The sequence below is a fragment of the Hemitrygon akajei genome, chromosome 11, assembly GCF_048418815.1.
Source record: "Hemitrygon akajei chromosome 11, sHemAka1.3, whole genome shotgun sequence".
In the NCBI taxonomy this organism is placed as follows: Eukaryota; Metazoa; Chordata; class Chondrichthyes; order Myliobatiformes; family Dasyatidae; genus Hemitrygon; species Hemitrygon akajei.
In genome coordinates, this window is record NC_133134.1 from 16476863 (window position 1) to 16621041 (window position 144179).

Genomic DNA, 144179 nt, shown 5'->3' on the forward strand with positions numbered 1-144179 from the left:
GTAGGTGATGGGGAAGGATGAGGATTTGTATGGTGGGTGATGGGTTAGGGTAAGGATGGGTTTGGTAGGTGATGGGTTAGGAAGAGGATGGGATTGTTAGGTGATGGGTTATGAAGAGGTATGTTTTGTTACGTGATGATTTACAAATACGATGAGTTTGGTAGGTGATGGTTTAGGAGAGCATGGATTTGGTAGGTGATGGGTTAGGAAGATAAATGATTTGTTGGGTGATGTGTTAGGAAGAGGATAGGTTTGGTAGTTGATGGATTAGGAAGAGGAAGTGTTTCTTAGGTGATGGGTTAGGAAGAGGATTCATCTCTTAAGTGATGGGTTAGGAAGAGGATGGGTTTGGTAGGTGATGGGTTAGGAAGAGGAAGTGTTTGGTAGGTGATGGATTAGGAAGAGGGTGTGTTTGCTATGTGATCAGTTAGGAAGTGGATGGGTTAGGTAGGTGAAGAGTGAGGAAGTGGATGGATTTGCTAGGTGATGGGTTAGAAAGAGGTTGGGTTTGGTAGGTGATGGTTTATGAAGAGGATGGGTTTGGTAGGTGATGGGTTATGAAGAGAATAGGTATCGTAGGTGATGGGTTAGGAAGAGGATGGGTTTGTTTGGTGATGGTTTAGGAAGAGAATGGGCTTGATTGGTGATGGGTTCGGATGAGGATGTGTTTCTTAGGTGATGGGTTAGTAAGAGGATTCATTTCTTAAGTGATGGGTTAGGAAGTGGATGGGTTTGGTAGGTGATGGGTTAGGAAGAGGATGGGTTTGGTAGGTGATGGGTTAAGAAGAGGATGGGTTTTTTAGGTGATGGGTTAGGTGGACGATGGGTTTGCTAGGTGATGGGTTAGGAAGTGGATGGGCTTGATAGGTGATGAGTTCGGAAGAGAATGTTTTTCTTAGGAGATGGGTTAGGAAGAGGATGCATTTCTTAAGTGATGGGGTAGGAAGAGGATTGGTTTGGTATGTGATGGGTTAGGAAGAGGAAGGGTTTGATAGGTGATGGTTTAGGAAGAGGATGGCATAGGGAGGTGAAGAGTGAAGAAGTGGATTGTGTTGATAGGTGATGGGTTAGAAAGAGGATGGGATTGGTAGGTGATGGTTTATGAAGACGATTGGTTTGGTAGGTGATGGGTTAGGAAGAGGATGGGTTAGGTAGGTGATGGTTTAGGAAGAGGAGAGGTTTGGTAGGTGATGAGTTAGGAAGAGAATTGTTTTGGCAAGTGATGGGTTTGGATGAGGATGGGTTTGTTAGGTGATGGATCAGGAAGAGGATGGGTTTGCAAGGTGATGGCACAGGAAGAGGATGGGATGGTTAGGTGATGGGTTAGGAAGAGGATGGGTTTAGTAGGTGATGGGTTTGGAAGAGAATGGGTTTGATAGGTGTTGGTTTTGGTAGGTGATGGGTCAGGAAGAGGATGGGTTTGTCAGGTGATGCTATAGGAAGAGGATGTGTTTGGTAGGTGATGGGTTAGGAAGAGGATGGTTTAGGTAGGTGAAGAGTGAGGAAGTGGATGGGTTTGCTAGGTGATGGGTTAGAAATAGGATGGGTTTGGTTTGTGATGGCTTATGAAGAGGATGGGTTTGGTAGGTGATGGGTCAGGAAGGGAATGGGTTTCGTAGCTGATGGGTTAGGAAGAGGATGGGTTTGGTAGGTGACGAGTGAGGAAGTGGTTAGGTTTGGAAGCTGAGGGGTTAGAAAGAGGATGGGATTGGTAGGTGATGGTTTATGAAGAGTATGGGTTTGGTAGGTGATGGGTGAGGAAGAGAATGGGTTTGGTAGATAATGGATTAGGAAGAGGTTTGGTTTGGTAGGTGTGTTATGAAGAGGATGGATTTGGTATCTGATGAGTTAGGAAGAGGATGGGTTTGGCAGGTGATGGGTTTGGAAGAGGATGGGTTTGGTAGGTGATGGGACAGGAAGAGGATGGGTTTGTTAGGTGATGGGTTAGGAAGAGGACGGGTATGGTAGGTGATCGGATAGGAAGAATTTGGGTTTGTTAGGTGATGGGATAGGAAGAGGAATGGTTTGGTATGTGATGGGTTAGGAAGAGGAATGGTATGTTAGGTGATGGGTTAGGAAGAGGATGGGTTTGGTAGGTGATGGATTAGGAAGAGGATGGGATTGTTAGCTGACGGGTTATGAGGAGGAATGGTTTGTTACGTGATGCATTAGAAATAGGATGAGTTTGGTAGGTGATGGTTTAGGAAGAGAATGGGTTTGGAAGCTGATGGTTTAGGAAGAGGATGGATTTGGTGATGGGTTAGGAAGAGGAATGATTTGTTGGGTGATGTGTTAGGAAGAGGATGGGTTTGGTAGTTGATGGGTTAGGAAGAGGAATGATTTGTTGGGTGATGTGTTAGGAAGAGGATGGGTTTGGTAGTTGATGGGTTAGGAAGAGGAAGTGTTTAGTAGGTGATGGGTTAGGAAGAGGATGTGTTTGCTAGTTGATCGGTTAGGAAGTGGATGGATTAGGTAGGTGAAGAGTGAGGAAGTGGATGGATTTGCTAGGTGATGGGTTAGAAAGAGGTTGGGTTTGGTAGGTGATGGTTTATGAAGAGGATGTGTTTGGTAGGTGATGGGTTATGAAGAGAATAGGTATCATAGGTGATGGGTTAGGAAGAGGATGGGTTTGTTTGGTGATGGTTTAGGAAGAGAATGGGCTTGATTGGTGATGGGTTCAGATGAGGATGTGTTTCTTAGGTGATGGGTTAGTAAGAGGATTCATTTCTTAAGTGATGGGTTAGGAAGTGGATGGGTTTGGTAGGTGATGGGTTAGGAAGAGGATGGGTTTGTTAGGTGATGGGTTAAGAAGAGGATGGGTTTTTTAGGTGATGGGTTAGGCGGACGATGGGTTTGCTAGGTGATGGGTTAGGAAGTGGATGGGCTTGATAGGTGATGAGTTTGGAAGAGAATGTTTTTCTTAGGAGATGGGTTAGGAAGAGGATGCATTTCTTAAGTGATGGGGTAGGAAGAGGATTGGTTTGGTATGTGATGGGTTAGGAAGAGGAAGGGTTTGATAGGTGATGGTTTAGGAAGAGGATGGCATAGGGAGGTGAAGAGTGAAGAAGTGGATTGTGTTGATAGGTGATGGGTTAGAAAGAGGATGGGATTGGTAGGTGATGGTTTATGAAGATGATTGGTTTGGTAGGTGATGGGTTAGGAAGAGGATGGGTTAGGTAGGTGATGGTTTAGGAAGAGGAGAGGATTGGTAGGTGATGAGTTAGGAAGAGAATTGGTTTGGCAAGTCATGGGTTTGGATGAGGATGAGTTTGTTAGGTGATGGCACAGGAAGAGGATGGGATGGTTAGGTGATGGGTTAGGAAGAGAATGGGTTTGGTAGGTGTTGGTTTTGGTAGGTGATGGGTCAGGAAGAGGATGGGTTTGTCAGGTGATGCTATAGGAAGAGGATGTGTTTGGTAGGTGATGGGATAGGAAGAGGATGGGTTTGATTGGTGATAGGTTAGTAAGAGGATGGGTTTCGTAGGTGATGGGTTAGGAAGGGAATGGGTTTCGTAGGTGATGGGTTAGGATGAGGATGGATTTGGTAGGTGATGGGTTAGGAAGAGGATGGGATTGTTAGGTGATGGGTTATGAAGAGGAATGGTTTGGTAGGTGATGGGTTTGGAAGAGAATGGGTTTGGTAGGTGATGGGTTTGGAACAGGATGGGATTGGTAGGTGATGGGTCAGGAAGAGGATGGGTTGGTTAGGTGATGCTATAGGAAGAGGATGGGTTTGGTACGTGATGGGATAGGAAGAAGATGTGCTTGTTAGGTGATGGGATAGGAAGAGGATGGCTTTGTTTGGTGATGGTTTAGTAAGAGTATGGGTTTGGTAGGTGATGGGTTAGGAAGAGGGAGCATTTCTTAAGTGATGGTTTAGGAAGAGGATGGGCTTGTTAGGTGATGGGTTCGGATGAGGATGTGTTTCTTATTTGTTGGGTTAGTAAGAGGATTCATTTCTTAAGTGATGGGTTAGGAAGTGGATGGGTTTGGTAGGTGATCGGTTAGGAAGAGGATGGGTTTGGTAGGTGATGGGTTAAGAAGAGGATGGGTTTGTTAGGTGATGGGTTAGGGGGACGATGGGTTTGCTAGGTGATGGGCTTGATAGATGATGAGTTCGGAAGAGAATGTGTTTCTTAGGAGATGGGTTAGGAAGAGGATGCATTTCTTAAGTGATGGGGTAGGAAGAGGATGGGTTTGGTATGTGATGGGTTAGGAAGAGGATGGGTTTGATAGGTGATGGGTTAGGAAGAGGATGAAATAGGGAGGTGAAGAGTGAAGAAGTGGATTGTGTTGATAGGTGATGGGTTAGAAAGAGGATGGGATTGGTAGGTGATGGTTTATGAAGACGATTGGTTTGGTAGGTGATGGGTTAGGAAGAGAATGGGTTAGGTAGGTGATGGTTTAGGCAGAGGAGAGGATTGGTAGGTGATGAGTTAGGAAGAGAATTGTTTTGGCAAGTGATGGGTTTGGATGAGGATAGGTTTGCAAGATGATGGCACAGGAAGAGGATGGGATGGTTAGGTGATGGGTTAGGAAGAGGATGGGTTTAGTAGGTGATGGGTTTGGAAGAGAATGGGTTTGGTAGGTGTTGGGTTTGGAAGAGGATGGGTTTGGTAGGTGATGGGTCAGGAAGAGGATGGGTTTGGAAGCTGATGGTTTAGGAAGAGGAAGTGTTTAGTAGGTGATGGGTTAGGAAGAGGATGTGTTTGCTAGATGATCGGTTAGGAAGTGGATGGGTTTGGTAGTTGATGGTTTAGGAAGAGGAAGTGTTTAGTAGGTGATGGGTTAGGAAGAGGATGTGTTTGCTAGATGATCGGTTAGGAAGTGGATGGATTAGGTAGGTGAAGAGTGAGGAAGTGGATGGATTTGCTAGGTGATGGGTTAGAAAGAGGTTGGGTTTGGTAGGTGATGGTTTATGAAGAGGATGGGTTTGGTAGGTGATGGGTTATGAAGAGAATAGGTATCGTAGGTGATGGGTTAGGAAGAGGATGGGTTTGTTTGGTGATGGTTTAGGAAGAGAATGGGCTTGATTGGTGATGGGTTCGGATGAGGATGTGTTTCTTAGGTGATGGGTTAGTAAGAGGATTCATTTCTTAAGTGATGGGTTAGGAAGTGGATGGGTTTGTTAGGTGATGGGTTAGGAAGAGGATGGGTTTGGTAGGTGATGGGTTAAGAAGAGGATGGGTTTTTTAGGTGATGGGTTAGGTGGACGATGGGTTTGCTAGGTGATGGGTTAGGAAGTGGATGGGCTTGATAGGTGATGAGTTCGGAAGAGAATGTTTTTCTTAGGAGATGGGTTAGGAAGAGGATGCATTTCTTAAGTGATGGGGTAGGAAGAGGATTGGTTTGGTATGTGATGGGTTAGGAAGAGGAAGGGTTTGATAGGTGATGGTTTAGGAAGAGGATGGCATAGGGAGGTGAAGAGTGAAGAAGTGGATTGTGTTGATAGGTGATGGGTTAGAAAGAGGATGGGATTGGTAGGTGATGGTTTATGAAGACGATTGGTTTGCTAGGTGATGGGTTAGGAAGAGGTTGGGTTAGGTAGGTGATGGTTTAGGAAGAGGAGAGGTTTGGTAGGTGATGAGTTAGGAAGAGAATTGGTTTGGCAAGTCATGGGTTTGGATGAGGATGGGTTTGTTAGGTGATGGATCAGGAAGAGGATGGGTTTGCAAGGTGATGGCACAGGAAGAGGATGGGATGGTTAGGTGATGGGTTAGGAAGAGGATGGGTTTAGTAGGTGATGGGTTTGGAAGAGAATGGGTTTGGTAGGTGTTGGTTTTGGTAGGTGATGAGTCAGGAAGAGGATGGGTTTGTCAGGTGATGCTATAGGAAGAGGATGTGTTTGGTAGGTGATGGGATAGGAAGAGGATGCGTTTGATTGGTGATTGGTTAGTAAGAGGATGGGTTTCATAGGTGATGGGATAGGAAGGGAATGGGTTTCGTAGGTGATGGGTTAGGATGAGGATGGATTTGGTAGGTGATGGGTTAGGAAGAGGATGGGATTGTTAGGTGATGGGTTATGAAGAGGAATGGTTTGGTAGGTGATGGGTTTGGAAGAGAATGGGTTTGGTAGGTGATGGGTTTGGAACAGGATGGGATTGGTAGGTGATGGGTCAGGAAGAGGATGGGTTGGTTAGGTGATGCTATAGGAAGAGGATGGGTTTGGTACGTGATGGGATAGGAAGAAGATGTGCTTGTTAGGTGATGGGATAGGAAGAGGATGGCTTTGTTTGGTGATGGTTTAGTAAGAGTATGGGTTTGGTAGGTGATGGGTTAGGAGAGGATGGATTTGGTAGGTGATGGGTTAGGAAGATGAATGATTTGTTGGGTGATGTGTTAGGAAGAGGATGGATTGGTAGGTGATCGGTTAGGAAGAGGATTGGTTTGGTAGGTTATTGGTTAGGTAGACAGTGGGTTTGATAGGTTTTGGGATAGGAAGAGGATGGGTTTCGTAGGTGATGGGTCAGGAAGACTGGGTTTGTTAGTGATGGGTTAGGAAGAGGATGGGTTTGGTAGGTGATGGGTTAGGAAGAGGATGCGTTTTGTAGGTGATGGGTTAGGAAGAGAATGGGTTTGGTAGGTGATGGTTTAGGAAGGGGATGGGTTTGTTAGGTGATGGGTTATGAAGAGGAGTGTTTTGATATGTGATGGATTAGGAAGAGGATGGGTTTGGTAGGTGATGGATTAGGAAGAGGATGTGTTTGGTAGGTGATGGGTTTAGAACAGGATGGGTTTGGTTGGTAATGGGTTAGGAACAGGATGGGTTTGGTAGGTGATGGGTTATGAAGAGGAATGGTTTGTTAGGTGACGGATTAGGAAGAGGATGGGTTTGTTAGGTGATAGGTTAGGAAGTGGATGTGTTTGATAGGTCATGGCTTAGCAAGTGGATGGGTTTGGTAGGTGATGGGTTATGAAGTGGTTGGGTTTGGTAGGTGATGGGTTAGGAAGAGGATGGGTTTGGTATGTGATGGGTTAGGAAGAGGATGGTTTTGGTAGGTGATGGTTTCTGAAGACAGTGGGTTTGTTATGTGATGGGTTAGGAAGAAGAGTGGTTTGTTATGTGTTGGATTAGGAAGAGAATGTTTTTTTAGGTGATGGGTTAGGATGAGGATGGATTTGGCACGTCATGTTTTAGTTAGACGATGGGTTTCGTAAGTGATGGTTTAGGAAGAGGGTAGGTCTGGTAGTGTTTGGTTTAGGAAGAGGATGGTTTCATAGCTGATAGGTTTGGAAGAGGATGGGTTTGGTAGGTGATGTTTTAGGAAGAGGTTGGGTTTGTTAGGTGATGTTATGAAGGGGTGTGGATTGTTAGGTGATGGATTAGGAAGCGGATGGGTTTGGTAGGTGATGTATTATTAAGAGGATGGGTTTGGTAGGTGATGGGTTAGCAAGACGATGGGTTTGTTACGTGATGCGTTAGGAAGAGGATGGTTTTGGTAAGTGATCGGATAGGAAGAGGATGGGTTTGGAAGGTGATGGTTTAGGAAGACGACGGGTTTTTTAGGTGATGGGTTAGGAAGAGAATGGGCTTGGTAGGTGATGAGTTAGGAAGAGGATTGGTTGGTAGTAGATGGATTTGGAAGAGGATGGGTTTGGTAGGTGACGAGTTAAGAACAGGATGGGTCTGGTAGGTGCTGGGTTATAAAGAGGATGGGTTTGGTATGTGATGCGTTAGGAAGAGGTTGGGATTGTTATGTGATGGGGTCGGAAGAGGATGGCTTTGGTTGGTGAAGGATTAGGAAAAGGATGGGATTGGTGGATGCTGGATTAGGAAAAGTATGGTTTTGGTAGGTGATCGGATAGGAAGAGGATGGGTTTGGTAGGTGATGAGTTTGGAAGAGGATGGGTTTGGTAGGTGATGGTTTAGGTTGAGGATGGGTTTGGTAGGTGATGGGTTAGGAAGAGGTTGGGTTTGGTAGCTGATGGATTAGGAAGAGGTTGGGTTTGGTAGATGATGGTTTAGGAAGAGGCTGGGTTTGGTAGGTGATGTATTATGAAGCGGATGGGTTTGGTAGGTGCTGGATTAGGAAGAGGATGGGTTTTGTCGGTGTTGGAATAGGATGAGGATGTGTTTGGTAGGTTACGGGTTAGGAAGAGGATGGGTTTGTTAGGTGATGGGTTATGAAGAGGATTGGTTTGTTACGTGATGCTTTAGGAATAGGATGAGTTTGGTAGGTGATGGATTAGGAAGAGGATGGGTTTGGAAGTTGATGGGTTAGGAAGAGGGTCTCTTGGTAAGTGATGGGTTAGGAAGAGAATGGGTTTGGTAGGTGATGAGACAGGAATAGGATGGGTTTGGTAGGAGATGAGTTAGCAATAGGATGGATTGGTAGGTGATCGGTTAGGAAGAGGATTGGTTTGGTAGGTTATTGGTTAGGTAGACAGTGGGTTTGATAGGGTTTGGGATAGGAAGAGGATGGGTTTCGTAGGTGATGGGTCAGGAACACAATGGGTTTGTTAGGTGATGGGTTAGGAAGAGGATGGTTTTGGTAGGTGATGGGTTAGGAAGAGGATGGGTTTTGTAGGTGATGGGATAGGAAGAGAATGGGTTGGGTAGGTGATGGGTTATGAAGGGGATGGGTTTGTTAGGTGATGGGTTTGCATGAGGATGTGTTTGTTAGGTGATAGGTTATGAAGAGGAGTGTTTTGATATGTGATGGATAAGGAAGAGGATGGGTTTGGTAGGTGATGGATTAGGAAGAGGATGGGTTTTGTCGGTGTTGGGTTAGGATGAGGATGTGTTTGGTAGGTTATGGGTTAGGAAGCGGATGGGTCTGGTTGGTGATGGGTCAGGAAGACAGTGGGTTTGTTAGGTGATGCGTTAGGAAGAGGATGGTTTTGGTAGGTGATGGGTTAGGAATAGGATGAGTTTGGTAGGTGATGGATTAGGAAGAGGATGGGTTTGGAAGTTGATGAGTTAGGAATAGAATGGGTTTGGTAGGTGATGGATTAGGAAGAGGATGGGTTTGGTAGGTGATGGATTAGGAAGAGGATGCGTTTTGTAGGTGATGGGTTAGGGAGAAACTGGGTTTGGTAGGTGATGGGTTAGGAAGGGGATGGGTTTGTTAGGTGATGGGTTAGGATGAGGATGGGTTTGTTCGGTGATGGGTTATGAAGAGGAGTGTTTTGATATGAGATGGATTAGGAAGAGGATGGGTTTGGTAGGTGCTGGATTAGGAAGGGGATGGGTTTGTTAGGTGATGGGTTAGCATGAGGAAGGGTTTGTTAGGTGATGGGTTATGAAGAGGAGTGTTTTGATATGTGATGGATTAGGAAGAGGATGGGTTTGATAGGTGATGGGTTAGGAAGAGGATTGGTTGGTAGTAGATGGATTTGAAAGAGGATGGGTTGCTAGGTGACGAGTTAAGAACAGGATGGGTTTGGTAGGTGCTGGGTTATGAAGAGGATGGGTTTGGTAGGTGATGCGTTAGGAAGAGGATGGGTTTGGTAGGTGATGGGTTATGAAGAGGAGTGTTTTGATATGTGATGGATTAGGAAGAGGATGGGTTTGGTAGGTGATGGATTAGGAAGAGGATGGGTTTGGTAGGTGATGGATTAGGAAGAGGATGGGTTTTGTAGGTGATGGATTAGGAAGAGAATGGGTTTGGTAGGTGATGGGTTAGGAAGGGGATGGGTTTGTTAGGTGATGCGTTAGGAAGAGGATGGTTTTGGTAGGTGATGGGTTAGGAAGACGATGGGTTTTGTAGGTGATGGGTTAGGAAGAGGATGGGTTTGGTAGGTGATGGGTTAGGATGGGGATGGGTTTGTTAGGTGATGGGTTAGGATGAGGATGGGTTTGTTCGGTGATGGGTTAAGAAGCGGAGTGTTTTGATATGAGATGGATTAGGAAGAGGATGGGTTTGGTAGGTGCTGCATTAGGAAGGGGATGGGTTTGTTAGGTGATGGGTTAGCATGAGGTTGGGTTTGTTAGGTGATGGGTTATGAAGATTAGTGTTTTGATATGTGATGGATTAGGAAGAGGATGGGTTTGATAGGTGATGGGTTAGGAAGAGGATTGGTTGGTAGTCGATGGATTTGGAAGAGGATGGGTTTGCTAGGTGACGAGTTAAGAACAGGATGGGTTTGGTAGGTGCTGGGTTATGAAGAGGATGGGTTTGGTAGGTGATGCGTTAGGAAGAGGATGTGTTTGGTAGGTGATGGGTTATGAAGAGGATGGGTTTGGTATGTGATGGATTAGGAAGAGGATGGGTTTGGTAGGTGATGTATTAGGAAGAGGATGGGTTTGGTAGGTGATGGGTTAGGATGGGGATGGGTTTGTTAGGTGATGGGTTAGGATGAGGATGGGTTTGGTAGGTGCTGGATTAGGAAGAGGATGGGTTTTGTCGGTGTTGGAATAGGATGAGGATGTGTTTGGTAGGTTATGGGTTAGGAAGAGGATGGGTTTGTTAGGTGATGGGTTATGAAGAGGATTGGTTTGTTACGTGATGCTTTAGGAATAGGATGAGTTTGGTAGGTGATGGATTAGGAAGAGGATGGGTTTGGAAGTTGATGGGTTAGAAAGAGGATTGGTTTGGTTGCTGATGTATTATGAAGAGGATGGGTTTGGTAGGTGATGGTTTAGGAAGACGACGGGTTTTTTAGGTGATGGGTTAGGAAGAGAATGGGTTTGGTAGGTGATGAGTTAGGAATAGGATGGGTTTGGTAGGTGATGGATTAGGAAGAGGATGGGTTTGGTAGGTGATCGATTACGAAGAGGATGGCTTTTGTAGGTGATGGGTTAGGAAGAAAATGCATTTGGTAGGTGATGGGTTAGGAAGGGGATGGGTTTGTTAGGTGATGGGTTAGGATGAGGATGGGTTTGTTCGGTGATGGGTTATGAAGAGGAGTGTTTTGATATGAGATGGATTAGGAAGAGGATGTGTTTGGTAGGTGCAGGATTAGGAAGGGGATGGGTTTGTTAGGTGATGGGTTAGCATGAGGATGGGTTTGTTAGGTGATGGGTTATGAAGAGGAGTGTTTTGATATGTGATGGATTAGGAAGAGGATGGGTTTGGTAGGTGCTGCATTAGGAAGGGGATGGGTTTGTTAGGTGATGGGTTAGCATGAGGTTGGGTTTGTTAGGTGATGGGTTATGAAGATGAGTGTTTTGATATGTGATGGATTAGGAAGAGGATGGGTTTGATAGGTGATGCGTTAGGAAGAGGATGGGTTTGGTAGGTGATGGGTTATGAAGAGGAGTGTTTTGATATGTGATGGATTAGGAAGAGGATGGATTTGGTAGGTGATGGATTAGGAAGAGGATGGGTTTGGTAGGTGATGGATTAGGAAGAGGATGGGTTTTGTAGGTGATGGGTTAGGAAGAGAATGGGTTTGGTAGGTGATGGGTTAGGAAGGGGATGGGTTTGTTAGGTGATGGGTTAGGATGGGGATGGGTTTGTTAGGTGATGGGTTAGGATGAGGATGGGTTTGTTCGGTGATGGGTTATGAAGAGGAGTGTTTTGATATGAGATGGATTAGGAAGAGGATGGGTTTGGTAGGTGCTGAATTACGAAGGGGATGGTTTTGTTAGGTGATGGGTTAGCATGAGGTTGGGTTTGTTAGGTGATGGGTTATGAAGATGAGTGTTTTGATATGTGATGGATTAGGAAGAGGATGGGTTTGGTAGGTGATGGGTTAGGAAGAGGATTGGTTGGTAGTAGATGGATTTGGAAGAGGATGGGTTTGCTAGGTGACGAGTTAAGAACAGGATGGGTTTGGTAGGTGCTGGGTTATGAAGAGCATGTGTTTGGTAGGTGATGGGTTATGAAGAGGTGTGTTTTGATTTGTGATGGATTAGGAAGAGGATGGGTTTGGTAGGTGATGTATTAGGAAGAGGATGGGTTTGGTAGGTGATGGATTAGGAAGAGGATGGGTTTTGTAGGTGATGGGTTAGGAAGAGAATGGGTTTGGTAGGTGATGGGTTAGGAAGGGGATGGGTTTGTTAGGTGATGGGTTAGCATGAGGATGGGTTTGTTAGGTGATGGGTTATGAAGAGGAGTGTTTTGATATATGATGGATTAGGAAGAGGATGGGTTTGATAGGTGATGGGTTAGGAAGAGGATTGGTTGGTAGTAGATGGATTAGGAAGAGGATGGGTTTGGTAGGTGATGGGTTATGAAGAGGAGTGTTTTGATATGTGATGGATTAGGAAGAGGATGGGTTTGGTAGGTGATGGATTAGGTAGAGGATGGGTTTGGTTGGTGATGGGTTAGGAAGGGGATTTGTTTGGTAGGTGATGGGTTATGAAGAGGAATTGTTTGTTAGGTGATGGATTATGAAGAGGATGAGTTTGTTTGGTGATGGGTTAGGAAGACAACGGGTTTGGTTGGTGATGGGTTAGGAAGACAATGGCTTTGGTAGGTGATGGGTTGCGAAGAGGATGGGTTTGGTAGATGATGGTTTAGGAAGAGGAATGATCTGTTACGTGAAGCTTTAGGAATAGGATGAGTTTGGTAGGTGATAGATTAGGAAGAGGATGAGTTTGGAAGGTGATCGTTTAGGAAGAGGATGGCTTTGGTAGGTGATGGTTCAGGAAGAGGATTGGTTTGGTAGGTGGTGGGAAATGAAGAGGAATGGTTTGTTAGTCGATGGTTTAGGAAGAGGATGGGTTTTGTCGGTGTTGGGTTAGGAAGAGGATGCGATTAGTAGGTGATGGGTTAGAATGAGGATGTCTTTGTTAGGTGATGGTTTAGGAATCGGATGGGTTTGTTAGGTGATGGGTTCTGAAGAGGTGTGGTTTGTTAGGTGATGGATTAGGAAGAGAATGGGTTTGGTAGGTGATGGGTTAGGAAGAGGTTGGGTTTGGTAGGTGATGGGTTAGGAAGACGATGGGTTTTTTACGTGATGGGTTAAGAAGAGGATGGTTTTGGTATGTGATGGGTTAGGAAGAGGATGGGTTTGTTAGGTGATGGGTTAGGAAGAGGATGGTTTTGGTAGGTGATCGGATAGGAAGAGGATGGGTTTGGTAGGTGATGGTTTAGGAAGACTACGGGTTTTTTAGGTGATGGGTTAGGAAGAGAATGGGTTTGGTAGGTGATGAGTTAGGAATAGGATGGGTTTGGTAGGAGATGAGTTAGGAAGAGGATGGATTGGTAGGTGATCGGTTAGGAAGAGGATTGGTTTGGTAGGTTATTGGTTAGGTAGACAGTGGGTTTTATAGGGTTTGGGATAGGAAGAGGATGGGTTTCGTAGGTGATGGGTCAGGAAGACAGTGGGTTTGTTAGTGATGGGTTAGGAAGAGGATGGGTTTGGTAGGTGATGGGTTAGGAAGAGAATGGGTTTGGTAGGTGATGGTTTAGGAAGGGGATGGGTTTGTTAGGTGATGGGTTATGAAGAGGAGTGTTTTGATATGTGATGGATTAGGAAGAGGATGGGTTTGGTAGGTGATGGATTAGGAAGAGGATGTGTTTGGTAGGTGATGGGTTATGAAGAGGAATGGTTTGTTAGGTGACGGATTAGGAAGAGGATGGGTTTGGTTGGTTATGGGTTAGGAAGAGGATGGGTTTGGTTGATGATGCGTTAGGATGACAGTGGGTTTGTTAGGTGATAGGTTAGGAAGAGGATGCGTTTGATAGGTCATGGCTTAGGAAGTGGATGGGTTTGGTAGGTGATGGGTTATGAAGTGGTTGGGTTTGGTAGGTGATGGGTTAGGAGAGGATGGGTTTGGTAAGTGATGGGTTAGGAAGAGGATGGTTTTGGTAGGTGATGGTTTCTGAAGACAGTGGGTTTGTTATGTGATGGGTTAGGAAGAAGAGTGGTTTGTTATGTGATGGATTAGGAAGAGAATGTTTTTTTAGGTGATGGGTTAGGATGAGGATGGATTTGGCACGTCATGTTTTAGTTAGATGATGGGTTTTGTAAGTGATGGTTTAGGAAGAGGGTAGGTCTGGTAGTGTTTGGTTTAGGAAGAGGATGGTTTCATAGATGATAGGTTTGGAAGAGGATGGGTTTGGTAGGTGATGGTTTAGGAAGAGGATGGGTTTGTTAGGTGATGGGTTATGAAGAGGTGTGGATTGTTAGGTGATGGATTAGGAAGCGGATGGGTTTGGTAGGTGATGTATTATTAAGAGGATGGGTTTGGTGGGTGATGGGTTAGCAAGACGATGGGTTTTTTACGTGATGGGTTAGGAAGAGGATGGTTTTGGTAGGTGATCGGATAGGAAGAGGATGGGTTTGGTAGGTGATGGTTTAGGAAGACGACGGGTTTTTTAGGTGATGGGTTAGGAATAGGATGGGTTTGGTAGGAGATGAGTTAGGAAGAGGATGGTTTGGTAGGTGATCGGTTAGAAAGAGGATTGGTTTGGTAGGTGATATATTATGAAGAGGATGGGTTTGGTAGGTGATGGGTTAGGAAGACGATGTGTTTTTTACGTGATGGGTTAGGAAGAGTATGGTTTTGGTACATGATGGTTTAGGAAGACGATGGGTTTTTAGGTGATGGGTTAGGAAGAGAATGGGTTTGGTAGGTGATGAGTTAGGAATATGATGGGTTTGGTAGGAGATGAGTTAGGAAGAGGATGGATTTGTAGGTTATCGGTTAGGAAGAGGATTGATTTGGTAGGTTATTGGTTAGGTAGACAGTGGGTTTGATAGGGTTTGGGATAGGAAGAGGATGGGTTTCGTAGGTGATGGGTCAGGAAGACAGTGGGGTTGTTAGGTGATGGGTTAGGAAGAGGATGGTTTTGGTAGGTGATGGGATAGGAAGAGGATGGGTTTGGTAGGTGATGGGTTAGGAAGGGGATGGGTTTGTTAGGTGATGGGTTATGAAGAGGAGTGTTTTGATATGTGATGGATTAGGAAGAGGATGGGTTTGGTAGCTGATGGATTAGGAAGAGGATGGGTTTGATAGGTGATGGGTTAGGAAGAGGATTGGTTGGTAGTAGATGGATTTAGAAGAGGATGTGTTTCTTAGGTGATGGATTAGGAAGAGGATGGGGTTCGTAGGTAATGAGTTAGTAAGGGGAGGGTTTGGTAGGTGATGGATTAGGAAGAAGATGGGTTTGGTAGGTGATGGGTTGTGAAGAGGATGGGTTTGGTAGGTGATGGGTTATGAAGAGGATGGGTTTGGTAGGTGATGTGTTAGGAAGAGGATGGGTTTGGTAGTTGATGGGTTATGAAGAGGAATGGTTTGTTAGGTGATGGATTAGGAAGAGGATGGGTTTGGTTGGTGATGGCTTAGGAAGAGAATGGGTATGTTAGGTGATGAGTTATGAAGAGGATGGGTTCCTTAGCTGATGGGTTAGGAAGAGGATGGGTTGGTAGGTGATGGTTTACGAAGAAGATGGGTTTGGTAGGTGATGGTTTAGGAAGAGGATGGGTTTGGTAGGTGATGGGTTATGAAGAGGATGGGTTTGGTAGCTGATGGGTTAGGAAGAGGATTGGTTAGGTAGATGACGGGTTAGGAAGAGAATGGTTTTGGTAGGTGATGGGTTCAGAAGAGGATGGGTTTGGTAGGTGATGGGTTATGAAGCGGTTGGGTTTGGTAGGTGATGGGTTAGGAAGAGGATGGTTTTGGTAGGTGATGGGTTAGGAAGAGGATGGTTTTGGTAGGTGATGGGTTAGGAAGAGGATGGTTTTGGTAGGTGATGGGTTAGGAAGAGGATGGTTTTGGTAGGTGATAGTTTCTGAAGACAGTGGGTTTGTTATGTGATGGGATAGGAAGATGAGTGGTTTGTTATGTGATGGATTTGGAAGAGAATGGGTTTTTTAGGTGATGGTTTAGGATGAGGATGGGTTTCGTAGGTGATGGTGTAGGAAGAGGGTAGGTTTGGTAGTGTTTGGTTTATGAAGAGGTTGGGTTTGCGATGTGATGGGTTGGGAAGTGGATTGGTTTGGTAGGTGATAGTTTAGGAAGAGAATGGGCTTGGTAGGTGATGGGTTAGAAAGAGAATGTGTTTGTTAGGTGAAGGTTTAGAAAGAGGATGGGTTTGTTAGGAGTTGGGTTATGAAGAGGAGTGGTGTGTTAGGTGATGGATTAGGAAAAGGATGGGTTTGGTAGGTGATGGGTTAGGATGAGCATGGTTTTGGTAGGTGATTGGCTAGGAGGAGGATGGGTTATGAAGAAGATGCGTTTGGTAGGTGATGAGGTAGGAAGACGATGGGTTTGATAGGTGATGGGTTAGGAAGAGAATGGTTTGGTAGTGGATGGATTTGGAAGAGGATGGGTTTGGTAGGTGACGAGTAAAGAACAGGATGGGTTTGGTAGGTGCTGGTTTATGAAGAGGATGGGTTTGGTAGGTGATGCGTTAGGAAGAGGTTGGGATTGTTAGGTGATGGGGTCGGAAGAGGATGGGTTTGGTTGGTGAAGGATTAGGAAAAGGATGGGTTTTTTAGGTGATGGTTTAGGAGGAGTTTGGGTTTGTTAGGTGATGTTTTAGAAAGAGGATGGGTTTGGTCGGTGATGGGTTAAGAAAAGGATGGGTTTGTTAGGTGATGAGTTATGAAGAGGATGGGTTTCTTAGGTGATGGGTTAGGAAGAGGATGGGTTGGTAGGTGATGGATTAGGAAGAGGATGGGGTTCGTAGGTAATGAGTTAGTAAGGGGAGGGTTTGGTAGGTGATGGATTAGGAAGAAGATGGGTTTGGTAGGTGATGGGTTGTGAAGAGGATGGGTTTGGTAGGTGATTGGTTATGAAGAGAATGGTTTTGGTAGGTGATGGGTTAGGACGAAGATGGGTTTGGTAGGTGATGGGTTATGAAGAGTATGGGTTTGGTAGGTGATGGGTTAGGAAGAGGATGGGTTTGGTAGGTGATGGGTCAGGAAGACAGTGGGGTTGTTAGGTGATGGGTTAGGAAGAGGATGGTTTTGGTAGGTGATGGGATAGGAAGAGGATGGGTTTGGTAGGTGATGGGTTAGGAAGGGGATGGGTTTGTTAGGTGATGGGTTATGAAGAGGAGTGTTTTGATATGTGATGGATTAGGAAGAGGATGGGTTTGGTAGCTGATGGATTAGGAAGAGGATGGGTTTGATAGGTGATGGGTTAGGAAGAGGATTGGTTGGTAGTAGATGGATTTAGAAGAGGATGTGTTTCTTAGGTGATGGATTAGGAAGAGGATGGGGTTCGTAGGTAATGAGTTAGTAAGGGGAGGGTTTGGTAGGTGATGGATTAGGAAGAAGATGGGTTTGGTAGGTGATGGGTTGTGAAGAGGATGGGTTTGGTAGGTGATGGGTTATGAAGAGGATGGGTTTGGTAGGTGATGTGTTAGGAAGAGGATGGGTTTGGTAGTTGATGGGTTATGAAGAGGAATGGTTTGTTAGGTGATGGATTAGGAAGAGGATGGGTTTGGTTGGTGATGGCTTAGGAAGAGAATGGGTATGTTAGGTGATGAGTTATGAAGAGGATGGGTTCCTTAGCTGATGGGTTAGGAAGAGGATGGGTTGGTAGGTGATGGTTTACGAAGAAGATGGGTTTGGTAGGTGATGGTTTAGGAAGAGGATGGGTTTGGTAGGTGATGGGTTATGAAGAGGATGGGTTTGGTAGCTGATGGGTTAGGAAGAGGATTGGTTAGGTAGATGACGGGTTAGGAAGAGAATGGTTTTGGTAGGTGATGGGTTCAGAAGAGGATGGGTTTGGTAGGTGATGGGTTATGAAGCGGTTGGGTTTGGTAGGTGATGGGTTAGGAAGAGGATGGTTTTGGTAGGTGATGGGTTAGGAAGAGGATGGTTTTGGTAGGTGATGGGTTAGGAAGAGGATGGTTTTGGTAGGTGATGGGTTAGGAAGAGGATGGTTTTGGTAGGTGATAGTTTCTGAAGACAGTGGGTTTGTTATGTGATGGGATAGGAAGATGAGTGGTTTGTTATGTGATGGATTTGGAAGAGAATGGGTTTTTTAGGTGATGGTTTAGGATGAGGATGGGTTTCGTAGGTGATGGTGTAGGAAGAGGGTAGGTTTGGTAGTGTTTGGTTTATGAAGAGGTTGGGTTTGCGATGTGATGGGTTGGGAAGTGGATTGGTTTGGTAGGTGATAGTTTAGGAAGAGAATGGGCTTGGTAGGTGATGGGTTAGAAAGAGAATGTGTTTGTTAGGTGAAGGTTTAGAAAGAGGATGGGTTTGTTAGGAGTTGGGTTATGAAGAGGAGTGGTGTGTTAGGTGATGGATTAGGAAAAGGATGGGTTTGGTAGGTGATGGGTTAGGATGAGCATGGTTTTGGTAGGTGATTGGCTAGGAGGAGGATGGGTTATGAAGAAGATGCGTTTGGTAGGTGATGAGGTAGGAAGACGATGGGTTTGATAGGTGATGGGTTAGGAAGAGAATGGTTTGGTAGTGGATGGATTTGGAAGAGGATGGGTTTGGTAGGTGACGAGTAAAGAACAGGATGGGTTTGGTAGGTGCTGGTTTATGAAGAGGATGGGTTTGGTAGGTGATGCGTTAGGAAGAGGTTGGGATTGTTAGGTGATGGGGTCGGAAGAGGATGGGTTTGGTTGGTGAAGGATTAGGAAAAGGATGGGTTTTTTAGGTGATGGTTTAGGAGGAGTTTGGGTTTGTTAGGTGATGTTTTAGAAAGAGGATGGGTTTGGTCGGTGATGGGTTAAGAAAAGGATGGGTTTGTTAGGTGATGAGTTATGAAGAGGATGGGTTTCTTAGGTGATGGGTTAGGAAGAGGATGGGTTGGTAGGTGATGGATTAGGAAGAGGATGGGGTTCGTAGGTAATGAGTTAGTAAGGGGAGGGTTTGGTAGGTGATGGATTAGGAAGAAGATGGGTTTGGTAGGTGATGGGTTGTGAAGAGGATGGGTTTGGTAGGTGATTGGTTATGAAGAGAATGGTTTTGGTAGGTGATGGGTTAGGACGAAGATGGGTTTGGTAGGTGATGGGTTATGAAGAGTATGGGTTTGGTAGGTGATGGGTTAGGAAGAGGATGGGTTTGGTAGGTGATGTGTTAGAAAGAGGATGGTTTTGGTAGGTGATGGGTTGTGAAGAGGATGGGTTTGGTAGGTGATTGGTTATGAAGAGAATGGTTTTGGTAGGTGATGGGTTAGGAAGAGAATGGGTTAGGTAGGTGAAGAGTTTGGAAGTGGATGGTTTTGGTAGGTGATGGGTTAGGACGAGGATGGGTTTGGTAGGTGATGGGTTATGAAGAGGATGGGTTTGGTAGGTGATGGGTTAGGAAGAGGATGGGTTTGGTAGGTGATGTGTTCGAAAGAGGATGGGTTTGGTAGGTGATGGGTTATGAAGAGGAATGGTTTGTTAGGTGATGGATTAGGAAGAGGATGGGTTTGGTTGGTGATGGCTTAGGAAGAGGATGGGTTTGGTAGATGATGGTTTAGGAATAGGATGGGTTTGGTCGGTGATGATTTAGGAAGAGGATGGGTTTGGTAGGTGATTGGTTAGGAAGAGGATGGGTTTGGTAGGTGGTGGGTTAGGAAGACAGTGCGTTTGTTAGGTGATAGGTTAGGAAGTGGATGGGTTTGTTAGGTGATGGGTTAGGGAGAGGATGTGTTTGGTAGGTGATGGGTTAGCAAAGGGTTGGGTTTGGTAGGTTATGAGTTAGGAAGAGGATGGTTTTGGTAGGTGATGGGTTGGGAAGAGGATGGGTTTGGTAGGTGATGGGTTAGGAAGACGATGGGTTTTTTAGGTGATGTGTTAGGAAGACAAGCAGCACACACAAAATGCTGGTGGAACACAGCAGGCCAGGCAGCATCTATAGGGAGAAACACTGTCGACGTTTCAGGCTGAGACCCTTCGTCAGGCTTACGTTAGGAAAATGATGGGTTTGGATTTGGGTTTTGGACATCAAATCTCCCCTCAATCTTGCCCTATAACTTAAATTCCTATAAACATCCTGTTGAAATATATTCCAGAGGTAGAGCTTTGACACATCACTTCCACCTCCCCAGTTTATGCAGAAGTGTCTCAGTCAAAGGGTCATCTCAAACACCCATCCCTGACCAAATACAGGGGCTACTGGTTCAGGCAACAGACCACATCTGGCTCATTTTGTCTCCTCATCATTCACTGTGTTCATTGTCGATAAGTGCAGCGTCTTAGAGTGGCCATTAGTGCAATGCTTTACAATGCCAGTTGTAGTATCAGCATTTGATGCCCGCTGCTCTCTCTGAGAAGTTTCTACTTTCTCCCCGTTACCATGTGAGTTTCTTCCAACTGCTCTGGTTTCAGAGTCGTATGGGTTAGGGATAGTTAGTTGTGGGCATGTTATTTTGGCACTCTATCGGGCAATCCTCACAGATTTGATTTGATGAAAATGATACATTTCACTGTATGTTTCAATGCACATTAATATAACTAATATCTTTATCTCTCCCTCTCTTAACATTGCAGCTACTCAAAGAAGTAATGTGGAGATCCCACATGGACTGTACGAGGTTACTGTTGAGATCTCATTGGAGACCTCCAGATGGAATGCAAAAGCCAGCCAGCCTTGGCTCCAAGGTAAGTGTTAAATACAACTTCTCAGATTGTCTGCAGTCTGCTCTGTAATGGTTTAAAATGGATTGATGCTTTAAAGTGATTAATGTCCTTTGAAATGTGGACATTGTACGTTAATTGGAAAGAATGTGGTGCTGATGTGTACTGAAGATTGATGTTGTTCCATTTTGTTGTATACTACTTGAGTTCAACCATGAAGAGAAATAATGCAAAGTAGGGTTGTATAGCTTCGAGTTCAGAAGGTTAATCTAATTGAACTTTTCACAGTATTATTAGGACCGAATAGAGAAACTTTTGTTGTTTGATGGGTCTCAGATCGGGAGGCAGGGGTTGGAAAATGGAGCCAGATTTACAGGCATGACTTAGCAAATACTATACTTAATTCTGGAGAATTTTGAATCTCTTCTTCTAAACAATAATTGGTGTTGCAGCAATTGTTAACTTAAATTTGAGGTTGATATAATTGTCTGAACCAAAGATATTAAATGATGTAAGTTTATGGAAGGTTACATGGTATTAGCTATGGATTGGAAACAACCTCATTAAATGGAGGAAGTAAATATTTATTTATTTGGCAATGTAGCACGGAGTAGGCCCTTGCAGCGATTCAAAGCAATGCCCCGACAAACCTGATTAACCCTAACCTAATCAGAGGACAATTTACAATGGCCAGTTAACTTACCTGGTACATCTTTGGATTGTGGGACGAAACCCATGCATTCGACAGGGAGGACATACAGAAACTCCTTACAAAACCGCACAGGAATTGAATTCCGAACTTAACAAATTTCACGTCGCATGCCAGTGATAACACACCTGATTCTGATTCTGGAACGCCCCGAGCTGTAATAGTGGTGTGTTAACCACTACGCTAACATGGTGCCCAATATCCTACTCCTGTCACTTTGTACTTTGTTCTGTATCTCACAATACCGACATTTCTTTCTGTTTCTCTTGCTCCTCAGTTGTCCCATTATTCAGAACTCCTCCAGAGAGATTGCTACCATGAAGAAACTCTCACCACTCTTGCACAGCCAACACCAACCGATGCCCTATCACTGGTTTTCCCTTCATTCTCCCCACTCCTTCCCCTTTCTCTGCTACTTAAAGTATATCAGATTTTGCCTGGCCATTTCTGTCACCACGGATGATGAGTATTTCCTGTATTGCCTATTTTTATTTCAAAGTTAGAGCTTCAAAGACAGTGTGTGATTATTTGGAACGTAATTTCCTGATGATTTACAGGTTGACTACATGATGATTAGATAATGATGATGATGAAGCAATGGTGTCATTATGGAACAGATCATGTCATTATTTACACATCTAATTACAAATAAAAGGCAAGACCTATGTCATAGAGTCATCGAAAAGTATTGTCTCTGTGAGGAGCATATGGGATGAGGCTGTTATGTTTTGTAACTACAAAACATTAAACTGATTAAAAGGAATAGACGGGAGTCCGAAATGTGAATCTAACTTAGTTTTACTTTAAGCAGAGAGCGCACGTGTCGCGGGATAATGTCATAGAGTCATAGAAAAGTACAACACAAAAACAGGCCCTTTGGCTCATTCAGTCTGTGCTAAAGCACTTAAACTGCTTAGTCCCATCAATCTGCACCTCTCCATACCCCTCCCATCCATGTACCTGTCTTCAACATTGAAACTGAGCTCGCACGCACCACTTGCTCTGGCAGCCCGTTCCATGCTCCACCAGCCTCTGAGTGAAGAAGTCTCCCTCATGTTCCCCTTAAACTTTACACCTTTCACCCTTAACCCATGACCTCTGGTTGTGGTCACACCCAACCTCAGAGGAAAAAGCCTGCTTGCACTTACCCCATCAATACCGCTCATAATTTTGGGCACCTCTATCAAATCTCCCCTCAGTCTTCTACATTCCAAGAAATAAAGTCCTAGCCTGTATAATCTTTCCTTATAACTTCGGGCCTCCAGTCCGAGCAACATCCATATGAATTTTCTCTGTACTCTTTCAACCTTATTTACGTCCTTCCTGTAGTTAGGTGAACAAAACTCCAAATTTGGCTTCACCAAAGTCTTATACAATGTCACTTCCCACAAAGCAACAAATGTTGAGTTAAGGAAGGAGGGTCTCGAAATATAGACCAGCATGAAAACTTGCCAAATTATGAAAATGCCTGGGATATTAGGTCATGGTTGTCAGAAATTTGACCCTATGCTTTGTTTATGGATTACATATTTTCCAAATAAACAATTTAAACATTAACAGCAATAAAGGCTACTTGAAGCTTACCAGCACCCTTTAACATTGTAAAACTCTGCAAGGCAATTAACTGGAGCCTTATCAAGGAAAATCAAACATCGTGCTACATTAGGAGATGTTAGCCTTTGTGGCTCCAATAACAACAAACCTTACAAGGTCCAGTGGGACAAACAGTTAAATAGTTGTGCCACAGCTAAAAGGCTCAGCTTCAATGCTGACTTCAGATGCAGCTTGTACGGACTTTACACGTTCTCCTTGTGACCGTGCGGACTTCCCACAGATGCTCCAGTTTCCTCTCACATCCTAAACGCATGCACACTGATAGATTCATTGTCACTATTAGTTATAGTAGTTAAACCTATCACCCCTACTGGGGAATGGGTCACCAACAGCAATTCCACGGGGTCCTCTAACCTGGGTCAGTCTTTCAAGCTGTGCTGAGGTGTATGTAGCCCATCTTCTTGGTGTCAGCTTCAAGGTTGCAGCCTTCAAGCACTGTCAACGTTTCTCCCTATCGATGCTGCCAGGCCTGCTGTGTTCCGCCAGCATTTTGTGTGTGTTGTTGTTTTTTTCCTGCACCTGCTTGTGGGTATGGGACTGGAGAGCGATATCAACAGCAAAGTCCATGCCATCCAGTTGTTTCCTTAGGGTCCACTGGATCCCAGTCCCTCTCTGCGCTGCAGATATCTTCATGATCCAGTCTATGATGTTACGAATGTGGCGCAACTCTGAGGGGCCAAAGGGTACAAAGTCGCCCCCTCCTTTTTGAGAATCGCAAGATCGCTATTAATTCGGGTCTGGGACCCAGGAAATGAGAGAGAGACACGTAGAATCCACAAGGTTTGGAATGTGTCCTGGCCTCAGCGAAACAAAGCCACTGATAACGGCCATTGTCTCTTGGAGACAGAATTGTGTATTGAGTACTGTACTATTCATTGAAGCCCTCAGGGAATGACCAAAGTGGGCTGGTTGAGGGATTGCATCATCCCAACCTGATTGACATCTGAGACCCCGTGAGTAAGGATAAAAGAGGGTTTGGGAACAACCCCTTTAGACGCACCAGGAGAAACGCTAGAAATCCCGTGACAGCGTTTAATAGCGACAGCCGGTGGGGGCTCGTGTGCGTCCTTCCCTTGCCTGGGATTGGCGGGCTCACCACGGAAGACCGGCTTAGCTAAAGGAGAGGCCACAAGTGAACGGCCACACTAACGAGACTCCGATGGATCAAAATCATAAAAGGAATCAGCAAGTTTTTCTACAAATCTCTCTCTCTCTCCAACCATTGCAAACCCAGCGGTCCCCAAAGGCTGCAGCCTGCATGAACTGAGTGAACTTTATATTTCCATCGGACAATACATTATCCCCTAGACAACGATAGAGCTATTTCTTATTGATTATTATTATACCTGCACTTTTAGGTTTAGTATTGACGATGTATATTATCTGTATGTTTGCATTGATATTATTTTCGTGTATTTTTACTAATAAATACTGTTTAAAATCGTATCATCAGACTTCAACGGATCTCTCCATTTTTGCTGGTAAGGGACCCAGTTACGGGGTTCGTAACAATGACCAGAAGGAACAGGAAAGCGGACATCAGGCACTCTTGTCTGACTCCTGTTTTCACCTGAAAGCTGCTGGTGATCTGTCCACCATGGTTGACTCTGCAGGATATGCCCTCATACAAATTCATGAACAGTTTGACCAGCTTGCCTCAGATATTCCGCAGGGGCTGCAGGATTCTCCACAGGGTATCTCTGTCTACGCTATCAAAGGCTTTTTCATAATCATTGAAGCTGATGAACAGAGATGAAATCCACTCAAGTGACTGCTTGGCTACGATGTGAGGTGTGGCTATTTGGTCAGGACATGATCTGTTCTTAAAGAAGCCCGCTTGGTCATCTCTTAACCTAGCATCTACAGCATCCTTCACCCTCTCTAGTATTATCCTGCAGAAGACTTTTCTTGGGACTGACAAGAAAGAGTGTGATGTCTCTATAGTTGTTGAGATCTCCTTTCTTTGGAAGCTTGAAAAGGTAGCCCTCTTTCCAGGCTGTTGGTACTTGCTCCTCTCATATCTTCTGAAAGAGAGGGTACAGCATCTCTACTGTAGTGTCCAGATCTGCCTTGAGAGCTTCTCCAGGAACGTCATCTGGACCAAGTGCTTTTCCATTCCTCGCTAGTATTACTGCTTTGCTGGTCGCCTCTCTGGTAGGCTTGTTGTAGTTTATGGGTAGGTCAGTAGTGGCTGGAGGGATGTCAGGTGGGTTTAGAGGTGTGGGTATGTACAGCAGATCTTCATAGTGTCCTGCCCGCCTGTTCAGCTGCTGCTCTGCTCCCATCGCAATCCTTGACTGGCCTCTCGGGCTTTCTGTACTTGCCAGATGGTTTCATGGAGGTGTCATACAACTTCCTCATGTTGCCGCACCCTGCCACTTGTTCTGTTTCTTCTGCTGGGCTGCCTACATAACTGCGCGCCTCTGCTTAAACAGTCTTCTTCACTGCCCCGTGAGCCTCTGCATGATCTTCCTGTGATTTTGCCTTTCTCACTCTAGAACTGCTGTTATTCAAGACAGCTTTCTGCCATCACCGTGTGAATCCTTTCTCGTGCAGTTCTTGTATCACATGGAGCATGTTGCTGTGGATTCATTTGAACGTTTCTTGGGTCTGCATGTCTCTCCAAAGGTGAATCTCTGCATCGTTGATGCTGCTTCCAACCAATTCTTCTTCCATTTGAGTTTTAGCTTCGCAATCCAGAGGTGATGGGAAGATACAACATCTGCTCCACTCCTCACTCGGACATCTTGAAGTAATCTGAATTTCTTAGATGTACAGATGTGGTCTATGAGTTCTCTGTTATGTGATTATATTATTCATATCGGTAAAAAAAACTCTCCAGTGATCCGAGTGTTATCTGGGGCTGTTTTTGCATTGATGTCTCCCATGAGAATGTTAATATCTCTCTCAGGATGTGCTTCTAGAATGTTTAGAAGTCTGATGTAGAAAGCATTCTTGGTTTCTTCATCACTGTTGTTAGTTGGTGCATAACACTGTATAATGTTTATCTTTTTCTTCTTTGTTCCAAAAGATGCCAAGGTGATGCGGGGACCGTGGGATTTCCATCCTATCAATGCCTTCTGTTCTATTTTTGACAGCATGAAAGCCACTCCTTCCTCACACCCCAAATAAAGCAATAGTTCCCCTATCATCAGCTGGCTTTGTCCAGACTGTCCATCTTGTCTCGCTGATGCCAAGCAGGCTCAGATTGTTCTTCTTCATTTGAGCGGCCGCTTATGCTGCTGACCTTCCACTTTCATGCATGGTCTTTACATTCCATGTTCCAATGGAGGTGGTCCTGGATGGTAGAAGGATGATGAGCACTAAGAAATCCACGTACTGGTGGCTTTCACCACTCGACTTCATGTGTCTTCAGGGCAAAGATCCATCCTCTCCCAGGGAACAGGTCTTTGGAGCTTCTGTTGCCGTTTCAGTAGCTCTAAGATTTTTCATGGGTTGGGTTTGCTAGACCCATGGCCAACCTTACTCCTTTCACAGCCAGGGTTGGGATCATCCATGGCAGAGGGAGTCAATTCAAAAGGAATGTGGAGAAAATAAAATGGCAAACACAAGAGATTCTGCAGATGCTGGAAATCCAGAGTAACACAGACAAAGTGCTGAAGGAACTCACTTCATCAATTCTTTATTCCTTTCCATATACGAGGGGTGATTGATAAGCTCGTGGCCTAAGGTAGAAGGAGTTAATTTTAGAAAACCTAGCACATTTATGTTTCAACATAGTCCCCTCCTACATTTACACACTTAGTCCAGCGGTCGTGGAGCATACGGATCTTGGACCTCCAGAAAGTGTCCACAGCAGGGGTGATTGATAAGGTAGGAGATGAGTTATTAACTTCAAACTTCCTGCATAATCACTCAAATAGTTGACCTGCATGTGCATGTAACGAGAGCTGTATAACTCATCTCCTTCTAACTTAGGCCACGAACTTATCAATCATCCATACTGTGGATGCTTTCTGGAGGTCCAAGATCCGTATGCTCCACCACCGCTGGACTAAGTGTGTAAATGTAGGAGGGGACTATGTTGAAAATTAAATGTGCTAGGTTTTCTAAAATTGACTCCTTCTAACTTGGGCCACGAACTTATCAATCACCCCTCGTATGTTGCCCAACCTGTTGTCTTCCTCCGGCATTTTGCATGTGTTACTCAGAATAAAAGAGAATTTGTGAAGATGGGTACTTGATGGTTGGTGTAGTTTTCATGGGCCAAGGGGTTAACTGACGTGCTATAGGATTGTAGAAGTTGAAGAAAACTCTAGAGTCTAGACTCTTGACATTTAGTCTAATTACAATATGAAACTTCAGAACTTTTCTGCATGCTGATTGAGGCCTTCTACAATGCAGTCAAGGAAATCACTTACGTAAATGCTGTGCATTTAATACATCTAAGAACTGGCTTCAGTTTAAAGTACCTATACAGAAACATGAGAAAATCTGCAGATGCTGGAAATCCAAGCAACACTCACAAAATGCTGGAGGACTCAGTAGGCCAGGCAGCATGTATGAAAAAAGAGTAAAGAGTCGACATTTCAGGCCAAGACCCTTCATCAGGACCTGTAAATCTTACACTTACTTTTTGCATGAAGATTAAATGAGGTTTTACTGCATGCTAACTCATTAGTACAGCACAACACTCATGTCAGCACTAATAAAAAGGTGTTTCAATTGCTATTTTCCTCCATTAGTTCTGGAAACATAGATTTTAACATACAACAAATATTTCAAAAAGCTATTGTAATTTGCTTTTGCCTTGATTAGGGCTACATTGTTGGTATGCTTGACACCAGGCTCCAGGAGCAGATAATCTATTACAGACTCTGTCATCGAAAGATGTTATTATTGTAATTTATTTAGATTATTAGAAGATCAGAGAAAAAAAGATTCAGGAGTGTGCTCAAAGCCTCCTTGTAGAAGTACAACATCTTTGCTGACTCCTGGAAATCCCTATCACATGACTGCTTAAAATAAAGAAAGTGGATTCAGGATGGTGCTGAGAATCTTGAGGTCTTGTATTATGGGTATCTCCGCAGAGAGGAACATCTCCAAATTCTTCAGGTCCTATCCATCACTCCTGCATCTGCTCTGAAACTTGAAAATAATTTGTTTTCTCTCTTTGAAGTTCTAATGAGGGGTCTTCAACATGAAACATTAACTCTGTTTCCCTCTCCACAGATGCTGCCTGACCTACGAAGTGTACCCAGCTTTTTCTGGGTTTTTTTCAGCTTCCAAACATCTATGGTTTTAGTATGATTTTCACTTGATGGTGCAATGCAACTGTGCAGTAATACCTCAGACTGTATCTATAAAAATAGGTAGACCTCGCAGAGTCTTGTGGTCTGTCTTTGGCTTGAGAACAGATCACATTAAGACAGGATCTTGCCAAAATGGTTTGCCCACTGCTTGAAGACAGGCTACATCATCCAGGCTCTTGCCAAATGTACCTTAAACTTGTAAAGGGAATGATCTATGATATCGGACAGTGGACACAAGAAGAAGCCTGTAACACAGGGGTTCCCAACCTAAGGTCCACGGACCCTTTGCTTAATGGCATTGGCCCATGGCACAAAAAAAGGCTGGTCTATGGTGAGAAAAGGAACAAATGGATTCCAAGTTCTATGCTTTCAGAATAAAAAGCTGTATTCGTTCCAAACGTCCAATCTTAATTACCACTCACACAGAAAGTTGAGAGGAAACGAGACTGAGTCACCATGAGAGAACTGATCTCTGTCTAGAGAATGAGTCAGTGTAACAATGGAAGCAATGGGCAAAATGGATGTTTATATTTTCATAAATGACTCCTTTCCTTAATTTCTATCCTTTTATCATAAAAGTTAAAGGCTTTTCAGGATTAAAGAGCACAGCACTGCAGATCTTTTATCAGGATTAGCCTTCACCCTGTCTTGCATGTCCTTTGCATTAGCACATCTTTCACCATGGCGATAATTGAATTGAATTGACTTTATTACTTACATCCTTCACATTCATGAGGAGTAAAAATCTTTACGTTAGGTCTGCATCTAAATGTGCAATGTCCAATTTATAGTAATTTATAATAAATAGTATGTACAACAGGACGGTCAATATAACATAGAAATACAATTGTATCAGCATGAATTAATCAATCTGCTGACCTAGTGGAAGAAGCTGGCCCGGAGCCAGTTGGTCCTGGCTTTTATGCTGCGGTACCGTTTCCCAGATGGTAGCAGCTGGAACAGTTTATAGTTGAGGTGACTTGAGTCCCCAATGACCCTTTGGGCCCTTTTTACATACCTGTCTTTGTAAATGTCCTGAATAGTAGGAAGTTCACATCTACAGATGTGCTGGGCTGGCCGCCCCCTAAAGTTTGGTGTCAAATTTCACACATTTTGTAACTGCTCAAAATTCACACAAATTTGTTAGTAATTTGTTGGGAAAAGAAGCATAATCAAAATCAAGTTTATTAGCACTATCTTATATGATATGAAATTTATTGTTTAGCAACAATATATAATAGTACATTAAAAAATCAATGAGGTAATGTTCATGGGTTCATGGAACATTCAGAAATCTGATGTTGGAGAAGCTACTCCTGAATCATTGAGAGTGGACCTTCAGGCTCCTGTAACTCCTCCCAAACGGTAGTAATGAAAAGACAGCAGGTGAGAGTCCTTAATGATGGTTGTTCCTTTCTTGAGGCATCACCTCTTGAAGACTACCTTGATTGTAGGGAAGATCATGCCTTTGATGAGTCTACAACCCTTTGCTGCCTCTTGTGATTTTGTGCCTTGGAGTCGCCACACCAGACAAAAACCAGATGACGATGCAACCAGACGGAATGCTCTCCACCATACACCTATAGAAATTTGCAAGAGTCTTTGGTGACATAATTAGACTGGGGGTTAGTTCTGACTTTGTGCAACATAGCACAACAGGGGAAAGATATAAAAAGTCCAATTTTACTTCCCTCGTTGATTTTGAATGAACTTAATCAAAATGGCTGGGAGAAATAGGGGTTCACGGTAGTATCAGTTGAAAGTAATCATTCTCCAACACTGAATGTTGTGTTAACAGTATAGATAATGTTCTGTGTTAAGGGCCCTTCATTAGCACTTAGAAAGAACGAACTCAAGTTGAAGAGAAGTTACGAGAGGGATGGATATGAAAAACCTGGAGATATGCCCTTTCTGCTATCCGCCAGGCCAAGATTCAACATTCTCAGTGCTATCCTGAATGCTCTGAGTGCAAACACCCAAGCCAGCTCTCCGGTGCAATACTGAGAGAGACCATTGTTTTACAGGGAATTAAGCTGAGATACTCTCTGCTCTCTCAGGTGGACAGAAAAGATCCCATGCCTTAATTTGAAGATGATCATGCAGCTATTGTTAGCATCCTGGCCTATTTTCAGTCGCATAGCAGTTAGTGTAATGCTATTGTAATGTCAGTGACGTGGGGTCAATTCCACCGCCATCTGTAAGGAGTTTTACGTTCTCTCTGTGACTGAGTGGGTTTGCTCCAGGTCCTCTGGTTTCCTCCCAATTTCCAAAGATATATGGGTCAGTAGATTCATTGGTCACATGGGTGTAATTGGGTGGCAAGGACTCGTTGGGCTGGAAGGACATGTTGTATCTCCATAAAAATTAACAGACAGGTAGACTCCTGCCTCAGCAAGGACCTGGACCCATTGCAATTTGCCTAGCACCACAATAGCAGACGCAATCTCAATGGCTCTCCACAGGGCTTTAGACCCCTGGACAACACAAGCACCTACATCAGGATGCTGTTCATTGACTATAGCTCAGCATTTAATACCATCATTCCCTCAATCCTGATTGAGAAGTTGCAGAACCTGGGCCTTTGTACTTCCCTCTGCAATTGGATCCTCGACTTCCTAACCGGAAGACCACAATCTGTGCGGATTGGTGATAACATATCCTCCTCGCTGATGATCAACACTGGCACACCTCAGGGGTGTGTGCTTAGCCCACTGCTCTACTCTCTGTATACACATGACTGTGTGGCTAGGCTTTGCTCAAATACCATCTGTAAATTTGCTGATGATACAAACATTGTTGGTAGAATCTCAGGTGGTGACAAGAGGGCGTACAGGAGTGAGATATGCCAACTAGTGGAGTGGTGCCGCAATAACAACCTGGCACTCAACGTCAGTAAGACGAAAGAGCTGACTGTGGACTTCAGGAAGGGTAAGACAAAGGAACACATACCAATCCTCATAGAGGGATCAGAAGTGGAGAGAGTGAGCAGCTTCAAGTTCCTGGGTGTCAAGATCTCTGAGGATCTAACCTGGTCCCGACATATGGATGAAGTTATAAAGAAGGCAAGACAGTGGCTATACTTCATTAGGAGTTTAAAGAGATTTGGCATGTCAACAAATACACTCAAAAACTTCTATAGTTGTACCGTGGAGAGCATTCTGACAGGCTGCATCACTGGTATGGGGTGGGGGGGAGCTACTGCACAGGATCGAAAGAAGATACAGAGGGTTGTAAACCTAGTCAGCTTCATCTTGGGCACCAGCCGACAAAGTACCCAGGACATCTTTAGGGAGCGGTGTCTCAGAAAGGCAGCCTGCATTATTAAGGACCTTCAGCACCCAGGACATGCCCTTTTCTCACTGTTACCATCAGGTTGGAGGTACAGAAGCCTGAAGGCACACACTCAGCGATTCAGGAACAGCTTCTTCCCCTCTGCCATCCGATTCCTAAATGGACATTCAATCTTTGGACACTACCTCAATTTTATTTTCAATATACAGTATTTCTGTTTTTGCACGTTCTTTTAGTCTGTTCAATATACGTAATCGATTTACTTGTTTATTTTTTAAAATTTTATTTATTTTTTTTTCTCCACTAGATTATCTATTGCATTGAACTACTGCTGCTGAGTTGGCAAATTTCATGTCACATGCCAGTGACAGTAAACCTGAATCTGACAGACACACAGCAGGTCGATGGATTGATGTTCCTCATCAGTCGGGGCATTGAGTATAGGAATTAGGATGTTATGTTGAATTTATATAAGGCATTAATGAGGCCACAGTTGGAACATTACATGCAGTTTCAGTCACCCTACTATAGGAAAGATATTATTAAGCTAGAAAGAGTGCGGAGAAGATTTTCCAGGATTTTGCTTGGACTTGGGGGTCTGACTTGCTGGAGAGATTGCATCGCCTAGGACTTTAATTTCTTGGAGCACGAGAGAATGAGGGGTGACCTGATAGAGGTGTATAAGATCGTAAGGGAAGTAGACAGTGTGAACTGATAGAGGAGTATAAGATCGTGAGAGGGGTAGGCAGCGTGACCTGATAGAGGTGTATAAGATTGTGAGGGGTGTAGACAGTGTGAACTGATAGAGGTGTATAAGATCATGAGGGGCATAGACAGTGTGACCTGATAGAGGAGTATAAGATCATGAGGGGGGTAGACAGCGTGACCTGATAGAGGTGTATAAGATTGTGAGGGGTGTAGACAGTGTGACCTGATAGAGGTGTATAAGATCATGAGGGGCATAGACAGTGTGAACTGATAGAGGTGTATAAAATCGTGAGGGGCATGGACAGTGTGACCTGATAGAGGTGTATCAGATCATGAGGGGAATAGACAATGTGACCTGATAGAGGTGTATAAAATCGTGAGGGGCATGGACAGTGTGACCTGATAGAGGTGTATGAGATCATGAGGGGCATAGACAGTGTGACCTGATAGAGGTGTATAAGATCATGAGGGGCATAGACAGTGTGACCTGATAGAGGAGTATAAGATTATGAGGGGGGTAGACAGTGTGACCTGATAGAGGTGTATAAGATCATGAGGGGTGTAGACAGTGTGACCTGATAGAGGTGTATAAGATCGTGAGGGGTGTAGACAGTGTGAACTGATAGAGGTGTATAAGATCATGAGGGGCATAGAAAGTGTGAACTGATAGAGGTGTATAAGATCATGAGGGGCATAGACAGTGTGAACTGATAGAGGTGTATAAAATCGTGAGGGGCATGGACAGTGTGACCTGATAGAGGTGTATCAGATCGTGAGGGGCATAAACAATGTGACCTGATAGAGGTGTATAAAATCGTGAGGGGCATGGACAGTGTGACCTGATAGGGGTGTATAAGATCATGAGGGGCATAGACAGTGTGAACTGATAGAGGTGTATAAAATCGTGAGGGGCATGGACAGTGTGACCTGATAGAGGTGTATAAGATCATGAGGGGCATAGACAGTGTGAACTGATAGAGGTGTATGAGATCATGAGGGGCATAGACAGTGTGAACTGATAGAGGTGTATAAGATCATGAGGGGCATAGACAGTGTGACCTGATAGAGGTGTATAAGATCATGAGGGGCGTAGACAGTGTGACCTGATAGAGGTGTATAAGATCGTGAGGGGCGTAGACAGTGTGACCTGATAGAGGTGTATAAGATCGTGAGGGGCGTAGACAGTGTGACCTGATAGAGGTGTATAAGATCGTGAGGGGCGTAGACAGTGTGAACTGATAGAGGTGTATAAGATCGTGAGGGGTGTAGACAGTGTGACCTGATAGAGGTGTATAAGATCATGAGGGGCATAGACAGTGTGACCTGATAGAGGTGTATAAGATCGTGAGGGGCGTAGACAGTGTGACCTGATAGAGGTGTATAAGATCATGAGGGGCATAGACAGTGTGACCTGATAGAGGTGTATAAGATCGTGAGGGGCGTAGACAGTGTGACCTGATAGAGGTGTATAAGATCATGAGGGGCGTAGACAGTGTGAACTGATAGAGGTGTATAAGATCGTGAGGGGTGTAGACAGTGCGAACTGATAGAGGTGTATAAGATCGTGAGGGGCGTAGACAGTGTGAACTGATAGAGGTGTATAAGATCGTGAGGGGCATAGACAGTGTGACCTGATAGAGGTGTATAAGATCGTGAGGGGCATAGGCAGTGTGAACTGATAGAGGTGTATAAGATCATGAGGGGCATAGACAGTGTGACCTGATAGAGGTGTATAAGATCATGAGGGGCATAGACAGTGTGAACTGATAGAGGTGTATAAGATCATGAGGGGCATAGACAGTGTGACCTGATAGAGGTGTATAAGATCATGAGGGGCATAGACAGTGTTACCTGATAGAGGTGTATAAGATTGTGAGGGGCATAGACAGTGTGAACTGATAGAGGTGTATAAGATCGTGAGGGGCATAGACAGTGTGACCTGATGGAAGTGTATCGCGTCCTGAGGGGCATAGACGGGGGGAAAGCACATAGTCTTTATCCCAGGGAGAAGGTGCTAAAAACTCAAAGGCATAGGTGTAAGAACAGAGACAAGGGATTGAAAAGGGTTATCATGCAAAGGATAGTGCGTATTCGGAATAAGCACCAGAATAAACTCTGCCCCACCCACCTAAAGTGGAACCTCCCAGTGGCCATTTAAATTCCCATTCTGACTTGTCGGTCCATGGCTTCCTCTTGTGCCAAGATGAGACCACCCTCAGGGTGGAAGAGCAACACCTTGTATTCTTTCTATGAAGCCTACAACCTGATGGCATGAATATCGATTTCTCCTTCCAGAAAAAAAATTTCCCTCCCTCTCCCCTCTTCTTCTATTCCCCACTCTGGCCTTTTACCTCTCTCACTTGCCTATCACTTCCCCCCGGGTCCCCTCCTCCTTCCCTTTCTCCAATCTCCTCTCCCATCAGACTCCTTTCTTCTCCAGCCTTTTACCTTTCCCACTCACTTGGCTTCACCCTTCATCTTCTAGTCAGCCTCCTTCCCCTCCTCCCACCTTTTTACTCTGCATTTCCTTCATTTCCAGTGCTGTAGAAGGGTCTCGGCCCAAAACACCGACTGTTTATTCCTCTCCATAGATGCTGCCTGTCCTGCTGAGTTCCTCCAGCATTTTGTGTGTGCTGCTTTGGATTTCCAGCATCTGCAGACTTTCTCATATTTGCCAGTAATAATGGTCAAGGAGGGCACATCACCAAAAGCTAAAAGCCATCTAGATAATTACATGAATGGAAGAGGCTTAGTTGGGTCTAGGCCAAATACAGGGAGATGTACTCTGTTCAGTGAGAAACACAGCCAGCATGAGTGAGTTGGCCCAAAAGGCCTGTTTCCATCCTGTTTGACTCCATGACTCTATGATTCTAATCAATCTTCCTGTAACAAATTATTAGAGTGCTCTTTGTTGCAAATTGGCAAGATTCCTACGTTAAAACAGTGACCGCGCACTAAAATTGCATCAAAGGTAACGCGAACACAAAATGCTGGAGGAACTCAGCAGGTCAGGTCGCATCAATGGAAAGGAGTAAGCAGTTGACATCTCAGGTAAAACCCTTCATCAAAGGTTTTCAGAAGTTCTCAAGTTCAAGTTCAAAGGGTATTGTTACCACACATGAGCGTCAAAGTTCGAAGTGCAAATCCAATGCCATCTGTAAGGAGTTTGCACGACCTCCCCATGAACAAATGGGTTTCTTCCAGGTGCTCTGCTTTCCTCCTGCTTTCGAAAGATTAATTGGTCATTGTAAATTGTCCTGCGATTGGGCTAGTGTTAAGTAGGTGGGCTGCTGGCCAGCACGGTTTGTTGGGCCTTAAGGGCCTGTTTCGCGCTGTCTCTCTAAATAAATAAATTAAATCAATACAAGACTTCATGAGCAGCAAATGGCAGTGAAATTTGTTTGAAATCTTCTTATTGAGGAATTCTTACTATAAGAGCTAAAGGTGAAGTGCACTGTGATCAATGTTCTGCTCAAAGACTTCACCAACGGCAACAGAATTTCAAAGGTTTCAGATAAGCATCTTTGAAAGCCCAACGAGGCTCTCCACCCTGCCGCCATTACACTCCCTAATAAAATGCAGCTGCTCCTCCTTCTAATACAAAGGAGCTTGGCAAAAATTGAAAAGAACATTATGCCTTTCGTAGCCTTAAACTATTGGCAACCTGATTTCCTGTTATTTAAGCATTAGTGATCGTTGCAGCATACTTTATTTCAAAAGAGTCATTTTTGAGCAATATTATTCGATTTGAATCTTGCTTAACAAGGTCCAAGGGAGTCTTTTTAACAGGAGGTACCAGGAGGGGAAAGAGAGAACAGAAAATGTAACTTTTCAGGTCTTATCTACAAGAGCTCTGCATTGACATGTCCCCTTTGACTCACACATTTTTTATTAATACACCACAGATACACAAGGGTATCAAATCACTGACCAGCTCTTAAAACTATGGTATTGATGTGACTAGTCCAAATGAGTTTCAAATCAGGATTGACATTCAGGTTATTGATGGTAGGGGACACGTCAAGGTAATGGCACTGAATTTTAATGGTTGATGGTTAGATTCCCTTATGTTGGAGGCAGACATTGCCTTGTATTTAATTTTACCTACCATGCTTGATTTTTTTTCTCCTGTAGGTCTTGCTTCATCTGGGTATGGGCTGCTTCATTTGTTGAGGAGTTCCAAATCAAATCAGTATCATCATTATGCATACCCATTCCTGATCTAATGGTGTAGGGGAGATTACTTCTGAAGCAGGTGAAGAGGTCTAGGCCAAGGAACCTGCCTTGAGAAACTCCTCTGTTGATGTCCTGGGGCTGGGGTAATCAACTTCTGACAATGTTGACCATCTTCTTTCAAGGATGTGGAGCGTCTGAAGGGAGATATAGATAGGTTAAGTGAGTGGGCAAGTGTCTAGCAGATGGAGTACAGCCTGGTAAATGTGTTGTCATCCACTTTACAGGGAAAAATAGAAGATCAGATGATTATTTACGTGGTGAAAGATTTCAGCATGCTGCTTTGCAGAGGGAGTCCTTGCACATGAATTGCAAAAGGTTGGTTTGCAGGTGCAACAGGTTATCAAGAAGGCAATTGCAATGTTGGCCTTCATTGCTAGAAGGATTGAATTTAAGATCAGCAATGCTATGCTGTGACTGTATTGGATACTGATGAGGCTGCACCTGGACTACTGAGTGTAATTCTGATCTCCTTACTTGAGGAAAGATATAATGGCTTTGGAGGATGGTGCAGAGGAAGTTCAACAGGTTGATTCTGGAGATAAGGGGATTAGATTTAAAGATTATCTTTATATGTCACATGTACATTGAAATATCAAAACACACAGTGAAATGTATGATTTGCCTCACCGACCAACACAGTCCAAGAATGTGCTGGGGTACAGCCGGTAACTGTCACAGTTCTTCCAGCGCTAACGTATTATGCCGAAAACTTACTAACCCTAACCTGTATGTCTTTGGAATGTGGGAGGAAACCAGAGCACCAGGAGAAAGCTCACGCAATCATGGTGAGAACATACAAACTTCTTACAGATAATGGTAGAATTGAACCTGGGTCGCCGGCGCTGTAACCGTGTAACCATTATGCTACTGTGCTGCCAGGCAACATCTAAGCTGAGTCCCTGGTTAATTACACTCTCAATGACACCTTCTGTAAGTTAGTTTGTTGATGACTGAGAGTGAGCCACGTCTGATGGTAAGTGATATGATATCGAAGTCTGCATCGTTTTGAAGCAGCCTGAGTCAATCTGCTCAACGTCTATGAAAATGAGTGTTCTGACGTCTTTAAGCAGAAAATAGTACAGAAAAGATTGATAGGAATGATACCGGGACTGGAGGAATAAGTCATAAAGAGAAACTGGATAAGCTTTTGTTTTACTTTGGTGTATAGGAGGCTGAGGGTTAACTTGAAGAGAAACACTGTATAAAATTTAGGAAAATAGATAGGGTGTATTGACACTGTGATTTTCCCAGGGTAGGGGAGTCTAAAATCACCGGGCACGTTTAATGTGAGAGGGGAATATTTGAAAGGGAAGTGGGCGTTTACTTTGCCACACAGTGGGTGGTGGGTGGTATGAAATGAACTGCCAAAGGACGTGGTAGTAGAGGCAGCTACGATTACTCCATTTGTATATAGTAATTAATTTCCCCATGATCCACTGAAGGTGCAGAATTATATCTCTTTGTTTTCCTGTGGGTGTCAGCAAGGAGAAGAAAATCTCAAGGTTGTTTATAGTACACATACTTTGATAATACACGAACTTTGAACTTTGGAAAACCTTCCTGCTCCTGAAAAGGCACCAGTTGTTAATCAAACCCTCCTGAGCCATTGAGTGCAAATTACTTCATTTACAAATTACGTTATGGTGACCAATAATACCACTAAAAGTCGACACCACTCTTCCTCAATATGCACAAGGATGGTAGCTGATACCTCTGGAGCTGGTTTTGACTTACGGTGCTTCCAATGGCCCGTGTTCCTAACATTGACAGTAACTCAGAACCTCAGCTGTAACTTTTTTGTTTTTTCTGCTGCTCAGATAATCTACGAAGGGTGATTGCTAAGTTCGTGGCCTAGAGTCAATTTTAGAAAACCTAGCACATTTACTTTTCAACATAGTCCCCTCCTACATTTACACATTTGGTCCAGCGGTCGTGGAGCGTACGGATCTTGGACCTCCAGAATGTGTCCACAGAAGGGGTGATTGATAATTTCGAGGCCTAAGGTAGAAGGAGATGAGTTATACAGCGCTCATTACATGCACATGCAGGTCAACTCTTTGAGTGATTATGCAGAAAGTTTGAAGTTAATAACACATCTCCTTCTACCTTAGGCCACAAACATATCAATCACCCCTCGTATCTTAAAAAAAACTACTCTGTGCATGGCATAGTGAAACTGAAAAGAACTGATCAGCATAATTTAATGCTGAATGCCTAATGTTCATCTGTACTTGTGAACTGTTACTGCTTAAGGAATCAAAAGATCAGGATTAAATTCTTACTAATATGAAATGAATTCCTGTAACAGGACTGTCCTCCTGGTTGGTTTCACTGTCAGGTAGATGAATCCTGCGGAAGATCTACCTGTTCTTGAAGATGATGCTTAGCCAAGCGTACCTTCTAATCTACACTCAGTGGCCACTTAATTATAGGCTTCCTGTACCTCATGAAGTGGCTACCAAATATATGTTCATAGTCTTCTGCTGCTGTAGCCCATCTCTTCAAGGTTTGACGTGTTCTGTATTCAGAGATGCTTTTGTAACACATGGTTATTTGAGTTACTGTTCCTTCCTGTCAGTTTGAATCAGTCTGGCCATTCTCCTCTGACCTCTCTCATTATCAAGGCATTCTTGCTCACTGAACTGCCACTCACTGGATGTTTTTTTTTTTGTTTTTCGCACCATTCTCTGTAAATTTGAGAGACTGTTGTATGTGAAGATCCCAGGAGATCAGCAGTTTCTCAGATACTCAAACCACCCCATCTGGCACCAACAATCATTTCACAGTTAAGGTCACTTAAATCACATTTCATCCCAATTCTGATGTTTGATCTGCATAACAACTGAACCTTTTGACCATGTCTGCATGTTTTTATACTTTGGGTTGCTGCCACAAGATTGGCTGATTAAATATTTGCATTAAAGACGCAATGTACAGATGTACCTAATAAAGTGTCCACTGAGTACAACATTAAATAGAGAAGATGATATTATGTTTTTCAGCTCCTTGTGTTGCCACGTTTCTGGTGCCAACCATAGCATGCCCATAACTCAGTAATCATGCATCTTTAGAATGTTAGAAAGTGGGAGGAAACCTATGCGATCACAGGAAGAACATACAAGCTCCTTACAGACAGCAGCGGGAATCGAACCCCCATGTTATGTTGCCAGTGTGGAGTCATACAACAGCATAGAAACAGGCCCATTGGCCCATCTGGACCATGTAGATCTAGTAATCTGCCTGGTCTCATCAACCTGCACCCAAACCGTAGCCCTTCCTACCTCTCCCATCCATGTACCTATCCAAATTTCTCTTAAGTGTTGAAATCAAACATGCATCCACTGGCAATCACTTCCAATGGCAGTATGTTCCACACTCCTACCTCCTTCTAAGTGAAAAGGAACCCCTCCTATTCCCTTTAAACATTTCATCTTTCATATTTAACCCATGCCCTCTAGTTCTCACCCAACCTCGGTGGAAAAAGCCTGCTTACATTTACCCTATCTATACTCCCCACAATTCTGTATACCTCTATCAAGCACGGTAAGTGTAGCGGTAAGTGTAATTCTTTACAATACCAGTGTCTGTAGAGTTCGTACGTTCTCCCTGTGACCGTGTGGGTTTCCACCGGCTGCTCCCATTTCCTCCCACCGTCCAAAGATGTAGGTAGGATAATTGGTCATTGTAAATTGCCCCGTGATTAGGCTATGATTAAATTGGGGGATTGATGAGGGGTGTGGCTCAAGGACCAGAGGGTCTGTTCCACGCTGTTTCTCCGCTCACTCTCCTATGCTCTAGGGAATAAGGTCCTAGTACCGCAGTTGACTCACACAGCTTGAAGGAACCTAAGGGACAAGGTATTGTATTAAAGAATGAACACTTTGCAACTGTCTCAGAGTTTGATGGGATCTAATCTAATGACTTGTGTTTGATACAGTCTGATTGACATCCATGGACTCCATAGACATATCTGAGGGACACAAATCCATTCGCTCATATGTGGTTTCAGCTTGAATTGACTGACATGTTTGACAGACATGAGTCCATTGGTCGCCAATAAATTGACTTGAGGTTGTTTACAGTTTGTCCACCATTCAATAGATCCAATCCCTCATTTCGCACTTGATTGGAGTTTGACGTTCACTGACCATCAGCTTTCATTTAATTAGAATAGGTTCAGATTCTTTTGCTTTGTCACATGCATATCGAAATATACAGTGAAGTGTCTTGTTTGCAAGTGTCACTACACATTCCGGTTTGATTATCAGCATTAAAGTTTAGCTTAATGACTACTCTCTGTTGGCCTGTGTTTGCTTACAGTTTGTAGGGCACTAATGATTCGATGGCTAAGCATTTGATAAGTCTGAATGATACTCGTGTATTGATTCATAACTGATTACAGTTCAATGGGTTCCCGTCCATCAGCTTGTGTTCAGTTATATTTTCAGTTTGTTTAGCGATACAGCACGGAGTTGGCCCCTCTGGCCCTTCGAACCATGCCACCCCAGCAACCCCACACACCGATTAACCCGACCTCATCACAGGACGATTTACAATACCTACCCAGTACATCTTTGGACCGTGGGAGAAAACTAGAGAACCCAGGGAAAACCCAGGCATTCTATGGGGAGAACGTACAGAGATACTGACATGACGGTGCCAGAATTGAACTCCGACCTCCAGAATACCCTGAGCTATAATAGTGTCAGACTAATTGTTACACATTAAGAACCTACAGTATTGTGCAAAAGTGTTTTATATATATATATATTTGTAGAGTGAAAGAGAGCGAACTAGGTGTCCAGGACTTTTGCACGGTACTGTAGTAATTTTATGTATTGCACTGTACTGCTGCCACAAAAAAAAGCAGGTTTCATGACGTATGTGAGTGCTGATTAACCTGATTCTGATATAGATCTCTATTGTGGACTGGGAGTGGGAGGAAGGCTCTGAGACAGGAATCATGGCTGGGAAAAGGGGAAGGAGCGGAGAGCACCAGAGGGATATTCTGGAATGATTAATAAAACATTTGTTTAGAATCAAGTTACCTTGCCTGGTGTCTCAGGGCTGGGTGTGTCTGCCTCCACCCCTGACCCTCCTTCTTTGCCACCTGTCCCACAGCCATCCCGTGGAGCTCCACCCTCACCATTCCCAATACCCTTTGTTCCCTCCAGATTTACAAACTTGCTCACCACTGCACATTGACAAATGCAGTGTTGTGCAAAATTCATAGGCACCCTAGCTATCTATACATGTATATATATGGCGCGTGGCCAAGTGGTTAAGGCGTTTGTCTAGTTATCTGAAGGTCGCTAGTTCGAGCCTTGGCTTGCGTGTGTGTCCTTGAGCAAGGCACTTAACCACACATTGCTCTGCGACGACACCAGTGCCAAGCTGTATGGGTCCTAATGCCATTCCCTTGGACAACATTGGTAGCGTGGAGAGGGGTGACTTGCAGATTGGGCAACTGCCGGTCTTCTACAAAAAAAAACCTTGCCCAGGCTTACGCCCTGGAAACTTTCCAAGTTGCAAATCCATGGTCTTGAGGACGGAGGCCTATCTACCTATATATATAATTGCACAGTACTGTACCTGTAAACTCAGATTGGAATAGAGTTTGAGGATCACAGTCTCTTGGCTTACATTCTTTATATTAATTCAAGGCTTGTGTATATCTAATTGTCCATCCTGTGAGAAGATGGTGGTGAGTGGGTGTCAATTAGGTCACATTAGGTACATCCGCACATTGCTCACGTTGTCTGTCTCTATTTGTGTGTAGTGTTTCCTTGATTCTATTGAATATCCATCAGCACAGGAGCACCACTGGAACGTGTATTTAGCCCCCTGCTCGACTCGTTTTACATCTCTGACTGTGTGGCTAAGTACAACTCTAACACCATATATAAGTTTGCTGATGACTCCACTGTTGTGGGCTGTATCAAGGGTTATGATGTATCATCAGACAGGAGGGAGATGGAAAACGTGGCTGAGTGGTGTAATAACAACAACCTCTCACTCAATGTCCATAAAACCAGGGAACTGATTGTAGACTTCAGAAGAGGGAAACCAGAGGGCCATGAGCCAGCAATCATTGGTGGGTCAGAGGTGGAGAGGGTCAGTAACTTTATATTCCTGGGTGTCACTATATCAGAGGACCTGGCCTGGACCCCGATATAAATATAATTGCCAAGAAAGCACAACAGCGCCTCTACTTCCTCTGGAGTCTGCAGAGATTCGAGATGACATCAAAAGCCTTGGCAAACTTCTATAGATGTGTGGTGAAAAATTTGCTGACTGGTTGTATTACAGCCTGGTATGGGAACACCAATGCCTTTGAGTGGAAAATTCTACAAAAGGTAGTGGATTCAGCCCAGCACATCACAGGTAAAACCCACCCAACCATTGAGCACATCTACATGAAACGTTGCCATAGAAAAGCAGCAAAGATCCTCACCACCCAGGCCGTGCTCTTTTCTCACTGCTGCCATCAGGTAGAAGGTACAGGTGCCTCAGGACTCACACCACCAGGTTCAAGACCAGTTACTACCCCTCAATTATCAGGCTCTTGAACAAAAGAGGAACTACACTCATTTAAGGACTCTTTTATCTTGTTACTTCATTCTCGTTATTTATTACTATTTATTTATATCTGCATTTGTACAGTTTGTTTATAGTAACAGTTCCTGATGTTTACAGCTTACAGATTCAGTTTACAATAACTGTTCCATAGATTTGCTAAGTATGCCACAGAAAAAGACTCTCAGGGTTGTATGTGGTGATGTGTATTTACTCTGATAATAAATTTTACTTTGAACTTTGAGCTTCTTTGTATCTACTGTAAATGCCTCCAAGAAAATGAACCTCGATGAAGTATATGGTGTCATTTACGTACTTTGATAATTTTTACTTTAAACTTTGAACATTGGCTGGCATTTGATTACATTTTGATGAATATTAAACTATTGGTTAAAGATAAAGATTAAAGGTTAAATTTATTTTCCACATACACATCAAAACATACAGCAAATGAGTCGTTCTGCATCAGTGAGCAACACAGCTAAAGAATTGTGCTGGGAGCAGCCAGGAACAGTGTCACTTAGATAGTGTTTGAATTAATATTTGATTACAGCTTGAGCATTAGTCCATTGACTCACATCGGACTGTAGTTTGATGGCCACCAGTCCATTGAGTTTATTGGACTTTAATAAAGCATTAGAGTTTAGTAGACAGAATTATGTTGGCTTGTGGTTGATTGAAGTTTCATAGATAGCAGTGCATTGCCTCACGTTTAATTGCAGCTTAATGAACATCTGTATATTGGCTGATAGTAAACCTCGCTCCATGAAAAGATAGTCAAGTGTGTTGATTCCCTTGAGGTGGATATTATGTGGAGATTGTTGGTCTTGATTATAAGTAGTTCACGGTGCCTATTTCACGAGAATTATCTGTGATATGCCGCATGGTATGGCGTGGATGATCATGGTCTTTCCATAACCATGATCGTTCTTGGCAAATTTTTTCTACCTAAGTGGTTTTCCATTTCCTTCTCCTGGGCAGTGTCTTTACAAGACAAGTGACCCCACACATTATCAATACTCTTCAGAGACTGCCTGGGGTCAGTGGTCGCATAACCAGGACTTGTGATATGCACCAGCTGCTCGTATGACCATTCTCCACCTTCTCCCATGGCTTCACATTACCCTGATCGGGGGGCTAAGCAGGTGCTACACCTTGCCCAAGGGTGACTTGCAGGATTATGGAGGGAATGAGCACCTTACACCTCCTTTGGTAGAGACGTATCTCCACCCCATTACCCATTCATGAGAATAAGTGTGAGAAAACTAGCTTCTACAGAGGCTCATTGTAGCTTCACTTTCTTTGGTGGACAATCTTCTCTGTGAGAAATGAGCCTAGTGGTATGCTTTTTTTAAATTATTTTACTGGATTTTACGGGAGAGCTGGATTTCCACGTCTCGATCCTACGTCATCATGTGACGTCCCCCTAGTGGTATGCTTCAGTCACCTTTATCTTGTTGGTGGCACCATGAAGATGTACAAAATATGGCCTGCTTTTCTACCCTTTAGAAAGGGCTCTGAAGAGTTCGACCTACAGATATCATTCACACAGTGAATAATGAAGGGTCTCCCTGACCGAAATGGTGATTGTTCATTCCTCTCCATAGATGCTGCCTGACCTGTTGAGTTCTTCCAGCATTTAGTGTGTGTTATTCTGGATTTCCAGCATCTGCAGAATCTCTTGTGTTTATGATTTGGTGCTCCAGAATCTGAATCAGAATTGGGTTTAATATCACAGGCATGCGTTGTGAAAATTGTTGACTTTGTGGCAGCAGTACAATGGAATACATGAAAATAGAGAGAAAAAACTGTGATCTACAAAAAGTACAGTGTATATATATATATATATCGCTTAATTAAATAAGTAGTGCAAAATAAAGAAATAAAAAAGAAGTGAGGCAGTGTTCATGGGTTCGATGTCCATTCAGAAATCAGATGGCAGAGGGGAAGAAGCTGTTCCTGAATCGCTGAATGTGTGCCTTCAGGCTTCTGTACCTCCTTCCTGATGGTATCAATGAGAACAAGGCATGACCTGGGTGATGGGGTCCTTAATGATGGATGCCACCTTTTTAAGCTATTGATTAGAAAATGGAAAACGCAGTCAGTACCAATGGGTTAAATTGACAACATCAGAGACACGCTGAAGCTAAGATATCTAATTTTTTTTAATTCTTGATTCAAACTGACCCCTTGCAATGGCAGAACTGTATACTATATCCAATCTCATTACCATTAGCACAATCTCCCAGCAAGTAGAGTTAGAATTTGAATCGGTTTATTATTGTCACATGAAGCGAGGTACAGTGAAAAGTCACAAATAATTCATGTTCTACCTGAGAAGGCATTGCTCACATTGAGCTGCAAAAGCTCTAGGTATAAATAGAAGTGACAGCCTGAAAGTTATTATCAATTATTTCCATTCTGTTTGAATTTATTCCCAATGGCCATTAAACAATCTAACATAAATAAAACTCAATTGATGAAGTATTAGCCAATGAGAGGACCTCTTTCACTTGTACATCAGTTGGTGCACTATTAGCCAATAAGAGAAACTCCATCATTCTGCAGAGCTATGTTAAAACTATACAGAAAGAATTCAAATTATCATTAACTTTTAATCAAGAAGGTGCACATTTTAAACTGAATCAGGAATGAAGATGCTATTCTTTTAATGAGATCTCCGTTCAGACTCAATAAATGCACATTGCACAAATAAGTGTATTAACAACAAGAGATTTAATAAGGAGAAATTTAAAAATGCTACAAACAGAAGGGAATATGAGAAGATGAGATTTTATCTCATGACTCACGTTGCTCATAGTTTGAATCATTGCTTGTTTTATTGACATTTCTAAAGGACTTGGCAACAATCTAGCCCCATTTATACCTGCTACTGATATAATTGAAGTTAATCAGATATATTTGCACTGTTCCCTGTTATACAGGCGTCACTTGGTTCTTGTGACTATTTGAAAATCCCTGCATTTTTTTGCCATCTCTTGTCTAGTACTCGATGCAACAGAGGAGAATTTGTGGAGATATGTATAATCTTAAGCATAATTATATCTAAATTTGATATTCTCAATAAAAATTAACTCATCCAAAGCACTATTATTGAAACAGGTAAAAACCTTTATCCATTTTACATTGGTTCAATGTGCGATCTGAGCATCATGGATAAAGGATGAAAGTAGTTGACTTGTCTTTTACCTTGATGAACTGTACTAAATATTCTTCAGCTGCTTTCAATTGTTTCAGTCACAGGTGAAGGTTTTGTTTTGTTTTTGATTCTATTAATGAAGGACAGAATGCTGATAATTACCCCAAAGATCAATAAATTGAATGATAAGACAATTGTCACGTATTCTTCAATGGACATCTGTTCAGAAAACAACCTCTTGATATTTAAAAATAATAAAAAGAAAATCAAAATACTATCAGTTGTTGAAAAGTTGAAATAAAGACAGAAATTGCTCAAAATGCCCAGCAGATCAGACAGCATCTGTGGAGAAATAAAACCAGAGTTAATGTTTCAGGTGCACTAATTATCGCTAAATTGGTTCTAACTAAGGATCTTGGACTTGATGTCTTAAATACAGAGGATCCCAGTTGGCCATTGGTTTATCGGGACAGCTGCTTATTTGGGACAACTCTAAAAGAACAAAAACTAATTGACCAGATAGCCAGGATTCCCATTGTTTATTTGGGACACTGTGCCTCTTAATGGGGACAGGAGGCTGTTGCCAAACAGCTTCTAACAAGCATCAGTTGCGTGAAATTGTGTGGCCGTTGAACAAACACTACACTGTGCTTAGAGTGAACAGTTTTTAAATAGCATCGATTGCATGTGTTTTATGTTCCGAAAGCAGTGAATTTTGTCACAGCTAGTTGTTGATAAATAATCAGTAAGACGATTCAGAACTGTCTGGCTCACAGTGGTTTCAAGTATTCAGGCTTGGAGATGCCAGAATAGGCCGGGAGAGAAAATAAAGTGATATCACTACTTCAACAAGTTAGTAACTATGAAGAAATTGAGGATTTTGGCAATCATCTTGAATGTGAAAATGAAGAATCGGAGGATAAAATCACTAATAGTAATGTATGAAGGCAGTCCATTATTCTGCACTAGGTATCTGCACTGATTTTGTTCATTTGCAGTCAATCAAAAGAACATGGCAGCATACTGAATGAACTCCATCAAAAACCATTAGGAACTATACACAGTTTCATAGCACTACAGTGTTTCGTTTGTTCTGAATTTCATTTGCTACATAATGTGTTACTCAGTTAAACAGTAGTTTTTTTTAATACCTTCTTATCTATTCCCATGAAACCTCAGCTAATTGAGGCAGTTGCCTAATTGGGCCTAAATATATGTCCTCAATTCAATGGAATCCACTGCATTTCTCTTTCTGTGCTGCATCTTCAGATACCACCTGACCGACTGATGTTTCCTCCACATTCTGACACAATCGTGCAAAGAAATACAAAACTATAACATTTACTCAGCAAAACTCTGATTCCTGTATAGCAGATGTTTAGCTGCACCGGGGCTTTGAATAAACTATCGCTATGATGAAGCAGCTCAGCCCAAAACATCAACTCTTCATTCCTCTCCATTGGCCTGTTGAGTTCCTCCAGCATCTCGTGTGCGTTACTCTGGATCTCCAGCATCGGGAGAATCTCTTGTGATTACCACAATTAAACTGACTAAGCCTTAAACCCTGGGATTTTCTTGACTAATCTCTACACCTCCACAACTTAGATTAAAGTTTAGGTTATCTGTCCCACCATCCTATGTATCTTGGTGTCAATATAATAATGGAGTCTAAAGGAGGTTTACATGCAAGTAAATACTTTTTTCAAAAGCCAGTGGTGTACAGGAACATAGAACATAGAACAGTTAGAGTACAGGAAACCACGATGTTTTGCCAAACCAAGTAAATTAGTAACTAAATGGCCAACTAATCTAATCCCTTCTACCTACACAATGTCCATATCCCTCCATTTTCCTCACATTCATGTACCCATCTAAATGTCTTTTAAAAGTGTCTGATGTATCTGACTCCATCACCACCTCAGACAACATCTACAGAGCTATGTTCATCAATCACCCTTGTCATCTTGTCAAATAGCTCAATCAAGTTAGTAAAACACAACTTGCCCTGCACAAAGCCATGCTGGCTCCCCCTAATTTGACCATGGTTTTCCAAATGCTCAAAAATCTTATCCCTTAGGGATCCCTAAGATCTTTCCTACCGCTGATGAGTGACTCCCCAGTCTATAGTTTCCAGGATTATCCCTGTCGCATCTTGAATAATGGAACAACATTAGCTACTCGCCAGTGCTCCAGGCCTTTCCTGTGGCTAGAGAAGATATTGGTCAAGGCCCCAGCAATCTCTTCTCTTGCCTTTCTCAATAACCTAGGGTGTATCCCAAGAGGCCCTGAGGACCTATCCACCTTCATGCTCTTTACGAGACTAACTCTACCTTTTTTATCTCAAAAAGCCCTAGCATATCAAATACCCTCAGCACTGATCTCCCTATGTTCCACATCCTCCTCTTTGGTAAATACTGATGTAAAGTACTCATTAAGGACCTCACCTACATTCTTCACGTACAAACAAATGTTTACCCCTTTATCCTTAAGTGGTCCTACTCTCTCCCTAGGTATCCTCTTTCTTGATTTTCTTTGACCCTACTTTCCAAGGACTTTTCATGTCCTAATTCCCTTCTTGATTTCTTTTCTGGCTTCTTTATAATCCTCGAGGGCTCTGTTTGATTCTAGCTTCCTCAGCTTTACTTTTTCTTCGTAACTAAATTCATCACCTCTTGCAGCATCCGATGTTCTCTTACCTTACCATCATGGTCCTTCTGCACAAAAACACACGCCCTGTAGTCTGTGCATTTGGTCTTTAAACACCTTCTACGTGGTGGATGTGGACGTGTCCAAAAACAGCTGTTCCCAATTAGCTCTCCCATTCCAAGTTCATGCCTAACACTCTCGTAATTTACCCTGCTCCAATTTAATACTCTCCTGCGAGGACCATTCTTATCTCTTCCCATCTAAAACTTGGGAAGTTGTGCTCACTGTTCCCTAACTGCTCACCACTGAAAGGTCGGTCACCTGGCCAGGCTCATTACCCATCACCAGGTCCAGTACAGCCCCGCCTCTTGATGGACTATCGACATATTGATATAAGAATTGCTCCTGGGTGTACCTAACAAATTCTGCCCCATCTAAACATCTTAGGAAGATCCTATTCATAGCATTCCACCATAACGACTGGAAATAAAACAAAGATTGGCTCTGGATTCATGTCTCTTTATAGCTCCCAGCAACGGAGTTAGACAATGACCCATGTCTGCAAAAGGCCCCACTTCAAAGCAATCTTCCTGATTCAGACTTGGCTGCAATTCGTCAAATCTATGGCACAGAGAGAGGTCATGTTCTTTGAAAATGCAGAAGCATTTTCCATCCACCAGAGAGGAAAAGTCGTCCTCAATTTAACATCATAAAGTGTCACTGGAGGACCAACCTATATTTCTGGAGCTCAAAGTTCAAAGTGAATTTATTAAGAAATGACATATACTCACAATATCCTACCCTGAGATTCATTTTCTTGCAGGCATTCACTGTAGATCAAAGAAATACAACAGAATCGATGAAAAACCATACACAAAGACAGACAATCAATGCACAAAATAAGATGAACCATGTTAATAAATAAATAAATAGACAGGCAAATAAGTAGATAAATAAATAAACAAATAAACAAATAAATAATACTGAGAACATGAGTTGCAGAGTCCTTGAAAGTGCATCCGTAGGTTGTGGAATCAGTTCATCGTTGAGGTGAGTGAAGCTATCTGTGCTTGTTCAGGAGCCTGATGATTGGAGGGTTATAACTGTTTTTGAACTTGATAGTGCAGGACCTGAGGTTCTTGTACCTCCTTCCTGATGGCAGGAGTGAGAAGAGAGCATGGCCTGGATGGTGGAGGTCCATGATGATGAATGCTGCTTTCCTGTGACAGCGCTCCTTGTCAATGTGCTCAGTAGTGGGGAGGGCATTACCCGTGATGTACTAGGCTTGAACACACATTTTGTAGGCTTTTCCATTCTTGGGCATGATGCAACCAGGCAGGGTACTCTTTACTGTGCATCTATAGAAGTTTGTCAAAGTTTTAGATGCCGTGCAGAATCTGCGCTAACTTCTAAGAAAGTAAAGGTGCTTTTTTGAAATGGCACTGGACCTGGAACGGATCACCAATGTGATAATGCCAAGGAATTTAAAGTTACTGACCTCTCCACCTCCAAACCGCTAATCTGGAATGGCTCATGGATTCTTGGCTTCTTCTTCCTGTAGACAATATTTAGCTCTTTGGATTTGCTTTGCAACAGCCTAGCCGATTCCATGTGCTTCTACTTTTGATAAGTTGTATCTATGTATCTACCTGCTACCTAGACATCACTTTGTGACTGTTCTAGTGCCATTTCAGATCTACTTCACTCCCCAAAGAGCATAACTTAGAAGACGGAATGCAGAGCAGTACAGTGCTGGAACAAGCCCTTCAATCCATGCTGTTTGTGTCAAGCACAATAACAATTCAAACTGCACATCTGCCTGCAAGTGACCCATATCCCTTCATTCCCTGCTTGTCCATGTGCCTCTCTAAATGGCTCTAAAACATTGCAGTTGTATCTGCTTCCAACACCTTCACTGGCAGTGCATTCTGGGCAACTAGTGCAAAAAAACTTGCTGCATAACTCCCCTTTAGACATACCCCCTCTCAACTTGATGGTTGTCCCTCTAGTATTTGAGCTTGTGATTAGAGAGAGACTTTCATTGTTTGCCATGGGTACATCAAAACATACGGTAAAATTCATTGTTTGCATCAAATCAAATCAGAGAAGATGATGCTGGCAGCCCGCAAATGTCACTGTGCGTTGGCTTCAGTATAGCACGGCCACAGTTTACTAAACCTAACCTGTACATCTTCGGAATGTGGGAGGAAATGGGGATCTGGAGGAAACCTACAAATTCCTTACAGGCAGATGCAGGAATTGAACCTTGACCTTATAGCTGGTGCTGTAAAGTGATGCGTTAACCGCTACGCTATTGTGCCACCCCTGTGGAGATTGATATGATTTTAATTATAATTACATCTAAAGAGGGAAACTCTTCCATTCACCTGAGAGTCTTAGTGGGCCTCAGTTTAACGTCAGTCTATGTGTTACTCCAGGTCAGGGGTTCCCAACCCTTCTTATGCTATGGACCAATGCCTTTAAGCAAAGGGTCTTTGGAGCCCCTGTTGGGAACCCCTACTCTAGAGAGTCTGCCAATTTCTCTGGAGTGGATTTTAATTCCTTCACAACCTGCTAATCTGAGAGTGAATGAAATACTCAGCCCAAGGGAACACATGGATAGTCAACATTTCACGTCTCAACCTGAACCTTTGACTGTCCATTTCCCTTCGCAGACGCTGCCTGACCAGCTGGGTTCCTCCAGCACTTTGTTGCCTTTTTAACATTTGATCTTAGCCAAAAGGTGGAGTAGCAATCTTTTATTTCCCGTTATGCCAGACCATCGTTTTAGTAATGGTGATGAAATAATGGTGGCCTGCACAGAAGGGGAGGCTGGATTGTTTTTCACTATGGTTGGCATTGTCACTAAATTCAAACTTTGAGGGAAAAAAATATCAAAGCAGTTTGGTACACTCTTCAGGTGAATTTAGAGTACATTTACAGTCAGGTTCAACTGGCGCACTGCATAAGTACAAATGAACCAAGAAAAATGTTCCTATAGTTGCTGTTTCCAAGTTCTCAGCTACAGTTTAAACCCTTCCCAATTTTTACTCAGTCCTTTTACATCTCACTTTGCTGAAGCAGTATTTTCATTCCCAGCTGCAAGTGAATGAGTAATATTTTATCATCTTCCCAGCTTTTATTCCCCTGCAAGTCATTTCTCACTGAGGTGGGATAATTACCTTCTCTGCTAATCTTTTCCTAAAGCTATCGACTGCCCTGGCTGAATCTTTAATGAAGATTCCCTCCTCTCGCAGAAATGTTACAGGCAGCAACTCAATTAACCCTAACTCTGCATCGCTCTGGGTTTTGCCGATGTCGGGTGAATGGATTTCCTTCTGACTGTTTGGCCTAGTTCACCACTGTTTTAGCCACGCATTGGCATTTTGATCTGTAGATGTTTATTCACCCTATCTACCTTCGACAGTAAATACCTTTGTTGTCTCTCAGAGGCTCCAGTTAAACTGTAAAAAGACTTTTGGAATATTCTGTGTTTCTGGCAACAGGGATTTCAAGGTAAAGAGGAATTGAAGTTCCAAGCAGATCCTCCAGAGTTTTACTAAGTGATGATGGATACAGTAGCCACTTTATTAGGTACCTCATGTGCTTAATAAAGTGGCCACTAACTATACATCCGTGGCCTTCTGCAGCTGTAGCCCATCCACTTCACGGTTTGATGTGCTGTGCATTCAGAGACGTTCTTCTGAACACCACTGTCATACTGTTTGGTTATTTGAGTTACTGTCAGCTTGGACCAGTCTGCTTTTTCTCCTCTGACCTTCCTCATTAACAAGGCATTTTCACCCGCAGAACTGCTGCACGCTGGACGTCTTTTTTTGTTTCTCGCACCATCCTCTGTAAACTCCAAGGACAACAGTGCATGAAAATCCCAAGAGGTCATCCCAGAGGGGATAACTTCACTCACCCTAACACTGAACTGATTCCATAATCTATGGACTCACTTTCAAGGACTCTATGAGCTCATGATCTTGGTACTTATTGCTTATTTATTTTTTATTATTTTGCTTTTTTTATATGCTGTATATTTGTAGTTTGTTGTACTTTTACACTTAGGTTGTTTGTCCATCTTTGTTGTGTATGGTTTTTCATTGATTCTATTTGGTTTCTTTGTACTTCCTTTGAATACCCACAAGAAAATAAATCTAAGGGCAGTATATGATGACATATATGTACTTTGGTGTTGGCGCGTGGCCTACTGGATAAGGCATCGGTCTAGTGATCTGAAGGTCACTGGTTCAAGCCTCAGCTGAGGCGACGTGTTGTATCCTTGAGCAAGGCACCTAACAACACATTGCTCTGTGACGACACCGGTGCCAAGCTGCTTGGGTCCTAGTGCCCTCCCCTTGGACAACATCGGTGGCGTGGAGAGGGGAAAGCTTGCAGCTTGGGCAACTGCCAGTCTCCCATACAACCCTGCCCAGGCCTGCGCCCTGGAAACCTTCCAAGGCGCAAATCCATGGTCTCACGAGATTAACTGATGCCTATATGTACTTTGATAATAAATTTACTTTGAAATTTGAACTCCTTGGCCAGAGGATATTGGGACTTGGGATGGATTATCAGCCTGGCACCCAATCCTGAATCAGAATCGGATTTAATATCAAGTTAAGTTAAGTCAAGCCAAGTCAACTTTTATTGTCATTTCGACCATAACTGCTGGTACAGTGCATAGTAAAAATGAGACAACGTTTTTCAGGACCATGGTGTTACATGACACAGTACAAAAACTAGACTGAACTATGTAAAAAAAACAACACAGAGAAAAAAAACACTAGACTACAGACCTACACTGGACTGCATGAAGTGCAGAGAACAGTGCAGGCATTACAATAAATAATAAGCAAGACAATAGGGCAGTAAGGTGTCAGTCCAGACTCTGGGTATTGAGGAGTCTGATAGCTTGGGGGAAGAAACTGTTACATAGTCTGGTCGTGAGAGCCCGAATGCTTTGGTGCCTTTTTCCAGACAGCAGGAAGGAGAAGAGATTGTATGAGGGGTGCATGGGGTCCTTCATAATGCTGTTTCCTTTGCGGATGCAGCGTGTAGTGTAAATGTCCGTGATGGCGGGAAGAGAGACCCCAATGATCTTCTCAGCTGACCTCACTATCCGCTGCAGGGTCTTGCGATCCAAGATGGTGCAATTTCCGAACCAGGCAGTGATGCATGGAACTATGACATGAAATTAGTGTTTATTTTGCCATGGCAGTGGACTTGCGCATCATGGATACCACCCTGGCAATTAACACCGAGAACAACGAGGTACAATTCGTGAAATCAATTCACGTAAATCTGTGATTAATAAATATCAGAGGCCTGTGGAGTGACTGAGAGAGGATGAAAGTTTAGGAAAGTAATTTCGTAACTTGAGTGCTAGCCGGTTACGTTTTGTGTAACATTCTTATCCACCTAAATCATTGGTGCACACAGTCTTCAGGGGCAAAAGATCGTGGGTATAAGCACATCTCCTGAAACCTGAACTTTGTATCTTGGCTCACTTTCAAGGACTCCACAGCTAATGTTCTCAGTGTTATTTATTTGTTTGTGTTTGTATTTGCACAGCTTGTCTTTTTTTTTTGCACATTGGCTGCTTGTCAGTCTTTTGTTTGTGTGTAGTTTTTCATTGATTCTATTGTATTTCTTTGTTCCACTGTGAATGGCTACAAGAAAATCAATCTCAAAGTAGAATTGGGTGATATATTTGTACCTTAATGAGAAATTTATTTTGAACTTCGAACTTGAAATTTGGCTAGTGTATTAGTTCAGTGCTGAGTGCGTTTTGTAAGTGGGAGAATATTAAATCAAGGGCCCATTTGTCCCACTCACATGGATGTAAGTGTTGACCTGTTTTGGGGGCATATGCTACTTGATAGTTACCCCCTTAATTTACACCACCAGAAGTAATCAAAGTTCAAAGTATATTTATTATCAAAGTAAGAATGCAATAAACAACCCTACGTTGGTGCACTGCGGGCTGCCCCTGGCATATTCTGGTATGCGTTAGTCGTTAACGCAAATGATGAACTTCACTGTATGTTCCAGTGTACACGTGACAACTAAAACTTATCTTTATAATCTTTTAAACTCCCTGATGTCAGTGGATGCGAAGAACTGAAGCTCGAGCCCTGGGTCTGCTTCTGAGAATTATTTTTGGCGCAGAATGGAGCTGTGGGCCAGATCAGCTCATTTGTTTTTGTTTTTAGGAGGACTTTGGGTCAGAAGACATCCACTGCTCACATAAAAGCAGCTGCAGCTATTTGTCACTGAGATTTGCTGCTGATCTGCATTGGAAAATGTGGCCAGGGTTCGGATTACAGGAACATCAACTTCCTTTTATTAGGCTGCAATAAGCAACAAGATAATCCCGCGGAGGAGGAGAAAATCATACCGGCCGGGGGGGTGCCAGTGTCTATGCCGGGTTTCTCATGACTTCAGGGCAATTCCAAGTGTTTTCAGAATCAGGTTTAATATCACTGACATATGTCACAAAATCTGTCGCTTTGCAGCAGCAGTACAGTGCGATACACAAAAAAATCATAATTAAATCAAATAAATCACAATTAGAAATAAGTATAAAAATGAACTAAATAGTGCAATTCTGGGTTGGTTCACTGCCTGTTCAGAAGTCTGGTTTCAGAGAGGAAGAAGCTGTTCCGAAAGCATTGAGTGTGTGTCTTCAGGCTCCTGTAGCTCTTCCCTGATGGTCATACTTTCCGGGCAGATGACCCAGGCTCCGCACAGGGAATGAGGTGCATAGTTGTAAAGCACGATCATCAGGAAGGAGAGACGACAGGTGTGCAGGCAACGAGGATCTGCGGTAACGTGTTAACAACTAGATAACCTGCTTTTGTCGAGTTCATTCGTGTGCAGGTACTATCCACGGTGGACTACTTTGCCCTTCTGGGAATTAGTGCGAAGGGATAATACCCCACAGAGGCTTGAGAGTTTAATTTTCAACTACTTGTCAAGGTTTAAAAGTAGATTTATATCAAAGTACATATATGTCACCATATACTACCCTGAGATTCATTTTCTTGCAGGCATTCACAGTAGAACAAAGAAATGTAATAGAATCAATGGAAAACAGAAAGACTGACAAGCAACCTATGTGCAAAAGAAGGCAAACTATGAAAATAAAAAAAAATTAATTAACATATGTGAGGTCAGGTCCTCTGTCGGTCAGAGTCGACCATGGATGTTTGTCCCAGCTGTCTTGATATGTAGGCCTGGGCAGTATGATATGGAGAGCAAGCTGTTACCCATGTAGCAAGCTTCCCCCCACCCCCACGTATCTGATGAGCCCAAAGGAATGGCAGAGACAGAGATAGTTTGATACCAGCAGCATCTCAGGAGTTGCCAGTCAGCATTGAACTCGATGTAGGACTGCCTTAGGGACTCCAGCTCTGGATTTTTCCCCCTGGTCTACTCATGAAGCCTTACCCATGAGTGGGTACAGCTGCAAGGCAGTAGAGGTTTGGGATCAGAGTTTTCCTTCTCCTAGATGAGCTGCCAACCACGGCTGATGAGTCCCATCTGCCCAAAGCAACTGGTTTTATGGCACCTGTAACCTGCCCTTGCCCCTTCTGCCTGCCATTAGAAACAGTTCCACCGGGCTTAGTAGCTAAGCCACACGTGAAGGCCAGGAGCTGGACTTGGTTGTCAGAGACTATTTGAAACGTACGCTATTGGGAGAATTTAATAGGTAGTGGGAGCTTGTCCCCTTTACCACTCCTGGATATAACAACCTTAAGGAACCAATTAACATATAGATAAGTGCATGCATACATAATAAACAAAGAAATAAACAGATAGATAGATAGGTAAATAATATTGAGAACATGAGTTGTAGGGTCCTTGAAAGTGGGTCCGTAGGCTATGGAATCAGTTCAGAGTTGAGGAGTAAAGTTATCCACACTGATTCAGGTGCCTGATGGATGAAGGATAATAACTGTTCCAGAACCTGGTGGTGTGGGACCTAAGGCTTCTGGATCTGCTTCGCAATGGTGATAGTGAGAAGAAGGCATGGCCTGGATGGTGAGGTTCTTTGATGCTGGTACTTGTGGCAGCACTCCTAGTGAATGTGCTCTGTTTCAGGATCAGTTATTACCCCTATTTGATTAAGTCATGTCGTCTTCGAGAAAGCTAACAAGCTAATAGACTCAGTTTGAATTGGACTGTTTCTAAATAAATAAACTAAACCCTGAATTTAAAAATTCATTTCAATTTTTGTAGATAAATATGATATGAGTTGTTATCTGGGACCATTGAGGGCCTTACAGTTCTGGGGCAAGTGTGTGTGGAAGCATGATGTGGGCATAGACTGGGAGGGGATTCAGGACAGAGAGTCAGGTCACTGTGTAAAGAAATTTGTAAGGACTTGCGTTTGGATTGGCTGTGGTCAAGTTTTAACTTAATACCCCAAGAAGTTTATTTTATCCACACATCTCAGGAGATAGAAAGCAAATCTGAAATCTGTAAACTGAGATAACTTCAGACACTTTGCAAGTCACTTCTTGGTGGGTAACTAAGGTGAAAATCTTTAAGTGTATTCTTCTGTTACATATTGCAGTCCACTAATAAAAGACACGTGACCCTAATCTGTTAGATAATTGGACAAATCTATTCAAATACTTAAAATGTTAACATAAGTGTCTTCCTCTAATATTCTGGGCAGATAGGTGGCAGATACAGTTTAATAAATACATGTCACTTTCATTTTTTGGAGGCAAAGGTAGGGAATTATGCCTTTGCCAAGTCATTGGGTATATTTAAGATAGAGGTTGATAGATTTTTGATTCGTCTGGGGATGAAGGGAAGAGTCAGGAGTTTGGGGCTGACAGGGAAATGAATTGGCCGTGATGAAATGTCAGAGCATACTCAATGGGCTGAATGGCCTAATTCTGCTTCTATATCTTATGGTCTTAACTAGTATAATTTAAACAGCAGATCAGGCAGTATCTATGGAGGGGCAGATGACATTTTGGGTCAAGACTCTTCAACTAGACGATTTTAGGTAACTTTACTTTCCTGTGTGACTTTAAACAGAGAAGAACATGGACATCTTTGTGGGAAAATGCATTGCTCCTTAAATCAATCAAGGGCCTAAACTGTACTGTACTGTTCTATGTTCTCCGTACTATTGTCTAGGGTGACATACGGACTGGACAGGTTAGAGAGTGCATGAATTTTTATTCTTTCAAACAATGTGAATGAGGAACCAATGTTTCAGAGATGGTAACATTGTAGTCATACTCACAGGTCTTGGGGGGGGGGGGATCCTTTTTACATTATGTATCAGTGATTTAGATGATGGAATTGATGGCTTTGTTGCAAAGTTTGCAGACAGTATGAAGATAGGTGGAAGGGGCAGGTAGTTTTGAGGAAGAAGAGAGGCTACAGAAGGACTTGGACAGATTAGGAGAATGAGCAAAGAAGTGGCAGATGGAATACAGTGTCAGGAATTGTATGGTCATACACTTTAGTAGAGGAAATGAAAAGGTTGACTATTTTCTAAGCGGAGAGAAAATGCAAAAATCTGACGTGCAAAGGGATTTGGGAGTCCTTGTGCAGGATTCCCTGAAGGTTAATTTGCAGATTGAGTCTCTGCTGAGGAAGGAAGTGCAATGTTAGCATTCATTTCAAGAGGACTAGAATATAAAATCAAGGATGTAATGTTGAGACTTTATAAAGCACTGGTGAGGCCTCACCTGGAGTATTGTGAGCAGCGTTGGGCCTCTTATCTTAGAAAGGATGTGCTGAAACTGGAGAGGGTTCAAAGATGATTCCAGGATTGAATGGCTTATCATATGAAGAGCACTTGATGTCTCTGGGCCTGTATTCACTGGAATTCAGAAGAATGAGGGGTGACCTCATTGAAACCTATCAAATGGTGATAGGCCTTAATAGAGTGGATGTGGAGAGGATGTTTCCTATGGTGGGAGAGTCTACGACCAGTGGACACAGTCTTATAACAGAGGGGAGTCCTTTTCGAATGGAGATGAGGAGGAATTTCTTTAGCCAGAGAGTGGTGAATATGTGGAACTTGTTGCCATAGGCAGCTATGGAGTCCAAGTCTTTATGTATATTCAAGGGAGAGGTTGATAAAGTCTTGGCTGATCAGGACATGAGGAGAAGGCAGGAGATTGAAGCTGAGAGGAAAAGTAGATCAGCCATGTTGAAATGGCGGAGCAGTATCAATATGCCATATTCTGCTCCTGTATCCTGTGATCTTTCAGAAGTATCCTCGGATGGGTCCAGTCCAGTGGTGGAGGTGTAGTAATGGACTGTTGAGAGGAGAATCTTCAAAACTGAATCAACACATATAAGGGGAATATCACTTCCCAACCTCTGACAATGAATCGGTACATCTCTATATCAAAGGATATTACAGATTACCTAGTGCACAGACTTGGTGGGTGAATTTAGTTTCCGTTAACAAGAATGTATCTGTATTATCTTGTCCTTTCATTCCCCACCTCCCCACTCACCTACCTTCCACCACATCTGTTCCCAGGATGAGGCTTTCCTTTCCAGGATATAAGAGATGTCCTCCTCCTTCAAAGAACAAGGTTTCCCTTCCTCCACCATCGATGCTACCCTCACCCGCATCTCCACCATTTCCTGCACGCGGTGCTCACCCCATCTTCCCGCTGCCTTAACAGTGACAGAGTTCCTCTTGTCCTCACCTACCACCCCATCTAGAAATCGTGGACGCATTGGTAAACATTTTCCAATGTTCTATAGATTCAGGAACAGTTCCTGCTGATTGGAGGGTGACTAATGTTGTCCCACTTTTCAAGAAAGGAGGGAGAGAGAAAACAAGGAATTATAGACCGGTTAGCCTGACGTCAGTGGTGGGAAAGATACTGGAGTCAATTATAAAAGAGGAAATTACGACACATTTGGATAGCAGTAGAAGGATCAGTCTGAATCAGCATGGATTTATGAAGGGAAAATCATGCTTGACTAATCTTCTGGAGTTTTTTGAGGATGTAACTATGAAAATGGACAAGGGGAGAGCCAGTGGATGTAGTGTACCTGGACTTCCAGAAAGCTTTTGATAAAGTCCCACATAAGGAGATTAGTGGGCAAAATTAGGGCACATGGTATTGGGGGCAGAGTACTGACATGGTTTGAAAATTGGCTGGCTGACAGGAAACAAAGAGTAGTGATTAACGGGCCCTTTTCAGAATGGCAGGCTGTGACCAGTGGGGTACCGCAAGGTTCAGTGCTGGGACCGCAGCTGTTTACAATATACATTAATGATTTAGATGAAGGGATTAAAAGTAACATTAGCAAATTTGCTGATGACACAAAGCTGGGTGGCAGTGTGAAATGTCAGGAGGATGTTATGAGAATGCAGGGTGACTTGGACAGGTTGGGTGAGTGGGCAAATGTGTGGCAGATGCAGTTTAATGTGGATAAACGTGAGGTTATCCACTTTGGTGTCAAGAACAGGAAGGCAGATTACTATCTAAATGGAGTCAAGTTAGGAAAAGGGGAAGTACAACGAGATCTAGGTGTTCTTGTACATCAGTCAATGACAGCAAGCATGCAGGTACAGCAGCAGTGAAGAAAGCTAATGGCATGCTGGCTTTTATAACAAGAGGAATTGAGTATAGGAGTAAAGAGGTCCTTCTGCAGCTGTACAGGGCCCTGTTGAGACCCCACCTGGAGAATTGTGTGCAGTTTTGGTCTCCAAATTTGAGGAAGGACATTCTTGCTATTGAGGGAGTGCAGCGTAGGTTCACAAGGTTAATTCCCGGAATGGCGGGACTGTCATATGTTGAAAGATTGGAGTGACTTGTATACACTGGAATTTAGAAGGATGAGAGGGGATCTGATTGAAACATATAAGATTATTAAGGGATTGGACACACTGGAGGCAGGAAGCATGTTCCCGCTGATGGGTGAGTCCAGAACTAGAGGCCACAGTTTAAGAATAAGGGGTAGGCCATTTAGAACAGAGATGTGGAAAAACTTTTTCACCCAGAGAGTGGTGGATATGTGGAATGGTCTGCCCCAGAAGGCAGTGGAGGCCAAGTCTCTGGATGCATTCAAGAGAGAGTTAGATAGAGCTCTTATAGATAGCGGGGTCAAGGGATATGGGGAGAGGGCAGGAACGGGGTACTGATTGTGTATGATCAGCCATGATCACAGTGAATGGCGGTGCTGGCTAGAAGGGCTGAATGGCCTACTCCTGCACCTACTGTCTATTGTCTATTATCAGCTTCCAATTCCAGCACGTCATTCTCTGCAACTTCTGCCGACCCAAAGGGACCCTACCACCGAGTATATCTTTATCTTCCCGCCCCCGCTTCCAGCAGGGATCGTTCCCTCCGTGACTCCCCTGTCCATTCGTCTCTCCACATTAACTTCCTCCCAGCACCTTCCCTGCAAGTGGCCAAAGTGTTACACCTGCCCATTCACCTCCTCCCTGACCTCCATTCAGGGCCCCAAACAGTCCTGCCAGATAAGGCAACTTTTCACCTGCAAACCGGCTGGGGTCGTTTACTGTGTCCTGTGCTCACGATGCACCCTCCTCTACACGGATGAGACCTGTTGCAAGCTGGGGGAACCGCTACATCTCCATCCACCAAGAGCAGAACTTCCTGCTGGCCAAACATTTTAATTCCCATTCACATTCCAACATGCCAGTCCATGGCCTCTTCTTGTGCCAAGATGAAGCCACCCTCAAGGTGGAGAAGCAACACCTTATATTCTATCTGGGCAGCCTCCAACCTGATGGCAGGAATATCAATTTCTCCTTCTGGTGAAGATAATTCCCTCCCCCTTCCCTCTTCTTATATTCCCCAATTTGTCATCCTACCTCTTCTCACCTACCTATCAGCTCCCCCTGGTGCCCCTCCTCTGTCCCTTTCTCCTATGATCCACTCTCCTCTCCTATCAGATTCCTTCCTCTCCTATCAGCATTTATCTTTCTCAGTTCTGATGAAGGATCTCAGCCCGAAACAGCAACTGCTTACTCTTTTCCATAGATGCTGCTTGGCCTGCTGAGCTCCAGCATTTTGTGTGTGCTGCTTTACCTCTCTTACATCTGGCTTCACTTGTCAACTTTTAGCTAAGGGGTCCTTCCACACCCCTCCACCTTTTCACTCTGTAGTCTTCCCCTGTCCTTTCCAGTACTGTAGAGGGGTCCTGGCCCAAAACATTGGCTGTTTGTTCATTTCAGTAAACGCTGCCTGAACTGCTAAGTTCCACTACCATTTTGTCCGTGTTGCTCTATGTAAGACAAGCTTTTCACTGTTACCTTGGTACCTGTGACAATAATAAACCAATACCAAAACTTGTAGACGTCGTTATGGCAGTATTGATAGGAATCAGTCACACACAGTCCTTGCAGATGGAAACTCCATCTTCACACTAAGGACACACTGCAGTACGTCGTGTGGCAGGAACAATGGGGAATCCAACTAGCAAGTCAAAACTGTACATCCATGTGACCCTGTGGGTCAGTACTCCTGCACATTCTACAAATTGATCCCACACTTTTTCATTACTGTTCATTAATTAATTTTATTTATTTATTTATTCATTGATCTACAGTGCAGAATAGGCCCTTCCAGCCCTTTGAGCCTCACCACCCAGTAATCCCCTGATTTAATCCTAGCCTAATCACGGGACAATTTACAATGATCAATTAACCTACCAGCCAGTACATCTTTGGACTGTGGGAGGAAACTGGAGCACCGGAGGAAATCCACACGGTCAAGGGGAGAACGTACAAACTCCTTGCAGGGAGAGGCGGGAATTGAACCCGGGTTGTCTGCGCTGTAAAGCGTTGTGATAACCTCTACGCTATGTGCCACCCCAATTCAGGGAACAAATCCTGATTTGATATAGGATGAAATAGAACACAGAAAATACAGTGGAACCCTACGCCACAGTACAGACCCATCGGCTCACAATGTTGTGCCGACTTTTTAACCTGCTCTAAGTTCAATCTAACCCTTCCCTTCCACAGAGCGCTCCATCTCTCTAAGATCAATGTGCTGCTCTAAGAGTCTCTTAAATGCTCCTAATGTATCTGCCTCTACCTCCACCCCCTGGCAGAGCGTTCCATGCCCTCGTCACTCTCTGTGGAAAAAACATACCTCTAATATCCACCCTATGCTTTCCTCCAATTGCTTTATGCCTCCTTGTATTAGTCGTTTCTGCCCTGGGGAAATGTCTCTGGCTATCCACTTGATCCATGCCGGTTATCATCTTGTAGCCACCTCTCATCCTCCTTCACTCCAAAGAGAAAAGCCCCAGCTCAGTTAATCCATTCATAGAGTTATAGAGCACTACAGAGCAGAAACAGGCCATTTGGCCCACCTAGTCGTTGCTGACCTGTTTTTCATTACAGATATCATATATCCTGTAAGTCCACTATAATAAATCTGATTTTGATTCCGATTCTGTCTTCAGCCCCTCTTGAGCATTGGATATGGAACTAGATGACTGGTGAGTTGTGGTCCTGAAGAATTAGTCATGCCTTTGATCAAAATGCTTTAAAGCTTCAGCAGAAGTGTGAGTTTGGGCACTTCTTCAAGAACCATTATAATCATGATTGCCTGGGCGGCTTCCTTCTTCCCTTATTAGTCATGCATTTGACCAGGATGCTCTCCAGCTCAGCCACAAAGTAAGAGTAGTGGTGTGAGTCTGGGCATTTCTTCAAAAGACCCATTACAGTCATGATCGCTTGGGCTTCTCTCTCAGATCTTCAATATTCCTTAACCCTCCAAGTTTCACTCATGACACTGCCAACCTGCTATTAATCAAACAAATGTGTGAAAGTAAAGTGACAAATGGAATGTTATTAACATGACATCCTGGATTATAAAGAGAAGGCTTTCATTATGATTTATATATCTCATAAAAGGTTTTACATGAAGAATTTCCAGAGCACTTGCATTTAATATATGGCTCTACATTGAAACAATAAATCACTATGGAGACTGTTCATTAGTGTGAGCCATATGTATTCCAAACTAGATTAAAGTAAACATTACACAGAACGCACAACATTTCAATGTTATCTGGGCATAAATTGGAGAGACTGGTGCTTATGATAGTGGTTGAATTTCATTCTGTTTCCTGAGCATTTTGTGATAAGCACACAAAACACTTCATCCCCTTAATGGATTCTGGAAAGAGCCTATTGATTAGGGACCTAGGTCTGTTGGTACAGATGCTGTATCAGGCGACACAGTAGTGTAGCGGTCATTTTACAGTGGCAGCTGTCTGCAAGGAGTTGGTATGACCAGCTGGGCCTCCACCGGGCGCCCTGGTTTCCTCCCACATTCCAAAGGCATACGATTAAGGTTAGGCAATACAGTAGTGTAGTGGTTAGCACAGCACTTTACAGTACAAATGACCTGGGTTCTACTTCCACCGCTGCCTGGAAGGAGTTAGTACGTTCTCCCCCCCGCAGTCCGAAGTCATACCAATTGGTCCCATTGGTAAATAGTCCCATGATTAGGCTTGGATTAAATTAGGGGACTGCTGGGCAGCGTGGCTCAAAGGGGAAGAAGGGCTTAGTCCGTGATGTATCTCAATAAATAAATAAAATCAAGTTGAAGGCAGGCTATGTTGGCGCCGGATCATGGTGACACTGGCCGGCCGCTCCCAGCATACCCCTCACTGATTTGATATGAAATAAATGATGCATGTTTCAATGCACACATGACAAACAAAGCTAATATTAAAGACCTTTTGTCCTTGTCTCTCATGCTTCTAATAACACCAGACCCATTACCCAATTATTTCCCCAAAATCCATTCAGTCTGACACGTCCATAAGCAACAACAGCCCTCACCTCTCCACCACTCCTTCAGCCACTAGGGGATATCTGTAGTGACCAGTCAAACTACCAAACAGCAAACCCTCCTCATGACATGAGGAAACTAGAGCACCAAGGTGAAACACACACAAGCACAGACAGAACATGCAAACTCCACACAGACAGCACCAGAGATCAAGAGCAAATCAGGGTCATCAGAACTGTGAAGCAGTAGCATTATCTGTGACACCTCTGTGTATGCACCGCTGTGTATACCTAAACAATTCCAAATGTGACTCTGTCATTTAAGGCATAGAAACAGAATGAGGCCGTTTGGCCCATCGAGTTTGCTCCACCATTTAATCATGGCTGATCCTTTTTCCCCTCCTCAACCCTACTCCCCGGCCTTCTCCACATAACCTTTGATGCCGTGTCCAGTCGAGAACCTATCAATCTCTGCCTCCACAGCTGCCTGTGATAACAAATTCCACAAATTCACCACCCTCTGGCTAAAGAAATTTCTCCCCATCTCAGTTTTAAATGGACGTCCCTCTAGCCTATATAACTTGTTTCTAATACCTAATGTTCTAAATAAACTTATAACATATTCTCTGAGTTTATTACAAGTTTTTACCAAGTCCTGTAGCTCCTTCTTTATATTCATAACACAGGACCTATGAAAAGTTTGTGAACAGGACAGGTTGTAAACATTACTAGTCCAAGGTGGTGTATATTTACAGTCAACAGCCACTTTATTAAGTACATTTGAACAGCTGCTCATTAACACAAATATCTAATCAGCCAATCATGTGGCAGCAACTCAGTGCATAAAAGCATGCAGACATGGTCAAAAGGTTCAGTTCTGTTGTTCAGACCAAACATCAGAATGGGGAAGAAATGTGATCTAAGTGGCATTGACCGTTGAATGATTGTTGGTGCCAGATGGGGTGGTTTGAGTATCTCAGAAACTGCTGATCTCCTGGGCTTTTCACACACAATATCTAGAGTTTACAAAGAATGGTGCAAAAAAGAATAAAAAATCTGGTGAGCAGCCGTTCTGTGGGCAAAAATGGCATGTTACTGAGAGAGGTCTGAGGAGAATGGCCAGACTGGATCAAGCTGACAAGATGGTGACCGTAACTTAAATAACCACACATTACAACAGTGATGTGCAGAAGAGCATCTCTGAATACACAACACGTTGAACCTTGAAGTGGATGGGCTACAGCAGCAGAATACCATGAACATACACTCAGCAACCAATTTATTATGTACAGGAGGTAACTAATAAAGTGGCCAAGAGCATATTGTCAGGTGTTGTGATGAGGGAGTGTATTATTGATTTTTCCCTCAAGGATTATAATATCAGTGCACATCACTGATTACCGATTTCAAAACAAGTAAAAATGAGAGTTGCAAAATCCAATAATTATTTTCACACAAAACAAACATTTCAAATGTTTGAAGACCAAACATTACAAAACCAAAGACGGTATAACCATGCATAATTATCAGTTAGTTTCCTAACAGTTGCTTCATTCTTAACAACTGCCTGTCAAGTAGACCACGACAGCACAGAAACAGGTCCTTCAGTCCATCTAGACCATGTCAAACTATTATTCTGCCTTGTCCCATCAACCTACACCTGGAATATAGGCCTCCATAACCCTCCTATCCTGGTACTTACGCAAACTTCGCTTAACTGTTGAAATCGAACCCACATCCACCATTTCCGCTGCTAGATCATTCCAGCATCACCTCCTTCTGAATGAAGAAGTTCTCCCTCATTTTCTTCTGAAATATTTTACCTATTACTCACTTTCACAGACTGTTAAAAATAGTTCTATTTCCATACAGTGTTGAAGGAGACCTTTAGGTCCTGCAAGTGTGTGCCAGCTCACAGAGCAATCCCATTCGCACTAATTTTCCCAGTAACCTGTTCTCTGCATTCCCACAAATTCTACTACTCATGTATCGAGACATATTACAAGTGACAAATTAACCTAGCAAACCATTACCTTCGGAGCAGAGCAGACATAACCTGGTGAGCTAACCACTGAACCATCAGGATCTCCAAATGATCAGGTAACAGATTATCAGAGTTTTACTGTATTTGGTTTCTAGTTTTTGGAAGTTTTCTTTTCCTGGCACAGATTGCCCTGATTTTCATCCACACTTCAGGCTATGGCGCAAAAGCTTAAATCCTAATTCACCTTATAAAACAGAAGACATAAGATATAGGGGCAGAATTAGGCCATTCAGCCCATTGAGTCTGCACTGTCATTTCCATCATGGCTGATTTATTATCTCTCTCAACCCCATTCTCTTGCCTTTCCCCTGTAACCTTTGATGCCCTTACTAATCAAGAACCTATCAACTTCTGCCTTAAATATACCCAATGACTTGGCCTTCACAGCTGTCTGTAGCAATGAATTCCACAGATTCACTATCCCATAGATAAAGAAATTCCTCCTCATCTCTCTTCTAATGAGTCACGTTTGTATTCTGGAGTTGTGCCCTCTGGTCCTAGACTCTCCCACTATTGGAAACATCCTCTCCACACCCACTCTATCTAGGCCTTTCAATATTTGATAGGTTTCAATTGAAATCCTCTCTCATACTTTGAAACTCCAGTGAGTACAGGCCAGAGCCATCGAACACTCCTCATATGTTAACCCTTTCATTCCCAGGATCATTCCTGTGATTAGAAACTAAAGGCATTGCTAATATATTCCGTGGGATCTACTCTGTCTACCCGATCTATTCCACATGTACCGTGCATCTTGTTACACCTACTGCAATAATACTAAGATATAAGACGTTGGGTAGGCACAAAAACTGATCAAGTTATCCCTCTGTGTTGACATCAGAATATAGATACGCAAATAACATTGGGAATTAAAGAGACTGTTTGTGTGATCAAACAAGTCAGGATGGTGGCATGCAGGTTCATACTTTATTTTATTTATTGAGATACAGCACGGAATAGCCCTCTGGCCCTTCAAGCCGTGCCATCCGATTTAATCCTAGCCTAATCACGGGACAATTTACAATGACCAATTAACCGACAAACTGGTTGTGGTTGTTTTGGACTGTGGGAAGAAACCAGAGCACCTGGAGGAAATGGGGAGAAAGTGCAAACTCCTCACAGGCAGTGGTGGGAATTGAACCCTGGTCGACTGTACTGTAAAGCGTTGTGCTAACCATTACGCTACCATACCACCCTGCACTATGCCTAATATAACATTAAGGGAATCTGGATTCCGTGAGGGATAATAAATCAGTTATGATGGAATGGTGGATTAGATTCGATGGGCTGAATGGCCTAATTCTGTTCCTGTGACTTATGGTCTTATGGATGGTTCATAGTGGTGGTGCACTAGTGCAGTGGTTATTGTAATGCTATTAGTGCGCCAGCAACCCTGATTTAGTTTTGCCACTGTCTGTACCTTTCTCCGTGACCATGTGGATTTCCCCTGGGTGCTCCAGGTTCCTCCCACGGACCAAAGACAAACAGGTGAGTCGGTTAATTGGCCACAAAGGTGTAATTGAGGTGGAAAGGCCTGTTACTGTGTTATATCTCTAAATAAAATATTGGGGTGGTTCTGGGATAAATGTAGGGATTCGGGGGGTATAGGAATAGGGTGGTTTTAAAAACCAGCGAGGGAAAATGGAACTTATGCTTTAGTGAGATGAGCTGTATATTTTCTGGTGCCTCTGGACCTTCCTCAGCCGGAGGTACAAGAAGGGAGGAGTACGTGTCACGTTCACACTCCATGTCACACAGGGATGTGGCTTCACTGGCCCAGCAAGAGTGTCTAGGACACCTTCAGAGCATTTTCGCCACATGGCCGATGTGGTTCAAGAAGGCACCCCATCCCTCCCTTCCTCAGGACAATCAGGATGCTCCTGTTCTGAACTTTATTTTTTCCTTTGACGCATAGCACTTGAGCAGTTTTGGACCCCTTATCTGAAAAAGGTTGTGTTGGCATTGGAGAGGGTCCAGAGGAGATTCATGGTAAAGGCTCCAGGAATGAAAGGGTTTCTGTGCGAGGAATGTTTGATGGCTCTGGGTCTGTGCTCACTGGAGTTTAGAAGAATGGAGGAGGGGTATCTCAATGAACCCTATCGGCCTTTTCTCCTTGGAGTGACAGAGGATGGGAAGTGACCTGAAATAGGTATATAAGATGATGAGAGGCATTGATCGTGTGGATAGTCAGAGGCTTTTTCCCAGGGCTGAAGTGGCTACCATAAGAGGATACAGGTTTAAGGTGCTGGGAGTAGGTACAGAGGATATGTCAGGTTAAGTTTTTTACTCAGTGTTGAGTGCGTGGAATGGGCTGCCGGCAACGGTGGTGGAGGCGGATATGATAGAGTCTTTTAAGGAATTTTTAGATAAGTACATGGAGCTTAGAAAAATAGAGGGCTATAGGTAAGCCTAGTAATTTCTAAGGTAGGGACATGTTCGGCACAACTTTGTGGGCCAAAGTGCCTGTATTGTGCTGTAGATTTCTATGTTCCTATGAAAATTGAAAAGCCTAGATAGAGTGGACATGGAGAGGATGTTTCCTACAGTGGGTGAGCCTAGGACTAGTGGGCACAGCCGCAGAATACAAAGATGACTCTTCAGAAAAGAGATGAGGTTCCTGATTGGTAATCGCATCAAAGGATACAGGAATAAGGCAGGAGAATGGGGTTGAGAGGAACAATAAATCAGCCATGATGGAATGTCAGAGCAGAATTGATGGGCTGAGTGGCCTAATTCTGCTCTTATGGTTCCCAGTGAGTGTACGCTGTATAGGGTTTAGAAATTAATACAACTAATAGGCATATAATAGACACAGGAGATTCTACAAATGCTGGAAATCCAGAGCAACACACACAAAATGCCGAAGGAACACTGCAGGTCAGGCAGTATCTATGGAAGTGAATAAACAGTCGATATATCTGGCCAAGGCTCTTCATCAAGTATTAGGCTTATTTCCATTTTTTCAAGAGGTAGCCCACCAGTCTGAACCATGGACAATTCAGCAGCATTGAGATTTCCGACTTACTCGATATTTTCTATTGGTTTACTTTGCCAATACTTCTTAGCACTTTCTAAGGACCCCAGAATATGTGTCTTAAACAGAGCTGGAAGTTTTCTGTAGGAGAATTGGGACAGAGGGGAAGGGAGCCCTGCTGCCTCAAAGGACTGGCTGGGTAGATGAAATTCAGCAAATGATTAAGGCTCAAACTTCTGGGCCACTTGAGTGAATTCGGTGTCAAACATAATTCAGTCAAACATCTTGTTTTAATATCTGTAGTGCGAATCTACTCGAGGCCATTTGCTGCGCATGAAAGAACAGATTTTAATTTAAGAATTTAAGTCATTGTTCTCGTTTGCAATTAATATGCCATGAACATTCCTTTAGAACCATGGTCTCTTTTCTTTCATTTACCCCCACAGCTTGCCTCAAGGTCCTTCCCTTCACAAGGCTTCCTTGAAACTGAGATGGAAAACGAGAAAGCTAGAAATGTCTCTGTGACTATATTTCAGCCTTGGTGAACTTGAGGTATATTTGCTCTGGGGTAGTGCACTGTATGGTGCTTTTTCTCAAAGTCAAGCAGTTGATGGTTGAAGCAGCACTTGCTGTGTCTACCAAATCAGTGGCCAATTTATTAGGTACAGGAGTGGAACCCGGTGTGGTCTTCTGCTGCTGGAGCTATCTATTTCAATCGACGTGTTGTGCATTCAGAGATGCTCTTAAAGGTTCAAGGTACATTTACTATCAAAGTATGTATGCAGTATATAACTCTGAGATTCTGCACATCACTGTTGTAACACATGGTTATTTGAGTTACCTTTCGTCAGCTTCAACCAGTCTAGCCATTCTGTGACCTCTCTCATTAACAATGCATTTTCACCCACTGAACTACCACTCACTGGATGTTTATTGTTCTCGCACCATTCTCTGTAAACTCTAGAGACTAATGTGCGTGAAAATCCCAGGAGATCAGCAGTTTCTGAGATACTCAAACCACCCCATCTGGCACCAACAATCATTGCATAGTCAAGGTCACAGAGATCACATTCCTTCTCCATTCTGATGTTTGATCTGAACCTCTTGCTTTTATGCATTGAGTTGCTGCCACGTGATTGGCTGATTAGATATTTGCAGGAACGAGCAGGTGTACCTAATAAAATGGCCACTGAGTGCATTTCAGCCCCGGTGAACCTGAAGTATGTTTTCTCTGGGGAATTGCACTCGATGGTTGTATTTTCTCAAAGTCAAACAGTTAATGGCTGATGCAGTACATACTGCGTCTAACAAAATATATCTTTCTTTTTCAGACTTGAAGCACAGTAATTGTTTCCCAAGTTGCCATTCCCCTCTTTTAAGTGTCACCATGTTGAATTATACAGCTGCAAATCTGTTAAGTAATTTAAGAAAAAGTAAGAATTCGGCTGATGAAATCTACCACCACATAAAACAAATCACTGTGTCTACGATCTGTATTCTAAGCACATTAGGGAAATCTGAACAATCCTTTGTAAAAACAAATTTATATCTCTAATTCTTTGATCTTCCCACGTTTATTTGACATTCCTTATCACCAAACTAACTCTGTCCAACAAAAGCTCAAAGACAGTCTAGTCAGCTGGGCAAGGAATTTGCAAGTGGAATTTAATCCAGGGCAGTGTGGGGCAATGCAGGGAAGGGGCTGCAATGAAAACTTCAAAGTTCAAAGTAAATTTATTATCAAAGTACGTAAATGTCTCTATTTACTAGCCTGAGATTTATATTCCAGGCTTTACAGTAGATACAAAAATATACAACAGAACCAATGAAAAACAAATAATCATAATAACAGGAAATAAATAAGTAATAAATAATATTGAGACATGAGTTGTAGAGTCCTTGAAATGAGTCCATAAGTTGTGGAACTAGATCAGTGCTGAGGTGAATGAAGTTATCCACATTAGTTAAGGGGTAATAACTGTTTCTGAACCCGGTGATGACAGACCTAAGGCTCCTGTACCTCCTTCTCTCGGCAACAACTACAAGAGAGCATGGCCTGGATGGTGGGGGGTTCTTCAAAGTTCAAAGTAAAATCAGAATCAGGTTTATTATCACCGGCATGTGACATGAAATTTGTTAACTTAGCAGCAGCTGTTCAATGTAATACATAATCTAGCAAAGAGAGAGAAAAAATAATAATAAATAAAATAAAACATAATAATAAATAAACAAGTAAATCAATTACATATATTGAATAGATTATTTTAAAATGTACAAAACAGAAATACTGTATTTTTTAAAAAGTGAGGTAGTGTCCAAAGCTTCAAAGTCCATTTAGGAATCGGATGGCAGAGGGGAAGAAGCTGTTCCTGAATCACTGAGTGTGTGCCTTCAGGCTTCTGTATCTCCTACCTGATGGTAACAGTGAGAAAAGGGCATTCCCTGGGTGCTGGAAGTCTTTAATAATAGACACTGCCTTTCTGAGACACTGCTCCCTAAAGATGTCCTGGGTACTTTGTAGGCTAGTGCCCAAGATGGAGCTGACTAGATTTACAACCCTCTGCAGCTTCTTTCGGTCCTGTGCAGTAGCCCCTCCATACCAGACAGTGATGCAGCCTGTCAGACTGCTCTCCACGATACAACTATAAATTAATATTAAAATTAATATCAAAGTACATATATGTCACCATCTATAACACTGAGATCAATTTTCATGCAGTCATAATTAATAAATCCATAATAGAATAATAACCATAATAGAATCAGTGAAAAACCACACCAACTTGGGTGTTCAACCCTGTGCAAAAGACAAGAAACTGTGTAAATACAAAAAAAAGAATTAATAATAATAATAATAATAATAAATAAGCAATTAATATCGAGAATGTGAGATGAAGAGTCCTTGAAAGTTGTGGGAATATTTCAATGATGGGACAAGTGAAGTTGAATGAAGTTGTCCCTTTCATTCAAGAGCCTGATGGTTGAAGGGTAATAACTATCCCTGAACCTGGAGTGTGAATCATAAAGCTCCTGTACGTTCTTCCTGATGGAGGCAGCAAGAAGAGAGCATGGGTGGGGGGGAGGGGGGCCTGATGATGGATGCTGCTTTCCTGCAACAAGGTTTCATGTAGATGTGGCCAATGGTTGGGAGGGCTTTAACCGGCGATAGATTGGGCTGCATCCACTACTTCACCATCTCTTCAGGAAGTAGAGGTGCTGCCAGGCTCTCTTCGTGATTGCACTTACGTACGGGGCCCAGGACTGGTCCTCTGAAATAATAACCGAGGAATCTGAAGTTGCTGACTCTCTCCACTGGAGTCTATAGTCAGCTCCTTGTTCTCGCTGACACTGAGCAAGGGGTTATTATTCTTGCACCACCCAGCCAAATATTAAATCTTCCTCCTATATGCTGATCCATCACCACCTTTGATTCTGCCTAGGACAGTGGTGTTGTCAGCAAACTTAAATATGGCATTGGAGCTGTGCTTAACCTCACAATCATGAGTGTAAAGTGAGTAGAGCAGGGGACTAAGATAACAGCCTTGTGCTGCACCTGTGCAGATGGAGATTGTAGAGGAGATCTTGTTGCCAGTTGAGGAAATTGAGGATCCAATTGCCCAAGGAAGTATTGAGGCCAAGGTCTTGAAGCTTATTGATTAGTTTTGAGGAGACAATGATATAGTCAACAAGGAGCATCCTGATGTTTGCACCTTTGCTATTCCAGATGTTCTAGGGTTGGGTGAAGAGCCAAACAGATGATATCTGTTGTGGACCAGATGCACCAGTAGACAAATTGGAGTGGATCCAAGTCACCTCTCAGGCAGGAGTTGATATGTTTCAACAGCAACCTCTCAAAATACTTCATCACTGTGAATGTAGTTGCTACTGGACGACAGTCATTGGGGCAGGTCACCACAATCTTCGTGATGATGAATGCAGCATTCCTTGTATCTGTGCTCAACAGTCGGGAGGGCTTTGCCTGTGATGGAGTGGACTGTATCCACTACTTCTTGTCGACTTTTCTCTTTGTTTCATTTAATTTATATTTATTTTATTGAGCCACAACCCAGCGACCCACCTATTTAATACTAGCTTAATCACAGACAAATAGCTGTTGTGATGCGTCTAGTGTGGTAGTGTAGGTGGGTGGAGCTTGTTGCTCTCGCTTTCAGCTTCCACCGCCGGCCAGCAGTCTCGCGAAAAGGACAGCTGAAATGTGTAAGTCTCTCCCTGCCAGTACATAGCCTCTCCAACAGCAAGCCTCATGTAGTGCTTCCTTGCAGGCAACACACAGAAACTGGACTCCTTTTGGACTCGGGCTGAACTACAGAGGACAGGGAAGTGGTCTGGTCCCTGCACACATAGCATGCAGGCCCGCTGGTGCATGAACACTTCCTGGTGCTCGTGAGCCAGATCCCCAGCTATGGGTAAATAGCCCACTGCCTTGTGAGCATCCTCGGCTACAGGAGTGAACCCACACAGACAGAAAATCCAGAGTGGAGCCCCTAAGGCGGCTGGATGTCAATGATCATCCTTCCGGCAGCTCCTGCAGCCAAGCTGGTGCCAAACATCCTTTGGACTACACGGGTGAGGCTGACAACTGGGCATCTGAGGATCTCAATACCTTCCGTCCAGGCTTGAGCCCTGGAGAAGGCCGACTCCGGTGCCGTTGTCCATTGTCCTTCAAGGCAGATGGATGCCATCTTCATCAATAGAATACAATTTAAAATGACCCATTAACCTGTTAACTGATACATTTTTGGACTGTTAGAGGAAACTGGAACACCTGGAGGAAAAACCCACTTGGGTCACAGGCTGGTGTTCCCATACCAGGCAGGGTTGCAACCAGTCAAGATACTCTCCACTGTGCATCTATAGAAGTTTGTCAAAGTTTTAGATGACATGCCGAATCTGCACAAACTTTTAAGAGAGTAAAGGTGTTGCTGTGTTTTCTTTGTAATATAATTTACAAAGCAAGTAAGTAAAGAGGAAATAGGAAGGTGTTGTGGAGGAAGAAAGGCAACTCAGAGTTCAGTCCAATATAGTCAAAGCCCTTCTCATCACTGAGACCATTTACAAGGTGCATTGCCACAAGAGACAACATCCATAATCAAGGGTCCCCATTGTCCAGGCCATGTCCTGCTCAGGCAGGACTTAAAGAAGCCTCAGGTCACACACCACCAGGTTCAGGAACAGTTGCTACCCAACAACCATCAGGCTTTGGAAGCTGTACGGATAACTTAAATCGCCTCAGCACTGAATTGATCCAACAACCCACAGACTCACTTTCAAGGACTCTACAACTCATTCTCAGTATCATTTATTTACTTTTTTATTATTAGCACACCATTTTGTCTTCTTTTGCACGTCGGTTCTTTGTCAATCTGTTATTTATAGGTTTTCATAAATTCTATTCATTTCCTGCAAATACCTTCAAGAATATGAATCTTAACATGGTTTATTGTGACATATACAGACATTGATAATAAATTTACTTTCAACTTTGATCTTTGAGGTCCACAGATCCGTCAAGTTGCTGAATAGGTCAATAAAGTAATTAAAATGATTTACAGGATGAATTGTTTTAGTAGCTAAGGAGTAGAATATAGGAGTACAAAGATTATGGAAGCACGGCATATGATACTAGATAGACCACATTTGTACGCTGGGTACTGTTTATAACACCACATTGAAGAAAGATATGATTGTGTTGAGAAAAGTGCAGGGGAGGTTTACGAGAATGTTTATAGAACTGAAAAACACAGAATCCCCTCTAAAGTCATATACCATCCTGACTTGGAAACTTGGAAATCCTAGTGTTCCTGTAGTTTTCCATCACCTGCAGAATCTCTTGTGTTTATGGTTTAATCAGAATTTTCTTCAAGCATACTCATCCCTTCAGCCCTGTCCTGAAGTGTCAGTCTTGATTACACTCCGAGGCCACTTTATTAGGTACTCCTGTACGTCTGCACATTAATGCAAATATTTAATCAGCCAATCATATTGCAGCAACTCAATGTATAAAAGCATTAGTCTTGCAGTTCAGTTGTTCAGACTGGGGAAGAAATGTGATCGAAGTGACTTTGACCATGGAATGATTGTTGGTGCCAGACAGGGTGGTTTGAGTATCTCAGAAATGGCTGATCTCCTGGGATTTTCACACACAGCAGTCTCTAGAGTTTACAGAGAATGGTGCAAAAAACAGAAAACATCAAGTGAGCAGCAGCTCCGTGGGTGAAAATATCTTGTTGATGAGAGAGGTCAGAGGAGAATGGCCAGAGTGGTTCAAGCAAACAGGAAGGCGACAGTAACTCAAATAACCACGCATTACAACAGTGGTGTGCAAAAGAGCATTTCTGAATAGACAACGCATTGGACCTTGAAGTGGGTGGACAATGGTACAGAAGACCATGAATGTACGCTGACTATATCACCCGTACTTTGTCTTGACTGGGTTTAACATTTGAAAAGCCATGCTCGACAACACTGTCAGAATACATTCACAGGAGGGATGTCAGCAGTTCTTGAAGACAGCTGACTACCAGCTTCCCAGGGATAATTAGGACTGAGCAATAAATGCCAGTCTCACTGGCGTCATTCGCGTCCTAAATGTGAACATGAAAGAAAAGCTAATCTTGGTTCCAAAGGTGAGCTCCATCTGATGCTCTGGCAAGGAGCTGGCAGTGTTTGTTAAGTGTGAACATTGGCTGTGCGCTGACATTTATACCCCTGACTCAGACAGATACGTGCTGGTACCCAGCCCTGTAGAGATAGCTCTGTCGCCTCTGGGCCAGACAGTTCCAGGTTGAGAGTTATATTCCAGATTCTAGAGCACACACACTCAGTGGCCACTTTGTTAGGCACAGGAGTGGCCTCAGAGTGTATGTTCATGGTCTTCTGCTCTGTAACCCACCCACTTCAAGGTTCAATGTGTTGTGTATTCAGAGATGCTATTCTGCACAACACTATTGTAATGTTTGGTTATTTGAATTACTGTCGCCTTCCTGTCAGCTCGAACCAGTCTGGCCACTCTCCTCTGACCTCTCACATTAACAAGGCATTTTCAACCACAGAACTGCCACTCACAGGATATTTCTGTTGTATATTGCACTATTCTCAGTAATCTAGAGACTGTTGTGTGTGGAAATCCCAGGAGATCAGCCATTTCTGAGATACTCAAACCACCCCGTCTGGCACCAACAATCATTCCAATGTCAAAGTCACTTAGATCATATTTTTCCCCTGTTCTGATGTTTGTCCTGAACAACAATTCTTTTATGCATTGAGTTGTTGCCATATAATTGGCTGATTAGATATTTGCATTAACGAGCAGACGTACAGGAGTACCTAATAAAGTGGCCTTGGAGTGTAATCAAGACTGACACTTCGGGACAGGGCTGAAGGAGTGAATATGCTTGAAGAAAATTTTTATTAAACCGTGAACACGGATTCTAGAGTAACACGTGATGAAGGTTCTCAGCCCAAAATAAAGATTGTTTATTTCCCTCCATAGATGCTGCCTGACCTGTTGAGTGTGTGTGTGTGTGTGTGTGTGTGTGTGTGTGATTAAACCATATTCTGAGGAGCCCTCTCTGGTGAGAAAAATCAGCATGTTTGGGGTGTAGGTGACTTTAGGTCAAACCAGGCTTGATCTTAGCACTTTCTAAGTGCAACGCCATCACATTCTGGGGTGATATTAGATCAACAACTGTAATTCTAGACTTGCCTGCCAGACGGAGGATCACGGAGGCACCAGTGCACAGGGGCTGCAGAGGAGTGTAGAAGCCTGAAGACACACACTTCAGGAACAGCTTGTTCCCTCTGCCATCAGATTTCGGAATGGAAACGAACCAATGCCAGCTCTCTATTTTTGCTATCTTTATGCATTACTTATTTAATTTATTTTTAAATACACTTTTTACAGTAAGTTTTGGCATTTTTGTTATTAAACAGTACTGCTGCTGCAGAACAACAAATTATAGAACAAATGTCGGTGATACTGAACCTGATCCAGAGTGGGATTCGGATTCTCAGCGTGTCTTCACCATGAGAGAGTCTAATCGGCTCCCCACGGTATTCAGAAAGCAACACTATCACAGAAGCTCCTGTATCACCAGCTCAAGACTTCAGCAAGTTCAATTCTCTTCAAGATTGTTTAAAGTCATTCCCAGTAGACAAGTGTAAAGGAGAATGAAATAATTGTTACTCTGGATCCAACACAACACCGATAAGCACAAAGGATAAAGAACACAATAACAGTAATTTTAAAACATAATAAATATATAAAATACCTTGTATACATAGATAAATTGTCTTTCCATAAAATGATGCTTGGCTGTACATAAGGTGGTTGACAAGAAATAATAAATTAGTGGTGGAGTTAGTGGGTGGAGGTGTTGATCAGCCTTACTACTTGGAGAAAGTAGAGTTGTTTTTGAGTCTGGTGGCCCTGGTGTGGTTGCTGTGTAGCCTCCTCCCTGACGGGAGTAGGACAGAGTACAGTTTCTGTACAATGCAGCTTGTTAGGATGCTCTCCACTGCACGTCTATAGAAGAACGTGAGTATAGATGTGAATGGCAATTGAGATCAGGTTTATTATCACTGACATATGCCGTGAAATCGGTTGTCTTGTGGCAACAGTACAGTGCAATATATAAGAAATTACTGTGTTGCAATAAGAAATAAAAATCATCTGTAAGCAAAATAGTGAGGTAGTGTTCATGGGTTCATGGACTGTTCAGTAATCTGATGGCAAGAAGATATTCATAAAATGTTGCATATGCGCCTTCAGGCTCCTGTACTTCCTTCCTTGAGATAGCAATGAGAAGAGGGCACGTCCTGGGTGATGGGGGCCCTTAATGATGGATGCTGCCTTTCTGGGACATCGCCTTTTGAAGGTATCCTGTCTGCTGGGGACACTAGTGCCCATAATGGCGCAGGCTGAGTTTACAACCCTCTGCAGCTTTTCCCGATTGATGTCTCCATACCAGACGGTGATGCTCTTCACGGAACATCTGTAGAAATTTGCTGGAGTCATCTCTGACATAATAAACTTCCTCAAACTCAAATGTTAGGGATGGGAAATAGATGCTGTGCCTTATCAGCAATGCCATATGCCTCGAAAAATTTTTTAAAGATCTTAACTGAACAGCTTAACTAAATATTATAGAGCATAAAACACTACAGCACAGTACAGGCCCTTTGGCCCGCAATGTTGTACCAACCTTTAAACCTACTCCATGATCAAACCCTCCTTCCATTTTCCTTCCATCCATGTCCCTATCAAAGAATCTCTTTAATGTCACTCTTATGACAATAAGAGCAGGTTAGAAGGTGGATACCCTGTGCTGAGAAGTTTGTGAACTCACCCTCCTCTGAATCGCTAACACCTTTCCACCACCTGTAAGGTACAACTCAGGAATGTGTACAACAGCACTCAAGAATCTTGGTACCACCCAGGATAAAAACAGGCCGCTTGATTCCAACTTCAGTGACCACCCGAAACATTCATTCACCACTGATGCACCGTGTACCGTCCGTGACGTGTTACCTGCCCAAGCTGATCTGAGAGTCTCTCCTATACCCACGGACTTCTAATCACCGAAAGGTCAAGGTCATCGTGTGCGTGGCCGCACCACAACCTGCAGGCTTCCCTCTGAGTTGCAGACCTACTTTGTGTGGAAATATGCTGCCAGGCCTTCATTGTCTCTGAGGATTCTCTACCCGACAGTCCCATGGGAGTACCGTCAGGACTGGAGAAGAGAAAGATCAGCTTCATTTGATTCATGCACATTGAAACGTGCAGTGAAATGCATCGTTTGCATCAAATCAAATCAGTGAGGATTGTGTTGGGCAGCCTGCAATCGTCACCACACTTCTGGTGCAAACATGGCATACCCGCAGCTTACTAACCCGAACCATATGTCCTTGAAATGTCGGATGATACTGGAGCACCTGGAGGAAATCCAGGTGGTCGTGGGTGGGGAGAGCGTTCTGACTGGCGGCATCACTGTCTGGTGTGGCGGGGGGGACAGTGGGGGAGTCTACCGCACAGTATTGAAGTAAGCTGTAGAGAGTTCTAAACTTAGACAGCTCCATCACGGACACTGGCCTCCATAGTATCTGGGACATCTGCAGGGAGTGATGCCTCAAAAAGGCCGATGTCCATCATCAAGGACCCCCATCTCCCCGGACATACCCTCTTCTCATTGCTACCATCAGGGAGGAGGTACAGGAGCCTGAAGGCACACACTCAGCGATTCAGGAATAGCTTCTTCCCCTCTGCCTTCTGATTTCTAAACAGACATTGGACCCATGAACACTACCTCACTACTTTTTATTTCAATTTTTGCACTAATTTAATTTAACTGTTTATCTATATTTTAGATACACACACACACACACACACACACACACACACACACACACACACACACACACACACACACACACACACACACACACACACACACACACACACACTATATACACTCACTATAATTCATGTTTTTCTCTATTATTATGTACTAGATTGCACTGCTGCCACGAAGTCAACAAATTTCACGACATATGCAAAGATATTAAACCCAATTCTGATTCTGAATGTACAAACTCCCCAAAGACAATGGGTGGAATCGAACTGCGATCTTACAGGTGGTGGTGTAAAGCAATTGTACTGTGCCGGCCTTATGCTCAAAGGAAGCAGGTCACCACCACCTTCTCAAAGCTATTTATGGATGAGCAATAAATGCTGGCCTAACTGGCGACACCGAGATCCTGAAAATGAACCTAATATAAAAGATAATCTTGTGTTCAAAGGCGAGTTCCATTTGATGCTCCGACAAGGAACAGGCAGTGTTTGATTAAGTATGAATAATGTAAGTTTTATAAGTTTGATAAGCTGTGTGCTGACATTTATTCCCCTGACTCACAGAGAGATATGCTGGAGCCCTGCCCTACAATGACAGCTCTGACTCTTTTGTGTCAGCCAGTTAAGGGTTGAGAGGCCCATTGCAGACACTCATGGCTTGGCTTCGTGAGCGAAGATTTAGGAAGGGGGCTGCCCACGTCTGCTGCAGGCTTGCTGGTGGCTGGACGAGGCCAATATGGGACAGACAGACCCAGCTGCAGTGTCTGCAAGGGAATTCCACCTGCCATTTCTGCCCCTTTCCCTTCGCTGCAGGGCTTGATGAGTGGTTGGGGTGGATGGTCGTAGACGTGGGCGTGTCCTTCGGCCTGTGCAATGGATTTTTTAAGTGGAGTGCAGTGTGTGCGGTACTGGCCCCACCCTTTAAACCCAGGGTTCATCTGCCATAGCCCAGCAAGCTGGGACGGTGACAGCGAGGTCCTCGGGTCGTAGGAGTTACGTCGGAGTGTCCTTCTCCTAGGCGGATGGCCTGACGAGGCTGACGAGCCCCACCTGCCTGGGTTTGGAGTCAGAGTTGTCCTTCTCTTAGGCTGGCTGCCAACCAAGGCTAACAAGCCCAGCCTACCCATCTAGTCATACCGCCGGACACTCGGTGGCGCGATGACCTAGCAAGCTCGGAGGAAACGGGCGAGAAGGTGTTGCTATGGACACAGTAGTGTAGGAGAGGCCACTTGCAGTGAGCTCCTGCCTAGCAAGCCGGACAGTGACCACGCGGTGATCACTACACCGGGAAAGGAGAGGCGATGTATTGCGCGTGCACTTTCCCCGGGTGAGCAGAACGTCAGGCCCAGACACTAGAACACAAATTTTCAACGGATTCTTCAGAACAGGGTTAAAGGAATCACTTAGGAATCCCACCAGTGAGAAAGTGGTGCACCATTCCTTTTCTTAAACTTTGATCAAAAAGCAAGGATTATTTGACAAGAAGCAACAGGGATTTATTATTGAGTAACACACACAAAGTGCTGGAGGAACTCAGCAGGTCAGGCAGCATCTATGGAGAGGAATAAACAATAACGCTTTGGGCTAAGATCTAAACTCTTACACCCTTGGGATGTTCCCGTTGAGAGTTTTGGAAGGGGGAGGCTCTTAGAAAGGGCAGGTGGTGGTGTGTTGAATCATAAATACAAGAGATTCTGCAGATGCTGGAAATCTTAATCAACACACACAAAATGCTGCAGGAACTTAGCAGGTCAGGCGGCATCAAGGGAAATAAACAGTTGACATTTAGGAACAAACTTTTCAAAAGGACTGGAAAGGAATGGGAATGAAGCAAGAATAAGAAGGTGGGGGGAGGGGAAGGGGTGAGACCAGGTGAGAGGGATGATGGGTGGGTGGGGGATGAAGCAAGAAGATGGGAGGTGATAGGTGCGGGAAGTACAGGGCTGAAGAAGAAGGAATCTGATAGGAGAGCACAGCGGACCATGGGAGAAAGGGAAGAAGGAGGGACATCAGAGGGAGGCGACGGACACGTGAGGGGAAGGAGTGAGAGGGGAATAGAGAAAGAGAGAAAGGAGAGGTGAAAGAAATTACCCGTAGTTAGAGAAATCGATGTTCATACCATCAGGTTAGAGAGATGGAATATGACATGTTGCTCCTCCAACCTGAATGAGTCAGCTTATCACTGACACCCAGTTCCAAACCAGTCTTTAAGCAATTTTTACACAATAGTGCTTGAAAGCTTCTTCCCATATTTGTCTACAGCTTCAAATGTTATTCAGATACTCGCCTCCAACAGTTTTCAGTTTTATTTCCTGTTCTGGAATTCAAAAGGTCAAAGTGAAGTTCACAATAAATTGAAGTACATGTCTGTGACTGTATAGCACCTTGTGATTGATTTGCTTGAAGGCATTCACAGTAGAACAAAGAAGTACATTGAAAACCTGAAGATACATTGAAATGCAATGAAAAACCACACATAAGCAAAGACTGACAAACAGCCAATATGCAAAAGAAGACAAACTGTGCAAATACAAACAAACAAATAAATAAACAAATCTGAGATACTGAGTTGTAGACTCCTTGAGAGTGAGTCCATAGGTTGAGAATTCAGTTCAGAGTTGAGGTGAATGAAGTGATCTAAGCTGGTTCAGGTGTTTAAAGCAGTGTGGATCACTGTTGGGGAATAACTGTTCCTGAACTTGGTTCTCCTTCCAGACGGCAGCAGCGAGAAGACAGATAGAAGAGATCTGCCTGTAAGAGATAGATTGAACAAGGTTCTCTAATCACTTCCTGAGATAGCTGGATAAATAATGTGTCAGGTCGTTCTGTCACAGTCCTGCTAAGTGGCAATTCCTCCCTGCTGTTATGCATGGACTGGCACTCCACCTGGGAAGTGTGAACAGCAGCAAACCCTTGAAAGAACCCTGCTTCGAAAAGCCTTGTCCCCAGACATGCTGGCTCGGAAGGTTTCTAAATAGCTCCACAAAACTAAAAAATTTTAAAAGTAAAAGTGAAGAATTTGAAAATTTATTGAAAATAACAAGTAAAAGCTAATACTTAGAAAAGCAAACTTAGCTTCTTTCCTTTCTGAATCAAATGGGTTACAAATCCTCACGTTAATTTCCGCACCGCTCTCCTCACCCCAGTTGTATTCACACAATGCAAGAAAATGGGGAATTCCAACATAATTCTTGCCTGACAGAGTGCATACTCTGGTTTTCACTCTTTATAGTTCAAAGCAAATTTATTGCCAAAGTACGTACAGTATATGTCATCATTTATACCAAGAGATTTATTTTCTTGCGGGTGTTCACAGTAGAAATAAGAAATACAATAGAATCAATGGAGAATTACACACAAAAAACACTGACAAACAACCAATGTGCAAAATAAACTGTGCTAGTTCAAAATAAAATAATAATAATTATCATTATGTGCCAAGTTGTATGACGTGGGTAATCATGGTCTATCCATGACCGTGATTGTTCTTGGCAAATTTTTCTACAGAACTGGTTTGCCATTGTTTTCTTCTAGGCAGTGCCTTAACAAGATGGGTGACCCCAGCTATTATCAATACTCTTCAGAGATTGTCAGTCTGGCTTCAGTGGTCCCATTACGGACTTGAGATGTGTACCAGCTGCTCATACGACCATCCACTACCTGCTCTCATGGCTTCATGCAATCCTGATTTGGGGATGAGGAGGCTAAGCACGTATTACACCTTGCTCAAGGGTGATGTGCAGGCCAGCCAAGTGAAAGGACGCCTTACATTTCATTTGGTAGAGACGTATCTCCACCCCAAATAATAATAATAATCATCATAAATGAACAAATAAATAAGTAAATAAATAGATAGATAAAGAGATAAATAATACTGAGAACATGAGTTGTAGAGTCCTTGAAAGTGAGTCCATAGGTTGTGGAATCAGTTCAGTGTTGAGGTGAGTAAAGTTATCCAGGCTGGTTCCGGAGCTCGATAGCCGAATGATTATAACTGTTCCTGAACCTGGTGGTGTGGGAACTAAGCTGTTCCTGTGGAATTTTCGGAATTTTCTAAGGGAAAATGTGTTAATACAGTAGCGTGCAAAAGTCTTAGGCACATTTATAGAGCTAGGGTGCTAAAGACTTTTGCACAGTATGTACTGTATTTGTCAATGTGGAGTGGAGAGCAAGTCTGGTGGGAGCAAAGGATGTTGGGAATGGTGAGGATGGAGCACCATGGGAGGCGTTTGGGACAGGTGGCAGAGGAATGCCAGACTGGCGATTGGGTGGCATGGGGACAGACACACCCAGCCCTGAGGCACCAGGCAAGGTTATTTGATTCCAAACAATTCATTTCCTGATCATTACAGAATGTCTCTCTGGTGCTCCTTGCTTCCTCCCCCTCTTCCTTCCCCTTTTTACAACCATATTTCCCCTCTCTCTGCCCCCTTCCCACTCTCAGTTTACAATAGAGACCCATATCAGAATCAGATTTATCATCACTCACATATGTCAAGAAATTTGTTTTTTTGTTGTGGCAATGCATAAAATTACAACAGTACTATGCAAAAGTCTTGGGACCCTAGCTCAATGTGCCTCATTGTGCCTCAGACTTTTGCAGGAGACTGTATGTCCCCGCTAATCTACTAAACTTCATTTATTGAATACCTTGAGGCACGAGTACTGCTGTTACCCTGAAAGGGTTAAAAAAGATTGTGATGTGCATGTGTAGCTCAGGTCATTAAACTCTGGGACCAGTTCATCCTGTAACAAGATGAGCTGATGTGCAAATAACACAAGCAGGGAGACTTACAGCTTAAAGCACATCACATGCAGACTGGAAATGTTATCGAGTCATCCACATAACAGTCAGTCTTCACACAGTTCAACCAGAAATGATGCAAAAAAAGCTTTTAAATCAACAGGCTGCCGGTGTGCCTCTGGATAATGAGGCTTATTCAAGGGACTGACATCAGTGGAAGATCAGGAAATGACTGCTGTCTCCAAATAAAAGCAGAATCTCTCTGCATTTTAAAAAGGAACTTGCACATGTGTGACAACTCACTGGTTGCTAGAAGGGAGAAACAGCGCAGAAGTCAGAAGGTATCTTTATATAATAAGAAGAAACATGGAGAAGAAAAAGGATCCAAGTTCATAAAATGCTGTTTACATAAATGATTTAATAAAATTGCAATATTTCAATATGTAACTTGGATTACTGTCTGGTATGGAGGAGGGGCTACTGTAGTTGCAGAAACTTGGAAAATTAGTCGGCTCCATCATGGGTACCAGCCTCCGCAGTATGCAAGACATCTTAGGAAGGCAGTGTCCATCGTTAAAGATCCCCACCACCCAGGACATGCCCTCTTCAGACTTTTACCATCGGGAAGGAGGTACAGAAGCCTGAAGGCACACACTCAGTGATTCAGGAACAGCTTCTTCCCCTCTGCCACCCAATTCCTAAATTGATATTGAATCCATGAACACTACCTCACTACTTTTTTATTTCTGTTATTTTGCATTACTTACTTTAACTTAACTGTTTAATAGACATATATATTCTTAATGTAACTCAGTTATTTTCTTTCTATTTATTTATCATACATTTCATTGTACTGCTGCCATAAAGTTAACAAATTGCACAACATATGCTGATGATATTAAATCTGATTCTGATTCTGATTATATTTCTAAGCAAAACAATATTATTTGCTATCAGACTAGATGTTGAATGAGGCTGCATTTGGAATATTGTGTTCAGTTTTGGTCACAGAGCTACATAAAGGATGTGATTAAGCTGGAAAGAGTGCAGATGATTTTATAAACACAAAAGATTCTGCAGAGGCTGGAAATCCAGAGCAACACATATGAAATGCTGGAGGAACTCAGCCGGTCAGGCAGAATCTTCGGACATAAATGAACAGTTGACATTTCAGGCTGCGAACCTTCACCAGGACTGGAAAGGAAGGGGGAAGAATGATAGTCCACTTCCCTCTTATCAGACTCCTTCTTCTCCAGCCCTTTACATTTTCCACCAATCACCAGGCCCAACAGGTCAGGTTGGACATGTCCTCCAATCCCAGAGAGAGAAAAAACACATTGTGAGCACCAAATAAGACCATAAGATATAGGAGCAGAATTAGGCCATTTGGCCCATCAGGTCTGCTCCTCCATTTCACCATGGCTGATCCAAATCCCTCTCAGCCCCAGTCTCCTGCATTCTCCCTGTAACCCTTCATGCCCTGATTAATCAAGAATCTATCAACCTCTGCCTTAAATATACACAATGGCTTGGCCTCCGCAGCTGCTGTGGCAAAGAATTCCACAGATCCACCACTCTCTGGCTGAAGAATTTCCTCCTCATCTCTGTTCTAAATGGACGTCCGTCAGGATGCAGGGCACTAGATAGACAAAAGTACAAGTGAATTTCTGCTTCACCTGGAAAGACAGTTGGAGTCCCTGGAAGTAAAGAGGTGAAAGAACAGTATTGTATTGACTGCAGCTGCTGTACAAAAGGAGGCGGCTAGTGAGGAATGAAGTGTGAACCAGGGAGTCATGAAGGGAATTCTCCCGGCAAAATACTGAAAGGGAAAAAGAAGTGAAAACATGCCTTGTGGGTGAACCAGCAATGCAAAGGGTGAGCAGCTTCAAGTTCCTGGGTGGCAGCATCTCTAAAGATCCATCCCGGGCCCAACGTATTAATGCAATTACAAAGAAGCACGCCTGCGACTATGCTTCATTAGGAGTTTAAAGTGAGTTGGTATATCATCAAAAACTCCATTGAATTTCTACAGATGTATCATGGAGAGCATTCTGATCATTTGGTACTGATGCTCCAATGCTCAAGATCAGAACAATCTGCAGAGAGTTGTAGACTCAGCCAGGTCCATCATGGGCACTAGCCTCCCCACCATCAAGGACAACATGAAAAGATGATGCCTCAACAAGACGGCATCCATCATTAAAAACCCTCACTGCCCAGGTCATGCCCTCTTCCCATTGCTACCATCAAAGAGGAGGTACAGGAGCTTTGAAGACACACACTCAATGTTTTAGAAATAGTTTCTCCCCCTCTGCCATCAGATGGCTTTTAGTGTAAAAATGACCCGCTCAGAGCAACAGCTGGTCTGCAAAGCTGTAAAAAAGCTGTGAAGGAATGTTGCTCACCATCCATGATATGCCTTCTTCTCATTCCTCCCATCGGGGAGAACGTACTGGAGCTTGTGTAACACATGTCGGTGAGAATAGATCTGATTCTGATTTCTAAAGGAGATGTGAAATTGATGAGTTTCTACAACAAAGTTCAAAGTAAATATATGTCACCAAGTACTACCCTGAGATTCATTTTCTTGCTGGCATTTGCTGTAGATGCAAATAAACACAACAGAATCAATGAAGAACTACACACAAATACAGACAAGCCACCAGTGTGCAAATACCAAAAGAAGATAATAATAGTAATGAAAGAAAGAAAGCTATTGAGAATAAGTTGTAGAGTCCTTGAAAGCGAGTCCATAGGTGATGGAATCAGTGCGGTGTTGGGGTGAGTGAAGTTGTCCATGTTGGTTCAGGAGCCTGATGGTGGAGGAGTAACAGTTGTTCCTGAACCTGGTGGTGCGGGATCTAACGCTCCTGTACCACCCTCCTGATGGCAGCAGTAAGCTGAAGCCACAGCCTGGATGGCAGGGGGCTTGAAGATGAATGCTGCTTTCCTGCGACAGCGATCCGTGTAGATGTTCTCGATGGTGGGGAGGGATTTACCTGTGATGGACTGGGCTGTGTCAGTTACTTTTTATAGGCTTTTCTGTTCAAGGGCACAATCCAGCAGTTCTGTAGTCATCATTCCAGCCGACTGATTTATATCTCCTTTCTAATTCCAGATTAATAAACTAATTTGAATTCCGCTGTTGTCATGTTGGGGTTTGAACTCGTGTCTCTGCTAAATTAAACCAGGATTACTTATCCGATCTAGTTAGTAAGCAAGAAAATAGATGTTTAAGTTTCACAAGCTGGTCCATGTTGATGATAGTTCCTCAGTTGTAATTGGTAAGGTGGGAACTGAGAATTCTTTGAATTTCTGTTCCATAGAGTCAGCTGCTCTAATGAATGAGCAGTTTGCCTGGGTGATGGATGGGAAAGATCAAGAGCCTGGGCTATTTCTGTTTAAGGTTTCCAAAATGTGTAGGAAGGTCATTGCTAAAATGAAACATCTTTCTCAGACTGAGAAATAATCCTACCTGCTTTCTGTATCTGGTATTTTGCTTATTCCATCCATTATTATGTTTCTTTCATTCTCTCTATTTTTCAGTTTTCATTGCAATCGGAATTGCTGCGCTCGGAATTTTTGCAAGGTCTCCTCAGGTTCACTTTCCCTTGCGGTATTTTCTGTATCAATTGGCATATTGATGGAGCCGCGCACTCTGTACAGCACCTGCAGGAATTTGTATTGTTTCAACATCAGCAAAATATTGAAGGTGTTGCAAGCTGTCTGCGGTGGATGTGTGCAGATTGCTGTCTTGAGGGGGCCTTTGGTTGATGTTGTTCTGCTACCTGAGGTGTGAGGATTCCAGCTTGCCTCTGAATTCAAACAGTACTCTCTCTCTCTCTCACTTTCTATCTATCTCTTTTTCTCTCTCTCTCCTCTCTCACTCTTTCCTCTCTCGCCTCTGTCTCTATCTCTCTACATTTTCTCCTTTCTCTCTGTTTTTCTCCTTCTCTCCTCTTTCCCTTTCTCTTAATGTCTCTCACCTTCTCTCTCCCTCTTCTCTTTCTCTCTCCCTCCTCTCTTTATCTCTCCCCTTTCTCTCTCTCTCCTCTGTCTCTTTCTATTTCTCCTACTCTCCCCTCTCTCTTTTTTTCTCTCTCTTCCTCCTCTTTCTCACTCTCCCTCCTCTCTCTCTTTATCTCTCTCCCCCCCTCTCCCCCTCTCTGTTTCTGTCTCCCTCTTTCACACACACACACACACTATGGGCTGGATAGCTGGGTAAACGGTGTAAAAGGAAAGGACCATTAGCTGGTGTTTTTCCACCGACAGGCTAGGTATCATGTGAGCAGTACATAATACCTACCCACGCATGACACAAGTACATGACACATTATACATGAGACAAGTTCCTTGGAGTGAACATCACCAACAGCCTGTGTAACACACACAAACAACTGGAGGAGCTCAGCAGGTCAGGTGGCATCTTTGGATCAGAATGAACAATATTGATGAAGAATCTCAGCCCAAAATATTGGCTCTTCTTTTCCCTCCACAGACACTGCCTGACGCTTAACCTGCTGAGTTACTCCAGCACTCTGTAGGCACTGCTCAAGATTTTCAGCATCTGAGAAGATCTTTGTGAAACGTGGATTCATCTAAGTGTGAAAGGAGGACAAGTTGTGCTGGAAGTGGTGGACTTACGAGGTCTGGGTGGTAGCAAAGTGATTTTTATTTGTCTAGCATAGTCCTATTTTGGATTTAACCACACTGTTGTCCACCTCATGTGGAGACCCTGGGTCTTAATCAGAATTGCATCCTGATGCAGGGGATCGACCGAAAACATTGATCGTTCTTCTGCCTCCACAGTCGCTGCCTGACCTGCTGAGTGCCTCTAGCAGTTTGTATTACCGCATCCAGTGTCTTCAATCCTACTCTGGCGGCTGAGCAAACTAAACAGGCTGATATCGGAACTGTAGATCATGAAATTACTGGGTTGTCATAAAAATCTGTTTTATTCAGCCATGAATTTTAAGGAAGGAGAGACAAGAGACAGCTGACGCTGGAATCTGGAGCAACAAACAATCTGCTAGAGGAACTCAGCAGGCCAAGCAGCATCTGTTGTTGTTTCTCTCCGTGCCTTGTGGCGCATCAGGCAGCAGCCTTATCATTTCTTTAGCATTTGTTTGATTTTTATGAGGCCAAGTTGTTAGCGCAGCCCTCAGCCCAGCATGAATGGAAAGCGTACAAGGAGCCAGCTGGATTTGAACCCGGGACCACTCGCCTCAAAGTCCAGTGCTGACCCCTTTACGTCACCAGCTGGCAAGACAGCTCTTGTGGAAGAAAGGAATTGTTGATGCTGCCTCAGGACCTGAAAAAGAAACAGTTCCGTTCCCTCCACTGATCTGCCCGATCCACCGAGTTCCCCCAGCAGACGGTGGCTCAAGGAAGGCAATCTGCTTTTCTTGCCTGTTTTGTACCACCAAACTCAGAATCTTGTGTATAAAGTGGATCTTCCCGGAGACCAAACATTTTAATTCCCATTCCCAGTCCCATTCCCACACATCGGTCCATGGTATCTTCTTGTGCCACGATGAGGCCACCCTCGGGGTGGAGGAGCAACACCTTATACTCCGTCTGGGTAGCCTCCAACCTGATGGCATGAACATCGATTTCTCCTTCCAGTAAAAAAATACTTTTCTCGCGCCCTCCTCTTTTCTTCTATTCCCTTCCCTGGCCCATTAACTCTTCTTACCTGCCTATCACCTCACCCCGGGTTCCCTCCTCCTTCCCTTTCTCCTATGGTCCACTCTCCTCTCCTATCAGATTCCTTCCTCTCCAGCCCTTTATCTTTCCTACCCACCTGGCTTTGCCTATCACCTTCTAGCTATCATCTTTGCCCTTTACCCCCTCTTTCTTATTCTGGCAGCTTCCCTCTTTCTTAACAGTCCTGAAGAAGGGTTCAGTCCAAAACATCAACTGTTTATTAATTTCTGTAGATGCTGCCTGACCTGCTGATTTCCTCCAGCATTTTGCATGCGTTGCTTTGGGTTTCCAGCACATGCAGAATCTCTCATGGTTGATATAATCGTTCTCTGAAATGGCCCAGCAAGCATAGGACAGGAGATTCTGTGGCTGTAAGGGAGGCCAGGATGGAGTGTTGCCTCTAAGATGCTAGGTCCACGACGTCTGAGAGTCGCTACAGAATATTCTCAAGGGAGGAGGTTGGACAGCCAGAGGTCACGGTGCACATTGGCAGAAAGGGGGAAGTGATCCTGCACTATGAGTATAAGGAGTTAGGGAAGAGACTGAAGAGCAGGACTTCCAAGGTAGTAATCACCAGATTATTCCTCGTGCCACGTGTTAGCCAGGGCAGGAAAAAGATGATGGTTTATTTTTATCTATTTATTTATTCAGATACAGTATGGAACAGACCCTTCGGACACTTCAAGCCTTCCCCCAGATTAACCCTAGCCTACTCACAGGACAATTTACAATGACTGATTAACCTACCAACCAGTACATCTTCCGATTGTGGAACACCCGGAGGAATTCCACACAGAGAACGTACAAATTCCTTACAGACAGCGGCAGGAATTGAACCCAGGTCGCTGGTACTGGGAAGCATTGAGCTAACCACTACACCACCACGCTGCCCCCAAGTACAGATATATAGCTGATAGATTCTTGATGGGTTGGGGCATCAGGGGATATGGTGAGAGGGCAGATGTGTGGCGTTGAATGGGATCCAGGATCAGCCATGATAAAATGGCGGAACAGACTCGATGGGCTGAATGGGCTAATTCTGCTCCTATGTCTTATGGTTTTCTGGCTGATAGTACAGATGAATGAGTGGCTGTGGAATTGTTGCAGGGAACAGGGTTTCAGGTCCCTGGATAACCTGAACCTTTTCTGGGGCATGGGTGATCTGTAGTGGAGGAACTAGTCACACTTAATCTGGAGGGGAACCAATATACTGGCCAGGAGGTTCACTCGTGTTGCTCAGGAGGGTTTTAACTCATTTGGCAGTGGGATGGGAACCAGAACACCTTCTCAGAAAGTGGAGACATGGGGAGGAAAGTAGATGTCTAGACCAGTAAAAACAGACGGGAGCAAAGTAGTAGATACGATGGAATGGGTAGTTTGAAGTACGTGCCTGTGTTGTACTGCTAGGAACATTATTGGTAAAGATGATGAACTTTGGGCATGGATCAGTTCATAAAACTATGATGTGGCTATTACAGAGGTTTGGTTGAGAGAGGGACAGGAATGGGAGCTTAATGTCCTAGGGATTTGGTGTTTCAGAAAAGACAGAGCGGGTCCTAAAAGGTCAGAGTGGAGTTGCACAGCTAATCAGGGACAAGATCATAGCTACACTCAGAGAGAACATAATGAAGGGCTCGTCCACTGAGTTTATATGTGCAGAACTCGTCCACTGAGTTTATATGTGCAGAACTCAGAAATAGGAAGGGTGCAGTTACTCAGATGGGACTGTACTACATACCATTCCCCCCCCCCCCCCAGTTGAGGTTATTGAGGAACAGATATGCAGATAGATGAAGAAAAGGTGTATAAATAACAAGGTTGTTGTCATGGGGGGGGGCTTCAATTTCCCTAATATAAACTGGGACCTTCTTAGTGGATGATGTTTCTACTTCTCTTAGTGTTAGGAATTGTTAGGTGCTTCTAGGAGTGTTTCTTAAATCGATGTGTAGATAGTCCAACAAGAAGAGGGACTGTACTGCATGGGTAATGAGCCTGGTCAGGTGACCGACCTTTCAGTGGGTGCATTTAGGCAATAGTGACCACAACCCCTTAAGTTTTAAGATAGCTAAGAGCAAGGCAAATTACAAGAGTGTTAGACAGGAACTAGGGAGAAATGAATTGCACTGAATTGACTTTATTACTTACATCCTTCACATACAAGAGAAGTAGAAATCTTTATGTTACATCTCCATCTAAATGTGCAATGTGCAATTTATAGTAATTTGTAATAAATAGTTAGTACAACAGAACAGTCAATATAACATAGAAATACAATTGTATCAGCGTCAATTAATCAGTCTGGTGGCCTGGTGGAAGAAGCTGTCCAGGAGCCTGTTGGTCCTGGCTTTTATGCTGCAGTACCGTTTCCCAGATGGTAGCAGCTGGAACAGTTTGTGGTTGGGATGCCTTGGGTCCCCAGTGATCCTTCAGGCACTTTTTGCACACTTGTCTCTGTAAATGTCCTGAATGGTCGGGGGCCGGGGGATGTTTTTGGGCAAGTCTACATCCAACATATGGAGGATGTTTAAAACCCAACTGCACAGAGAACAGGACAGGTACAGTGTGATCCAGCCAGAAGAAAGGATGAGTATGGTATGGTAAGAGAACCTTGGATGTTGAGACAAAGGGTAGTGGTTGAAAGGGCTTATTCTAGGTGAAGGTTTGTGATTATTGGTGTTTTGCAGGGACCTCTGTGTTTGTGTGGCATATAAATGACCTGAATGAAAACCTAGATGGGTGGGTTAGTAAGTTCACAGATGACATGAAGATTGGTAGTGTTGTGGATAATGTAGAAGACTGGCAATCAATGGAAGACATGGGCAGAAAAATGGCAGATGGAGTTTAACCCAGCCAAATGGGAAGTGTTGTATCTCGGTAGGTCAAACGTAAAGAGACAGTACACCGTTCAGAGCAAAACCCTTAACAGTGTTGTTGAGCAGAGGGGCCTTGGAGTCCATGTTCATAGCTCCCTGAAAGTAGCTACACAGGTTTATTCTGGTCACCTCATTATAGGAAGGATGTGGAAACTATGGAGTGCGTGCAGAGATTTACCAGGATGTTGCCTGGATTGGAGAACAAGTCATATGAAGCAAGGTTAGCAGAGCATAGAAGAATGAGAGGGGACTTAATAGAGGTCTACAAGATTAAGAGAGGCATAGATAGGGTGGATAGTCAGTACCTGTTTCCCAGGGCAGCAATAGCAAACACCAGAGGGCATATGTACAAAATTAAGGGAGGGAAGTTTAGGGGAGACATCAGGGGTAAGTTTTTTTACACAGAGGGTTGTGAGTGCCTGGAATGACTTGCCAGGGATGGTGGTGGAGGCTAAAACATTAGGGGTATTTAAGACCCTCTTGGACAGGCACATGGGTGAAAGAAAAATGGAGGGTTATGGGGTAGTGTGGGTTTAGTACTTTTTTTTAAGGATTATATGGGTTGGCACAACATGGAGGGCTGAAGGGCCTGTATTGTGCTGTAGTGTTCTATGGATAAGGTGATTAAGAAGGCAAATGGCATGCTTGCCTTTATTAGTTGAGGCACTGAGTTCACAGGTAAAGGAGTTATGCTGCAACTTTATAAAACTCTAGCTGGGCTGCATCAAGTATTGCATACAGTTCTGGCCACTCCATTATAGGAAAGATGTCGAGGATTTGGAGAGAGGGCAGAAGAGGTTAGTTTAGTTAGATATTTGATTATTAATTTAATTGGTTCAGCACAACATGGTGGGCCGAAGGGCCTGTTCATGTGCTGTATTGTTCTATGTCCTATGTCCTATGTTCTATGTTCTAAGTTCTTTGTTCCATGTTCTCAGCTACATATTTCAAAGGTAATTAGGAATGAATGCATCATTCACATTGCTTAGAATCTGTGTGAAGAAGACTAAATAAAAATATAATAATCTTATGTGTGTATGTCTTGCTTGTGAAACTGGAGATGATGTAAAGATAAACTTTATTTGTCGCATGTGCATCAAAACATTGAAGCATACAATGAAATGTGTCATTTGCACCTACAAACAACACAGTCTGAGGGGGTCCCACAAATGACCAGAATTGATTAACTCTTAATTGCCCAGCTTGGGAATGTGGGAGGAAGCTAGAGTATCTGCATGGTCACGGTGAGAGCGTGCAAACTCCTTACAGAGAATGGCAGGAATTGAACCCGGGTCACTTGTGGTGAACTACATATACCTGTCTGGACTGCTCCTGTGGCTCCTCCCACAGACCCCTGTATAAAGGCGATTGAGGCCTGAGCCCGGCCTCATTTCTCCAGGATGTAGTGTTGTTCATTCTTCCAGTCAATAAAAGCCGATATCTCGTTTCTTACGTCTCAGAGTGAGTTATTGATGGTGCATCATCACTGATGCTGTAAAGTGTTACACTAGCCAATACACTAAGGTGCGGCCCCTGAAAACTGAAGAATGTCAGCCACAGCACTCCAGGAACGGTATTGTCTCTCCATTTAAAGTCCGCATCAGCAACTGCGAAATAGATGAACGGATTTCCAAGCGAACGTTGGCAGCAGGATGTAAGATTCTGTAGAGAGGAAATGCATGCAGAATAGGATTGTGATGACATTTCTCATAAGTCTCCCATGGAGATGCAAACAAAGATTCAAAACTGAGTGTGAAATAGATTAGAAAGCATGGGATTATTGTGTCAATTTGAAGGTTTTCCTTCTGTCCAATCTTTTACTGTTAATCCCTACATCCACACATGTGATGGAACTGCTTCTGTTTGCAATAGGATTACATCTTCCCAGTTTAAAGATTGCTCCAATATCACCAGTGCAGAGAATGTAACTGACCAGTGTAAGATTTGCTTAGGTTACCTACATTGTAAAATGTGGACTTTGGAATGTTCACAGGTTGGAAGTGAAATATTTAACATAATGCATGTTTGTCAATTTTCCACATGCAGAGAACTAGAGGAGGTCTTCCTCTTTATCTTTTCTTATTTATTCTTTCCCTCTTATAACATCTACAAACGTACATTTTCCTGTTTTGGACACCATCGTAGAGAATTTGCTCTGTCTCTCTTGCCCGAGTGAACCACCACTGTGTAAGAGATCTGTGGTGAAGGTGTTTGCGATGAGATTGGCCACAGTCTGATACAGCTAGTAGATCCACTGCATCACAGCACCAGAAACCCCAGCTCAGTCATGTTAAACCTGGTGATTCTGCAATCCAGTGATCCTCTGGAACTCAAGAATGGGACATGAAACATGCTAGTTACAGTCGTTTATGAAGTGTACTAAGAACGAAGAATGAAACAAAGAAAAGAGAAAGAGAATAGAGTCACGGTCATTTTATAGTAAAGACTACCTCAAACTAGAACGATGATAGGACATTCCATGATATAATAATAAGCACATGAGATACCGCAGAGGTTGGAAATCCAGAGCAACACACGCAAAATGCTGGAAGAACTCAGCAGGTCAGGTAACATCTGTGGAAATGAATAAACAGTTGATGTTTCAGGATAAGACCCTTTATCGAGTCCAGAGAAGGGTTTTGGCCCAAAATGTTAACCATTTGTTCACTTCCATAGATAGTGCCTGGCCTGTGAAGGGTTTTGGCCTGAAACGTCAACTGTTTATTTGTTTCCATAGATACTGCCTCACCTGCTGAGTTTCTCCAGCACTTTTTATGTTTTGCTGTGATAACAAATAGACTACGAAATAACCAAATTCAAGTGGCAGGACACCTGCTACAGGATAAACTAGGATGCGAAAAATACAGAATCAGCTATACTATAATTACAGGAAAATTCACCAAAAAATTACACATGTATAGGTGATTATATATAAATACAAGCAAACCCGGGAAAAGTTAAACTATGAGAACAATAACAAGTTTGTACACCAATCTAACAGTCATGACCTCAGGTGGTGTCTGTCTGGAGTGTGTATGTTCTCTTTGTGACCCTGTGTGTCTCCTCCCAGCTCCCAACTGCATGTAGGATAATAGGAACACTGTAAATTGTCTCCTAGATGAGTGGTAGAAATTGGGAGGAGATAACCGGAATGTGGGGAGAATAAAAGAAATTAGATTAGTCTAGGATTAGTTTAAATCCCAGTTATTGGTCAGGGCGGTGAGTAGCAGGGCCTGTTCTGTGCTGTACCTGCCATTGATTCTATGACTCGATTCATTCAATGGAATATTTCAATGGTTCAATAGTTCCATTTAATATCAGAGAATGCATACAATATACAACCCGAAACTCTTGTTATCCACAGACATCCACTGAAGAGTGCCCCAAAGAATGAGTGACAGTAAAAAACATTAGAACCCGTACTCCCCCCTCCCACGCACAAACAGCAGGAAAGCATCAACCGTACCCCTCCCCCACTTACCTCAGCAAAAAGTATCAGCACCCTCCACCCACCAAACAAATGTAAAGCCCCCAAGAAAGACCATGATCTGCCGTACGACAAAAACTGATTGTTCACCCGACAATTCGACATACCACAGGCTCTCTCTCTCTCTCCTTCTTATAGGGACAGAGAGGTGTCACCCTTTCACAGCAAGAGGGGAGACATAATAAAACAACTCGCTGATTTAGGATAATAAAATCTGCCGTGTCACTTTTTTCGTCCGAGTTCTCTCCTCGAGAATTGACAACAAACTCTCTCCCACCAATGAGAGAGAGAGAGCGAGGCGGTGTGAGTTCACAGCTCCTGACATCTGCCCTGCTGTTCCCAGCATTCCATTTTCTCCTGTGACTCTTCAGTCAGCGGCACCGGCATAGAATCGATTCATCCCCAGGGTCACATCCTTAGGATATCGGAAAATGATTGGTCGGTGAGCCCCAAAGTTTGAGAGTAGCACTAGGTCAGGGTTTTAGACAGAACCCCACCCACCTTGAAAAGGAAAAAGAGAGACATCAGAAGTAGAAATTAAGCTGTTTCCACAGATGAACTTGAAGAAGTCACTGTCGAGTGCCATCTTCGCCATTTAACCTAGGATATAGCATTGCAGAACTAACAGACTGTAATACAAACATTGTCAGCGATCCTGGAGATAGCTTGCAGTGGAATTATGAATTTCACCGTGGTCTGTCAGCTCTAATACACTCTCTAAAACTGAATTAATAAAATGGGTTCTGACAACTATGGTCAAATTTCCAAACCTATTCTTTCAACATAACACTTCAAAATTATGCTAAGATGCCAGTTTGGTTTTTTGTCTTCTACACAGTCGAGCCTGACATGCCAGTGTTTCACCTACTCTGCTCTCCACCTAACCCTAACTTCTCCCTACACCTAAGGTCAGATCAGTGTCCTGATTAAGGGTCTCGGCCCAAACTATTGACTGTTTATTCCCCTCTGTAGATGCTGCCTGACTAGCTGAGTTCTTCCAGTGCTTAATTTGTGTTACTTAATCAATACCAGCTATAAATGCATTAGAGAAAGATGTAGAGTAGGGTTCTTTTGTTCAATGAATTTCATTTGCAAATGCCACATTTTCAACTGTCTAATTATCCACAGGAACAATGCACAGGAAAATTAAAGAGATCAAGTGCCTACAAAATTTCACTTAACATTCATTTCACACAGATCCGCAAAGAGAGCTTTATTCTGTTGGAACAGTTCTAATTTGCATTAAGTAAATCAAACCCCAAGGGCAAAATTCTTTTCAATTTACCCTGCTACTAAGCAGGCCTTGTGGCTCCGTGCATGGTCTGGATTGTATCTGAGCTGTAGCCGTGGGTAGAAGGTAGAACACACAACAGTGCATCACAGGAAAAGGCCACTCGGCCCACAACGTTATGCTGAACCAGCTAAAAAGCAAACCCAAACGCTAATCCCTCCTTCCTACACCACATCTATATCCTTCCATCCTCTTTACAGCCATGTGCCTATCCAAACGGCTCTTAAAAGCCTCTGACATATTTTCCTCTACCACCATACCAGGCAGCGCATTCCAGGCATCCATGACTCTCTAAGAAAAAAGTTTACCCCTCACATATACCCCTTGAACCTGCCCCTCTCACCTTCAATGCATGCCCTCTAGTATTAGACATTTCAACCCTGGGAAGCAGATAATCCATGCCTCTCATAATCTTGTAAACCTCTCTCAGATCTCCCTCAGCTTCTGACCCTCCAGAGGAAACAACCCTAGTTTATCCAGCCTGTCGTGATAGCACACACAAGAACCAAACATGGCTTGTCACCCACAAGGACCGGCTGTGAGCTGCACAGGAGGATATAGCTGCTGTGAGACTCACATTAGTCAAATGCATCACATTGTATATAACACCAGAGTTCGTCACCGCCATCATTATGTGCCGTGTCATCTGACGTGGGCAGTCATGGTCTCATGACCATGATAGTTCTTGGCAAATTTTCCTACAGAAGTAGCTTACCATTGCCTTCTTCTGGGCAGCGTCTTTACAAGACGGGTGACACCAGCCATTTTCAATACTCTTCAGAGATTGTCTGCCTGGCATCAGTGGTCGCCAAACCAGGACTTTGGATGTGCACCAGCTGCTCCACCACCTACTCCCATGGCTTCACATGATCCTGATCAGTGTTACACCTTCCCCAAGGATGACCTGCAGTCTAGTGGAGGGAAGGACTGTCTTCCACCTCCTTTGATCGAGATGTATCTCCACCCTGCCACCCAAGCAGTGTGTAACAAAATCAATATTGGCTGTGAACACAAATCGTTGCTTTGAAGTGATTATCCCCTTGATTGATGATAACTAATGATTAATGAATGGTGACTAATCATTTCCTGGGCTGCAGCACTGCAAGTCCAGAGGTTGCAGAGGCATTCTGTGACGAGGCCTTGAATGAACTTCACATTCTTCCTTGTGTTCAGTTCTGGTCACTTCATTGCAGGAAGCGAATGGAAGCTTTAGATGGAACCCAGAGCAGATTTACTAGCTCACTGCCTGTTTTGTGAGTGAAGGTTGAGTGAGCCAGGGGGTTTTCTCTTTGGATCAAAAGAAGATGAGAGACAAACATTAGATTATAAGAGGCAAAGATAGAGTGGGCAGCCAGCACCTTTTTCCCAGGGTGGCCATGACCAATACCTTTGAAATGAGTGGAGGAAAATTTAGAGGAGATATCAGAGGTAGGTTTTTTTAATACAGAAAGTGGTAAGTGTGTGGAACATTCTGCTGATGTTGGTGGTGGAAGCAAATACATCAGGGACGTTTAAGAGGTTTTGAGATAGGCACATGGATATGAGCAAGATGGAGGGTTATAGGCTGTGTAGGAGGGAAGAGTTAGATCCATTGTGGAGTATGTTTAAAGGCTGGTACAACATCGTGTGCTGTACCGATCCATGTATGCTACCTATATTCAGTGCCTATAAAAAGTATTCAGCTCCTTCCGCCTTGGAAGCTTTCATGTTTTATTTGTTTTACAACATTGAATCACGGTGGATTTAATTTGGCTTTTCTTTGACACTGATCAACAGAAAAAGACTCTTTCATGTCAATGTGAAAACAGATCTCTACGAAGTGACCTAAATGAATTACAAATATAAAACACAAAATAATTGATTGCATAATTATTCGACCTTTTTGATATGACATATCAAATTAACACTGGTGCAGCCAATTGGTTTTAGAGGTCACGTCATTAGTTAAATGGAGATCTGTTTTTGGAGACCTGTGTGCAGCCAGGGTGTTTCAAATGATTGTAGTAAAAAATACACCTGTATCTGGAAGGTCCAACTGCTGGAGAGTCAGTATCCTGGTAAAAACTACACCATGAAGACAAAAGAACACTCCAAGCAACTCCACAAAAGGTTGTTGAAAAGCACAAGTCAGGAGAGGGATACAGGAAATTTTTCAAGTCACTGAATATCCCTTGGAGTACAGTTAAGTCAATCATCAATCATCAAGAAATGGAAAGAATGTGGCACAACTGAAAATTTACTTAGAACATGCCATCCTCAGAAACTGAGTGACTGTGCAAGAAAGGGACTAGTGAGGGAGGCCACCAAGAGACCTATGACAACTCTGGAGGAGTTACAAACTTCAGTGGCTGAGATGGGAGAGACTGTGCATACAACAACTGTTGCCCAGGTGCTTCACCAGTTGAGACTGTTGAAAAGAGCTCACATGAAATCTCGGCTAGAGTTTACCAGAAGGCACGTGGAAAACTCTAAAGTCAGCTGGGAGAAGGTTCTATGGTCTGATGAAACCAAAATTGAACTTTTTGGCCATCAGACTAAATGGTATGTTTGATATAAGCCACACGCCGCACATCATCAAAAACACACCATCCCTACCGTGAAGCATGGTGGTGGTTGAATCATGCTGTGGGGATGCTTCACTGCAGCAGGCCCTGGAAGGCTTGTGAAGGTAGTGGGTAAAATGAATGCAGCAAAATACAGGGAAATCCTGGAGGAAAACCTGATACAGTCTGCAAGAGAACTGTGACTTAGGAGAAGATTTGTTTTCCAGCAAGACAATGACCCCCAAGCATAAAGCCAAAGCTCCAGAAGAATGGTTTAAGCACAACAAATTTAATGTCCTGGAGTGGCCAAGTCAAAGTCCAAACCTCAATCCAATTGAGAATTTGTAGCTGGACTTGAAAAGGACTTTTCACTCACAATCCCCATGCAATCTGATAGAAATTAAGCAATTTCGTTAAGAAGAATGGGGAAAAATTGCAGTGTCCAGATGTACAAAGCTGATAGAGATCTGTCCACACAGATTCAAGGCTGTAATTGCTGCCAAAGGTGCATCTACTAAATACTGACTTGAAGGGGGTGAACACTTATGCAATCAATTATTTTGTGTTTTATATTTGAAATTAACTTAGATCATTTGGTAGTGATCTGTTTTCACTTTGACTCAATAGAGTCTTTTTCTGTTGATCAGTGACAAAAAAGGCAATTTAAATCCACTGCAATTCAATGCTATAAAACAATAAAACAGGAGGGGCTGAATACTTTTTCTAGCCACTGTATATTCTCCACAATGGACTTTGTTAGTGATTAAGAAGTCATTATACTTCACATAACTCGGGCAATAGGGAGAGGATGGTGAAGGAACAATAACATTGGAGATGTGCAGGGCTTCGTTAGTGGGAAAACACAAAAGTGATGGAGGAACGCAACAGGCCATACAGTATCTATGGAAAAGAGTAAACAGTCGACATATTGGGGAAAACGTCAACTGTTCACTCTTTTCCATAGATGCTGCCTGGCCTGTTGAGTTGCTCTAGCACTTTGTGCGTGTTGTTTTTGGTTTCTGGCATCTGCAGATTTACTCGTGTTTGGGAAGTCAAGATCAATTCTGCCCAACTTGAAGTAGAAACCCAATGGCAAGTGAAAAAGGCAGTCCTGGTAACTGCTGAAGTGGAAGGCTATAAATTCTTACTTGTAGTGGCGTCGCAGGCACTTAGCATCATATAAGCAGCATTCACACGAAAAACGTAAATTAAACATTAGTTTGACTGCAGACCATGAGATTTAGGAGCAGAATTAGGCTATTTAGCCTATTAAGCTTGCTCCACCATTCAATCATGGCTGATCCTTTTTTCCCCTCCTCAGCACCACTCACCAGCCTTCTCCCCGTAACCTTTGATGCCGTGGCCAATCAAAAACCTATCCATCTCTGCCTTAGATATACCCAAAGACCTGCGCCAAGTACAGCAGCCCTGAGAGCACCTCACACCTGATGACCAGGTTCTTGCCCGCTATCGATAGACCTTTGGCTTTTACGGGTGAGTGAGGAGTTCATCGAGTGAAGTTACAGTGAGGAAGTCACCCCTAAGTTGCAGGAGGTGGGTAGCAGGGTGACTGTCAGGAGAAGGAATGGGAAGGTAAATAGGCAGTTAGAGCAGAGCACCCTTGTGGTCATTCCCCTCAATAGTAAATATGCCACTTTGGATACTATTGTGGGGGATGACCTCCGAGGGGAACACCACGGAGACCGGGTTACTGGCACTGAGCATGGGCCCATGGTGCAGAAGGGAAAGAGGGAGATGAGTGGAGCGGTAGTGATAGAGGAATCTTTAGTCAGAGGAACAGACAGGAGATTCTGTTGATGTGAGCGGGACATCGGGATGGTACGATGCCTCCCAGGTGCCAGCGTCAGAGATGTCTCGGATTGCATCCACAGCATTTTGGAGAAGGAAGAAGAGCAGCCAATTGGTACCAATGACAAAGGGAGAAAAAGCAAAGAGGTCTTGAAGAGAGTATTTGGAGAGCTAGGCAGAAAGCTGGGAAGTAGGACCTCCAGGGTAGTAATTTCTGGATTGCTGCCTGTGCAATGCACTAGTGAGGGTAGAAACTGGATGATTCGGCAGATAAACGCACGGCTGAGAAGCTGGTGCAGGGGGCAGGGCTTCAGGTTCTTGGATCATTGGGGTCTCACCTGGGGGAATGTATGACCTGTGCAAAAAGGATGGTCTGCGCCTGAACCGGAGGGGGACCAATGTTCTCTCGGGCAGGTTTGTTAGAGCTGTTGGGGAAGGTTTGAACGAATTTGGCAGGGGGGTGGGAACTGGAGTGAAGGGGACTCAGGACAGGACAGATGGTAAAAAAGCAACGATAGCATGCAGTCAGACTGTTAGGAAGGGCAGGCAGATGATAGGACAAAATTGCAGCCAGCAGGGTGAGTATTAGTGCATCAAGGATGCAGAATTGAAAAGGGCAAATACAGTACTCCAAGTGTTATATCTTAATGCATGGAGTATAAGAAATAAGGTGGATGATATTGTTGCATTTCTATGGATTGTCAGGTATGAAGATTTAAACTTCTTCAGGGTAGTCATGTGTCAAAAAACCTTTACAGTGGAGCAGTAGTTTTATTCCAGATCCATACTTTACCCTCTAACTTTGTTTTTTTTATATAATTCTTTATCCTTTATAATTGTTGGAGGTTATTGTTTTTATTGCATGTTGAACCAATACCACAGTAAATTCCTAATATATGTGAATGTATATGGTAAATGAAGATTATCCTTGATCGTCAAATGGAGCTAATCATAAAGACAAGAGATTCTGCAGATGCTGGAAATCCAAAGCAACACACACACAAAATGCAGGAGGAACTCAGCAGGTCAGGCAGCGTCCATAGAAATGAACAAACAGTTCTACGTTTCAGCCCGAGACCCTCCTTCAGGACTGGAAAGGAAGGGGGAAGGTGCTGGAATAAGAAGGTGTGGGCAGAGGGTTTATTAGAAAGAAGATGTTTACCTACATTCAATAACTAATCTGCCTTCCAGTGGTTACTCTGATGTTACTCCAGTAACCATTTGCTGAGCACATCTGTGCCTATTGACCTTCTGATTGTCTGAGGTACTTCAGGGGTCATGCACAGATCTGGGCAGCCATCTTCAGTGCTGGCACCTTGTACGATGGGTCTGATCTCAAATTGAACAACTCTTTGCATCAGTCCGGACACAGTGGGGAAGTCAGGCTGCATCTATAGAGGCTAATAAGCAGTCAATGTTTCAGGCCGAGACCCTGCTCACTGATCATTTGCCGTTCATGCTACACTGCTGCTTACAGCTCCCTCGTGGGCACAGAAACAGAATCACAGGGCAGGGATGGGGCTGGAGGAGGTGCAGTGCAGGTGGAGGCACAGTCTTGCTTTAAAATCTCACCTGAAGCACCTCAGAAAATGTGATATTTACCTCAGAACAGTTCACTATCATTCTATCCCAGAGCCACAACAGACACCAGCTAGGAGAAGATAAAATGCCTTTATCAACCAATGTGAGCAGGTGTTCTCTCTATCTCACACATTAGCCATACAGGTAGCCTGCAAGAACAACTGTAATCACTCAGAAATCCAAGGCTGCTGTGTAGCAAGCACAGCTCCCCGACGACAACGTGTAACGCCTTTGTGTTTATGGAATACATTTCCACCTTAAGCAGTAACGGCAGACTGATAAAGAGGCAAGCTGAACAAATGATAATCACGAGAGAAGATTACAAATTCCAAGCAAAAGGTGGAGGAAAGCAATAAAAAATAGAGAGGGATAGAAATATACTGAATACAGTATGTGTTCCAATTAATCCAGAGATCATATTTACAGATAAAAAGGATAAGTGAAGGTGCATCTCATTTTCTTGTTGGGTTCTTGTGTTCTTTAAGCCATTGCATAGAGTGGTGTTTATACAAAAATAGCTTCGCTTCGAAGACAAGAGCATAAGGAGTATTTAAATAATATTAATAACACAACTGGATTTTTCCCCTCATTTGAACATCTGACCAAAAACAAACATAAAATTAATTGAGCTGAGTCTTGTAAAACTTCCTGCCGGATTTTACTTAATTTAATTATGAGGGAGTAAAAGAGAGAGAGAGGTTTGCACTTTATTATCAGACCAAATGAAATATGGTAATATATTATATAAATTCACTTCAAATGTCCTCCTTTGAATTGCTCTGCCAGTTTTGATTATGCCTTCTCACAAAGACAATTGTTAGCTTTTTAAAAATTAATTGTACCTTTCATAAATCCAAATCTTCCTCCGCACCGGCTTCCCAACGATTTAAGAGTCACTCTGTTAATCTTCACTGTTCAATGACATTTCTAACCAGGATTGTTTGATGAGATGTTTTGGGATATTTCAAACAATAATATGCCCTGCTTGTTTCTGGAGACACTTAGCTCTGCGATGACAGCCATGCATTGCCTTAGCGTGTTCTTTCTTTCCCTCGTTCTCATTGTCAAAATCGATTTGTGACATCAGCCTCTTCTCACGCTGGATTTTTTGTTTTTAACCATTAAAGCGCAGAAAAGGAACCTTCTGTCGGAATTACTTGTTAAAATTAATATTCAATGCGAAAAGCAAGACTTTGTTTGTTGGTAGATGAAAGGGAAGTCAGTGTGTAAGATGTAATACATTAGCTTTACTCCAGAGATTCTAGTCAGAAAATTCATGCAGGGAATGAAGGCTAAGAGTACTGGGGTCATCAGAACCAGGCATAATCTTAGACTAACTTCAGTAGAAAGCTGTTTGTTCTATCTCTCTTACAGTTAGCATTGGAATTTATAAATAACAAGCATAGATTTCTTCACCCGATAGCAGAGATATCAGCCTACTAAAATGTAGCCCTGCATTAAAGTTGCCACTGGCAGACCCCAGCTGTATATCAGAGCAGCTCATGTCAAATACTGAACTTGCACCTCTAAGGAGAACAAGGCTCCTTAACCTTGAAGGGGTTGCCAGTAACAAGCCAGACAATAGACAGCCATCACTGGAGGGAATACGCTTAATTATTCCTGAGACATTGCCGAAGCTCTCAGTACAGTTTTGATGATTTGCCATTTCCCGGGCCTGTCACAGATCCGCAGCATTTTGTTGAAAATGACAATTCGAGAAAAAAACAAAGCGAGGCATGTCACCCCACATCAGACGTGCACGATATTGATAAATTTTTCACACTTTACCAGCCCCTGTTATCACACTCTCTGCAAATTATAGAATGTGTTCAAGCCAAAATACAAAGGTGGAACTGCCTGTCTCATCCTCACTGCTGAATCTGGTCGTGTTAATCCGTCCCATTCTGACTGAACAAACAAAACCCTTAAAGAACAAGCCGGTCTCTATTCTGGATGGAATTATTATTCAGATAATATCATCAGCTGCTGCCTAGTTACATTACCGTCTCCTCCTCGGTTAACTAGATTATGATCCACTCCCCAGTTCCAAACTTGATATTTATGTCAGTGTGTAAAGATAAAGTTGACATTTTTGGAAATCCTAATACTGGGTCGCGATTCACAACATCTGACTTTCATTTGAATATTATAGTTGTTTCTGCATAACTCCTGAATATTATGTGGAGCCATCACCATTTTATTCTTTCAATGTGTTATCCAGAAGCATGCCATCTTTTTGCATAATATCTTGAAACATCTGTGCTCTGATCATTAATCCTTTACCACAGCACTATGGTATCGTAGCGGTTAGCGCGACGCTATTACAGCCCGTGTGTTCCAATGTTCAGGAGTTCAGAGTTCAACTCCGGCACCGTCAATAAGGAGTTTGTATGCTACCCCTGTGAACTGTGTGGGTTTCCTCCCACAGTCCAAAGCTGTACCGGTTAGTAGGCTAATTGGTCATTGTAAATTGTCATGTGATTAGACTAGGGTTAAATAGGTGGGTTGCTGGGTGGAGTGGTTTGTTAGGCCAGAGGGGCCTATTCTGCACTGCATCGCTAAATAAATAAAAAAGAGGATTTTGGTTACTTTACTGGCAAACAGATCTAGAGAACTTCATTGCAAAGACCACTCACCCAGCCATCGCTCACCAGCTTTGTTTCCTCACCTTACTCTTGCTTGATTTAACCTTCCTGATTCTTCCTCTTTCTCCTCTCCCACAATTGCTTCATGTGGCTTTCCCTTAAACATCAGCATGAGCAAAACATGTACAGGATAGAGGCTTAAACTACAGAAATCAGCCCACCAAGTCCATGCTCACTATCAATCATCCATTTTACAATTCAGTAGATTCCAGTTAATTGGGACGCATCAGGACCAGGTACATTCAGGCCTAATTAGCCACAGTTTTGTGTATATAAAAATGACAAAGTATTTAAACTGAGTAACAAATTACGTATTTAAATGAAGTACAGAACAAATGATAGCACTACTGATACTATTAGAGTACAATAAAATTGTATATTAGTTTCTAATAGTTATTGATTGTGAAATTTATCTAGTGTATGCTGTTGTGTTCTTTTGAGTGACTATAAATTAACAAAATCAGGCAAACAGTTAGTGCAGATAATGGACTGACTTCATTACCTTCCTGCGTGAAGTAGTGTCATAAATGAACAATAAATCCCTAGCATCCTGTGCAGTCACTAGCTCAAGTTCAGATGTGTCGGCTTCATCACTTCCCTCAACCTCCGATTTCCCACTTGGTGTTTTGATACAATTCTTTCAATGATTGCATCCTCCAACTCTTCATTTTCAAAGTAACATTCATCATATTTCCCAAAATTGTTGAAGTAGTGAATTCATTTCATTTTCACTCCCAGCCGTTTTTGGCATCTCCAAGCCTGAATGCTTCCAACTACAGTGAGCAAAACAGTTCTGAATTGTCTTACTGCTTATTTCTCGCCAACTATCAGCGACAAACTGTACTGCCTGTGAAAGGTTAACCCAAATGAATAATATAATACAAGCACTCGCAACTGACGCTAATTGAAAACTGCTCGCTCTAAGCACAGTGTAGTGTCTAACGGCCACACACGTGACTGATGCTAGTTAGAAACTGTTCAGCAACAGTCCCCTGTCCCAATTAAGCAGCGTAGTGTCCCAAATAAACATACGGAATCCCAATTATTTTCTTGATTAGATTTTGTTCTTTAAGGGTTGTCCCAAATAAGTGGCTACCCCGATTAACCGGTGGCCCAGTTAACCAGAATCCATTGTATTCTGACGCTAATCTGATTATAGTTTTCCTACAATATCATTAACTCTTCCCCAGGTTTTGCCATTCACAATGCCATCAGGGCAATTTGAAGTGGCCAATTAGCATACAAACCCTGGAAAAAAAACCCAGAGGAGATGACTGAGTCCCACAGTCGCAGAGAGAACCTGCAAAATCCATCCAAGTCACACCAGTGGTCAGGGTTGGACAGAGGTCTCCAGGGCTCAATATCAACAGACTCTACTGCTCTGACTTCAGTCTTTAAAATAGCCATAATTACTGAAACACATGCAGTCACAAAGTCATAGAGTTAGGCAACATGGAAATAGGCCTCTCGGCCCATCTCATCCATGCCTGCCTAAGACAGTCCCATTTGCTTGCATTTTGCCCATTTCCATCTAAACCTTTCCTATCCGTGTAGCTGACATCCAATCATTCACATTTCACCCAGCTCTATCCTCCTTCCATATACCAACTACCATCTCTGTGGAAAGAGTTGCTCTTTCCTCTCTCCCCTTAAACCTTTGGTCTCTAGGTCAAGATTCCACTCCCCTGGGGTAAAGACTGTGAGTATTTATCTTCCTTATGCCCCTCATGATTTTTTTATATCTCTCTAACTTTGCCTCTTGGCATCCTATGCTATGGGGGGAAATGCAGAGCCTCTTTATGGCTCAAGTTTATGTTAGTGAATTCACAAGGATTCACTAACATCCTTGTAAATCCTTTCTGCATGCTTCCCATTTTAATGATATCCTTCCTATAGTTGGGCAGCGGAATCTGCAAACAATACCCCAAATGCAGTCCCCCCCCCCCCCCCCCCCCCGTGTCTTGTACAGTTCTAACATAATATCCCATTCCAACTCCTGTACTTACTGCAACTCTTGTATTTCCAGTATCACCAAGACTCTTTACATCTTCCAATTATCCCCTCCCAACTTTTCACTTCACTCCTCCTCCCCCACCCACCTACCTTCCCCTTCACCGTGTCACACCTGTCTCCTACCAGCTTCAACTCCTTCCCCTTCACTCACCTCCTCATTCTTCCCCCTTCCTCTCCATCCTGAAGGCCTCCATCTGAAACACCGACTCTCCATCGATGCTGCCTGACCTGCTGAGCATTTTTTGTGTGTTGCTTTGGACTTCCAGCAACTGCAGAATCTCCATCATGGTCAAATGCCTCCGTAGTGTCCAAGACATCTTCAAGGGCTGATGCCTCAAAAAGGTGTTGTCCATCATTAAGGACCCCCATCACCCGGAACATGCCCTGTTCTCACTGTTACCATCTACGAGAGGGTACAGAAGCCTGAAGGCACACACTCAGTGATTCAGGAACAGCTTCTTCCCCTCTGCCATCTGGTTTCTGAATAGACAGTAAATCCATGAACACAACCTCATGACATATTTTTATTTATATTTTGCACTACTTAATTGAACTATTTTATTTATGGATAACTGTAATTTGCAGTTGTTTTTCTCTATTATTATGTATTGCGTTGTACTCTGCTGCAAAGACAAGAAATTTCACGACATGTGGTTGTGATATTAGACCTGATTCTGCGTTTATCTCTACGTAAGGTGTTTCTTGGTTGTTCCACGTGACCCACTTGCATTTATGTGATACTCTTATCTTAGCAAATTGTTCCAAAGAGCTGCACACAGAAGTGACCCAGACGTGCTGAGGAAGCAATGCGATTGCACCAGGACTTAGACAAATCGGAAGAAGGGGCAAAAAAGTGGCAGATGGAATACAGTGTTGGGAAATGTATGATAATGCATTTTGGCAAAAGGAGCAATAGTGCGGACTATTATCTAAATGGGGAGAAGGTTCAAACGTCAAAGGTGCAAATGTCTTATGGACTTAAGGAGTCCTCCTGCAAGACTCCCAGAAAGTTAATTTACATGTTGAGTCTGTGGTAAAGAAGACAAATGCAATGTTGGCATTTATTACAAGGGAAATAGAATATAAACACAAGGAGATAATGCTGAGCCTTTATAAGACACTAGTCAGGCTGCACTTGGAGTATTGTCAACAATTTAGGGCCCCATATGTCAAAAAGGATGTATTGTCATTGGAGAGACTCTGGAGGAGGTTCACAAGGATGATTCCAGGAATGAAGGGGTTAACATGCGGAGAGCATTTAGCAGCTTTGGGCCTGTACTCACTGGAATTTAGAAGAATGCAGGGGGGATCTCATTGAAACCTCTCAAATGTTGAAAGGACTAGATAGAATGGATGCGGAGAAGATATTTCCTATGGTGGGAGTACCCAGAACTAGGGGGCACAGCCTCAACATTGAGGGGTGACCTTTTAGGGCAGAGGTAAGGAGGATTTTTTTAGCCAGAAAATAGTAAATCTGTGGAATGCTCTGCCACAGACTACAGTGGAGGCCAAGTCTGTGTGTATATTTAAGGCAGAAGATGATCATTTCCTGATCAGTCAGGGAATCAAAGGATACGGCGAGAAGGCAGGTGTATGGGATTGAGTGGGATCCAGGATCAGGCATGATGGAATAGCAGACCATACTTGATGGGCTGAATGGCCTAATTCTGTTCCTATCTCTATGGTCTTATGTACTAGATAAGGAATCAAGATATCCATCCAATAAGGTAGTTTTTATGGAGTTCAAGAGTTTTATGGAGGAGTTTCTAATGTTGAGGTTTGAGCAAATGAAAGCACAGTACCAGTGGAGGAGAGATTAAATTCAGGAATTATCAAGTGGTTTGAGGATTTATGGACTGATGAGGGGAAAGTCTTTGATGGGAAGGGAGATTGCAGAGATGGGCAGGTAACGCCACAGAGGGGATTGAAAACAAGAGATTTTTAAAACAAGGTTGAAGGAAAATCATATAAGCAAACAAACATGGGATGATAGGTGAATGGGTGATATGACAAGTGTGAGGAGTTTGGCAGGACAAACCTGGGTGAGGCCTACATGGTAAATGGTAGAACACTGAAGTGTGTTGTAGACAAAGGAATCGGGGAATGCAGGTCCATAATTCTGTGAAAGTGGCATCACAGGTAGATAGGGTCATAAAGAGAGCTGTTGGCACATTGGCCTTTATAAATCAGAGCACTGAGTTGGAATGTTATTCTGATGTTGTATAAGACATGAATGTGGCTGAATTTGTAGCATCATGTGCGGTTCTAGTCAACTACCTACAGGAAAGATATCAATATGATTGGAGGAGTGCAAAGAAAATTTACATGGATGTTGCTGGGATTTGAGGACCTGAGTTGAAGGTAAAGGTTAAATACATTAGTACTTTATTCCCTGACGTGTAGGCGAATGAGGGAAAATTTAATTTTTTATTTCTATTTATTTAGTGATCCAGCGCAAAACAGATCCTTCTGGCCCTTTGAGCCGCACAACCCAGCATCTCACAGATTTAATCATAGCCTAATTCATAGAGCAATTTACCATGAGCAATTAACCTACTAACTGATACATCTCTGGACTGTGGGAGGAAACCAGAGCACCCAGCGGAAACCAACATGTACATGAGAAGGAACATACAAACTTGCTTACAAAGGACTCTGGAAACGAGCTCCAAACTCCAACGCCCCAAGCTGTATTAGTGTTGTGCTAACTGCTACGCCACCATAGTGCCCTATAGGTGTATACAAAAATTATGAGGGGTGTAGATAGGGTGAATGCATGCAGGCCTTTTTCCTTGGAATTGGGTGAAACCAGAACTACAGGCCATAAGTTTAGGGTGAAAGGTGAAATATTTAAGGGGAACCTGAGTGGGAACTTCTTCACTCAGAGGGTGTTGTGAGTGTGGACCGTGCTGTCAGCAGAAGTGGTGGATGTGGGTCAGATTCAATTGCAACATTTAAGAAAAGTTTGAATAGATACATGAATGAGTGAGGTATAGAGGGCTATGGTCTTGGTGTGGGTAGACGGGACTAGACAAAAATCAGGTCGGCAACAAGCAGATGGCTGAAGAGACTGTTCTGCACTGGCATGCTCTGTGACTTTATGACTAGCTTTTCTCTTTTGAGCAAAAGGAGGACGAGTGGTAACTTGATGGAGCTGTATAAGAGGCATAGATAGAGTGGACAGCCAGAGAACTTTTCCCAGGGAGGAAATGGCTAATGAGAGAAGCCATAATTTTAAGGAGATTGGAGGAATGTATGGGGAAGGGATGTCAGAGATAGTTATTTTTACTCAGAGAGTGTTAGGTGCATGGAATTCATTGCTAGGGGTGGTGGTAGAGGCAGATACATTAGGGTAGTGATTCCCAATCTTCTTTATCCCATGGACCCCTACCATTAATCGAAGGGTCCATGGACCCCAGGGTGGGAGCCCCTGCATTAGGGACATACATTTAAGAAACTCTTAAGTAGGCACATGGATGAAAGAAAAGTGGAGGGCTGTGTAAGAGGGAAAGGTTAGATTAAAATCAATCCATAAGAGTAGGTTAAAATGTCAGCACAACGTCATGGGCTGAAGGGTCTACACTGTGCTGTACTGTTCTATGTTCTATGTTCCCTGTTCTGTGTTCCATGTTCTGTGTTCTATGTTCTATGACTCTATGAATCAGGGCGTAGTTTTGATATAAATGGAGAAGTGGAAATAGTTTGAAGTAAAATATCTGTAGCAGTAAATAGCTCTGAAATAACACTAACAATGTCTTTCTTTTCACATTATAATATAAACTAGAATGAGTTGAACTGAGAGATTGTTATTCCCAGTAGAATATTAATGAGATCACTTTGATTTATTGCCAGTGCTACAGGAAGGTATTTTCAAAAGTGTTCCAGATATTCCCATTGAAATCTTTAGTGCAGGATCCTACCTTGCATTAAAACATTGTTCTGTGATTCAGTGTTCTGTATCCTGAGGCATAGGTAGACTTTTCTTCCACAGATAGAGTTGGGGAAAAAAAAGAAGGCAAATGGATTTTGATTTTTCTTTTATTTTGACAGTCACTTTTCTTTCTCAGAAGTTTAATTCGCCAGCCATGTGGGTGACAAGGATTATATAACTTGAATAATTACTCTCCCACATCCATCCTCCACAATTCAAACACATCACTGCAGTTACACTCCTGGAACAACAGATACAAGTCAGTGTGAGTACAGAGTGCTTCTCGACCTATACTGCAACTGATGGCTTATTTGAAAACGCATTAAATATCCACTGCAGCAAAATCAGAAATACAGTACTGTGCAAAAGTCTTAAGTGCGTATATATAGCTAGGGTACCTAAGACTTTTGCACAGTACTGTAGTAATTTTATGTATTGCACTGTACTGCTGCCGGAAAAAAAATCATGACACATTGTGAGTGATGATAAACCTGATTCCGATATGTTTCCCCGTTGTGGTCTGAGAGTGGGAAGGGGGCAGGGAGAGGGGAGGAAGTGGGAAGCACCAGAGGGACAGTCTGTAATAATCAATAAACCAATTGTTTGGAATCAAACTGCATTGTGTCTCAAGGCTGAATGCGTCTGCACCCGTACCACCTCTCGCCTGCCGGCACTCCTTCTCCGTCCCCTGTCCCACACCCCTCCTGCGGCGCTCCACCCTCACCATTCCCAACATCCTTTGCTCCTGTCAGATTTATTACCTTGCTCTCCGGTCCACATTGACAAATACAGCACTGTGCAAAAGTCTATGGTGCCCTAGCTAGATTTATGTAAGACCATAAGATATATGGGAGCAGAATTAAGCCATTTGCCCCATCAAGTCTGTTGAAGACTTTTGCACAGTACTGTATATATATTTCGTTCATTGAGCCAAAATACTTCCCTTTCCCCATTTCTCCATTTCTCCATTTTTCCATTCCCCTCTTGTCCATTCTCTTCTCCACACCTGCCTATCCCCTCTCTCTGGTGACCATCCTCTTCCCCTCTTCCATGGTCCACTGTCCTCTCCTATCAGAGTCCACCTTTTTCCAGCCCTTTTACCTGTTCCATCTTGAGGTGAACTACATATACCTGTCTGGACACGCCCCCCCCCCCCCCCCAGCTGACTGCTCCTGTGGCTCCTCCCACTGACCCCTGTATAAAGGCGGTTGGAGGCACTGCTCCTCCCTCAGTCTCCAGGATGTTGTGTGGTGGTCTCTTACAGCTAATAAAAGCCTATCATTCGCCTCCCATCTCCGAGAGTTATTGATGGTGCATCACATCTATTACTTCCCAGCTTCCTACTTCATCGCCAACCCACCCTCATCCTCACCTGGTCTCACCTATCACCTGCCAGCTTGTAGTCCTTCCACTCCCCCAGCATCCACTTATTTTGGCATTTACCCCCTTCCGTTCCAGTCCTGACAAAAGGTCTCAGCCTGAGATGTCAACTGTTTATTCCTCTCCGTAGATGCTGCCTGACCTGCAGAGTTCCTCAGGCACTGAGCACATGTTGCTTGGTGTTTTCCAGCAAGTGCAGAATACCTTGTGTTTATGGCTAAGATATTCACTATAATTGGACCGGTATTTAGAAGCTTCTCCGCAGTTTACTTATTCAGTAACGCGGCTGTAGCAGGCAATTTTGACATTTGTTGTTCATCTCTCATTGTGCTTGAACAGGAGAAGCAATTAAGAGCCAACTATATTGATGCATCAGGGATCAAATATAGGACAAACTAGGTGATAGCAGCAGATTTCCTTCTCTAAAAGATACAAGGGAATTACCTAGGACTTTATGCCGATCCGATAGTTCCATGCCACCACTACAGATTCACTCAAGATTTACTCGATCGTAACTTCCCCATCTCTTATGATAGGGTTTAGACTCGTGTCTCCAGATGGATTATTCAGTGATTTGTTTTCAGTATTATCTATTTAATTATTTTTGTTTTTGCACATTTTGTCTTCTCTTGCACATTGATTCTTTATCAGTTTTGTCTGCGAGTAGTTTTTCATTGATTCCGTTGTATTTCTTTGTTGAACTGTAAATGCCCACAAGAAAATGAACCTCAAGGTATACATACTTCGATCATAAATTTACTTCGAAATTTGAACTTTTGAACCCAGTCCTGCCCTACAAACCATAGAGATCCTCGTGTTTCACCAATGCTGGTGTCAAATGCAAGCGTAACCTTTGGAAGCTTTGCTTTCTACTCCTGACACCCGAAAGCCTGTCATTTTCTTCTGGAAAATTTGAAGATACGAGAAGGCAATCGTTTCGAGCCTCATTGAAAAGCTGGCACTCCGGCAATGCAATGCTTCCTGGGCCTTGCACTGGTGCCTCAGGCTAAATTTTGTCTTCAGGTTTCCCAACAGGCCACATCACTTTGCGGTACAGAAACTGCACTGCAGTAGACAGGAGTGCTCTACAACAGGTAACTAAAACTGTCCACTGCATCAACCAATCCACCCATCGCGGATATATATACAGAAAAGGGCCAGTAATATCACGAAGGATGCCACCCACCTGCTTATGGACGGTTTGCCCCTTTCCCATCAGGGAAGAGGCTACACAGCATCCACGCCAGGACCGCCAGACTCAAAATTAGTTAGCAACGCACACGAAATGCTGGAAGAACTCTGCAGACCTACATCAGGGCTCTTGTGTTTTCTTGTGTTTATCAAAATTAGTTACTACTCCTAAGCCGTCAGGCTGAACAACAGCTCCACTCATTAACCCACCCCACCACCACTGCATCCACATCAATCTGTGCCTTATACATTGTGTTTCATAGGATTGTTTTTATATTTATATGTATTATCATTTTGGGGGGTTTTTAAACTTCTTTTATTATATTTAGAGATACAATACTGTAGCAGGCCCATTGAACCCACACCACCCAATTACACCCATGTGTCCAATTAACCTATTAACCCAGTAGGTCTTTGGAATGTGGGAGGAAACCAGAGCACCAGGAGGAAACCTACACAGTCGTGGGGAGAATGTACAAACTTCTTACAGAGAGTGTCGGGAATTGAAACGGAGTCACTGACACTGTCGAGCATTACATTAACCACTACTTTGCCATGCCTCACAATACAATAAAGAACATTGTGTGTTCTTTAAATTTATTGCGATTTTTGTGCTGCATTGGATCTGGAGTAACAATGATTTTGTTCTCCTTTATGTTTACGTACTGAAGAACGACAATAAACAATCTTGAATCTTGAATTGAGCACTGGAACAACCTTCTTGCTGAAATTCTCCTTGTAGAGTTGAATAAAACATAACAGAAACTCATTGCCTCATCCATACACTTTAAAATGGACGCTCAGCTCCAAGGGCGCCATGCTACTGCAGCAGTTAACGCGATGCTACTACAGCTCGGGATGTTCTGGAGTCCAGAGGTCAATTCCAGTGCCATGCTGTAAGGAGTCTTCATGCGTCCCCCTCGTGGAATGTGTGGGTTTCCTCCCACCATCCAAAGAATTACTGGGGAAGGTGAACTGGTCATTGAGAAACATCCCGTGATTAGGTTAGGCTTAGGGTTAGTGGGGTTCGTTGGGGGTTGCTGGGGCAACGTGGCTCAAAGGGATGGAAGGCCATCTCCATGCTGGATCACTAAATAAACAAAACTAAAAATAAACCCACACAGGTGTCTCACACTAACATCCGCTACTGATTTCACTGATTCTTGCCCTGTTGGCCTTTGTGTATGCAAAAAAAATATCATTATATGAGAACTGTTGCTCTCTGGGAATTTTCTAGGTTATTCCTACTGCGTACTCACTAGGTCTGGCACTGGAACAACACTCAGATGGTGAGAGTGCAGCGGTAAAATACATCCACAGATATTAAAGGGCTACTTAGAAAAGTTAAAGGATTCCTGTCGGTGAATGGTGACCTGCGATTGGGGAATCGAGAGGTTATTGCAGCTTTTTATCTTAAAAACGTAAATCTGACAGCTTAAGAATTAAACAATTTGTTGGTATTGGGTTATGCTGCTGGTCATAGTTAAGTTATAGTTAACATTCTGTAACTACAGGAAAGTGATGATGTACTTTAAGAATGCGAAATGGATAAACCAAGTTCCTCAAGGAATGTCAGGTTTTTGAAACATGATCACTACCTCGTTATTTTGCTTACTCTTTTTAGCTAAGACCATAAGACATAGGAGCAGAATTAGGCCAATCGGCCCATCAAGTCTGCTCCGTCAATCCACCATGGCTGATTTGTTACCCCTCTCAACTCCATTCTCTTGCCTTCTCCCTGTAAACTTTGACACCCTGACTGATCAAATACCTATCAGCCTTCACTTTAGATATAACCAATGACTTGGCCTCCACAGCTGTCTGTGGAAATGAATTCCACAGATTCACCACCCTCTGGCTAAATAAATTCCTCCTATCTTTATTCTAAAGTGACGTTCTTGTATTCTGAGGCTGTGCCCTCTCGTTCTTGACTCCCCGCTGCAGGAAACATCCTCTCCATGTCCACTTTACCTTTTTTTTAATTCTATGTTTAATATTCCTTACTGTAACTTTTGGATTTTTTTATGTATTGCGTTTTACTGCTGCCGTAGAACAGCAAATTTCACAACATATGTCAGTGATAATAAACCTGATTCCGATTCTGATTGGCAACTGCTGAATGGGTCCTGACCCAGATCCGGGCCGTACCTTCCAAATATCCAGACCTGACTTGCACTACCTTACTTTCCCTTTTCTTTTTAAAATTATGATTTATAATTTTTTTAAAATTTTTATTGTATTTACTATTGATTTGTACTCCAGGGAGCGCAAAGTGCAGAATCAAATATCACTGTGATGATTGTACACTCTAGTATCAATTGTTTGGCGACAATAAATAAAGATTCTGACTCTGGAATTGGCAATGCCAGATACCTACTTGAAGCATAAATACCACTTAATTTGCCTAATAACCCCTCTGTGGTTTCTGCAAGGCTGTCTGTGGCCCCTATATGACCTGACAACATTTCTCAATATATACTGCTATTCTACAGCACCTACCAGTGATCATGTTACCACCCTCACATCACCGGTAGAGCAGCTTGTGGTTAGTTAATGGTTCCAGTTGCCAAAGGCCTTGAACACTGAAGCAGAAGAAGGAGCTTGAAATTAAAACGAGAATGTAATATAGAGTTTCATGAATTCTAAGAAATGGATACCTGTCTCCAATATATCAATCTATTGAAATATAATTGCCATTGAAATAATACATACATACATCTTTGTAAAAGCGTTTATAGACCGTTGTTATTTTCCCAGGCATGTTGTACGCTTCTGAAAAATGTCAACAGATATCTCAAAGGAGTGGAAACTATCTTCTCCACAAAACTCTCCAGATGCACCAATCGGTTTGGGGAATTGACCGCAATGCATGGGGTAGAGTAGCTGATTGGTTGGGTTACTGGACCAGCAGCCTTAGGTCCCACACCGCCAGGTTCAGACATACCTATTACCCTGCAACCATCAGGCTCCTGAACTAGTGTGGATAACTTCTCTCACTCCCTACAACCCTGAACTGATTCTGATTCTACAACCTACAGACTCACTTTCAAGAACTCTTTACAACTCATGTTTTCCATATTTTTTATTTGCACAGTTTAGCTTCTTTTGCACAGTGGTTGTTTGTCATATATTGTTTAGTATAATTTTTTCATAAGTTATACTTTATTTCTTTATATTCCTGTAAATGGCTGCAAGAAAATGAATCTCAATGTAATCTATGGTATCATATTGTCCTTTGGTAATAAATTTTACTTTGAACTTTGAGCCAGAGTTCTTGATCACTGACCTAGAGGCATGAGTTTGAATCCCCCCCCCCCCCCATGGCAACTGAAGAATTTGCTATCAAATAATCAAATAACTTCATAAATAAAACATTAATGTCAGTAATAGTGACCATGAATCTACTGGATTGTCACAGAAAGAAAGGAAAAAGAACAGTTGATTCACAAATATCCTTCAGTACAGCTTACCGTGTTTTTTTCAGACCAACCCAAGAAGTTAACTCTCACTTAGGCATGGCAATAAGTGGCAGCCCTGTACCTAATGTACACATCCCTTTAACCAGTGACTTGAAAGGGTCTTTCCACCTTTGGTGGCAAGAACAGGAAAACAGATTATTATCTGAAGGTGGCCGATTAGGAAAAGGGGAGGTGCAACGAGACCTGGGTGTCATTGTACACCAGTCTTTGAAAGTGAGCATGCAGGTACAGCAGGCGGTGAAAAAGGCGACTAGTATATTGGCATTCATAGCAAGAGGATTCGAGTACAGGAGCAGGGAGGTTCTACTGCAGTTGTACAAGGCCTTGGTGAGACCACACCTGGAATATTGTGTGCAGTTTTGGTCCCCTAATCTGAGGAAAGACATTCTTGCCATAGAGGGAGTACAATAAAGGTTCACCAGATTGATTCCTGGGATGGCAGGACTTTCATATGAAGAAAGACTGGATCGACTAGGCTTATACTCGCTGGAATTTAGAAGATTGAGGAGGGATCTTATTGAAACGTATGAAATGAGTCTCTGGCTGAATGTACTCCTGTGCCTAACCAGTACATTATGGGGTGGATGGGAGACATTGTCCAAGATGGCATGCAACTTAGACAGCATCCTCTTTTCAGACACCACTGTCGAATTAATCGAATCAAGTCAAGCTGAGTTTATGTGCTAAGTACAGTGAAGTACAGGTGAAATGAAAAACTTGCAGCAGCATCACTGGCATATAGGTACAGACAACAAGCAGAATATAAACTATTGTAAATTCTACAAAGTTCAAAGTAAGTTTATTATCAAAGAATGTATATACTGCTCTGAGATTCATTTTCTTCCTGGCATTCACAGTAGAACAGAGAAGCACAATAGAATCAATGAGAACCACACACAAACAAGACAGAAAACTTGGCCCATCGAGCCTGCTCCACCATTCAATAATTTGGCTGATCTGGCCTTGGACTCATCTCCACCCTACCTGTCTTTTTTTCCATAACTCTTAATCCCCTGCTATGCAAATATCTATCTAACTGTGTCTTAAGTATATTTATTGAGGTAGCCTCTACTGCTTCCCTGGGCAGAGAATTCCACAAATTCACTACTCTTTGAAAAAAGCAGTTTCTCATCTCCAACCTAAATCTATTTCCTACAATCTTGAGGCTATGATCCCTGTTCTAGTCTCACCTACCAGTGGAAAAACTTTCCTGCTTCAATCTTATCTATTCCTTCCATGAGTTTATATGTTTCTTGAAGATTCCCTCTCATCCTTCTGAATTCCATCAAATAAATTCCCAGGCAGTTCAATCTTTCCTCAGAAGCTAACCATCACCTGAATCGACCTGGTGATTAAGTTCAAAGTAAATTTATTATTAAAGTACATACGTATATTTTACAATACACAACCCTGAGATTCACTTTCTTATGGGTATACTCAATAAGTCTATAAAATAATAACCATAACAGAATCAATGAAAATCCGCTCAACTGGAGTGCAGAAGACAACAAACTGTGTAAATACAAAAAGAAGGGGATAATAATAATAAATAAGTAAGCAATAAATATCAAGAGCAGGAGATGAAGAGCCCTTGAAATTAAGTCCATTGACTGTGGGAACATTTCTATGATGAGGCAAGTGAAGTTGAGAGAAGGTATCCCCTTTGGTTCAAGAGCCTGATGGTTGAGGGGTAGTAACTGTTCCTGAACCTATTGGTATGAGTTCTAAGGCTCCTGTACCTTTTTCCTGGTGGCAGCAAGAAGAGAGCATGGCTGGGCAGTGGGGTCCTTGATGATGGAGCTGCTTTTCTATGACAACGTTTCATGTAGATGTGCTCAGTGGTGGGAAGGGCTTTGCCCATGATGGACTGGGCAGTATCCATTAATTTTTGTAAGATTTTCCATTCAAAGACATTGGTGTTGCCATACCAGGCTGTCATGCAAACAGTCAAAATACTGTCATCTTTATGTCACCAGGGAGATAGGCTGGTGGGGCTGAATAGCCTCCTCTTCTTCCTAAGATCCTGAAAGACTTTTGTGGCCATTGCTACTCCTTTTGTTGCCATAAGATCCTTTATTCATAACTGTAAGACACGTTCCCTTAGGACTCACTTGTAAAGAGTAAATGGAGTTCAAACTTCATCCAACTGTACAAAAAAAACCATGCTAATCCATTTATATCCTTTTTCATATCTAAACAAAGACATGGTTAATCTTTATTTTTGGCACAGTAAGACCGCTATGTGACAGCTCTTGAAATAATGCACCAGACATTTGCGCTAAGCTCAGCCATGTGGATGAGTGCCCAGATTCTTAGTACCACACACCCCATGGCCACCCATTTTAATTCGACTTACCATTTCCATCCTGACATGTTTGTCCATGGCCTCCTCTACCGCCACAATGAGGCCTAACTCACAATAAAGAATCACACCTCAATCCTGGATACCCTCCAACCTGATGGCATGAACATTGATTTGTTGATTTCTCCTATTTCAAGCAATTTCTCCCCCTTCCACCTCTCATTCTCTCTTTCTCTATTTCCCATTCTAGTTCCCCTCTCACCTCTTCTCTGCTCCTCACATGCCCATCGCCTCTCAATATTGAGAACATGAGTTGAAGAGTCCTTGAAAGAGTCCATAGTTGTGGGAACAGTTCAGCGTTGGGGTGAAGTTATCCCCTCTGATTCAAGAACCTGATGATTGAGGGGTAATAACTATTCCTGAACCTGGTGGTGTGGGACCTCAGGCTTCTGTACCTCCTTCCTGATGGCAGCAGCAAGAAGAGAGCATGGGATCGATGGTGGGGATCCTTGATGATGGATGCTGCTTTCCTGTGACAACGCTGCTTGTAGATGTTCACAATGGTGGGGAGGGCTTTATCCGTGATGGACTGAACTGTATCCATCATTTTTTGTAGGCTTTTCCATTCAGGGGCATTGGTGATTCCGTACCAGGCCATGATGCAGCCACGCAGGATATTCTACAGAAATTTGTCAAACTTTTAGATAACATGCCAAATTTCCACTAACTTCTAAACAAATAGAGACCCAGCCGTGCCTTCTTTGTAATGGCACTTACTCTGGTTCCTCCTTTCCTTTCTTCCATGATCCACTGTCCTCTCCTATCATTCCTTCATTTCCTGCCCTTTTATCTCTTCCAGCTTCTTCATTCCCCTCCCCCACCCACCCACCTTCCTTCCCCCTCAACATGGTCTCACCTATCCCCTGACAGACTGTACTCCTCCCCGTCCCTGCTTTATTCTTATTCTGGTTTCTGCCCCCTTCCTTTCCAGTCCTGAAGAAGGGTCTTGGCCCGAAACATTGATTGTTAATTCATCTCCATAGACCCTCCCTGACTTGCTGAGCTCCTCCAGCATTTTGTAGCTGTTGCACCAGATTTTCTGCATCAGCAAAATCTTTTATGTTTATGATTCGTTACACTAACTTGCCCTTTCAAGCTTAATATCTGAGAGCCTCTCCCTTCCAGAACTCTCAGCAAGCATCCCACGGGTGTAAGAGTGGAGTGGGATGTGTCAGACCCAAGTCAGATTAGTGAGCTAGAAAGGAAAGCTATTGAGAGAGGGGTGAGGTTTCATGACGACAGAAAGTCTTGAGTGGAAAATTTCAGAGTGCAGGGACTTATTAGTTGAATAATGTTTGAAAACACTTCCATAAGACATAGGAGCAGAATTAGGCCATTCAGCCCATTGAATCCCCTCCACCACTCCATTATGGCTGATTTATTATCCCTCTCAACATCATTCTCCTGTCTTCTCCCCTCAACCTTTGATGCTCTTATTAATCAAGGCTACCCACAACACCACTAATCTCTGTATCATCTGCAAATCTACCACGCATCTACATTTTCATCCAGGTCATTTATGTACATCATGAAGAACAGAGATTCCAGTGCAGATCCCCACGGAACACCACTAGATCAGTTAACTAAATCTTGTTTCATTCAGCCTAATTAAACCAGGTGACCAACTAACCTAATAAGCCAGATTTAGAGTCGTCTATTCATCGCAGGTACATGGAAATATACAGTGAAATGTGGAGTTTGCATTAATAACCAACACAACCTAAGGATGGGCTGGGGACAGCCTGCAAATTTTGCCCAAAATTCCAACACCAAGATAGCGTGTCCACAATCCATATGTCCTTAGAATGTGGGAGGAAACTGGAGCACACAGAGGAACCCCATGCAGTCTTAGGGAGAACATACAAGCTCCTTACAGACGACGGCAGGAATTGAACCCCAATCGGTAGCACTGTGAATCACTGGAGCACTGTGCTCAGTTCTGGTCGCCTCACCATAGGAAGGATGTGGAAGCCATAGAAAGGGCGCACAGGAGATTTACAAGGATGTTGCCTGGATTGGTGAGCATGCCTTATGAGGATAGGTTGAGTGAACTCGGCCTTTTCTCCTTGGAGCGACGGAGGATGAGAGGTGACCTGATAGAGGTGTACAAGATGATGAGAGGCATTGATTGTGTGGATAGTCAGAGGCTTTTTCCCAGGGCTGAAATGGTTGCCACAAGAGGACACGGGTTTAAGCTGCTGGGGAGTAGGTACAGAGGAGATGTCAGGGTTACATTTTTTACGTAGAGAGTGGTGAGTGCGTGGAATGGGTTGCCGGCAACGGTGGTGGAGGTGGGTACAATAGGGTATTTTAAGAGACTTTTAGATAAGTACATGGAGCTTAGAAAAATAAAGGGCTATAGTTAAGCCTAGTCATTTCTGAGGTAGGGACATGTTCGGCACAACTTTGTGGGCCGAAGGGCCTGTATTGTGCTGTAGGTTTTCTATGTTTCTATGTTGACAGGGACTTGCTGAATTTCTTTGGTGTCCTGAGGGAGTAGACGTGTTGGTGAGCTTTCTTGACTGTGACATCAAAGTGTTTGGGTCAGGACAGGCTATAGGTGATGCTCACACCAAAGAATATGAAGCTCTCAGGCCTCTGGGTACCAGTCCTAGCACCAACCACTATGCTGCCATCCCACCCCGTACACCTCACAAATACATTTAAAACATAATGGGCACTGGGGGAGGAGAGGTCAGGAATTGAAAACCAAACCTCATGTCACCAACTTGCAGCCTACTCATTTTTACAGAAAGTTCAAACAGTGAAAGCCATTTCATAAGGAAGCTTCGTTTATCTCAGCTCATCTTGTAGGTGAGCCTCCAAAGGCTGCCTTGCAGGAGTGGGTGGCACTCCTGTCTCTAAGTCAACACCTTTCAAGTCCGCACCTCAATCCAGCTAGCAAGCAGAGGTAGTCAGGGGAACAGTGGGACAGTGCAGGGACACACAGAGATAGTGGTGAATTACAGCAACTGACTGCTTTCAGGTAAGGCTTTACACTGAGGGTCACTGTTCACTCCTACTGATAAAGAGGAGGCCATTTTCCCAATGTCCTGGCCAGTATTCAACCCTTAATTGGTAGCTGTTAGCAAGACTCCATTACAGCTTGGGATGTGCCGGAGTTTGGAGTTCCATTCTGGCACTAGCTGTAAGAAGTTCATACGTTACCCCTGTGAATCACGTGGGTTTCCTCCAGGTGCTCCAGTTTCCTTCCACAGTCCAAAGACGTGCCACTTAGTTGGTTAATTGGTCCCGTGATTAGCCTAGGGTTGTATAGGAGGGTTGCCGAGAGGCGCAGCTCACTAGGCCAGAGGGGCCTGTTCCGAGCCACAGGTCTAACTAACTAACTAACTAACATTCAAGAAAAAAATGACCACCTCTTTCCCAGTCAGTCACACTCACTGTAGGGTACCCAGCCTTCAAAATTCAATTCCACACACTTTAATGGAATGAATTTGAGAGGAAAAGTAGAATGTGCTCCATATTTTAAGGTGGTAATGAATCAGCATATGAGAGGGAAATTAAAAGTCTGGTCACATGGTGCCACAACGACAACCTCTCAGTCATCATCTGCAAAACGAAAGTGCTGATTATGGGCTACAGGAGGTCCGTGAACCAGTCCTCATTAGGGGATCGGAGGTGAAGAAGGTCAGTCTCTTTAAGAATCTCAGGGTTGTATATGGTGACATATACGTTCTTTAATCATAAATTCGCTTTGACCTTGAATCAGGTTTATTATCATTGACGAATGACATGGAATGTGTTGCTTTACACCAGTAGTACAGTGCAATACATTAAATATACTATAAATTACAGGAAAAAATAAATTAAATAAGTAGTGCAAAGTAGGAAAAGTACATTAAATAGGTAGAGAGCATTACAAGTGAGGTGAGAGTTCAAGCGTTCATTGTCCAATCAGAAAGCTGATGGATTTCCCAGCCTATCTGGTCATTGCCATGTTTCATGGGAGCTTGCTGCACACAAATTGCCTTATTTCCACAATTATATTCTCATTTCAAAATTACTTCGTTGACAGCAAAGTGCATTAGAAGATTCGAAAAGAGATTTGAACTTTGTAGAATCAAAATCAGCTCACAGGCATATGGCAAGAAATTTATTATTTTGTGGCAGCAGTACAGTGCAAAGACATAAAAATCAATAAATTACAAAAAAATTAAATCAATTGCAATACCTTTCATAAAAGTGTGCTGACTGGCTGCTTTACAGCCTGGAATGGGAACACCAATGCCTTTGAGCGGAAAATCCTACAAAAGGCAGTGGATTCGCCCAGTACATCACGGGTAAAACCCACCCAACCATTGAGCACATCTACGTGAAACGTTGCCGTAGAAAAGCAGTATCCATCATCAAAGATCCTCACCACCCAGGCCGTGCTCTTTTCTCACTGCTCCCATCAGGTAGAAGGTACAGGAGCCTCAGGACTCGCACCACCAGGTTCAGGGACAGTTACTACCCCTCAACCAACAGGCTCTTGAACAGAAGGGGATAACTACACTCATTTAAGGACTGTGTTACATTGTTATTTCATGCTTGTTATTTATTGCTATTAATGTATATCTGCACTTGCACAGTTTGTTTACAGTTTACAGTTACAGTTCTATAGATTTGCTAAGATTTAGATTTGCTAAGTATGCCCTCAGAACAGGAATTTTCAGGTTATATGTGGTGATATGTATGTACTCTGATAATAGATTTTACTTTGACTTTGAACTTTGAAAATAATAAACTTAAAAAAAGAATAAATAAGTTAATGGACTGTTCAGAAATCTGATATCAGATGGGAAGAAGATGTTCCTAAATCATTGAGAGGGGTCTTTAAGATCCTATACCTCCTCCAGTAGTTATAATGGCATCAGCACTGGGCTTCATGGCAATTCAAATCCAGTCAGGTACCAACCAGCAGTGTCTGCACGGAAAAAAGGCCTGGCAATCTACTTAGATATCTTGCCAAAAAAAACACTAGGGACAGCTACACTATCCATAGGGTTGCCATGAGTTGACAACAACTCGATGGCACTCAACGACAACAAAAACCTCCTCTCGGATGGTCAAGTCCTGGTGAGAGAGGATGCTGCCTTTTTGAGGCACCACCTTTTGAAGATATCCTTAATGGTGGGGAGAGCGTTGCCTAAATTCTCCCTAATTTGCTTATCTTTTTTATTCTTTTTTTATGTGTGCTGAGGCTCTTAAAACTTCAAAGCTTTAGCCTCTTTTCAGCTTTTAGAGCTGTTTTGAACATCTACCTAATTGTACCAACTAGCTCCCTCTGCCTTGTGGAACCTCACTTGTTTTAGGTCAGTAAAGTGTCCTTACTCATTTGGAAGCAAGGAGTTAAGTTATAGTAAAACTGTGAGCCACAGGGTCCGAGAGTTATACTGCATTTGAAGGCCAGCAAGGTGAACATGGGACATCCATGGCCAGTGGGTGGGAGGGAGGAAAGGGGGCTTGCTTCGTTGTTGTTTTGTTGCGTGTTGTGTTCCCCGTTGTTCTGCCGAGCATTGTGGGCATGCTACGTGGGAGCTGGAACGTGTGGCCACCCCCCAGCACTTTGTCAGGTCGTGTTGGCTGCTGGCGCAAACAAAGCATTTCACTGTAAGTTTCGACGCACGCGTGCTAGATAACCGAATCTGAATCTAGATCACAGAAACAGGCCCTTCGGCCCAACTTGTCCCTGCTGACCAAGGTGCCTACTTCAACCAGTCCCATTTGGCCCGTATCCCTCTGGGCTGTTCCTATCCACGCATCAGCCTGAGTGTCTTTTAACTAGTGTAAGCTGACGGCAGATCAAACTCAAGTGGCCAAATAGCAGTGTTACGGCACTGACGCAGGTTTCTGTTCGGACAGCTTGTCGTTCACGGTGTTTGAACACACAATACAGCTTACAGTGCTTTATTCGGCTGTTATCTTTGATGTCCGTCACCCAGTGATCTAAAAAGAACATCAGGCTGCAGCAGATATCGGGGCACAACAGAAGCAATGTCGCCGGGCTTTGACCAGTACATACTCACTGGTCCAGGAGCTGAAACGGATCCGATTCCCACAGCCGTGTGTCACCACATGGGGGCAGTTAGCTGGGATTTGCACTTGTCGGAAAGGCTTAATGCCTCATTCCACGTGTCCTTCCCAAAAGCGCCACAGTTCGTATATGGTCATACATTGCTTCTGTGCTTTAGATCTGATGACTCATTTTCTCAACTCTTCCAAAGGATTAGAAGCCGCATCAGTCACTCCGCTTTTAATCAAGGAACAGTCGGCTGCGGAAATAGGAATTCATTGCCGGAGATCTCCCTTTGAGGCGGCTTTGATATTTGTTGTGTGAAACGTGTAAGGGATGAAACCAGAGGTAAAACTGTCTGATTACATGTACAGCGCAGTGATTGGCAACCGTGCAAAACAGACTTACTTTCAGAATGTGCTGCCGCCGGTCTCCCTCATTGTCTGAGTCTTTGGAGCAAGAGCCCAATGCCACAAGTTGCGAGCACAATCTCCCCTACACACTAATGATCCCCATAGCCTATCTCGTTTACTTCACAGCCCAGCTCGCATGCAGATATAATAATCACATTAATTAAACTTGAGTGACTAGCACAAAACATGGTCACACTTAGAATTTCCATTCTCCCTGTCTTCAATATCTGTGCTGGCAGCTTCACTCTTCCACCATAATTTCTAAGCAGCAGTTCCGAAGTAATTTTCATGTCCTTTGTAGACACTTCTGCCAGGCGTCCAGCTAAGGGGAGGTTTGCTCATCACTAGGTGATCACCTAAGCTGGAGAAATTGAATGACGCTTGAAGTCTCTCCCCCCTACCACCCCCCACCCCCACCGGCGTCGTAATGAAAAGGTTCAGCAGCAAAAGGGTTAAACTTAAAATTAAATATCCATCGCTTGTTGCTGTTTGGCCCAAATCAAAGAACCGTTGGCTGGTCAGATTTACAGGGAGCACGGTACTGCCAGTGGTGTCTGTACTCTTTCTACAGCGCAGGCGGGACCACTACAAAGAGAGACCCCCAGCCATGCAGCTCTCCCTGCACAGTTGCCAGCTTATCGATTGAAGTTAGAGTGACCGCAGTGGGTTCTAATCCTTCGCAAGGCTCAAATAATTGAGCCGAATCAAACCGGAGCAGAGAAGCAACACATAACAGAGCAAGCCATAGCAGCGGTTCACGGGAAGGAAGATGAAACCAGGGAAATAAGTCTACCGACGAGTGCAAATTCCAATCAGATGCCCCCATGTGGTGATGCAAGGCCAAAGAATCTCCTGCCGGTAGGGACCAGCGCCGGCGATGTGCAAAATCAATGACCCTTTTGGCTTTCGACACTACTTGTTATTTCCTCATCTTTCAAAAAAATGTTGTGCAAAATATAGGCTTTGCAAAGATTGTAACCTGCCAGTTTAAAGTTCAAAGTTCAATGTAAATTTAGTATCAAAATACATATACTGTGTGTCACAATATACTAGATCATAAGACCATAAAACATAGGAGCAGAATTAGGCCATTCAGCCCATCCACCACTCCAGTATGGCTGATGTACTATCTCTCTCAACTCCATTCCCCTGCCTTCTTCCCATAACCTTTGACACTCTGACTAATCAAGAACCTATCAACCTTTGTTTTAAGTATGCCTCATGACCTGGCCTCCACAGCTGTCCGTGGCAATGAATGCCACAGATTCACCACCTCTAGCTAAAGAAATTCCTTTTCATCTCCGTTCTAGGGGGATGTTCCTCTATTGTGAGGCTGTGCCCTCTAGTTCTAGACTCACCCACCATGGGAAACATCATCTCTGTGTGCACTCTATCTAGGTCTGTCAATATTCAAAAGGCCTGAAAGGGATTCGTCACCCCCATTCTTCTAAATCACAGCAAATGCAGGCCCAAAGCCAGCAAACTCCCCTCATACATTAACCCTTTCATTCTCAGAGCTTTTCTCGCAAACCTCCTTTGGACCTTCTCCAGTGCCAGCTCATCTTTTCTTAGACAAGAAGCTCAAAACTTTACACTTGCCTTATTTACCACCAAATGCTAACATTACATTTGCCTTATTTACCACCAAATCAACCTGCAAATTAACCTTTAGGGAATCCTGCATGAGAACTCCCAAATCTGTTTGCACCTCAGATTTTTGAATTTAGAAAATAGTCTATGCCTTTATTTCTTCTAGCAAAGTGCATGGCCGTACACTTCCCTACACTATATACCACCTGCCACTTCTTTACCCATTCCCCCAATCTGTTTAAGTCCTTCTGCAGCCTCTCTGCCTAAGTCCTTCTGCCTTCCTCAACACTACCTGCCCCTCCTCTCGTCTTTGCATCATCTCCAAACTTGGCCACAAAGCATAATCAATTCCAACATCCAAATCGTTGACATGTAACATGAAAAGAAGTGATCCCAATACCTACCCAAGTGTAACATCACATGTCACCAGCAGCTAACCAACAAAGGCCCCCTTTATTCACACTCATTTCCTTTTTCCAGTCAGCTAATCTTCTGTCCATGCTGGTATCTTTCCTGTAATACCATGGGCTCTTATCTTGTTAAGCAGCTCTATGTGCAAGATCTTGTCAGAATCAGAATCAGAAGCAGGTTTATTATCAGCAGCATGTGACGTGAAATTTGTTAACTTTGTCAAAAGTATTCTGAAAATCCAAGCAAAAAACATCCACTGACTCTCCTTTTTCTATCCTGCCTGTTATTTTTTCAAAGAATTCCAACAAATTTGTCAGGCAAAATTTCCCCTTAAGGAAACCATAATGACTTTGACTTATTTTCTCATGTGCCTCTAAACTTCATCCTTAATAATGGGCTGAACCATCTTCCTAACCCTGGGGTATAGTCCATCTGGTTCAGGTGAATTGTCTACCTTCAGACTTTTCAGCTTCCCAAGCACCGTCTCCTTTGTAATAGATACTACGCTCACTTTTGCCCCGACACTTGAATTTTTGGCATACTGCTTCCACAGTCAAGACTGTTGCAAAATACTGATTAAGTTCATTCACTTTTTCTTATCACCCATCGTCCTTTTACAGCAGTCCAATATCCACTCTCATCTTTCTTTTGCTCTCTATATATCTGAAATTCATTTCCTTATGGCAATTCACAGTAGATACAAAGAAACACTATTGAATGAATGAATAAGTACACACAAAGACAAACAACCAATTTGCAAAAGAAGACAAACTGTGCAAATAAAAAAAACAAATAATAATAAGTAAATAATAAATAGCACTGAGAGCATGAGTTGTAGAGTCCTTGAAAGTGAGTCCATAGGTTGTGGAATCAGTTCAGTGTTGAGGTGAGTGAAGTTATCCACACTAGTTCAGGAGCCTGATGGTTATGAGACCTAAGGCTCATGTACCTCCTTCCCAATGGCAGCAGTGAGAAGAGAGCATGGATTAACAGAAGCAGGGAGAGTTTCTTCATCCATTAAAATATATAATGGAACATAACTTCAATCTTGTGGTCCTTGTCAACCCTGTAAGTTTTTTGTTGTAGATAAATGATATGGTTGCTTCAGTAGTCCATAGATTTCCATATTTCCAGTAATTTGTTTTGGGAATAAGATTTATGCAGCCTCACAACAGGTGCTGGTCAACTAATGTGTAACCCAGCCTTGGAAAAATGTGGAAATTTCCTGTATCAGAGAGAAATAAAGTTTAAAAATAAATTAAAATTGTTTGACGTTGAAAGGGAAGACCCTCTTCCTGTCTTCCCTCTATCACTGACATTAGACAATGTGGAAATTTTGTGATACATTTGTCTCTATTTTCTCAAGCTTAAGTTGTGCAATCAAATAAATACTACCAAACGCTTCAGTACCATGAACTACATGAAATAAAGTTGTTTGCAACAAGTTACAGTGATTCATCCTCCACAAGCAGAACTTCCCGGTGGCCAAATGTTTTAATTCCGATTCCCATTCCTCTTCTGACATGTCAGTCCTTGGCCTCCACTTGTGCCAAGATGAGGCCACCCTTGGGGTGGAGGAGCAACACCTTATACTCCGTTTGGATAGCCTCCAACCTGATGGCATGAACTTCGATTTCTCTTTCTGGTGAAAAAAATCCCCCCCCCCCCCCCCCACCATTCCCCACACCCACACTCTGACCTTTCGCCTCTTCTCACCTACCTATCACTGCCCCTGGATCCCCTCCCCCTTCCCTTTCTCCTGTGGTCCACTCTTCTCTCCTATCAGATTCCTTCTTCTCCAGTCCTTGACCTTTCCCACCCACCTGGCTTCACCTGCCACCTTCCACTAGTCTCGTTCCCCTCCTTCCCCCACCTTGTTATTCTCGTATCTTTCCCACTTCCTTCTCAGTCCTGAAGAAAGGTCTCGACCCAAAATGTTGACTCTTTATTCCTTCCCAAGGATGTTGCCTGACCTACTCAGTTCCTCCAGCATTTTGTGTCTGTTGCTTTGGATTTCCAACATCTGCAGTCTTTTTCATGTTTATAAGTGACTACGTTGCTTTCTTATAGTGGTGCAATCACGCAAGTCGAATATAATATTCTTCCAAGGAGCTGTCTATCGATGGGTCCTTTTTCTTATAGAAAGTGACAATTGTATTCTTTTTCTTTGAAACACTCACTTAGCCAATGTGTAAATTTTGTAATACAATTGCCTCTAACTTCCTAACCTTAAGTTTTATAATCAAACACTTCCACACTGGGCACTACACAAAAGAAAGTTGTTTGAAACAATTCACTGCATAGTCCTATTTTAAAAAGTGGCAATGGAATGCTGTGTGTTCTGAGATACTGAGTCAGCCGGTATGAAAATTTTGGCTCTATCTTCTAAAACTTAAGTTATACAATCAAATAAATCAAACCAAACAATTCAATGTCATGTACTACACATAATTAAGTTGTTTGCAACAAGTTGGATAAGAAGTTGTTCCACTCTAAAGCAGGGGTTCCCAATCTCGGCTCCGTAGACTTCTCTCTTAATGGTATTGGTCCATGGCATTAAAAGTTTTGGGACCCCTGCTCTAAATCTTTAAGTTAAATACATTTTGAAAAATCATTGAGGTGATTAAGATATTAGGAATGATAGATGACTTTGATAGTAAATCAAATTGTAACACTGGAGAAAAGCTGCTGTTTCATTTCATTAGACTTTGTATTTTAAAGCCAACTCAAGTCTAAGTTTTTGAATCAAGTATCTTCAACAGTTTCTTTGCTTATCTGGTATCATGTGCCTGCTTTATATCTGGTATCATGTGCCTGCTTTATCTCAAAATTAAAAGAGTCGCCAGTCAATACAGGAAGAAAGGTGTGTGCAGAAAGCCTCAGTGGACAGGGTGATGGGTGCAGAGCAATAGGTACAGAAGAGCCATCAATTATAACTAAGTACACTCGATGGCCACTTTATTAGATACGGGAGTGGAAGCCAGTTCGGTCTTCTGCTCACAAACAAGAGAAAATCTGCAGATACCGGAAATCCAAGCAACGCACACAAAATGCTGTGCTTTCCTGCTGCTGTAATTCATCCACGTCGACGTTTGATGAATTGTGTGTTCAGAGATGCTCTTCTACACAGCACTGTTGTAACACGTGGCTATTTGAGTTACTGTTGCCTTCCTGTCAGCTTGAACCAGTCTGGCCGTTCTCTTCTGACCTCTCCCATTACAATTACAATTTTGCCCACAGAACTACCGCTCACTGCATGTGGTTGTGTTCTTTTGCCCCATTCTCTGTAAATTCTAGAGACTGTTGTGTGTGAAAATCCCAGGAGATCAGCAGTTTCTGAGATACTCAAACAACCCCATCTGGCACCAACAATCATTCCACAGACTAAGTCCCTTAGATCACCTTTACTCTCCATTCTGATTATTGGTCTGAAGAACAAATGAAAGCTTTGATCAAGTCTGCATGTTTTTCAAAGTTTCCAAGGTCCATTTATTATCAGAGTATACAACCCTGAAATTCATCTGCCTTATCTGTTGAGTTCCTCCAGCATTGTGTGTGTTGCTCTGGATTTCCAGCATCGTTCAGAATTGCTTCTGATTATTTATATATTGAAGTTCAAAGGTTCAAAGGTTCATTTATTATTGAAGTATACAACTCTGAAATTACTCTTCTGCAGATAGCTGCGAAACCAAGAGAGAAAAGAACAACAGCACAATCGTCAACCCCCACATCCTCCCTCCCCACACAAAAAGATGAAGAACAGGCACATTGGCCCCCAAGTACCCCTTATCTGTACACAAAAAACAAACAAGAAGGAACGGGTGAAAAACACAGAAAATAAAAACTGTAAGAATGAACAGAAGTCTATAGTTCAAGTCCGTATTCATATCCAAAACGCAGAAAACCTGAGAAACGTTCTCCAGGCACAGTGGCAGCCTCTCCCCTCTCCAGCAGCAGAGCGATCTCATCAGTTATCAAAAGTCGGTCTCTCCTCTCCAGCAGACCAATCCCTCCAGCGATTGAAAGGCAGTCCTCCCTCTCCAGCAGACCAATCCCTCCAGCGATTGAAAGGCAGTCCTCCCTCTCCAGCAGACCAATCCCTCCAGCGATTGAAAGGCAGTCCTCCCTCTCCGGCGATCGAAACGCAGGCAGCCAGCACAACCTTCTGCATTCTCCTCAATGGTCCAATCTCCCTCGCCACTTTAATCAGTGAACAATGGAAGCCTTAATCGGCAAAATGGAATCGAACATCCACTCATGCCCCATCCCACAGCCTGCCCGCCACGGGTTTCACGCACACTGCCTCTGTCTCCCAGAACTCTCTCGGAGACTGCAGAGCGCTGGAACACCCAAATGATCTCCAAACTGTAAATCGCAGGCTCCAGCAGTTCCAGAATCACACTCACGATGAAAAACAAACACAACAGAAGCGAAACCTATGGTTTCATGGTCTATCCAGATTTCATGTATTGATTTGGTACTACGTGATTGGCTGAATAGATGGTTACATTAACGAGCAGGTGTGCCTAATAAAGTGGCCACTGAGTGTATACAATGAGTGTAGAGGATCAAGTGTAAAGTACTCTGTGTCCTTCTATACGGGAGGATCAAGTCTAACCACCCTTTTAGATTTAGTTAACCTTGTTCAGTAGATCATTTTATGAATGTTATACCCAATATCTGCACCAGGATTCTTCGGTCTAAGTCTATTGTTATCTTTCCTTTCTGCACCTTCTGGCACATCAGACACCAACCTGGCCATCTCTTGAGCACTTGTCTGGGTTTTTATCTGAGGCTGCATTGCTGGCTCAACGCTCAGCCCAGCACGGATGGAAAGCGTGCCGGGAGCCAGCGGAATTTGAACCCAGGACCACTCGCCTTGAAGTCCACTGCCGATGCCACTACTCCACCGGCCGACTGTAGGATATTGAAAAGCCCAGTTTATTCCCTTTGCAAAGATCTGGGTGCACATATAGCGTTAACTCAGATTTGATAATAACACACATCTGAAGGGCTTTAATTAGCTTCTTCAGAACTAATCAGTTGGAGAATTAAATGAAAATTATATCTGATTTTCAGCTGTTGAGAAAGATTTCTCAAATGGTTTCTGTGATTATTTTGATTAATGCTGTCTCGCATCTTTACTACTTCATTTCAACAGTCCCATCTCTAACCTCACCCCCCAGAGTTGAAACTAGTTCCAGAGGCTCTTTCTCTCCACAAGTCTATTATCTGGATTCTTCCATCTTCCTTTCCAGTGCAGATGAAGAACCTTGGTCCAAACTGTCGACTCTTTATTCCTCTCCATAGATGCTGCCTAACCTGCTGAGTTCCTCCAGTGTTTTGCATGAGTTACTCTGGATTTCCAACATCTGCTGAATCTCTTGTGTTTACCAACTATTTTCTGTCCAGAGTTCCTGTGGCTGGTTGACTGTTTGGAATTTATGTTAGTTTAGATCACTAGATTGACTTTTAAACTCTGCCTTAAAATCCTCTCCAGTTTTATGTTTTTCCTTCGTTCAGTGCTATTAATAAAAATGTACTCAGGTGGCAGAATATATCAAACCCTGGCCAGTGATGGTGGCTGCCAATGGTAATTTTCACTGCTCAAATATTGAAAAGCCCAGATAGAATGGACGTAGAGAGGATGTTTCCTACATCGGGAGAGTCTAGAACCTGAGGGCACAGCGTCACAGAATATAAGGACATCCCCTTAGAACAGGTATGAAGAGGAATTTCTTTAGCCAGAGGGTGGTGAATATATAAAATTCATTGCTATAGAAACTGTGGAGGACAGGTCATTGGGTGTATTTAAAACGGAGGGTGGTAAGTTCTTGATTTGTAGGGGTGACAAATTTTATGGGGAGAAGGCAGCAGAATGGGGATGAGAGGGTTAATAAATCAACCATGATGGAATGGTGGAGCAGACTCAATGAGCTGAATGGCATTATTTTGCTTTTATGTTTTATTGACTAATATCAACTAGGACAATTTTAACTCAAAATCCACCTATCAGGAGACGGTCGGACTTGGTTTAACTGAGGCTTTACAACCCACCTGAATGTAGTCAAAAGAATTAAATATTGAAGGCAGAGGGTTGGGGCAGTTGTGAAGAAAATCAGTCTGATGGAATTCTCTCCTGGCAAACTGGACTAAAATTCCTCTCATGCCAACACATCACCCATAAAAAGAACTCTGCTATCAGGAACTGTAAATCCAAACTACAAAGTAAATTTATTTTTTGAGTGCCTATTTATCGCCATATACCATGAGGTTCATTTTCTTGCAGGCACTCACAACAGAACAAAGAAATACAATAGAATCAATGAAAAACTTCACGCGAAGATGGACAAACAACCAATGTGCCAAAGAAGGCAAACTGTGCAAAATAAATAATACTGAGAACATGAATTGTGGAGTCCCTAGGTTGTGGAATCGGTTCAGTGTTGACATGAGTGAAGTTGTCCACACCGATGGTTGAGTCATCAGCTCATTCTATGGTCTGGGTTGTTTGGAGCACCTCTCACTCAAAACTAGATGAGATAAAATACAGGTGGCATATTCCAGATTTAATATAAACCATTAGATTGCCAATGAATCCATACCCTGTAAATGTTCCCTTTGAGTATCTCTCGAAGTAATTGCGTTTGAAAGGCATCTTGTTCCATGATGACAGACATCATCTTTCACTTCTCTGGGCCTAAGTTACACAGGGCCTAGTGTGTTGACTTTATTCCAGGCCTCACCTGCTCAACCCAGCCTTGTCAGGGCCACTGTTGATGGCACACATTCAGCTTTGCAAGGTCACTAGGATAAGAATGTGGCTTTGTGAAATCATCTTGCTGCTTTGTTGAGCTAAGTTTCATGATCTCCTTACTGCATGATGAACTGCTGATGAAGTTTTGCGTCAATGGCGCATTGTATTCCAATCACAATAAGCTGCTATTCTACAAAAAGAAGACCTCATAAGAACAGCCACAACCTGAAGGATGGAACATGTGCTATTGTATCAGATCATCTCCTCCTACTAAATTACTGTTGTAACTCCTAGTGCACTGAAAGACGCTTGAAGAATTGCAAATGTCCATATTCTCTCTTGCAATTGTTTGCGGAATTTATTTTGATGAATTTCTGTTGCAGAAAATGAGGTTATTTGTGCATTCTGAGCATTTTTTCATTCCAGTAAGGAACTAAGTCCGGTAAGGACTTGGAGGCAATTCAATGTGACAGAACCGAGGCGAAACAAGGCAGTGGGCTGATCACCGTGATCGAGGAAGACCCTCGATTCAATCAATTTAAGCATCGGGCCTAATCAGAAAAGTCAAGTACAGGGGGAATCGAAGTGGCGGGGGTCCAGGCCCCAAAGCGTATTGAAGCGACTGAACCTGATATTTGGTCAACAGTTTAAGCGCTGGGCTTGATTGAAAAGGTCAGGGTGCCAGGGCCTGAGGCAAGAGTCAGGCCAATCCAGCTCACTGCTCCGCAACGTTTACTTGGCTCTGCATTGAGCTATGGGTCTCAGTCTCTCTTTGTGAACTTCAGTTCAGAACGCTATTTGGTTGTGGTTATTGTTCACATGATTTGTGTCTTTTTTTCTTTTCTCTGCACATTGGGGTGTTTGACAATCTTTTTGTTTAAAGGCACTTCGAGGTTTCTTTGTTTCGTGGCTGCCTGTTAGGAGACAAATCTCAAGGTTGTACATATAATGTATACATACCTTTATAATAAATGTACTTTGAACTTTGAAAACTCTGCCAGGCTTCATTTCAACACAAAGCTTGTTCCGACAGCTTACACCAGAGTTAAAGTGTTTAAGGGGCACCACCATCCTGGAGATTTCACATGGACCAGAATCATTGTACTTAATGTGAAAAATAGCAAAACTATAACATACCATTGCAGATACCTAACTTAACATTACTATAGATTTTTTTTGAACAGCCATTTATTTGTGTTTTTCTTAAATGATGAGTTTTTGTTAATGAGGGTTCTTGCTGGAAGAATTGCAGAGCCCGGCAGCTGAGTTGACATAAGGTTAATATTAACATGCAGGATAAAACCGCAGAGAATCTAATCATTCCTGGGTAGGTGACATTGGGAAGCACCAGCTGAACTTGGACTTTTATGTTGCATTCATGCAACTCCAAGAAGTAGCCCACAGCTACTGCTTGTAAATTCCAGTTTATTTTTAAAATTCAAGATTGTTTAATATCATTTCCAGTGCACAAGTGTAAAGGAGAACAAAATAATTGTAACGCCGGATCAGATACAGCACAAAAAAATAAGAAAAAAGCAATTAATATAAATACATAAGATAGCTTGTACACATAGATTGATTGTACTGTATATAAATAAAGTGACACTGGGCACAGGGGTGTTGATACATTAGGTTACTGACATGAAATGATATAGTTAGAAACATAGAAAATAGGTGCAGGAGTAGGCCATTCGGCCCTTTGAGCCTGCACCGCCATTCAGTATGATCATGGCTGATCATCCAACTCAGAACCCTGTACCTACTTTCTCTCCATACCCCCTGATCCCTTTAGCCACAAGGGCCATATCTAACTTCCTCTTAAATATAGCCAATGAACCGGCCTCAACTGTTTCCTGTGGCAGAGAATTCCACAGATTCACCACTCTCTGTGTGAAGAAGTTTTTCCTCATCTCGGTCCTAAAAGGCTTCCCCTTTATCCTTAAACTGTGACCCCTCATTCTGGACTTCCCCAACATCAGAAACAATCTTCCTGCATCTAGCCTGTCCAATCCCTTTAGAATTTTATACATTTCAATAAGATCCCCCCTCAATCTTCTAAATTCCAGTTGAAGTTTGGGTGTGGAGGTGTGGATTAGTGGGTGGAGTTATTGGCCAATTTGGTTTGTTAACCAAAATAAAATGTATTCATAATTTTAAAAATTCACAAGAATGAACCATGCAATGCCATTTTATGTTTATAGTGTTAAGTTACATTTTTAAAAACAGTAGTGCCATTGCCCCTCATGTGGGGTGGTTCACTACTACAGTAATTGAGAGGCCGCCTCACCCAACCCAGTCCCTCCGTGTCCAGCAGCAGAAGAACCCTATGCTGCGGTCCTTCTCCTCTGAGCCTTTGTGGTTGGTGGCTGCCCCTCAGCACGTACTCCCTGTAGCCTGCAACGTGCCAGTCTGTAGCATTCCTCCACGGACATCGCGATGTGTCAGTTTTGGGCAGATCAAAGGACGTCTTTCAGTGAGTTGATGAACTTCCATGGGGGGGGGGGGGCGGGGCGGGTGTGTGTGTGTGTGTCCGAACATGCAGGAAGGATCTGACTGAGAGGGCCCCTCTCACCAAAGCCCATGGGACTTATTGCTAACCTCAGCTCTCTCTTGCAGAACCAGAATCAGAATCAGGTTTAATATTGTCAGCCTATGTCGTGAAGTCTGTTGTCTTCGCAGCAGTGATACAATGCAATGCATCATAATAGAGAAAAAAACTTGTGAACTACAGTAAGTATATACATATATATATATATATAATAGTTAAATAAGTAGTACAAAAGTAGAAATGTTTAAATGTGAGGTAGATTTCATAAGTTCAATGTCCATTCAGAAATCTGATGGCAGAGGGGAAGAAGTTGTTCCTGAATTGCTGAGTGTGTGTCTTTAGGCTTCTCTACCTTCTTTCTGATGGTAGCAATAAAAACAAGGCATGACCTTAGTGATGGACGGCACCTTTAAGAGGCATCACTCCTTGAAAATGTCCTGGATACTACGGAGGCTAGTGCCCATGATGGAGCTGACTAAGTTTACAACTCTCTGCAGTTTATTTCGACCCTGTGCAGTGCTCCCCCCCATACCAGATGGTGATGCAACTGATCAGGATGCTCTCCACGGTGCCACTGCAGAAATTTGCAAGTGTCTTTAGTGATCTGCCAAATCTCCTCAAACTCCGAATGAAATACAGCCACTGTGGTGCCTTCTTTGTAGATGTATCAATATGTTGGATCCAGGTTAGATCCTCAGAGACATTGACACCCAGGAACTTGAAAATGCTCACCCTTTCCAAAGTAGCATGACATTTCCAAAAGGTTAGAGTTGTTGGTGATAAAGTTAAACTTCTAACAAACATGAGAAAATCTCCAATTGCTGGAAATCCAAGCAACACACACAAAATGCTGGAGAAACTCAGCAGGCCAGGCAGCATCTATGGAAAAGAGTAAACAGGCGACATCTCGGGCCAAGACCCTCCATCGAGATCTAACAAGTATCCCTTGCTCAGCTTCCTGCTGTAAACAAGAACTAGTCTTCAGTTCTTAATATAAATTGCAAGCTGTTACCTGTTTGAAGTTAAAAGCACACCTGGGCTGGCTGCTAAGTGAAGTGCCGTGAAACTTCTTGGCTGCATTAGCCAAATGCAAGGCCATCTTAATCGGCCTACATTAAACCAGGCAACTACAGCTAAGTTATTTGCACCATTGTCCGCAAAAGCTTTTAGACCATCTGTGTAAATTACTTTGTCCCAGCACTGATATCTGTAAAACATCATATGCTCCCATGCCGTATAGTCTATGGTCTTATGTTTGTTAGACTCAGCGACAGTGAAGGAGCAGTGATATATTTCCATCTCAGGGTGGAGGTGTCTTGGAAGACAACTCCTAGGCAGTGGCCTTCCCAATGCCTTTGCTGCCCTTGTCCTTCTAGCTGGTAGAGGTGAAAAGTGTTGTCTGAGGAGTTTTAGTGAGTTGCCAGAGTGCATTCTGTAGATGGTACAAACTCCTGGAAATGGTGGAGTCGGAGTACATGGGTAGATATTAAATTGCTTTCTAGTACGATAAGTAGGTCTCTTGACCCCGTTAAACCTTGCACCTTATTGATGACCTGCACTGCACTTCCTCTGGAGCTGTTGCAATTTATTCTGCATTCTGTTGTTGATTTACTTTATTCTGCCTCAATGCACTGTGTGATGATTTGATCCGTACAAACAGAATGCAAGACAGACTTTTCACCGTATCTTGGTACTCACGAGAATATTAAACCAATACCAGTTTCATTGTCGGCCAAATGCAGGCAAGTGGGACTAATCTGGATATATATCTTGGTTGGCAGGGGTTAGTTGGCCATATGTCCTATATAACTCTATGACTCTTTGATCTTATTTAATGAGAGAGCAGATTCAAGTGTCCACATATTTATACGCTGCCTCATGTTGATATGTTCCAGTGCTCATAATAGTTTGTTTCAGTTGTACAAGATCATTAAAAAGAGAAAAGAAGGCAAAATAGCTTTCTTTGTTAAAAAGAAAATCAATCTCAGCATAGTTTATGGTGGCATATACATCATATATATGTCGTGTGCAAAGTCTTAGGCACAAATATATTGCTAGGGTCATTGGCCATTTTATTAGGTACACCTGTACACCTCATTAATGCAAATATCTAATCAGCCAATCGTGTGGCAGCAACTCGATGCATAAGAGCATGCAGACATGGCCAAGAGGTTCAGTTACACACATGAAATGTGTGTGTGCAGTTGTTGTTCAGACAGACCATCAGAATGGGGAAGAAATGTGATCTCAGTGACTTTGACTGTGGAATGATTGTTGGTGCCAGATGGGGTGGTTTGAGTATCTCAGAAATTGTTGATCTCCTGGGATTTTCAGTCACCACATTCTCTAGAAGGATGTGAAAACAATAGACATCCAGTGATCAGCAGTTCTGCAGGTGAAAATTTATTGTTAATGAGAGAGGTCAGAGGAGACTGGCCAGACTGGTTCAAGCTGACAAAGAAGACAGTAACTCGAATAACCACACATTACAACAGTGGCATGCAGAAGAGCATCTCTGAATGCACAGCATGTTGAACCTTGAAAATGAGATAGGCAAAATGAAGTGGACGGGCTACAGCAGCAGACGATCACACCAGGTTCCACTCCTATATCTAATGAAGTGGCCACTGAGTGTATCTCATTTGTATTGGGGAAGTGGGGTAGTTAAGCTGTTGACCCTTACCTTCATAGGATTTAAAGCTTTAAATGACATGATGTGAGTTTTCAACATTGTCCTTTTGCCTTATAAGGGGAGTGAGTAAGAAAAATTGAAGCCTGCAGAGACTTCTTAATAGCCCTCAAAATTAACATCTAATTGTTCAGTGACCACGCTATTAAAAATGGCAGTGAGTGTTATAAGTTTAGTAATATATATGAAGAATGACAAGGGTTGTATTCAAAGAGGTGAAGTGCCTCTTGCTTTTGTATATCATCATTTTGCATATCTTATTTTCCTGCACTCCGGGGAATAAAGTCCTAACCTACTCAACCTTTCCCTGTGACTTGGGTTCTCGAGTCCTGGCAGCATCCTGTAGTAGGCTGCTTAGACTCTTACGTGTAAGTTACAGCTTCAACATGGGTCCAGGGTTTGTATGAACAGAATCACAAGGCCATGGAGTCGTACGGCACGGTAAAGGGCCTTTCAGCCCACTATCTCCATTCTAGCCCTTCAGACCTACTACTCTAAAACCATTTGGGTGCGTTCGGACCATATTCTTCTATGCCTTGTCTACTTGTGTGTTCACCTAAATATCTCTTAAAGGTAGTGATTGTATCTGATCTCCGCCACCTCTTCTGGCAGTGTGTTCCAGATATCAGCCAATCTCAGTGTAAGGAAGCTTCACTTCAAATCATTTCGGATCATCCCCTCAAGGTGGTTCCCCACCGTTATCTGTGAGGAGTTTGTGCCTTCTCCCTGTGACCCCGCTGGTTTCTTTTGGGTGCTCTGGATTCCTCCCGCATTCCAGAGATGTTCCGGTTAGTTGGTTAATTGGTCACATGGGTGTAAATGGGTGGCACGGGCTCATTGGGCCGTAAGAGCTTTTATCATACTGTATCCTTAAATAAAATATAAATAAATAATAAATTCCCTTTAAAATTCTTCCTGTCACCTGGAACTCACACTCTCTCACTTTTGTCACCCTTATCACCTGAAAGAAATTCTGATGATCTTCCCCATCTAGACCTTAGTGAGTGCAGGTGTTGATCAGCCTTGGTGCTTGGGGAAAGTAATTGTTTTGGGTCAGGTGGCCCTGGTGTGGACGCTACTTAGCTTCCTCCCTGATGGGAGTGGGACAAACAGTCCATGAGCAGGGTGGGTGGGATCCCTCATGATGTTACTGGCCTTTTTCCGGCACCTTTCTGTATATATGTCCTTGATCATGGGTAGGCTGGTGTCTGCGATGCGTTGCACAGTTTTGACTACCTGTTATAGACCTTTCCTGTCCACTGCAGTGAAGTTTGCATACCGTGCTCTCTACTGCACATCTGTATAATGAAGTGACTTTGGATGTGCATAGTCCAGCTTTCTCAGAAAGTAGGGACGTTGGCGAGCGTTTGGATTGTGTAGGATGTGTTCTGGGACCACGAGACCATCCAGTCTAATCTCTTCCCATAAATGAACTCCTCCAGTCCAGGCAACATCCTACTCAGTCAGTTAATTTCCTGTCTCCACATGGGCCTTGGTGTCCTCGGATGGCCACTGCAAAGATTACCATCCAGTAAAATATTTCCAGATTTTTTTAAATCCCTTTCTTCCTCGAGACAACTGAGTCCTTCTCGCTTCAGTTAAATTTATGGCAGATAATGACCTTCCCCACCCTAACTGCTGGAAGCCAATTACTTACACATTCTGTCTGATATCAGCCAACCCCAACAGCCTATCCTATACACAAGGGATTGTACAGATGCTGGAACTCTTGAAAAAACACACACAAAAGAGGATGCTGTCCAAGTTGCATGACATCTTGGACAATGTCTCCCATCCACTTTATAATGTACTGGTTAGGCACAGGAGTACATTCAGCCAGAGACTCATTTCACCGAGATGCAACACTGAGCGTCATAGGAAGTCATTCCTGCCTGTGGCCATCAAACTTTACAACCGCTCCCTCGGAGTGTCAGACACACTGAGCCAATAGGCTGGTCCTGGACTTTATTTCCACTTGGCATGATTAACTTATTATTATATAATTATTTATGGTTTATATTGCTATATTTCTTCACTATTCTTGGTTGGTGTGGCTGTAACGAAACCCAATTTCCCTCGGGATCAATAAAGTATGTCTGTCTGTCTGTCTGTCTACAATGCTGGAGAAATTCAACAAGTCAGGCACCATCTATGGAGGGGGATAAACAGTCAACGTTTCAGGCCAAGGCTGAAAAATGGTCTCAGCCCAAAATGTCGACTGTTTATTTCCCTCCATAGATACTACCTGACCTGCTGAGTTGCTCCAGCATCCTGTGCGTGTTGCCCATCCAATCACAATATATCATCCAAAGTGCACAAGTCCCTCAGTCCAAGAGAGAACAATTTGGGATTAAAATCCTATCAGTTTCCAAGCAGCATTAACAGAGATGAAATGTAGCATTACAAGGTCATGAGAGTGGAAATGCCCCAGCGCCAAGTCTTTCCCACTTTAAAAACTCGCCCACCCAGGTTTCGTCGCGCAGTTCACATCATCTAAGAAGAGTTGCACAAATCGAATTGTCATTGTGGGATCTGACAGGCAACCAATCAATCAGCTTGGCTCAGGTTAGTACCTTTGCTTTTGGATAAAAGGGCGTGCATTCTGGTGCCATTGTAAGGCTTGAGTTCACGGACTAGGCCTAAAATCTCGTGCAGCACCGGTGCTGGGGAAGTGTTTGGTCATGCACTTTAGTAGAAGGAATAATGGGACAAACCATTTTCTAAATAGAGAGCAAATTCAGAAATCAGGGGAGCAAACGGACTTGAGAGTCCTCGTGCAGGATTCCCCAAAGGTTAGCTTACAGGTTGACTCTGCGGGTGTGGTGAACTACATATACCTGTCTGGACTGCTCCTGTGGCTCCTCCCACAGACCCCTGCTGACTGCTTCTGTGGCTCCTCATTCTCCAGGATGTAGTGTTGTTCATTCTTCCAGTCAATAAAGCCGATATCTCGCTTCTTATGTCTCA